The sequence below is a fragment of the Toxotes jaculatrix genome, chromosome 2 (assembly GCF_017976425.1).
Source record: "Toxotes jaculatrix isolate fToxJac2 chromosome 2, fToxJac2.pri, whole genome shotgun sequence".
Lineage (NCBI taxonomy): Eukaryota > Metazoa > Chordata > Actinopteri > Toxotidae > Toxotes > Toxotes jaculatrix.
This window is the reverse complement of record NC_054395.1, coordinates 19,566,851-19,689,813: the sequence shown is the minus strand read 5'-3', so window position 1 is coordinate 19,689,813 and position 122,963 is coordinate 19,566,851. Positions and strand designations below refer to the sequence as shown.

General features: G+C 41.3%; 1 protein-coding gene across 1 annotated transcript; it reads right to left on the bottom strand.

Moving 5' to 3' along the window:
* Positions 1-1,359: 1,359 nt before the first annotated feature.
* Positions 1,360-89,808, bottom strand: LOC121193793 (potassium voltage-gated channel subfamily D member 3-like). Its single transcript, XM_041056257.1, has 6 exons — positions 88,706-89,808; positions 18,383-18,545; positions 7,459-7,553; positions 4,499-4,589; positions 3,020-3,279; positions 1,360-1,534 (listed from the first exon to the last, which is right to left on the bottom strand). Exons 1-6 carry the CDS (start codon positions 89,806-89,808, stop codon positions 1,360-1,362), a joined length of 1,887 nt encoding a protein of 628 aa, XP_040912191.1.
* Between the last annotated feature and the right edge of the window lie 33,155 nt (positions 89,809-122,963).

The following is a 122,963-nucleotide window of genomic DNA, read 5'->3' as shown; positions in this document are numbered from 1 at the left end:
CAGAGAAAGGAGCGTGAGGAAGAGAGAAAGAGAGTGAGGGAGAACGAGAGAGAAAGAGAGAGAGAGAGAGAGAGAGAGAGAGAACGAGAGGACAGCTTCACTGGTTCTGCCAAACGATGGTCAAATATTACAAAATATTCTATTAACAATATTCACAAAGAACCTGGGCTCAGAACAGATTTGTGTCAGAAATTCTCAGCAAACACCTTGTGCTTTTAATTGTGGTAGCTTGAATCAAAATGTTTTTTTGTTGTTTTTTTTTTTGTTTTTTTTGGTTTCTTTGTTAGAGAATTGAGTTATTTGAGGTCCGTTGGGCTGTAAGAGCCAAAAAAAGGGGAAAAGAAGGGGGAAGGAGGGGGGGATTCAGAAAACTGTAAAAACAAATAAACCTCTTTTTACTCCAGCAAAACAGGCACATATTGTGTAAAAGGCTTGTGGCTGAGAATTTCAGACAGAAATATGTGCAATGAACCCTTCAGAGTGGCAGCTAGTCAAATATACCATATACTGAGCCATAGAGACTTCCAGAAGAATTGAAACACAAGTTTTCAATCAACTGAGACGAACACATTCACACACGCGCGCACACATACGCACAGGCACATACCTCCTATCCAAAACGTCACAAATCCTCTATCTAGCAAAAGGTCACATACACTCATTCACAAATATGAAACTCATTGGTAACGCCGTCACAGACACACCTACCATAGTTCATCTTTTAAGGAATTTTCACTCGAGTGGAGTAACATTGGACCCGAAAAGAAAAGGTGGCATATTTATCTATCGACAGGTAAGTGGACCAAAATGACACAAAACAAAAGGGCAGGGTTAAATCAGTGGGGAGAAAAGTTTTGATTATGTATCGTTTTTTTCTTTCCATTTGATTTTTTTTCCTTTTCCCTTTTATCTCCTGCTAAAAAAAAAACAAAAAAAAAACAGACCAGAAGAGTCAAACTGAAGCGAAAATCATAAAAAGGTGCTTTGTGCACAGTGACACATGACTTACTCTGGGAACTCATGTCCAATACTTTTGGAGGAGGCACACGCTCACTCGCCTCCTCATCTAAAATGACTCCCTACACATGTTTCCCCACTCTTTTGCCCACACACACTCGCATACGCGCACACATGCATGCCAACCACTAACATGAATATACTGTATCTAAAAGCCATCCTTCGTCTCTGCAGGGAGTCCATGTCATTACAGTACATGACCAGCAGAGGGCAGGCTCCACCACGGCTAGACTAGGACTCCGAATGCTTTCTCCTCCATCATTCCCAGTCCTCCTCTGTCCCTCAGTCTGTCTCGATGAGTCTTTATCTGTCTTTCTGTGTGACGCGCCTGCACCCTAGTCTTCACAGTGCGGACACCTTCACAACGTTCTGGTGGGTGGGGCCCGCCGGCAGATGAGCATCGCCCTCAGGGGTCGTCACTGGCGGTGTGGGAATGCTGATGATTGCTGTGGTAATCTGGCTGCTCTGGCAGTTCAGGGGTGCTGGTTCGTCCACGCGCATGTTCAGACTGGAGCGGCTATAGGGAAAGGAGGAGAGGAAATCAAGCATCAGGACAGTCCTACATAATTTGAAATAATTCATCAAAAGTCAGCCATGGCCTTTCGGGAGATGGGTTTGTGACTGAAGGTTCGTGTCCCACATCAATTGTGGTTCAGGAGAAGGGGATGAGAAATACTCCTCTCTCCTTCCACAACTTCCTCTGAGGTGCCCTTAATCAAGACAGTTAATCCCTTAGATGTTTTTCAAACTGAACAAGCCCCAGAAAATCCTATGTTTAAATCAAATCACCATTAGTGTGAATGGATCCACATTACTTATCCAAAAATCCCCAAGGTTTTATGTCTGGGTTTTTTAAAGCTCCACCAGACTATATTTTTGACATGACCATCAAATCAGCTGACCCAGTTTAATAGTAATGGGATGCTAGTGGTGCCAAGCCCACAGCTGAGCTCAGTGCCTGATCTGAAAGGTTCGTCTCAGATGGAAGTTGCTTCAGCTGGAAAAGGGGACATAGGGAGAGAAGACAGGTGGAGTTTTACTACTGTTCATAGCCATCAGGGCCACAGTGTGACAAAGTGAACCATTCTAACCAAATGACTCAGTATAATGTTTAATGTGATGCTTGTAGAACCAAACCCACTGAGCATCTCTGCAGCTCTGCACAGCTTTCAGCTGCTCATAAAATGGGTTGCAGCAGCCTTTTCTAGCAAACAACAGAGAGTCAAAGTAAACAGTGGCTGGTGAAGACATTTGAGTGCCTCTCAAACTAAACACGTTTTCCTCAGGAGCTTGCCAAGCCAGCGGTGAGAGGTGAATAGATCTTCGGCAAACATTTATCAAATGACCAGAAAAGCATCCCAATGGGATGCTCACGTTGCTCTGTTTCTTCTGGGTGTGTAAGTAGGCAGTTGCTTGCAGACAGGTCAACTATGCGCACATCAAAAGCTGATTGTGATGATTATGGCTGTTGATCAGTTTGATTTCGTCTTACTGGCTAGTAGTTGTCAAAAATTTTTTTTTTAATTATGTCGCTTCAGTAAATTAGCAGTTTGTTGTCAGTTGCCATTAGTCATGGTGGCTAATTAGGCTAATTGTAGCTAGTGGTGGACAGCGTTTATTGCTGGCCAGTAGCCATTAGCTCTATCTGGTTAGGAGGTACTTGCTTAGAAGTTGCACTACAGTACAAATTATGAAAGGCCCAAGAAAGTTTTGATTTTCAGTGCTTGTTTTGTTCATGTTCGTCTGAATACAAATGCTACTGAACAAATTCCACATTCTCATTCCAAAATATTTTTACTAGGCAGGCTGAAGGAAAATGAGCATGATTGAATAACTGAACAGCAACTCTTTGTCAAAAAGGAACCTCGCAGTGTGAGAACTATAACCAAGAATGTATTTTTTTTTTCTTTAAACTGATTTCAGAAACATCACAGCAAACAAACAAACAAACAAACAGACATAGGAGTCTTTTTGCCCTGTCCTTTGGGCATCCTGATCTTACCTGGTGCTGAGGGGCTGGATGTGGATGGTGCTGAGCTCCTGCAAACCTTGTTGGTGTGTGTGCGTGTGTGTCAAAGGCTGCATGTGTGCTGGGGCACTGGCATTCGGTAAAGGGGTGTGGTGCTTCTTGCTTCGGCGGGTGCAGCATGTGCCCGTCACGCCATCTTGGCTGGAGAGGGAGGGGCTTCGCGATGGGTAATTCTGCAGCCCCGCCTCCAGGTAGCTCTGCTGGTAATACTGTTCATCCACAAACTCGTGGTTCTGCAAACAAAGACAAAGAGGACAAGACCGGCAAAGGGAAAAAGACAGAGAGAGAGAGAGAGTCATAAAAAAGATGTGACATTTACAACATTTGTATTTATGACTATGTACTGCGTATGGCTTGATATAGTCTGTCATTTTCCGCTTCATAGCCTGGGTCAATAAGTCCTCTGAGAGTGTGTGATTATTTTTTTTTATATAGGTAAGTGTGTCCGTGTGTGTGTGAGTGTATGCCTGAATACAGTGGAAACATTTTTTTAGTGTTCTTGGGCTTCAGTTCAGAATCAATTTTCCATAGTCTGAGTTCCTTAAAGTGGCTATAATCAATACTTGTGTATTAACACTGGATCACATGACTACTTGTATGTGAATGGGGCTGCTTGTAGTGATGAACTCAATTCATCAACTAAATCTGAGTGTCCCATCAGCTAGCCAGAGCTTTACAGTGTCTTTCAGATCTTTGTTTTGGCTTTATGGACCACAGCTGTTTTGGTTCACTCTCACTTCTCCTATTGGTGTTGTTTTTGGCCATGGCAGTTGTTTTCAGCCCAAAAAAAATTCCGAAGATACACTGTGCTCAAAATACCCAGCTCCAAACAGCGGTCAAAATTAAGAGACTAGCTGGCGAACACTGCGGAGCATTTAGCAGCTTAAGAGCCAGGTGATTCCCTCAGGAATTGTTGGAGAGCAAGAGGAGGAGGACATAAATTCAATTCTAAATTAATTCATGTAGCTCCTCCAAGTGTCAAACAAATTTTATTTCAGGTTTAACCTACATTCCTACTGGACTTCTTGTGGTCCATTTTCACACATAGTACAGTGAAGAATGAGAGTCTGGGTGTGTGCGTGTGCATCAGCGGCATGTTAGGTGATTTCACTTGCCATGCGCTGAGCTGTGCCAGGCTGAAACACACAGTGCGTCTGTATCATATACCGGCAGATAAGCGTGTGTCATAAGGGAAATGCAGTGTACTGGACGTCACGCTACAGTGAGCCGCACTTGCCCATGCACATACAAATACTGTGGATCTATACACAAAACGCCTGGTTGTCAATTACTTTCACCTAATCAGCTACAGCCAGAGAGAATGGTATGGATGATCGCACAATTTGGGCTTTTACAGTGATATTAAATTAACCTCACAGCTGAAATGTATGTGTGATTCTGGAAAAAAATCAAATGTGTATTTAATATGCGTGTGTGTGTGTGTGAACTCACAGTGGTTTTCTCCAGACAGTGCAGCAGGTGGTGGTGCTGGCTCTCTAATAGAGAGGTAGACTTACTTAACCGTTGCTCCTCCTCAGTGGAACTCTGTAACACACACACACACACACACACACACACACATACAAAATGAGTGCTAGGCTACATTTTCTTTTAGGAAGACACTAATCAGATGTGGGATGTGTGCGGCCGGCTGCTGTCTCAGTACCTGATCTGAAAGGTTCATCTTGTATGGAAGTTGCTTCAGTTGGAGAAAGAGACAAAAGGAGAACAGACAGGTAGAGTTTTACTGGTGTTCATAGTTCAGCGTTGAGAACAGACAGCCGTCAGGGCCGCAGTCATGCCAGCGAGAAGCAGGGAACATTACTATTCTTACCCTGAGAGGCATGTCTGCTAACATCAGTGGAGCCAGTGCATTGATCTGTGCTGGAAGGGAGACTTCTAGCACAGCTCACCCCTAATGGATATACAGTATATACAATTCATATAAAAAAAATTTCCATTGTGACATTTTGCCTCCATCTCTGTTATGGCAAAGGCTGGCTACAGACAACTCATTAATGACTTGTTTTCCATATTCCCTATTTTTTTATGCCATGGCTTGTTTACATGTTTTTTTGTGTATGTATCTGTATGTGTAGTTCTGGGCTGGCTTGGATACGCAAGTCATATCTGGGCAGTGGTGAGGTGAGTCAGAGAGTGAATGGATTATGGACTGTTGTGCTTCATCTAGGAAAGTAAAGAAACCAGCCGACATGACTAAAACAACATTTTGATTAATACTCAGCAGTTCATTTGCTTATATTTTTCCAGTCCATATGTTTATATTGTTTTGTTAGACAAATAAATCATTTTAGGTCCAGGTCTTGAGGAAGAGTTAAAGCTTGTAGAAAACATTTCCTTTGTGCAGACAAGAAAGATCATATTCAAACACATACACAATACATACTCAATATAAAAGGCTTTTAACATTATGTTACTTGTTTGCTTTAAGTACACTCTGATTCCCAGGTAGTATTTGGAACAAATGCCTTTTTTTATTTCTGCCTAGATGAATATTTGCTAACAGGATTTGAAATTTAATGTCCTTATACATCTAACATCCGAGGGTACAGTTTGTGGAAGAGCTAGTGCACGGAAAACTCAGATTACTCTGCATTATTGTCATAAATATTAGCCATAATAGCCCTTGCTTCAGCCCGGGGAGATGTCTCTTGAGTATACGACAGAAGGCCATCACTGATGTTGTCAGAAGTACAGCAGTATTTCATATACACAGATTTTCAATGGCTTGCATCAGTCTTTCCAAGCAGCATCTGTAGTTGAGCTGTTTATAAAAAAACAAAGCCAAGAAATACTGCCCTGATCCTACATGCTCCACAGCACCGCCGAAAGGCAAGTAAAATGCCATGTTTGGAAGATTTGTAGTAGCAATTTTCTGTTTGTTAAGCGGGCGGCTGGTGTTGTAAGCAGAAGCTTCTTTGCTGAGAGGGTACATTCCTGCACTGATAGCTCGGTTTGTCCTCGCCAGTACCGCTCACCTGTGTTCAAGCTGCTTATCTGTACCTAACACAGCAGTAAAACACAGCTGTTTAGGCTGAGTTATTTCTGTCTTTCTCTATACATGCGACTGCATATGCCCATATCAGCAGTATGTCTGGAGGCGGCTGTGGCTCACCACCCAGGTGGCCACCATACTGCAGAGTGGAAACAGCTTGATCTGCCGAGCGACAAAACACACTCTGTCGCTCCGCGTGGTGCTGTACATGTTGTTAGTAAATAGCTGCCTTAAAATTATACTTAAGTTGGACGACAGTTAACATTTTATTGACCGTGTAGCTCCATATATAAGCTTATGAGCCGTTAACTGTCGACTCTGGACATAAAGCGTCACAGCTGTGACATTTATGTGAGCAGACAGCACAGGTGACTGACGACTCATGATTTTAAATGGCTGCACAATATAGAAGAGGGAAAATAAGCTCTCTTGTTGCGTTTCCATTGACAATGATAATTGTGATTGTGATATTGAGTCAGGGCTATTTTTTTTATTTTTTATCAATTTTTGAGACAAGTGTGAGTCTCTCCTAGGGCCGTTTGGTCAAGAAATCTTCAATCTTAAAATGAAAATAAAAAAACAAAAGCAACTTTATCAGTCAATATTTACCGACAATCTTTACTCATGACACTTTGCATTTGCGATAAATGGAGACATACCCACTCATATAGAATGTACACTGCAGCCTTTGCAATGTATTCTCTCTAAAGGCAATATCAATAGAAATTTGATGCATTACTTAGCCATGCTTATAAAGATAAGGACTGGTGCCATCTGATTCTATCCTCAGCACTGCTACTGAGAGAGAGAGAGAGAGAGAGAGAGAGAGAGAGAGAGAGAGAGAGAGAGAGAGAGATGGAGAAAGATGCACATGGAGCGAGAGAGAGCAAGAAGCACTTGTTTTTGTTTTTGCGCTGTGTCAGCCCCGGGCCACTGAAGTGTTTGTGAACCACAACATTTTGGTGAAGCATGGAACATCCTTGAGTTGTGTTTACATTTCTTGCTGCATTGCCTAAAGCCCGTTCCTCAGATGGGCAGCTGGGCTCAGGGATGCTCACATTAGAAATGCCACTTTACTGAATGAGATCACGGTTAGCTGCTCTGATGAGACGCTGGGTGCATTCTAAGAACTGATCATTGAAGGATGGACAAGCAAGGCCTGCGTCCCCATGATTTGCTTATTGCCAATTTTGAAATCCTAAGAACCAGTTTTTCCAAGAAGATGCAGAGGTCAGGCTTTTGTATTATCAGTTAAAAAAACAAACAAACAAACAAAAAAAAACACAAATGTAACTGTGTCATGTGTGGTTGGGTAATCCATGAGAAAAACCACGATGAGGCACCAGTGAAGCATATGTGGTCTCTGTGTGGTTCAGAGGCTTTTCTTACCGTGAGCTCTAGAGCTTCGTTGAACAGGCCGTTGCGCTTGCTGTGGAGGAAGGCACTGGAGCTTCCCGTCTTGGATATTCGTATCCTGGCTAAACGGGCTTTCTGCAAAGAGCAAGAGACCATAGAAGCCACCTGTTAGTCAGTGCTTATACCATACCTTATGTCAGAATGACTGGGTATCATCCTGACACGTCCCACTGACTGGAGCTACAGCACTTTCACATGCTTGATATTTTCGTTGTGATCTTATAGATCAAATCAAACATGTGCTACTAAAGCATTCACTCTTATCTCCTGAGATAAATTCACTCTGATCCCCTGTGATACTTATGAATGATTTATGGTGACTACACGATAACACCTTGGTTGGGTTGAAAATCAGTCAGAGAGGCAGCTAGGAGCAGAGCAGGTAAACCTTGTGTGAATTAAGCAGCTAAAGTGTCATTCTGTATTTAAAATAGCAAATTGAATTTATTTGGGCTGTTTTTGTGTTGCTGTGTTAGCGGATTTGCTTAGCAAAATAAATCAAGGAAGAGTCCAGACCCATAATGCTCGGCATCTTTATTCCTAAGCCACTATGTAAGTGTCGGCTTAAATGCATCTTTAGTTATCAGACCTGCACAGCACGGTTAGTGAACAGTCCATTCTCTTTTCCTCTCTCTCCTTCTCTTTCCCTCACGCTGTCAAATGTCTCCTGTGAGGCAGTCAGCAGCAGTGAGGAACAGGAAAAGAGAAGGAATACGGGGAAGAACATAAAACAGTCCGGTCTTGGAGTGAATTCTTCACACATCAGTGGCTTTGACACAGTGGAAGGATTCTACTCCAACATCCTGTTCTTTTTTTTTTTTTTTTGCTCCACCTGAAGTGACCCGTTGCTACTGAATGTGTGTGAAAACATGTCTGAGGGCACATTAGTTTGCGGACACAATCCTGTGTGAAAATGTTGGTCTCAGCAAATCTCTCAGTCACCAGAATGACTGCTTTTACAGGACAGCGTAATCTGAGTCACTCGCTTCTCAAAGGCCCGCCATTTTCCCGTCAAAGTCAAGAGCCGGGTGTCAGGCTCAGTGCAGCTACAAAGTCTGTGTGCATGCGTGTGTTTCTGTTGCTTCGCTTTCCGCATTTTAAAAATAGAATGACGGATTCATTGAAGGGAAATTGGTAGAAGGATAATGTGAGCTGTGTAAATGACGAGCAGACACAGAGCTCGTTTAGTAGGAGGCCCATGCACTGCTGGGGGGTTAATTGAGTGTGGGGATGTGTGTTTGTATGCCTCCCTGTGGGCTAACACATGCACACCTCGTCTTCATGGCTGAATTTCCTTACACACACATATGAGCCATGCACAGTGCCAGCAGAAATACCTGGCTCAGTAAGAGTATGGTAATGTATGGTAATTCAAGCTCATTCCCTCGCTTGAGTTTCATTTAGAACACGGCCATGTTTGTTGACCTGCCAGTTGCTCACGCTGTGATTTAGTAATCTAAAGAGAGGCAGGGGAGATAAACAGGAATGCATGTGAACACACACATACACAGCGGCAAATCTATACAGTAGCATCTATAACACAAACCCAATGTGTTTCAAAACATCCTATTCTCCTGCATCTTTTGGCCTCTCTCATCCTCCCGCCTACTCTTCCTCCTCCTCCTGTTCTTCCTCCTGCTCTCCTTGACAAGTTCTCCTAACTCTCTTTCCTTTGTGCCCTCACAGCCTAACACCTATGTACATTTGTGCTGGCACAGCATTCCCACAGGCCTTTGGGATAACCCTTCTTTATGTTCTGGCATTGTGCTCAGCCAATGGGATTGTCTCTCTGGGGTCACCATGCAAACAGGAGCCTGTGACTGTGGCGATGGTTGCCAGGCAGCGCAGGGGTAATGGAGGGGATGTTAAGAACATGTCCCGCTAGATTGAATCTACTTCTGCGGTTCTCTGATAGATTCCCAGGGCCTTTGGGACCCGAGCGCTTGTGTCTAAGGCCCATCTGTGCTTTCAGGCAGAGCCACCGCACGACAGATTGAGCCTGAATTGCTGCTGAAGCATCACTGAGAGCACAGAGGAGTGTAAGGAAACCATGGGCACAGGACGTTCATTAACACCTACGTCTACACAGAATACCATGTGGAAAGTTACATGGCATTGAAACACACACACACAGCACACAGACTGAAAATTAAAATGTTCATTTCTATTACAGAAAATTTAAGAAAACTAAAAACATTTCTCAGCATTAGAACAGTATTTTCCCTCACACAGAACATTTTGTATTATTACTCACAGAAAGCTGCCATCATTTCAGATAATTCAGCATGAAGTGGTTGTAACTTCATTTAAAATGCTTTTAATGCAAAAGTTGTCTCTGGTAGCTCCAAGGTATTATACATTAAAATATTAGGACCCTTGTCACCATTTGTATCCCCTTGGTAAGCAAATGAGCATCTAATTAATACACAAAGGAGAGTAAATTCTGTCCCACAGCCTACAGATGTTGCAGTATTCCTCGTAGTACAATTCAGTTCACATTTAGACATCACCTTCTGTAGTCAAAAATAATCTGTACGTGTTTTTAAATGTATTGTTAATAGGTTTTATTATTAAGAGGAAGAAAAAAAACGGCCTTTGGGGAAATATCAAAAACACTACTTTTCTTCTCAGCGGCTGAACAGGATAACGTGCAGGACAAGACGTGTGTTCATGTTTGTAAGATAGATAAGACAGAGACTTTAGTAGGAAAGCTGACGTTGGCTGCTGTTCAAATAAATCTGTTGTTCTTGTGTTGCGTAGCAGGCTTCTGTCTTGTCTATGATCGAACAGTGACCTTACTGCTTTATGAAAATGTGGTTTAAAATGAAGCCATCTCATGTATGAAAACAAATTAAGAGAGCCCACAGTGTTCACACAAAATGACCAGACCAAAAAAAAAGTAAAGTATAAAATTAAATACCAACACAGGACACGTGAATTACAGAAAAAATGCTGTTTCATTTCAGTTTGAATTTAAAACCAATGGAAAAACAATAACTTCAGAACTAACTTCAAAAATCCCAAATAATGTAAGACGTGCCAACCAGCCATCAGAGTGTGATGCTCAGTATCACTGCTTGAAACGCTCCAGATGTTTTCACACACACACGAGAGCCAATCATCTGATCCAAACACCTTTTTTCCCCCCCTCTTTGTTTCCTTTCTTCCTGCCATGAAGCCATGATTTAGGATCAATCACACTTTAAAGATTATAGTTATAAGATGCAAGCCAGCACAAATGCTCCGTTTTAACACCATGCGCTGCCAGCTGAGGGATCTAAACTGGCAAATCCTCAAATGATTAAACAACGCTACATATCCACTTAGCTCTCCATGCTTTACTCCACTGAGCATTGCCAGGAAGTTTTGTTAGAAGTTCATTTTTTACTTGAAAGTAAAAGTTAAAAAATTCATGGCACTTTGTGAGTTACAGCTTTGCTAGACTGCCTGTATAGGATTTGGCTGAGTGAAAAAGTGGAGCAATCGAGCTATGAGACCAGATTAGGTTCTGCCTCAGGCCTGCCTTGGAAGCATACAAGTGAAAGAGGAGAACATCTGATGAGAAAGCACACGCCCATACACATATGGACACACACACAAACATACGCACACACAAATAGCCGTGGAAGAGTCTCATTTTGTTTTGCAGCTGCCACTCATCTTAAGAGTTGCCTTTATACATGCTGACATTTCTGCCACAAGGAAGTAAGTCAGTTACTTCCTCTGAGGTGTGTTGCTTTATGATAAAACACACACACACACACACACACACACACACACACACACACACACACACACACACACACACACACACACACACACACACACACACACACACACAAGCACACACACAAACACAGAAAGATAGACAGCAAGAGAGAGACAGTGACACAAGCAAGACGAAAGCCTGAGAAAAAGGAGTATGGGGCCATGGAAAAACTACTTACAAATGTGAATGAAGAGTTGTGTAACTGTATCTCATGTATGTCTATGTAATCAGATTTATAAATGAGTATAAGTATCTCTTAATGTGTACTGAGGTTTTTAAATGCGTACAGGAATCGGCAAATTTCAGAATCAGTGTGTATGCGATCACATTTGTAAATGCAAGAGTACCGAGACTTGTAAATGTGCAGACAAATCTGTAAAGAAGTACATAGATATTAATGGATGAAAAGTATTTTGCTCCAAGAGCTGGAAATGCAGACAAATCACCTGTCAGCAGGAGCACCCCAGTGGTTTTCACTGAGGTCAAGCCATCATTTGCATTTCTGTGGTCAAACCAGCCACCCCTAAATTTGGAGTGCACCAGTATTCTGACCTTTATGGTAAATGCACTCAAATGGCCCAGAGCGAGCTGACATGCAGGGTTAGCAACTGTTTTCTTTCATTTTTCTCACTTTCCAAAGACAAGTGTTGCAGTATGAAAATCTTACCTGCAGAGAGTCTATGAAATCTTAATTGTACCAGAACCCACCACATACAATACAATTTATCATCATACTGCGGCGAGGTTAGCTCAAGGGTACACGTATGACTATGTATGGTTTTCAAAATAAAGTGCATATGTACAAATATGGAAATAAGATTAATTGGATTATAGTCATAGCAAGCATAAACAAGTTACTTGTATCCCTTATAAATAAAAAAATGTAAGGGAAATAACTTCATTCATTGATGTTACGTTGAAAATCTTACGTCTACTTAAAAAAAAATCAATTTGGAAGTCAGTAAAGGAAGGAGGCTTTGAATGATGGCAGGAATTGATTCTGAGGAAACCAAGTCCACTGACTCCTTTGGTCCACAGATATCTGCCTCTGTAGCAAAGACAGCTTAACCTCAGGCTAACACCACTCAGAGACAAAATACCTTTGCTAAGCCTGGATTACCTTCTCCTTATAGAAAAAGGTACAGCTGTGTTCTGCAAGCTGCTGTGATGCTGATATTTAGGAAGATTTTTTTTTTCTTTCACTAAGGACATAATTCATAACACAACTCTTGACCCAGCCCCCTTCAGTGAAGTTCCCCAACAACATTCCTCCACCCCTCTTTTTGGCTTTTTGCAACGTGCAGACGACTTTATTGATTGTCTAGAAGGGAAAACACTCTCAGCCAGAGGTCATCTCCACCTTTTGACTTCAACCTTCTGAGGGAGGGCTAAAACCAATAGTGAGACGATTTAGAAAGGGAGTGGGAGGGAGGAAGGGGACTTGTTTTTGTTTTGTTTTGTTTCTTCCATGTCAGCCCTCGAGCCATTGTAGTAATCATGAACCGCAACAGACAGTAATTTCACTATAAACTAAGTCTGAGGACAATAACTGGTCCAAGGCAGTAAAATGATGATAGCAATTGAATTTTTACAGAGGTAGGAACAATAATGGGAAACAAACAATGAGAGATATGTATAGATTTTGCAACAACGGAGGCTAGATTCATGATTTACAATTTTTAAGGCTCAGGCACAAATACGACCTGGTTACACGATTATGTTTCAGGTTAAAATAAGTACTTTGTGACAGTTAGATGGTTAAAGTTACAGAATGATTGGTTGTGCTTAAAAACAAAAAGGTAATTTTCAGCTGGACACAAGAAAAGAACAATAGTCTCCTCTGTTGAAGTCTGATGCTCTGGTGACCCATCCATCCATCCATCCATCCATCCACCCCAGCCTCCTCCCTATGTAGACATTGCTGCTCCACGACAATAACAACTGTTAAAAGCTGACATGGGGTCAAGGTGGTTCTTTAAACCAAGGTTCAAGACCATCTGAGAGGACTTGGTTGGCTAAGGGGGCAGAATTGTGATTGTGAGTTTGGGTTAAAGGTAAAGATTGATCAGGGTGAACAGAACGTAGAGTAAGATGAAAAAAGGCCCCCTTATTGTCTCTTTCAGTAACACACATCGAGCGAAGCCATTATCGCTGCATTATCGCTGCCGCTCTCTATCACAGTGAATGAAACTACATAAATATAGCCACTGCACAGAATAGTTCCATAATGAAAGAGTGTAAAAATGTTACTTGAAATTCAATTAAAGCATGAAGTCAAAAGTCCAACACTGAAAAAAATCTAGGTATCTACATTGGGGGGGCTCCAGCTAAAACCTTGAGTCCGTCATAAATCCAGCTTTAAGGACATATTCACAGACCCAAGGAAACAGATGAGACTACCATAGATTCACTTAGTTCTGCTCATTTTAATTCCTGCCCCCTCCCTTCTAATCCTTTTGTATCACTTGCCCTTGGTGATTCTCCATTTAAATCTTGCCCTCTTTTAGGTGTAATACTCTGAATTTGTAATCAGTCCTACCTGAGGATATTATTACCTTTATGCAAATAAGCTCTGAGGAGCAACAAAAGAGTAACCCCTGCAGATTGGACACTCTGTTTCGGATCACTTTATGAGACCATGTATAAAGAAAGGGAAGGATTTAAAGTCAGTGTTTAATTCACCATAGAACAAAAGAAGTGACAGTGAATGACTACAGGGAGGCAGTATATGTCTGCGTCTCAGCTGTATGTTCATTCTTGCCACACAGCAACTAGTGGCATCTTCATGTATCTTTCCTTTGTGCGGTGAGATAGATCAGGGGCTGTCTCTCTTCCACCACCCAGATGGATGGCTAATTGTAATGGGAGCCCAGAACAGCTAACAATTAGACCTGAACGAAGATGGATGTGGATGGGATGTGAGAGGGATGTGGGGCAAAGCATGTAAGGAGAAAAAAAAAGTGGGGGGGGGGCGAAGACAGGAGGTGAACAGAGGAGAATGGAAAATGCTGAGGGACTAATGCTGCACTTTCTCTCCTCAATAATTCCCCCTCCCTTTCCTCCTGTCTGCTCTCCCATCTTCGTTTAAGTACTGTGAAAGGCAATCTTGAATGGCTATCCCATTTTACTCTCAGTTAAACATAGCCTTATTCTAAGAAATGAACTGAGGAAGAATAGATTTTCTGTGAAATATAACCATGTGCGGGTAATAAATGCTGAGCAAATGACGTTTTGCTATGGTAAATGACCAGTGACACTTGCAAATGGTTGGTTTAATGGCTCAGAAGGTCATGTGTCATTAATGTTATGGAGCATTAAAGAACAATACATGTTATGGAGAGGTTAGTAATGGGGTATTGAAGGATATGGCATGTCTGAGTAATGCTTGAGTGGGGAATTAAAGATCAGTTGTGATTAGCAGTTGAAGAGTGGACCATACAATGATAATGGCTCAATCATACACCATCTACACTGGGATTACCATCTTTTATAGTGTGACAGACTGTTGTCTGCCAACCTAGAGTCAAAGATCATGAAAGTAAAATGATGTAACGTGCACTGAGCTGAACACATGTCAACTGACAGACAGAACCACATTACCTTCTGTAGAATAAAATGAGACAAAAAGAAAAGGCTGATTTAGTTAATAGCCAGATGGGATGAGAAATTCAATACATGCTTCACTGATTTTAAAGGGGCAAAGTGCAAGAATTTGCCAACTGTTGAATTCATACTCCAAACAAAACGGAGGCAGCATATATCCAGAAAGCTGAGATTCCCACCCCCATTGTAACGAAAATACAAATGCACTCTTCAGTTTGCAATACTCGGACTGGCCATCAGATATACTGGGACAAATCGTCAAAAAAATCCATTGTTTTTACCACTCTCTCCATGTACCTGTCGTTCTTGTGTGCACGAGAGCATGCTGAGCGTCCTCTAGGTTCCAAGACTGGGCTCAGTGGCCACTCACAACCAGGGTTCAACCCTCAACCTCATGCTGAGCTAACGTTAGCTTGAATAAATCTAACCTCAGCATAGAGAAGCTGTCGACATGTTGCTAAACCTGCGTGGACTGGAGAATAATGCTTTTCACACATCTGCAACACAGGTTTATAGCCTACTCGCAGTTACTACTACTTCATCCTCTCATGTTGAACTGAAGGCAGACTGGATGCAACAGTGACTCACTATCGCCTCTTGAGGTACAAAGGGGCATTACAAGACAGGATGGCCTGGGGCTACCTGGTTAGAACGCTAAATTCAGTACATATCTCTGCAACACAATACATAGATGTCTTCGACATAAAATCACAACTCTTTAAATTCTGTTGATAATCTTGGTTAAATTTTGAATATTTAAAACTAAAATACTTACATATTTACCCTTTAAACACACAAGCTTAACTGCTAAGCAACACTTAATCCTGTGGGCTAATTAAAGACAGAGTTTGCACACAGATTACATCTACTAAATGCTCTAAAATATAACATTTGAAAACCTATCATCATCCTTGGCACTTAGACATTGACTTGCTGTGGTAATAACTCTCTCAAGGATCAGGCACCCAGTTGGAATATTATTATGAAGGCAATAATAAGGCATTTGAGTCAGGCTTTAATGAAATGGAGAAAGAAAACATATCCGTTGGATGTATGGGTGCTTGAGCAAATCGCTGACCTCACTTCAGGTGACTTCAAAGTGCCTGAGGGAGTCATTTAGTGCTGGTTAATGACGACAGCACTGTCATGCTACACTGGTCAGTTGGTTGGTACTTCTAGAGGTGTGCGTGTCTGGTACTGAGCACTGTGTGGGACACTGTGTGGGACACTGCACCACACTGCGGCTCATTGGAGAACACACAGGAAGGTGAAACAGACGAAGGTCAAGCCTAAACTGACAGGAAGTATGGTGGACACACACACACGCACACACACACACACACACACACACACACACACACACACACACTTGGACATGAATTCATGCACTCAAACAGATGCGCATATATACACAAGCAAACAGACACACACCTTCCTTCGAGCCAGCACCTCATCTGGGTGATAGCTATTTCAGGAAAGAACACAGCATTAGGACACACATCGCCTCCAGCTCTACCCCCCTTTCTACTCTTCTCCTGCCTCTCTCCTTCTCCCGCCTTCCTTCTGGCCTTCCTTGTCACCGGTCCTCTCCTCTCCTCTCTCTTTTCTGTGTCAACAATATACATCTCATCGGCTCCAACCTGTTTTCAATCAAGATAATTTTCTCAACCTTCCAACCCTCTTTCTGCCTCCCTCTGTCTCCCCCTCCCCTCTGCGTCTCTTTTCCTCCTTGCACACTTGGCTGTGTTACACCAGAGTCTTGCTTAGCAGACAAGGTTACGGTTAGTTAAGACTGGGCAGCGGTCAGGCCACGGTCGAACTGCAGGACTTTAAACAGATTTAAACTACAACCAGAGAGCATGTGCAGAGATGGATGGCAGTAATCACAGAGAGGGTGAGATAGGGAGGGGGAGAGGGGTTTGTGGGGGAGGAATGAGAGGAATGGGGGGGTGGGTGGAAACAGAGGAGCAGAGCTGAGGGGAGAAGAGAAGAAATAAGCAAAAAGGGTGAAAAAAGCCTTGCTAGGGGAGGTGTGAACGAGAGTGATGAGAGAGAGGAATGGACTCTGAAAATATGTGTCAGTGTGTACATGTCTGCCAGATCCAAACAAACACACTACTATCTATCTCAGGAGAACAAAAACTGTCAGGCTTGCCCTCAAACTATGATTACCAGCCTAGTTTTCTATGCGCCCCTGCTGATGCTGCTGCACACTTTGGCTCATGGACACAGCACAACATGATTCTTTAAAGGTCTTAAGGCTGGGCTGTTTACCCGAAGGGAGATAGGATCTTTAAACCTTCCACAGTTTAAACACAAGTTTTCATAATCCATTTAAGAATCTGTGCCTGTGTGTGTTTTTGAGGCGATACTTACAAGGATAAAATCTCCTCAGAAGAACAGACCAACAAAGAAAATCATGTGAAGAGGGGAAATCTGCTGATTTTCAGTTCTTCTATCGGGCATTTTAGGGTTTAGACTTGGGTTTTTGCGTAAGATTGGAGTAATGATGACAGGTTGTGGAAACGGATACACTGGTTTGGAGGAACCTGATATTTTCTTCTAAGAGTCAGAGCAGTATGCTTAGGTCAGCTCAGGTCATGGATATTCATGGAATCGAGTAATAGCTCAATGTTTTATCTCTGAAGCCTCTGAAAATTGATTTTTAAATATTCATGACTCAAACATACAAAAATCTGCTTCTTTGAGACTGTGTTTGAATCAGTCTGTGTTTTAATCATTTTAGCCAAACTTTGATTCAAATGTTGCTGAATCCTGATGGTTGCCTATAAGAACACATCTTTCTCCAGCTGAGCCCAACCCACTTCAAATCAATGAGAGGAGCCCAGACAACAATAGAAATCAGTCATGTGAAATAAATAAAACTACTTTATCTTTGGCAGAAATTTTTGTGCTGATTGATACAACATATATTTTAGTATCTTTAACAATTTTTCTCTGCAATGTTTTCAAAACCATATTAAAAAAACCCAGCACCACTTTCTAATAACTTATGAACGTTTTATAAGTTGTAACTACAGGTTTCATTAAAAGTTGATAAATGAATTATAGATGATAGATTAGTTACAAGCCATTACCAAGAACAGGTTTTGCATAGCCAGATGTTATAGCTGGTGTTTAACCTTTCCATTTGTTAGTAAGTATTTTGATGGTTCACACTTTCGAATAAACCATTAAGCCCGTCTGACTCTGGGTAAGAAGGATATATTCCTCTAAAACTCAACAAGGGTTGAATATGAAGGTCAGGGTTTAGGTATGCATGTCGAGGGTCAAGGGCCACCAAAGTGTGGTGACACAATGAATATGAATCACACGCCTCCTGCTAATGTGAATATATTGTAAGTGAATATACTTATACACACATCATCATTAGTCTTAAGGAAGATATGAACCCTGTAGAGTCCCTTCCTCTAGGGGAGAGAAACGTCAGGGCTCCCCTCTGGGCTGGAGGTCTGGAGGTCCAACCCTCTGGGGCCCAGTTGAAGGGAAATAAAACTGTGTTCACCTGTACCTTCTGCGCCCTCCGCTTGTCTGCTCTCTGGTTCTGGTGATAGATGCGGCTAAAGTTGGACACGATGACAGGGACAGGCAAGGCAATTACCAGCACCCCACTCAGAGAGCAGATTGAACCAAAGATCTTCCCTGCAATCGTCTTAGGAACCATGTCTCCGTACCTGTGAGAGGTGACAGGAAAGAAAGAGAGAATAAATTTAGTGAAACGTCTTATTATGCATTTAATAAAACTTGTCTGTGGCAGCTCAACCTTGTAGCCGCACATAGCTGACTGGAGGTCATTCACATTACAGACAGACAGACAGACAGACAGACAGACAGACAGACAGACAGACAGACAGACAGACAGACAGACACACACACACACACACACACACACACACACACACATTCACACACACACACACACAGATTGATTGCTGCCCATTCATTCTTCTTGTGTAAGACATTCATCTTTATTTTTTTATTTCTCCATGCTCCACATGTTCTTCCCCACCAGAGTAAAGCTTAACCTGAGGACTCTAACCTACCCCAAGAGACAAGGAGAGGAAGCTACAACCAAAACTTCTCTGTGAGTGAGTGGCACAGTGAAGTCCACTGACTCATTCACTGAGAGCAGATAATATTAACCTTTAGAAAGGAGAAAGAGGAGGACACGGTGAATGCCAGAGACATTTCCCAAAAGTCATTTAGCCCAATTCAATCTGAAATATTTGCAAGTCAAAAGCAATCCCGTCTCGAGTTCAAAGACAGACGACACAATTACAATAACTACATTAAATCCCTTTCTTCCAAGGAAGAAGCCACACTGCAGGAATCAACAGTGGACGAAAAAAGACAGAAGACAGAGGGGAAGAAATTGAAAAGCTAAAAGAGCACGACTTAAGTTGGAAAAGCAACCTTTATTTCTAATGGTGTTCATTTCTTATTCATGAGTAAAAAGAGCAGGTAATTTGTTCTTGTTTTCCAGCTAAACAAGAAGTTCTACTGAATTTATTAGAACTGACTCAGAGTCAGACTACAAATAAACCCGAAACAAATACCCTTTAAGCATCCAGCATTAAATATAATGATGTAAAGACTGACTGTGGAAAGATTTTCATGTTTACGTCACAGTAAGGCAGCATACTGAACATAATTCTTTTTGTCCTTCACAGTGAGTTGTATAAATCTGTAATTCACAGATACAATAATTGCTTTTCGTCGACCTCCACCCTTAATAAGTAATTCCTCAGAATTGCAAAAACAACTCTTTCTCTGTATTCATCAAATTCATTTCATTATTTGCAAAAACAGCCTCTCTGCTGCCCGTGGATTCAGGCTCTAAGAATAATGCTTGTTTTTTTTTGTTTTTTAATTAAATTATTATTGCAAATTCTAGATAATTCACATTTGTACTACAGAAATTTCTACAGAATATTCTCATCTCAAACTGTCTTTTGGGTAAAGGGACAAAGGAGTTAAATCATTCAGGGACACGCTCATCTGTGAACATAACTTTTGCAAATTTGTAGTTTGGTTGATGCACGGAGGCTGAAAGGAAGAGAGTCGCAGCAGAAGCAAAGCCGGAAAGACAGCGACAAAATGTTGCAAGGGAATCTGTCTCATCTCTGTTTCATCACACTCACCCCTGTAGAAAGCAATGTGACGTGTCAGAAACAGTGAAAACTGAGAGATGTAGTGGTGTCAGTGAGCTGTACTGTGAATACACCACAGATAGCAGGAATTACAGAGGTTAAGATGTGCTCATACACTAATGCCAAGCCCTGGGTTTTGCATATGCATATATTACTGATATAAAGTATTGTTTAGTACATTTCTGAGCTACTTGAGTATTTTAATTAAATTCCACTTTCTACTTTCACTCAACTGCAATGCAGATGGAAAATATTATAATTATTTTTACTCCACTGCATGTATTTGGCTGCCAAAGTTACTTTACAGATGAAAATGATAAAAACCTGTAGTGAATATTTTTTCCTTCATAATGAGTAATTCTTACTCACACTTTAAAGAATATCTTGCTGGCAAAACCTGTAGGTTTTACTTGTAATGGATGACTTTTACATTGTGGCATTGCTATTTTCAGTTAAGTAAAAGATCTGTATACTTATTTCAGCACAGACATACAATATATACAAACACAAAAAGAGGATAAAAAGCAAAATCTTATCTCTGCATGATTTTGGTTTTTTTTCTCTCTTTTCTGGACATTCCTCTTTTCCATAGATTTTCACACTGCAAGCCAGTGTGTGACAGATGGAAAGGCACATTTTCACATGGAAGCTAACAACACAAGGACTGGCATCGGCCCCCTGATGCATGTGTAACGTATATTATAGGCCCCTATGGAATTGGCAGAGCACAGATCTAGTCAATCAACCTGTTACTGCAGCTAGGCACGCATCCATATGCAAAAACTGTCTCTCATACACATGTGGGCACACACACCAGTCTGCACATGTGGAGTTGTAAACCTCCACCAGACACACTGCAGTCCTTGCAAACAAAGTCTTAAAAATGATTTAAAAACGGAAATCTTCATAAATGTCAGTACTGCTGTGCTACTTTGGGTCCTGTTTAATCAGCACGCTTCACAGCAACAAAATGAAAATGAGTCTGTTTGTGTAGTAATGTCATTAAACAGTTAGAGAAACCCTATCAATACTTGAAATGTACTTCCAAGTCTTGCAGATACCCAGAAACATGTTGCTCAAGAGCACTCATCAAATTCATCCACTTTGACAGATCACAGGGAGTAGCACTGCTTGTTATTTGAAGACTTGGCACAGAGCACCCCAGAGGCTCTCCATAAATGAACAATAATCTGCTTAAGAAGTTGTCGTCGTGATAGTCGTTTTATAATCTAATGAAGCACTTCTGTCACAGTCCGTTGGAGATGGTAAAAATTCAGAATGGTAATACACACAAACCACGAATGCACAAAAAAAAAAAAAAAAAAATCCACTCAGTTCATTTTATAGGAGGAGGAGATGAAACAAGAGAAGAGACCTCATATTCATTAGTCACAGATTTCAGCAAATACAAGCCTAATATGAAGCCATTTAACTGGAGGGTGGTCTTTGCATCAACAAAGCAAAACACTGCCCACACACAGTGAACCGCTGGTCCACGGCCACAACTGAGCGTATACTTACAGGGAACATTCATCGTCTCTTCCAAGAACTTTAATGGCCTTTCTACCCAAATTAGGCAATAACAATCCCATCAGTGGTACAAAGGCCCTATCACTACAAAACATTTCATCTCCTCCCCTCCTCAGAAGATGTTTCCATTAGGAGGGATGAAAAGCTAATCATATTCATCTGCAAGCCTTCTTTAATAGGATCCTATCAGATTGCCTGATAGAGGCCCTTCTCTCCTAATGCTACAGTCAATTTGCCGCTCCCATTTAGTCAAGCTGGCCTGTGTCTGATGATACCATCTCTGAGCCATTATACATGACACATAGATAAAGTTGGGCTTGCACACATTAAAGAAAGAGAAAGCTGTAATAAGTGGTGTGCGTGTGTGAGCATGTGATAAGCGAGGTTAGATGTAATTTCTCTCCCTCGCGCCTGGATTAATGCCGGGGCCGTTTCTGACTTTGCAAGACGACACTGAGGGTGGGGAATGAGGTGGAGGTGGAGGTAAATGTCTCAGAAAGGAAGAAGATGGATAAGGAAGTACACTGGGAGGTGAGATATTTTCTCAGCAGATGCAGAGGACCCGTGGGTATTTTATTTTATTTTTCTCTCCATCAGCCCCTGCCCTCCCCTCTCGTTCATACCACACTCACACACAACCATGAGTTTGCTGTATATGTGTGTCCTCACATATAAACAAATACCGGATGTATGCACAGATCCCACATGCACACACACACACAGGTCAGGTGGGCAGGTCAGTCTTCGGTCAGGGTTGTCACATCCCATCACAGGCGGGCCAGGTCCCTGCGGGTTATAGTAATAAAGTCTAGGAAGGATAGATGGGAGGTTATTGAGTGGGACTGAGTGCTCTTGTGAGGTTATGTGTGATGGATGGGCTTATCAGAGATGGTCTAAGGGCTGACAGACACACAGATTTGTGATGATGGCAGGTCATGTCATGTTAGTTCGGGAAAGCACGGCTCACCCCCTTAAATTCACACTGATAAACCCAGTCAGCATACAGGTGTGATACAAAACAACAAGTATGAAAGTGGCCATAATCAAAGGACTGTACGCACAAACACTGTTCATACAAATATTGTAAAAAAAAAAAAAAAAAAAAGAATTCTCATTGTCTTTTTATTGTATGGGTATACTTAAAACCATCTGCACAATACGCTTGAGACTAGCTGTTCTGAGTCTCAGGGTAAATATTTATTGCTGAAATTTGTTTTCACTTTGTGGTTCATAAAGTGCTTTTATATATGTGCAGCAAGATCATAATGCCATATTTATTGATATGTTTGGGATTGGATGCTACTATTAAAGCGGGAGGGAGGGAGAGAAGGAGGGGCAAGCAGGACAGAGATATATGAAGTGACGAGGGTTGGGTCTCCATTTACAGACCAAATCCCATGTGATTCCTCTGCAATTTTCCTCCGTTCCCTTCAGACACAGCCTAAGTGATTCTGTTTGGACCACAGTCCCTTGTGGTGGATTGACCCCCGGGGAGGACTGAAATCACCGACTGGAGGTGGCAGTCCATTCAGTGTTAGTGAGTAGGTTTGTGTGTTTACTGTATGAGTAACATGTATGTTTAGTTTGTGTGTGTGATAAAATAAAATATCTGAAAATGTCATCTTGGGCTCTGAAAAAAAAAAAACCTAATGTGCATTTTCACTTTATTTTACGTACCTATCTGCAGTCCTAGAAACATCATCAGTATTTAATATTGAGAAAATATGAGATTTTTTGATACAGTGAGATCAGCTGGGTTTGAATAAGTTGCCATACTAGTAAAAATAAGAAAGATATTAAGGGTAACACACACTGGTTGCATATGGCACATGTAACAGCCACAACTATCTTCTATGGACATATAAGCCCATACACAGGCGAGGTCTTGCGTGTCAGTGCAGGGTCACTCATCAGTATGCAGCACTGAGCAATCTGGACTCTAGTGTCTTACTCTGTGTCTTTATTCAGGGCCCATTTGTTCATTTTAACCCATTTTTGACTTATATTTAATCCTGGAGGAGGATCTTTACCACAGTCTTCAGTTTACTGCAGGTCTGCTGAGAGTGCTAGGATCTTTCAGCACCATGGAGAGCTACTATAGTTCCTATCTACGGCTGCTCACACACACACACACACACACACACACTCTTCACACGGCTGAAAATCTGTCTGCACCACACTTTACAGCTACTTTGTTGACTACTTTGTTAGCAGCCTGCATGTCTTTAAAGGCTACAGGCAAATGTTTTGACAAGAGAGAGGGCTGCCACCTGTCATACAGTACACGCTGAAATTTGTGGTCTATAATTAAAACCTTAAGCTCTAATAAAGGCCACAGTATCTAAGACTTTATAATAAACTTAAGAAACCAATATACACTGTATTAGGATTTGAGAAATGAATGCAAATTCACCTATAAAAACACAAACTGCTAATTAACTGTGTTCTGCTGACAGACAGAACTCTTCACATATGCGAAACAACTACTACAACTAGTTTGATTACTTTTCAAATAAAATGAGCTTGAAATCATTAATTTGTAATACATGATTTTATACTTAATACATGAATCATATCTTTATGACAAGAGTTCAGCCAAAGTTCATATTTGATAATACAGAATTACAACCAAAAGCAAAACCAAAGGATGTAATATGCCATTGCTGCTCCAGACTCCAAAAAAAATGACATACGGTATGACCTTAAGTCTTACTCCCAGACCTGTTTCAGCATATTTAACAATTCATATCCACAGCTGAGGTCGACTTTGAAAAATACATGTGTTACAACAGTGGCCATAAATGATGACACCTCATAAAAATATCCATAAGTGGTAGTAGAGTCCCATTTTTATTGGGTACCTGTCACAGGCCAGTGAAGCTTAGCTCTTTTGGGCTCAGCAGAGTGAAAGATTGTCTCTCCAGGCCTCTAACCCTCAACCATTCATCCATCTGTACTCTCATCTGACATTTCATGGCCAGTCACTCAGATGGAAGTAACTCTGATGACACATTGCTCTTCAGGGATGGGACAACCATCTAAAATCACCCCCGCAAATGTCACCGCAGGAGAGCAAGAAATAAGGATGAGGAGGAACAACAGGTAAGGAGACAAGTAGATGGATACAGAAGAAGGAGGAAGAAGAAAGGGTATGAAATAAGGGATTCAGTTAGTGCTGATGACAATATGCAGAGGGGTTGGATATGTTTGGTTAAATATGTCTTAATGTGGATTAAATCAGATAGACTGGAGCTACAATAATCTCAGCTCTCCCTATAGACAGCTTAACACAGACATGAACTCTGATTGTGATCCTGATTTGTGGAGCTCAATTTAGACTTAAGTCAGAAAATTGATTGCTTAACAAGTGTGCTTACTGAGACAGTTAAAGAAACTTCAAAAGTAGTCATTCTGTCTGAGATGATCCACAGTAGAAAAGCAAGATCAAAACTGTGTGGTTGTTATGAAATGCCACACATCACAGGAGGATGTACTGAGGGGAGCTATATTCCAGGAAAATAACTGGTGAGTTTCTGTTGGGAGAGTCCAGCTATAATCTTACACTCTTATTTTCTTAATAATAAGAAAATAAGAGTGTGCACTAAGACTAGACTCAAGGGCTAATTCACATTAATACATTAATACACAACTTATTGTACATTTTTGATATGCAAGATTTTCTGATTAGGAACAATTCTGGTCATTAACCAGAATTGTTAAACAAAATGCAGTTTGGAAGGGTGATGTGGGTAGGTAACAAAACTATTTGGCAAAAAAAAAAAAAAAAAGCACCAAAGCTGAAATGACTGTGCACAGCACCCTTCCTCGCACCAATCAAACAACCCATTCAGAGGCCAAGGCTGCAGAAATAAACTGAATAAAAATCTTGCTCTGGTTTTCACAGCAAGATTAGCATGAAGTACAGTATATGGCTCTCTCTTTGAATGGCATGTTAATTGCACCAGTGACCTTGTTTTGATCAGCTCTACAATAGGAACGTAGGTATTGTGAAAGGTGGGAACATTGCCAACAACTGAAATCTAAAACTTGATCTGTGAAAATGACAGAAACATGTTCCAGGCAGCTTCCTTTATAGCTTCTCTTATAGCTCCTCCAATATATTTACTTCCGCTAACCACCTCTAATCACCTACAGTATAAAATGGCTAAGGTAACTTATTGTCTTCCTTGTACTTGTGGGTGGGTCATCAGGGCCTGGGAGATACTGTAACACTGAAATGAACCATTGTGTTGCTGCAATGTAAAGGACTTTGAGCTCTTTTGCATTTATCATGTGAATGTAAGGGCATTACAAAAGTGCTGTGACAGCATTTCACCTCCAATTCCAATTGCTCACATATGACTCCATGTGTGGGACATTTAATTACAACACAGCAACTGCAATATCTGCATTGCTATTTATGCAATAGCTAAATGCTTAGGTGGCACCATAAAACATTTGCCTGAGAAAGGTGTTTTTGTTTTTGTGTATGCTATTAGTGTTTCCCGCTGGAGAAGTGTTGTGTTTCCTCTTATGGAGAATACAACAAATAACCATCTGCACTTGGTGATAACAGAATTACTGCACAAAACTGTCACTTTTGAGCCATAGAGTAAATGGAAACACTTGGCCACCACCTTGTAATTAGCTGGATTACGAGCCACATATGTGATGGATCACATACATGCTACATTGCAACGATCAGTGTTTTTTTTATCCACATAAAAAAGCAACTGCAAGACTATGGCAAAAATCCAATTTCTTAGTCTTCCAGGGTGCACTGTGAGGCAGGCATATAGGTTATTTCCTCATTTACATTTGTCAAATGATGAGAAGGGAATGGGAGAAAGAAACACACAGATAAGTTGATAAAGTGAAGGGCATTACTCTCACACTGCACTGCACACAGAGGAAAGGTCATTATCATCACTCACTTCACAACCAATCACACAGTGAATCACACTGAGGGATGGCCACCATTTCTCCGTAACACACTTCCAGTTTGCTACACTGTGACTCGGAAGAGAGTAACTTCGACACTTTGCAGAGTTTTATCCCAGCACCGATTTTTCACAGCATTGTGAAAACCAAAGAGAGAGTGCTTGATTTTGATTGGCCTCCATGGTTTTCAAAGAACTGCATAGCTTTGGTGCAGCATCAGTCCAACACTGTGCTAAATTAACAAACTAGGTAGGCTTTCGCTAAACAGCTTCAACAACAGAGCGAGCAGAAATGACAGAAATCACAATGCTGAAGCCAGTGCTTAATTTGCTTATTGCTAATGATATATGATTGTGTTTCCCCCCAAAATAACAAAAACACAAAGATTAAATCCTTTAACTTCTGTTGAGAAATATAAGGTAACTATCTTCTTTAGATGTTAGCTCATTTAGCGTTTTCTAATGTGTCTTTGTGTCTGTTGGAGACAAGTTGAAAAAAAAACAATTATCTAATTAGTTCTAATAAGGGATAATGAATCTATATTTTTATATTAACATCAACCTACAGAGAATTATCACCTCTCGTTTTTGTTTTCTGTCCTGCAACTTTTCCTTTTTTGGTTGAAGAGCTGGTAGAGACCAAAAAAAGTGGAGATTGGACAGTGGAGATTGGAGTTAATTCATCAGGCACACAGTAGACACTCCAAATGAATGCTAATGTGTAAATAGGCAACTGTTTGCCAACAAGTTTGCAACTTAACTTAAAAGTGTTGTGTTTACAGTGCATTTCTTCTGTGCTGTGTTACATCAGGTTTAAATATAAATATATTTTGGAGTTATTTACATTAATTAAAAGGCTTCTATAATTCTCAGCAACTGGTGGTTGGTTCTCGCCACACCGCAGCTCCATTCATGCATCACCCTATTGCTCAAATTAGTTTATATCGTTTAAATAGTCGTTCATGCTACAGAGACTAATGACATTTCCAAGCTTCTAAACATCTCTTAAGAAACTTTTGTGTGATCTTACAGATGTTGTTTTCCAGAAGAGTCCCATTAAGGGGGGGGGTACACTTACTTGCCAGGATTCCAGTGAATAATAGCCAGGGACACTGTTTGAAGAGTTTCTCATTTGTGTGTGAGCATGTGTGTATGTGCCTGTCTTTGTAATTAGCGATTACCAGACTGCTATCAACAGAACGCTTCAGTGCCTCCACTTCCAAGAGTAACCAGGAAGTGCAAACACAATTACCAGAAGAGAAGGAGGATAACAACATTTAAATATGAATTACATATGAGATAGCAAAGTCCCCAAAGCTTGCACTACTGACTCCCTGCATACTGCATAATTCACACAAAAAAGTAGAACCATTAACACATTTGTGCATCTGCCTGTGTGCATTTCTATGTGCACATGGTAATTTTTAATGCGTCTGAGTGTGGTTATGTACACAGTCCTGATAACAGGCATATCTCTGCATGTGCTGAAATACTTTGAAACCTTGGAGGGCTGATACGGGCGGATGTATGGTTAAAACCAGTAATGGCTGTTGGTAATTGAAACAGGAACCCATCTATCTCTGTGAGCTTGGCTACACTGAACAATGTGGCAGAAGAAAGAAGGAGAGAGGTTGAGGAGCTGGGGCACAGCAACCTTGATGTGTGGTTCAATTAAGCTGCTAACGAGAACCAACAGCGCTCGGTTGAAGCATGAACCTCTGGAGAAATGTCTGAATTCTGAGACTGATCTCTTTTGCAGGGTGCAAGACAACAGCAAAATAGAGTTCAGGCAAATACACGACACGCCTTTCACTTGGGAATCAAACTTACAGGGCGGGCAAGGCGACTACAAACTGCACAACTCCAGTGTTACACGTGTCAAATAGTGTGTGACATTACAGTCAGCAGTTTAAGGAGAGAGACGGAGAGAGAACAAAAAGGAATGAGACAGCAATTACAAAGTCTTTAAGCTAAAAGGGCCCAGACGATATTTATCAGACTTTTATGACAGATTACGATAGATATATTGAATTGCATTAATGCTTACAGGTATGCAAAATGAAACCACGGTACACACGTATTTTACAGGCCACATTAAAGTCGGTCTGTAGGTCAATCCGCCACTTTTGTCCAGAAATATCTCAACTACTATTGGATGTACTGCCATGAAATTTTGTACAATCATCATTGTACGGTCAAAAGCACCGCAGTAATAATTTATTAGAGTTACCATTTTTGCAAATTTAATTATTATTTTATGTGTGTGTTTGTGTGTGCGTGCATTCATGCGTGTTTGTGTATGTGTGTGTTTCAGTGTCCAAGAGGAAAGTCAAGCAGTACAAGTGATGAAAATGATGAAACTGGATGAAAAAACGATTTGTACTGTCAAACAATTTTAGAGTTAATTTCATTTGCTTTAAATTACAAACCTATTGTATTCTAGTTTGACAACTTTTTTTTTAACTTTCTATTTTACTTTACTTTAAATCTCAGTGATACCAGTAGCAGTTTATGTATAGTGCCATAAAGAGGTGGCTGTTGTTGTCTATCAGTAAGTTCTTACCTAAACATAGTACGTCCATATACAATACACCAGAATAAAAAGTGTTATAATTCTGTTAAGGGCTATTTTGATATAACTGTAAACTAACAAATCTGTGCTGTTTTTTTGCTTGTTTTTTTTTTAAACATATGCTCCCACATCACTCCAGCCCTTCCCTGTCCTCCCTGTGCTTGACCCCAGCTGGAACTGATGTTCAGAGATGAAAAGAAATGAGGCTGTGTGGAGAGATAAGGCTGGAGTTGAGAGAAGGGAGAACGAGAAAGGTCAAGGCCCAAAAGTTCAGGGGTCATCTCCACTCTGCAGTGAGCCTGGGGGGCATAACAGCAAGGTGACCGACTGGCTGGTCCCAGTACAGATTTCACACAGGGATCAAAGGGAAGAAAGAACAAGCACATAAAAAAAAACACATTAAAGGAAGGGGAAGGGAGGAAAACGCAAATGTGGAAAAGGAGACTGCAGTGAAGAGGAAATAAAAGGGAGGGGGGGACTGCTGTGGGATTCGAGGGTGACCCCTGCAGAGACAAACACCAAATGAGACAGAAGGAGAAGAGATAAATTGATAGAAAAGGGGAGAGAGAAAAGTAAAGCACATTTCAGGATGTCACATCTACTCTGCCTCCTGTCCAGGTCACAGTGATAGCACTTCTTTAACTTGGTCCGACCATTTCTTCCCATCGTATAGTTGGGAAGTGTGTTTGTGTTTGTAAGCATGTGTGTGTTTTTATGTTGGCATGCAGTCCCCCCCCTCACATAAACAGCAGTTACTGTGTGTTGCTATTTTTCATTTCTTGTACTGCATATGTCAATACATAAAACTCAGTGGTAATACAATTATTTTTCTTCTCTGGTTCAGCTCTCTGCTGGAAAGCTGCTGCTAGATTTTCACTGCCCAATCCAATGTCAGGGCATCAATAAGTAGCCAAATGTTCCAACAAACTCAATATAAGAAACATTCTCAGAGGCCCTGGTGGTGCAGCAGGTCTAGAATGATTGATTTGACTTAAGTATTGAACTATTGAACTTTTTCCCAAAAGGAGATGAAAATTAATTAAGCTCTAATCCACTGTTCGTTTCTGCGCTCCCATGTGTTACACATGCTGTAGCTCACGGACGCTGCTGATTAAATTGTTGCCTATCTAATCGATTAAAACAGATCCATAAGAACTGCGGTAGTGTGAGAGGAAGGGAAATAAGTCAAATGTGCACATGGAGGCCTCTCTCTTCCTCATCCCACTCTATATGTACGCCTCATTTGAATATTCTTTTTGATATTCCCAAGAATTCCTCAGTACTTTTTTGGGCTTCACCCAAAAAACGGAAAACTTCCTCATCCATCCATTTCAACACCAAAGATGGCTCTTGTTCTCAGTTCTTTGATGTTGCCTGTTGTCATGGGGACCTTGTGAGTGCTGCGACAACTGAGCAGCATACAGAGTGCCATGTCACTGCAGTTAAAAGGGTTACATTAACATCAGCGACAGGTTACATTAGAGCCGGGCTACATTACCCATTAGTGGTAGCAAAACACATTTGTGGTAGCAGGGCCAGCGCGGTTAGCATTTAGCGGTAATCTAACATATCAGGGGTGAACACTCAGCCCATTTGGCTTAAGTGTAATTCATACTCAACAAGTATCTGAGAGCCACAACTTCAGAGGCACTTTTCTTTTTTAGTGATGTACAGCTTTGAAACTACAAACTACAGAGTCAGAAATATAGTAAAAAATATCTTTCACTTCACGCAGTGGAAGAATATCCAACAAGGGTCGATTTCACCCCATCACTAAAAGTGATTTCAGGGGAAAGCAGGAGTTGATACACACAATTTGCTGCTCATCTCTCCTTGAATCAACAATGTCTCTGTCAGATTGTTTATCTGTGGCCAAGAATATTGGCTTGCTGCAGTCCAGGCTTATCACATACTGTTTTACGCTGCCTGACTTATTGACTGTGAACATGGTCAACATGGCTCTTCTCATCAGTGTCCAGCACAATGGCAGCATCGACTGTACTGATCTATGTCCAAGTCTGATGGCGAGGCGGTCAATACAGCTAACTAGAGCCGGCTGGTGCCTCTAAATCCGCTTTAGGTTGGTCAATGTGCTGTCCAGTCAGAGCGCCGGAGATAACAACATGTCATCTCAACATGACATGTCTATCCATGAAAAGTAAATGGGGCAAAACCGAAGCTAGTGAATGCTGGGTTAGATGGGCTGCACCTAAAATGCTGTTATACATATTAAATTCAAAAATCAAAAGAGCGTATAAGCTGCAATATTTCCCAAAGCCCATCGTGGCAACAGTTCAGCCTGTCAGCATGGATCAGTGTTTACGGATGAAGGTAGCTGTCTGGATGTGTGTGTGTGTTAGTGGAGCAAAAGTAGGCTGCTAGAGAAACTAGGGCATCACTGAGACTCAGGAGAGGTGTCTCCAGCCCGGCCCTCTGTCCTATTTCACTGCCTGGCGAGACTGGCATGTGTGTTAGGTGTGTGTGTGTATGTGTGTTTGTGTGTATGTGTGTGTGTGAGTTTCAACAGTAGGAGCACCCTGGGCAGTCAAGGGAAAGCTTCAGGCACAGGAGGCAGAGAGATAACAGGTGAGCTCCAGGGAGGCTACCTATGGGAGAGAGGAGGCCCAGTGACAGGCCTCTTTGCTGGGGTGGAATGGATGTGCAGAAGCCCCCAGGGCAAAGACCAAATGTCAGACAGTCTGTGCACACATACTGGAAAAGTGCTCTGAGCTTTATTGGAATTTGTCACCTGTGTGTGTATGTGTGTGTACACTCCAACTGGGCAGATGACTCACAACAGGAAAGTGAGCCGAACAAGGCAGCACAGACAGGTGGGGGAAGTGTGCATGTAGGTGTTTTTGTTTGGTTGTGTGGGTGCAAGAAATAAGCTGTCGAGTGTCACTGTAAATATATGCTGTACAGTTTCACAAGTGTGCACTATACAGCACACCCACACTCACGCATAAACCTACCCACACCCATACATACACATGCACTCACCCACACGCAATGTTTACAGTACTGTGACAGACATTATTTATCTACGAGTACCCGTTCTCCACTCCTCTGGAGCTTTCCAGCACATCACTAATTCATCCCTGGCATTTCCCCCTTGCTAAATAAGAGCAGCCTTTGAACTGACATGCTGGCCCTTTAGTGCTGGGCCAAGTTACATCTCAGCTCCTTCTGTAAGCCTATATCCAGGCACAGTTCATCCCACGCTGTAACTCTACCCTTCAATGACCGGCCCTTGTTATTGAATCAGAATGGAGATGTAGGTTAATGTGCAAATCGTGCACACCTATTTGATCTTTGACCGTGACGTTCTCACAGCGCTGTCATCAACAGCACGTAGTCAGGTAGGCGTGGGGTGTCGGGTTGCCAGGTTAGGTTTTGATGGGGGAATTAGCTGGTCATGTATCCTGACATGTAATGAGGACTGAGGTTGTGTTACAGCATCTGTGTAGCAGCAACTGTGGATACAGCACGCCATAGACTTAACTAAAACAATGTCAGAACAGGAGCAACTGTAATATCTGCTGTGGCGATACACTATATAAAAATACATAAACAGCTATTAAAAATCACCAGATATTTGTAAACCTTTTGGACAGGATAATAACTTGTTTGGAAAAATTTACAAAAACACTTTAAGAGTTGTTGATTTATAGCCCGTCCACACCATAAGGTGAGTTCTTCTCGTGTAGTGTGGCACAGAGACATTTCATGTATTGATTCTGTCTGACTGTGTCTTGACTGATCTGGGAGGGAAAGAGAGTGTGTGAGAGAGAGAGAAAGAGAGAGAGAGCAGTGGGTGGGTGGAAGTGCAGAAAAGAGGGCAGGCTATAGGGAAGCGCTATGAAATTTTAATTTCAGAGAGGTCAGTTTTTTCTCAAGGTCAAACATAAAAATAACCTTCAAAGGAAGTGTGGATGGAAAAAAAAGAAGAGTGACTCTGTAGGACTGCTGGGGATTAACCCATAGTGCAGAAAAAGCAACATATTCCACGTTGAGAGCATGGGCCAATATGAAAAAGACAGCTTGTTAACATGCACTATAAGCCAATTAGTAACCATGGTGATGAATGAAGGAGGAAGGAAACATGCTGTCTTTAACACAAATAAGCTTTCAGATCAGGGTTTTTAGTGCAGCACATTATACCTACTCCGACATTATGTAAATACGAAAGACACGTGCATGCAGGCAGCTGTATGCATGCAAACATACAGATGTGCATTACACACACATGCAGTATGCGCACACATGCTTACACAAACATATATTAACCGCAGCCTGAGGATGATTGTAAAGCCTCTGTGTAGTAATAAGAATCAGCGGAGAGGGATGGAAGACAGGGGAATCCAGGCATCACAAATCATTTCCATCACACATCAGTGCTAATGCCACTGATACTAATCCATCAGACAGCCATTTCTAATGCTGCAGATAGCCAATCTATCAGGTTGTGCTGCACGCAACCTCCCTTCCCCCCCTGGCTTCCCTTCACACATGTGCGCACATGTGCAAACCTCCTTCACAAATGCACCTCAAAGCCAGGCAATTATGAGACAGAAGACTTCTGTGATTTCCTTATTCCTCACAGCATCCAAAATCATTGGTCAATAACAGACTCATCAGCAAAGATACAGATGTCAGGAGAATCAAATCGTGCAATAAATTTATCGGTGAGGTTAAAAAGGAGGGGAAAAAAGCCATAAACACAAACTGTCAAGTCTCTCATAAATATAAGAACACTTTACAGGGATGGGATATTTGATTTGAAAATAATGTTCATGCAGAATGTTTGTCAGTTAAGAAATAAACAAACAGAGGTTATCTCCACAGCAGTCTTCAATAGATAACTTATTTAGTCTCTTGCTCTCTTGATTGCCTCTTAACTGGCTCTATGTCCATTTAAAGGGATTGCATTAACCTCTGCCGCTCTCTGTGGGCAGATGAGCTGCTCCCTCACCTTCCCTTTAAGACATGCTCTGTATTAAACTCTTCCTTCTTTGGCAGGGATCCCTGTCTGGCTCCTGTCCAGACAAGCACGCACACTTGGAAAGCCAGACACAGTCCAGTGTGCTCTTGTACAGTATATCACTGTATAGGATCTGACACTTCTTTCTCTCTCTCTCTCTCTCTCTCTTTTTTTTTTAAAGCTCTTTGAAAGCGCCATCGACCTGATGTAGGAGTGTGGATTGAGGGTGAAGAGCAAAGAAGAGAAAGAGAAGCTTATAAGCTACCGAAAGGATGCACATGCTTGCGTAAAGTACAGTAAGCAACATGTACAGTATGTCCAGAGTCTGTTGTGTTTTTGGAATAAATACCATTTTCTTGAATGTGCTGCTTAGCTTCAGTGAAAGTCTTGCTCTGTTTCACTTCAAAAAATGTCAGAGGTCGGACAAACATACATCTGCACACATGCTCTTACACATGCAACAAATCTGCAGGTGTAACAGATGCTGATAGAGACATGTGTACACTACGCCCAGCTTGTTTTCATTTCTTCATCCATGTCTCTCTTGTGTTCTCTCACCCTAGCACAAGTCCTCCTGGAAGAATTTACATCTCCAAGCCCACCTGTATGTGAAGCTTGTGCAGACTGCCTGACAGCCGGTGTGCCTGGTCCTCTCTGCCGCTCACTCCGCCCTGCACTCTGCCCTCTCCAGCTGGCTGCTCTTGCCTTCTGCTCCCCTTGTTGCCATCTCTGCACCTAAGCAGCTGGCGTGCCAACCAATCCCTGCCCTCTCCCGAACACACTCTCCCCTCGACCATCTTGGAATGAACATCTCTTTCCTCTAAATCTGGTGCTCTTCATCTTTACCTTTCATCTTCCATCCATCCGCCACTCATCTACAGAAATATGTTCCCTCCATGGATAGGTCGCTGTCAACTTTAGCATAAGGAGCTGAAGAAGCAATGGAGGATGCAGGTCAAAGTGTGCATATGGATGGAGAATGCAAATATATGTGGGCCACGGAAGCTCACAATGTTTAGCCCCACAGCAGAAAAAGAACAGAAAAGACCTCCACTCTATTCTGCTCAATGAAGACAACAGTATTCACAACAAGAGCAAAACTGGCTATGCCCCTGACCTTCGATACAGGCATCATCTCTGTTCCTAACATCCACTTTTGCATCCTCCCTTCCAGAGTAGGAAAGGATCAGCGTCTTGCACAAATGAAACCCTTATCAACACTAATATGGAGAGCAGGGAGGGAAAACAGAATGTTATTTTTAGTGCTGGTAATGGTTGCAGCAGACCTGGCCCTTCTGTGTTAGCACACAAGCAAAGTGGCAGAGGAAGAATGCACAAATAGAAAAAAAAAACACTGTTGAGAGAGTGTGTATGTGCATGTGGCAGAGACACAAACTTACTACTACTTGCATTTACATTTACAGATTTGCACAGGCACACCAAGTGTTAATCCTCAAACAGCCCCTTAAAGTTGTGGGGACCGACCAAGACATCCTCTGTTTTCCAAAATGTCCTCGCTCCATAAGGTCTATGCTCAAATTGGTCCTCACAAAGACAGATCTACAAGTACACACACACACACACACACACACACACACACACACACACACACACACACACACACACACACAGTACAGTTAGACTTTCACGGCTTGACATTCCTTCCACTGAGCTGTGTATGTTGAGGCCAATCGCTCTGTCAAAATATTTCAACACTGCTGGGGAAGGAATATACAACACCAAGAACTGACTATGCACACACAGTCACACACACACAGACACAGACACACACACACACACACACACACACACACAGACACGCACAAATATACACTTCCAGCCAAACTCAGATACACATCACTGCTGTCTGCCTCTGGAAACATGTCTGTCTGAGGACAAAAAAAAAAGAAACTATAAGAGAGTGAAAAACACATTAAATTTGCTGCTGCTGTACGTTTGTGTCTCTATGCAGAGAGAACAGAGAGCAGCAGGGAGTCACTGAGTCGCTACATATAAACTCTGCTGTGCTATACTCTGTACTCTCTGCTCTGTCTGTGTTCAGTGCTTTCCTGGCAGCCACTGCTATGGGCCATCTTCGTGAACCTTAAGAGAGATGTTCTGAAGAGATTTTCGGCTAACCTCGGGGGACCCCGATCAAATAAATTATTTCTCACTTTCCACTTACTGAATGTTCTGCTAACTAATTGGTGTCAACAGACAGCAAAATATTCATTTAAAATCCTGTTTTTAGAGCACTCTCCTGAGCAAGCAAAATTGTTTAGGACAGATTTGCTTGAGAAATAGAAAGCAAAGCAACTTCATGGACACAACCATTATTTCTACCGATAAACTATCTCTCGGGAGAGTTTTCTGCTTAACGTTTAGATGAAGATATTCCTATTACTGTTTCCATGAAGGAAACAGGCCCCCAGGTGTTTGTTATAATGTGCAATGCAACCTATTAATTTGGTCACCAGCTTCAAAACAAGCAACTAACAGGGTTATGGAAAAAGTACAGACGGACGCTCCATTCTCCTCGGTAAACATTTGGAGCTGAGCTGAAAGCTTTTCCATTTCAGCGACTGCAAGTCTGCAAGAGTGCAGTGCGAACATGTGAGTGTGTAACTGTGCATGACTATTATCCCGTTTCCATATGAGCCTGTTTTATAATTTGATGTGATTGACGCAGAGGGCTTCCTGCTCCTTCTGTGTGTATGTGTTTACAGAGCGTATGTTTGTGTGTGGGTGTGCGTGCGTGTACTGTATGCACAGCAGAAGCATGTGCAAGGATGCGTGTGTGTGAGCCTGGAGCACAGAAACAGCCTTTGGCCAAATGATCAAGCTAAGTTAGCCTCTTTGCTACATGGCTGGGGGCTGATCTAGGGGGGCTGCCTTAGATATGCAAATAGCATCCTTACATACAGTACACACAAGGTAAACACTTGCTTTCTCTCACATCCCATCTCTGAACGAGGTCTCGTGTTAAAAATGACACGACTGATATTTCACCGCGTCAGATTGGCTTCTGTTCTTCATATGGTGAAACATGCCCAAAAGAGACCAGCGGCTCATGGCAGAGTTGATCAAGAGCATGTTATGTTCTGGAGTCAAACTCTGTGCACTGACCTTTACAAGAGCCAAATTAGATGTTACACTTCATTCTATTCAAAACATTAACCTTAGCCTTAACCGTGACAGCCACCTCTTCTGTCATTTGGCCAGTAGACGACAAAGGCACACAAGAGTCTACCTACTCCCCCTCCGCTGGTAACCTGATGACCACGTCTGCTTCAGAATGATCTTTCTGGCATGCTCTATGTACATATAAACAAAACCTGCCATAAACAGACGTAAAGATACACACAGACACACAAAAAAACCACATCACTGAGGGCTGCCTTGGGTTAACCACAAGCTGTCTGTGTGGATGATGCTCCACTGTTTAGTTCCACACAATTACATTCACAATAACCCAGAGCCCCTCAGGTCCCTCGCAGCCAAAAACTGTGTTCCATTACACAACATTGAAGCCCTTTTCCAAAACACCCATAATTGGCTGAAATGTAATCAACTTACTGAGACCATTAAAGTTTGTTTTAAATTAACCGCTAAATCAGCAAGTGGTGCAAACTTAAACCAGCTCAAACTCATCATAGCAGAGCTGTGCGTACCTGGAGCCTCAGGCCAGCTGCTGAGAAACATCAGGAAAGGGGGAAAGGAGAGCAGAAGTCTGGAAGGGGGTGGCACTTGTGAGCCATACCAGACCTTTCTGTCCTCTTACCTTACTGCCAGAGAAGGGACGCTGGACTTTCACGCTCTGACAAACACAATTAATTGGGGCAAAATGTGGTGCCCTTGGGGCTTCAGTGACTCCTGGCTCATTTAATCTGTTCTGCCTTCAACCTGTATCCCCCTCCAGCATGGCTTTAGGCATAGAGTGGCTTAGGGCTGCAGTGGCCATACCCTCCTCTGCAGAGCCTTTGGAGGCTAAGAAGAGACATTAACAAGAGAATTATTTTCCACTTCCACAGTTTTTTTTTTTAAAAAGCATTTTTTTTTTCTGAGAGAAACAAAGATGACTAGTAAAAAAAAAGAGAAATTCGGTGGGGAGAAAGGAATTTGCGACAGAAGTCTGCAGCTATGAACATCAGAATGAATCCTTGTGATACACTAATCAAGACAAAAAGGGAACTGCAGAGGGATGTGCACAAAAGACAAAGAGTGCAGAACAAATAAAAAAAGGCTAAGCAGAAGGGAATATATAATATGCAAAAGAAAAAAGACAAAGTGAAGTGACATAGCAGGACTGAATGTAAGCAAGACTGAAAAACACAACGCAGCAAGAAAGGGAGCAGTTACGCAGCGAGAAGGCCGTAAAAGACAGAGCTGAAGAGCTAAATTCAGCATGCAGGGCGAGCTCCAGTGAGCAAGAGAGAGAGAGAGTGAGTGTTTAAACAAGTGTTGTGACTCCTACACGGCCCACGCTGCATATTGAACCGCATCAGTATACCACGGAACAGGTCTAGCGGGTCATCAGCAGTAACAGCAGCAGCAGCAGCTGAGAATAGCCTTGTAAGGCTTTGCCGACTGTCAGCCTGCTGCTTGGACTCCAAAGCAGCAGGCGCTGGCTGGCCACAGAGGAGCAGTGTGGTGTTTCATGTGGAGCTCAAGGGGCTGATGGGAGGTGTGGGTAGGGTGTACGTAGGCTCGCAGGCAGAGTGAACACAAACAGACAAAGCAGGGAATTAAGGAGGAGGAAACACATCAACATCAAAAGGAGGCTCAACTGCAGCAGAAAAACGCAAACACACAGAACAATGAATGCACAGTATCATCATGATATCATTTGTCTCTGTTGGAGAAAAAAATTGCTACATAGAAGACATCTTCATAACCAGTTAAGTGCGAATACAGTTTTGGTTTAGGGGCATTTGAATAGAAGGTAGGGAATAAAGCATGTCATTGTGCCTCGCTGAGCAAAGCCTCTAAAAATACGACTGAGTATATTCTTCCGTTGTTCTATTTGAACATGATGGTGAGCTGTGTGTGTGTGTGTGTGTGTGTGTGTGTGTGTGTGTGTGTGTGTGTGTGTGTGTGTGTGTGTGTGTGTGTGTGTGTGTGTGTGTGTGTGTGGGAGCAGGAGCATGCGTCTTAATGAGGATGACATCACCTGTGAGCACTACATTTAGAAGAAGGAACCCCATGGGTACACATTTTCACGACACATGAGCCAACACACACATAAATAAGAGGTTATACGATCATTATTTGGTTGAGATTCTTGTGACAGCAAAAAAAAAAAATACTAACAACATAACATAATTTCTGGCAAATCATAATACAGTATAAACATGAAAGTGAAAATTGTCATTTATTATATTTAGACCAGAAAATGTGTCGCGGTGAGTAGCTGGTCCCAAAAAAAAAAAAGAAAAACAAATGCTGTAGATGAGTCTTCCAAAAGGCCACGCGAATTAAACAGTTTTAACTATCACTTACATATTACACTATACTGTCATTTAAAAACACAGCTTGGACACTGACTTCTTTTAGCCATTAGATGTGTGTAGCTCTCTATGATAATGAAACAAATAAGGGACGTCATGGTCCTCCTTTGGTTGCTCTATCTCCTCTGCATGCCATCACGCTGCATCTGACATGAGGCACTTGTCTTGGCTTAAACATTTACAACACAGTTTGTAGCAACTGAAGTGCCACAGAACAGATGAAATCATCCTAGTCTCCCCCCCGGTGAGAGCTAGTAGCTCAGCTCCACATCATAGCCGGAGGCCTTCTCCTCTCTCTATTGTTATAGCTAAAGTTCTGTGTGTTGCTTTACATGTGTTATGGAGGAACATGAATGGTACATGAAATGAACAGAATGAGACGCCAGTGTTTGCACAGAGGCAAAATTGTCTACACATTATGGGATCTGTCTATATGCAAATGATGAGTTAGAGATGGAGAAGAAGTAGAGGGGAGAGAGAAAAACAAATCAAAAAGGGCAAGGCAGAAATAGAGAAAGAAAAAAAAAACAGGAAGAAAGAATTATTTTTTTTGTGAGGCAGCAGTGGAAGTTAAGATTCAGATTCATCTCATTCCACTGAGAAAAAGGGCTCAGGATTGTGGTTTACAGTCAAAGGGGAGAGATCTAGTGCTGAAGTCCCATGGCTCCTGAGGGCTAAGGCTCACAAAGCCTCTAATTTCTGTGGTGTCCAGTTTAACTTGGACCTATACCGTTCATTGTATCGGAGGTGTTATCCTTTATGCCTTAAAAATAGGAAGAAATCTAGGAGAAAAAAAAAGTTTGAGAAAGTTTCTGATCTGCTGGCAGACGGCTGTGTTTGACTACTTTAATATGTGAATGAAAGTCGAGCCCCTTTCAGACCTGCACAGCAATCGGGAAAAGCTCTGCCAGCTGTACATTTTTGCATGGTATTTGAAAAGGACCCCGAGTAACTTCTCTGTAAATCTGCAGTCTGCCGGCATAAGACCTAGTTGAATTTTCTGTAACACAGCCCTGCAAAGAAGAGCTGTTACATTCCAGGAAAAGTCACGCACAGGATTATAACAATCCTAAATATGATGCAACATGCAAAACAAATGCAAGATCAATGTGAATCAGAAGATTTGACTCTGAAAAGAAACATTTGCAAACTACATGACCTATAATACTTTAGTTAAAATGGCTGGACATTGGTCTGGTGGTTCAATTAAAAAACTCTCTGCGCTAATGATGAAATAACAAACACAGCTTAGCGGCTCCTACAGTAAACAATCTCCTGCCTCATAAATAAACCTCCTGTGTTTCCCAGCATGGTGTGCCAGATGCCCAAATTTAACACGAGCAGCTCTATCTGGAAAAAGTCCAGTCACGTTCGAACAGTCGAGATGAAACTTTTCTATAACGGCGACATGAAAGCCAAAAAGCCATCCGACCGCCACGTCACACATTCCATGTCTGTAAGGAACTACAGAGAGAGAAAACCATGACAGACACAGTGCCCCGAGAAGTCGAGGGAAAGCTCCAGGGCCCTGCAGGGAGTAAGATAAGAGGTGAACTTCTGGGATTCTACCTGCAGGGACCTTTTCTTGTGTCAGGAATGGCAGTGCTGAAACCCCTATGGGGATGGCTGTGTTCCCAGGAGGTCTGCTGCTTGGAACTACATTGTGTTTCTCCACCACCTGTGGCCAATTCCTGCACACACACACACCCACACACATGCATACACACAGTGACACTTACTGCATCTGGCATCCTCTGGACAGCTTAGAAATGAGACGCCTGCAACACCGCTGCCGCGCTGGCGTCTTCCACGTCTCCAGTTCTCACTTCCTTGTAATTCATTATCACCTAAACAACTGTGTTACTTCCTTCACGTCTTCTGTCACAACCTCGCTTCAAAACAAGACCCTATATTCATAGAGCAAAGTCAAGCTTTTATATTCATGCATGATACAGTATCTCAAATGAGCCCTGACTGAGAGGAACTGGATGCCTGTGCGTGGCCTTTGAAGTAGGAACAAAGAGAATTCCTGCCCTTCTCACTACTGACGCCTCTCTTTCTTTCACTTTCTCATTCTCTTTCTTTCTTGCTTGCTCTCTCTCCCTCGTTTTTTCTTTCCCTAAATAGAACACCTGTAATCACCTATTCCTTTTTAACTCGCCTTCCCACCTGAAAGCACTGGTGGTGATTCATAGCGCTTCACCTTGCTCTTCCCCTCAGCTCTTAGCTAAAGTACAGGGAGGGTTAAAAACTGTGAAGCCGAGGAAATCTTACTTTGTCCGATCTCTGTGACTTTCTCTAACTCTAGTTACTCTCTCATTAGAGAGGCTGGAGAGGAGAGATGATTCAGGTGGACAGCAAGGTCAAACATGCTGTCTGTGTTACAAATTGGATTGTACAGATGCAAACCTGAAAACACAAATGCATGGCAGCATTCTAAACACACACACAGTAATACAAACAGGTGCACAGATAAGGCCATAACACAGTCTTGCAGACCCACAATGCTCACACCAGGAGAAGTGCAAACACACTGACCTCTTTTCAGGCCCGTGGAGTTGCACTTCTGTGCTCTGAGCTATTTTTAGCCTCTCTGTCCTCAGACAGTTAACCCATAATGCCCTTACATCTCACAAAGCGTATGCCCCTAGTGGGACATTTTCAGAGCAGGATTCATCCCGGGCTGTGCGCGCACGCACGCACGCACACAATCATGTATAAACACACGCTTACACACAAGTACTGTAAGCGCTGTGGCCAAAGTGACACATATATACAATGTTCACATTAATTTAGATGAATGGATGTTTCTTGCTGTGTTGTATAAGCAGCAAGGAGTGTGTGTGTGTGTCTGCCTCTTCAGGAATACATTACATGGCCGAATATGCATAATATGGAAAATATTACATTACAAAAAACATGATTTTCAAGCATCTCATTCATAAGGCATTAATAAGCTGCTATTATAGGCTATTCTCTTCTGGGAAGACTTTCAGCAAGATTTGACCAGGCTGCAGGGATTTGCTTCCATTTAGCCACAATTAGTGTCTAGTGCTACAAATAAGGATTATTTTCATTATTGAACAAGTACTTTCTTGATTAATGGTTTGGCCCATGAATAAAAGAAACAAATATCCAGTACAATTACCAAAAGCACAAGCTGACCTCAAATTTCCTGTTTAGTCCAGCCAGAAGTCCAAAACCCCAAAATATTTAGTTTAGTATCCTCAGATCCTCCTCCTCAGCAGCAATGTACCTCCTCTTGTGTGATACTGGAATAGTGCAATATTACTTTCACAGTATGTTAGAAAAATTCCAACCAATTCAGCCAAGACTCAGAGACGATCAGAGCTTTTAGTATTTATTCTTGCAAGAAGGAGTCTACATCAACCATGAATCAAGAATGGTATCGTTGTAATACTCAAAGGAGAGAAGTCTCTATGTCTTCTTTATACACACAGGAGCTCACCTCCCCTTCGAGCTGATAATCAAAGTCATAGTCTAAACATGCATACATGCAGCCGGTCTCCTTGAGTGTCTGTCTCTGTATCTGTGTAAGAAGAACAATATGCACAATATGTACAATAAGCTCAAGTTTAAAATGCACCTGTCACTTTTTATACTGCACCCTGTTTATACTTAACTTGATACTTTGATACTTTAGAATCTATTTTCTATACTGTAAACTTATTTTGTAATTTCTTTTACCTTGTTAATTTATTTCTTTTTGCACACTGTATTGGTCAGAGCATCTTAATTTCGTTGCGCATAACAGTGTAATGAGAATAAAGTCTATTCTATTCTAAATGCCTGGCTCTCAGTCAGCGTTCCCATTCATGCCATGGTGATCTGAAGGGCGCTGAGAATGCTCAAGTTCTTCCACACCTAATTCAGACTAATTCTTTAGTTACCTTACTTTGCTCACTGGGTCATTGACTTGTTGAAAAACCGCTGCCACATAGTTGAAAGTACACTGTGGTCTAAATTATCCTCATATGCTGAAGCAGTAAAGTTTCCCTTAATTGGAACTTGGGGAACTCGCTTAAACCACAAAAAAAGTCCCTAACTGTCTGACCACATAAAGCGTGCTGAGAATAAATTGTGGTATAGTAATAATATTTACTGATATTCATTTACTGGTAGTCGTTGACATAATCTATACTCTATGTCTACTGATATACTTTGGAAAACAGTTTAACTATGCTACCAAAGTGTACAAACTATTTTGAATTGGAGATATGCCAAGCTGTTTGTTAGGTTGCATAGTCAGAGGGTCTAAGTCAGAGCCCATACTGCTGTCAAAATCTGGTTTAATAATGCATTCATCTCTCCTCCTGAGACCACTGCAACCCTGCCTTTATCCTCCACTCATCCTGCCCAGCGTGGGGCAAGAGCCTGAGGCCACACACTGCTCTCTCTGCTCGGTGTCCCACATTGCTGCCCAACTCTCTTTGTTTGTGTTTCTCTGAGCCACTGTCAGGCCCCTCTCATTCTGTCCTTGCATCATTCCCTATTTATGCCTTCAAACTGCACTAACAAGATGGGAGAGAGCAGTAATGTCTGACCTTGGTTTATGTGGGGAGTATGTGGAGGTGTGCATGCACGCTTGTACTGCAATTGTGTGAGAGAACTGACATGTTATCTTATGGGAATCAGCATATGCTGTCAAATCACACTCTCTCCAAGGATGCCTAGTTTTCATAATGATGTGGGAGATTGCAAAATGAGAACGTGAAGCATGTCAGAGCAACAGAACAAAAAAAATGAAATGTTTTCTCAGAAAAGCCAGAACATTTTTTTTTTAATTATAAAACCATGTTCAAGGAGAGAATGTGATGTTTTCAGTCAGAAACCGTGTATGAGAGATTTCAACTCCAACATTTTGATATTGTTAACATGTACAGCAGTTACAGCAGATTTTGTTTTTACATTTACTAAGTTGTGTCACATTTTAAAAACAGTCCTACTGTCTAAACTACTCCCTTATCTGAAACTAGATTCAACAGCCATGCTACTGGCACTGTGAGGCTCTACAGTACTTAGGCACAGTGATGAACTGAGCCAAACACTAATGTTAAGATAGGATGCTAATAGCACACTTACAATGCTCATCATCGTCACCATCCTAGCATTTGCTAATTAGTTCTAAACACAGCTGAGGCTGAAGTATTTGGTCATAAATCAAAGAATTTGACAAATTGAAATTTTGACCTGAGGATGGTGCCAGATGAAAAGTCAGCGGGTCACAAAGATTATTACAATTCATTATGAGGGGGACATAAATTTATGCACTGAACTTCATGTCAATCCCTCCGATAATCGTTGAGACATTTAACTCAAACCCCCCCCCCATGTCAACCTGCTGGTGGCAGGGGATCACTGAATCATTAGGACTCAATCTCTGGGGACCACAAATGCTTTTTTTTTTTTTACAAAATTTTATGGCAATCAATTGAATAGCTGTTGACATATTTCGGCCTGGACCGAAGTGCCACTGCCATCCACAGAGCCACACTGCTACCATGGCTTAAAAAAAAAAAAAAAAGCACACTAATTTAGATCATGTGGATCTGAAAATAGAGTTTGGAAGATGAAATGTTTTTGATTTCTGCTGGCTTCTAAATTTCTTGCTGTGGGTGTCCGGTGACTGACACATAGCAGAGCATAATGTACTACATTGCTAATTGATACAAACACAGTGATCTTGGCCACAAATAGATAATGACAAGAAAAAAAACAACAAACTCAATGAAGGTCTTGTGTTGCTGTGATGGATTGTGTATTCAAGACTGTGGAAGTTGTCTAACTGTAAAAAATGTATGGCAGCAAATGGATCCTTGAAATCCACAACTCTTTAAAACAGAAGAGTAGCTTAGACAACTGGCTTAATGAGAAGAGAGACCAGTACTGCCCTTTAATGGCCAGAGTGTTCTCGGTTACAAAATGATCTCCTTGTCTTCATCGCTCATATCACTGTGGCTCCAGGCGTCTTAGGGTTAATAGTATTTAACCAATCCAAGCTACTGAGTTCAATACTATAGGATTTATCTGCTTTGAATGTTTAACAGCAACATGAAAAGATTTTATAGATACTGTTATGACAAGTTTTATTATCAAGATCAATGCTACAATAGAGGCATAGAGAAAATCAGCCCTTGTGCTGCGGAAAGTACAGACATGAATTATGCAACAGAGGAGGAGTATGAACAGTCAGAGAAGAGAGAGAGAGAGAGGAGAGAGAGAGAGAGAGATAGAGAGAGAGAGAGAGAGAGAGAGAGAGAGAGAGAGAGAGAGAGGATAAGCTGCCACACACACATGCACGAGTGGGCACACACACACACACACACACAAAATTCCTTTCCGAACCCAATTAGGCTCTGTATGTCTGTTTGATCCATGGCACTGCATGGATGCAAAACCAACACAAACAAAAACGCTCCTCTGGAGGTTACATAACCCAGTATAATGTGAATACCACTCTCCACTCATTCTCTCTTTCTCTCTCTTCTCTCACCTCTATTTTTTTCTTTCTCTCACTTCTCCTCTGTTGCTCATTCTCTGCTATCAGCCAGGGCCAATGCCAGGTACAGGTGTGATTTTTTTTTTTCTCCTTGTATGTTAGTGCAATGCAGAAGGAGATGACTGGACAAACTGAGAGAGAAAAATCATAACTTCATCATGGAGACTGAGCAATAAAAACAAACCTTTTTTGAGGGCTAGAAAAAACCACCACAAACTTTCAAGGCAAAAGTAAGCTACCAAAGCCAAAATTAATTTCCCTGAGGTCATTATAAATGAAATTTAGTTCAATAAATCAATATAGTCTTGACCCAGGAAAATACCTGTGGTGGTGAGAAGAAGACGGAAAGAGGGAGGAAGAATAGAAGAGGGTAAAATGATCCAAACCACTTGATGCTGCAGCTCCTGCTTCTGTCTAATCCAGGATTTGATGCTCAAAGAACAGGAGTTCAGAGCATGGATGAATCTGGATCAATCTGTTTAACTCTGGTTTCTGCTCTACTGTATTAACCCCCCCCCCCCCCCCCCCCCCCCCCCCACCCCACCCCACCCCACCCCCAGAACACCATGCTTTCAAAAGCACATAACACAGACACATACAAACACGTGAAAAATAAGAAGGAAAATGTCTTTATTTGTATGATTCTGAACTGTATTTAACTCATCCTAACCTCTAAGAATCCAAAGACAGCAGTTTTCTGGTACCTGGGGAGCAGCTAAAGATTTAAGGCCAGCGCCTCTGGCTAATCGGAGAACTATCTCCTTAACTTCATACATTAAGACTGGAAGCAATCCATTGTGAATTTAACCTATAAATAATGTCCTGGTGCTTTGTGCCAAGACTCAAGATTCAAAAGTCATCCCGCATGACCTGGGAAAGTTGAAAAGAGCTCAGCTTTATGTAAATATCCTGTGATGTGCCGGAGCAACAACTACTCATTTTGATTCTCTCTGGAAACAGGCGCACTGCTGTTTTCTACTCTAACTCAGCTAAATAAAAGTACTCCAAACAAACTGATCATTGCAGTCAGCGGCTTCCCAACGCTCTATAAAATGAGCTACCAGTAGCGGAGCAGGGAAAAAAAATGATACAGGGGAAAAAATAAATGCTCAATCGGAGCCACGGTTGGGCAGTTATTACCCACAAGACACCTCAATGAATATACAAACTCTTCACAGGAAGACCTCAGTTGGCCCCAGTTGGGTCTGCATTTAAATAATTCAGGTCTAACATTGCAAGGAAGCCATTTTATAAATTCACTGAACTCAAATCACATTCTTTATGCTTTGAAAGGCAAAGTGGCTGTGCATCACCATAAAGAAGATGTAACTGTCATTAAAGTGTCATCTGGCGTCCCGCCATACTGTATTGCTGTACTCAAAGCCATGTATGGATTATTAGAGTCACACATGAGTCACCAAGCCCATCTCCTCTGGCGACCTTTCCCGTTCTAAGAACTAACAGTGCCATTGAATTTCCATGAATCTCATTGTCTTTATCAGGATGAATTGATGCCTTTTCACTGTCTCAATTTGTCTCTCTGGAGGCTTCTTTCATTGTGCCCGCTACCTTTCTCCTTCCAGTATGCCAGCTGATGAATCCTAAGCACCAGCTATATCAGTCTTCTGCCTTTCATCATGCGCCTCACATATAAGCCAGTCATAAGTCATTATTTGTCAACATGCACATCTTAAAAAAACATCATCATCTCTTCAACAGAGGCTTACCGAGAGCCCAGTAAATACTGTGGTGACTTCAGTCTTGCTGGCGTTGAAGAGTGACAGAGACAAAGCAGGACAAAAAGCTATTACTACATTTACACTACATATAGTCGCCAACCTGTTTCCTGAAATGTGTTACATTACGTGTTAATGTCCAAGGCACCTTTTACAGTGCATTATGTCATTTTTACTGAAGCTACAGTAAGTCAGAGGGTAGCGTTAAAAGTGAGGCTAAAAGGGGATAAGGAAAGTTGCCATGTGTTAACATATATAAACATAATCCCACATTTCAATAGGAAACCATTTAGGATTAGTTCTGAACATGTTGCCCCTGAGCAAAAAAAGTAATCTCTTTTCACCTTCTACTACCATCTTGTGTATTTTCTCTCTCCTCCCATCCCCTTCTAAAAAGCCACAGCTGGCACAGGCTGACACAGTGTGGCACTGCCAAATGGTGTCCCTTAATGTAGCAGACCCGCTCTGCCTACTGATGGCTAATACCTGCTAGTGGGCATGAATGCGTCCAGACTCATTTATAATTACTGATTTACCGAACCTTTGATCGACTCTGACTCTGAATACGAAACAGCCTCCGGCCCCAGCAAACTATCAACACCCAGAGCCGAGGCTTAGATGGCCACACTGATGTCGGTGATGGCGTGATGCTTAAATGCATTTCTCCATGACAGAGCATAACTCTGGCTGGCTCTGAGCTCCAGTAATGATCCCTGTGCACGATGAGAAGCTGGTTTTGGATAGGAAGCAGGTTGTAGAAAACATTAACAGCCTGTCTTGTATGCAAAGCTAAGTGATAATAGAAATGGAGTCAGGCTATTTCCTGCCTCCACCCGGGAAGCATAGAGTGCCGCTACTCCCTCTGGATTGGGCTAATTGCAGTATTTGTCAGCAGTTCCATTAGAGAACATTTCATTTCCACACAAGTTATTGTAATGTGCTAGCAAGACACAAAGAAGCCAAGAGTGGAAAGTTACTCCACAGATTTCACTGTAAACAAGGCCGCGGAGCTTCTCAGAGATGAGAAGACAACAGGAACATGAGTGTCTGATTTACAATTCCCCTTCCTGAGGTCCAAGTGTCACTGCAACACGGTTTTAATTGGTCTGAGGGGGCAAGATCTCACACACTGGACACGGGAGACACATCGACTGGTACACTGATATCCACCCCCTGTCTCATCACACACACACTCACTCATAACGTGCAAAGACAAGCCTGTTTGTATTCAGCCAGTGGGAGACATACCAGCTGTTCTATTTTTACATCCTGCGTCGAAATTACAGCTTTTCCTGACCATCCACGTGGAGGACATGAACCTTATACGGATGAGGAAGTATATAAATATAATCAGCCACATGCACATTCACACAAATATACATACAAAGACACCTGCCCACACAAACACGGAGCAGTGTGAATATTTAGCATTGCAGAACTGTCTCTGCTGGCCCACTACAGGCGCGCATTGTTAGTTGCCATCAGAATGATGACGGCAATGTTATCACAGACGGCAAACATGGTCTATAGATGGCTGATGAGGTGGATAACATGGCAAAGACACAGCTTTTCACAAGCCAACCACTGACTCACTAGAATCAGCAGTTGACGCGATCATGGACATTTTAAAAATAGTTGTAGCTGTGGTTATAATCTATACTTTACAGGCCAATTCTCTACATCCGGCTGTAACATACACGATGTGTGATAAATTTGTTGGATACTGCAGTGGTAGAACGAGGTGTAACTGAACAAAGAAGCGTTTAAAGTTGTACAAATCCAGATAGAAACTTGTGGGGTTTTTTTGAGCAACAGGTCAAATTCTGGTGAATAACAAAACACCTTTGATGTGCAGTAAGTCAAATGCCTCGACAATGTCACAGTCTCATCAGATTGCTGGAGCTTTGAAGGATTTAGCTGTGTGGCTGCAAGCATAGAACATAGATTAATGATGTGTTGGGTTACAGTCAAATTTGGTTTGAATCTAGTTGTAAACATTTTTCTGCGAATGGTTCGAGACGATAAAAAAGGCAAGTACTGACGTCATCACAGCTCCAATAAACCGGTCAGTAAGGTCAGTAAATGCAGCGTGAAGGCCAGAATTTGACAGGTCAAAGGTCTCTGACCTGATTAATACCACAATGACCACCTCATGCTCGGGCACATGCGGCTGAAGGCATTTTAAAACCTTTTTGTGAATGATCTACATGCTTTGATAAATGGTCAGAAAAATTTTTGATTCCTTTGACTCTGTTTTAGGCTTGAGAAACAAAAAGGGAGGTCTCAAGTCCTGTGCATACCACTGTCTTCAAGGGAAGCTGTAATGTAAAGGATGCATAATTAATTTGTGATGCATAATCTGGGTTAAGGCCCCTCTGTGTGACTGTGCCGTGTTGACAGAGGGGGTAGAGTCTCGCAAGGGAAGAAAGCATGGAGCTGAAAATACACATCAACAACACCCTCAGATGCTACATCTGGAGTCACCATGGCAACCGTTTCCCAAGAGTAAGCCAGCTGACAATCAAGTCTTGTTAAAGCGTGCGAGTGTGCGTCTGTGTGTGTGTGTTCCTGTCGCCAGGCTGATGGGGCAAGACGGAGTTTAATCTCGGCAGATTAAGCGTGTCTGTGTTTATCATAAGACTCCCATAAAAGACAGTGCGAGATCACAATCAAACAGGATTTATAGGATTTCCACACTAATGACTGGCCTGTAGAGGATAGCGTGGTGGAAAGTCAAGATGGGAAAATGAGAGGGGCGAGAGAAAGAGTGTGTGAGAGAAAATTAGTCGAGAACGAGAGAGAGAGAGCGAGAGAGAGAGAGAGAGAGAGAGAGAGAGAGAGAGAGAGAGAGAGAGAGAGAGAGAGAGGGGAGGACCAAAGGGTAAAAAAGAGGGTCATTGGAGAATTAGAGGGAGAAACATAAAGAGAGACAGCAGGAGAGAGGCACAGTGCATGGTTTAATTAGATGGGCTATAAATAACCTGGGGCCTGACATTTGAACATGGAGACCTACTGAATGTCTCTCTGTGTTTTCTGCTAGATGTGCCTGATGTTTGAACACATGCCACCAATTTCTGTGCTCTCCTCCTTCTCCTCCTCCTCCTCCTCGCACTTGTCTTCCTGTCGACTCTTTCTCTCTCTTTCTCTCTCCCACTTGTCAATTCTCTTGTCTCTCTCCCACACACGCAGACACACAGACCCACATATGCACACGCTCGTCAGTCATGCCTCCATATAATCTTTGCTATATATGTACCAGTAGGGAGTGAAAGTGACATATCAAAAACAGGTTTTTCATTAGCTGTCAGGAAGAGGAATGAACACACAGACAGACTTGGCACCCAGTATGATGTCAATACCCAGCCACTTATAGCTCACTCTGACACGCAGCACCACTCTCCAACACTGAAAAACATATCTGTCATTTTCTGTTGACACTAGAACACAAACTCTGCAAGAGATTTGGCGACAGGTCTATTACACACTGTGCCTGTGGAGCCTTTTGGGTTCGTGAGAGCAAAACAGAAACATCTCCTTCTCTCATTCAGCCTGTGTTACCCTTATTTAACATTTGTTAATTGTAATTCTTTTATGTAATTTTGCCTGCCCCTGAGTCCCCCTTAAAAGCCTTCATCTATCTCTAGGAAAGTTGCTATGGGAACTCTTGTCGCTGCAACAGGAGGGATGGGCTAGAAATCTGAGCTGTGAAACAACATTATATGGATGACTAGGAGGTGGATTTAAAGAAGGGGGAGCAAAAAAGAAAAGAGGAATAAGTCTTCTGCAACTCTGCCAAAAACAAGGAGGAAACGGAAGGGGGGAGGTGTGGATTGAACAGACAGGAGAATGCTGCTGAAGTGAAGGAGGGGACACAGAGGTTGTTCATCTCTGTCTCAGGAGAGCCTACCTGATTTGCCAGCAATAAGACCAGTCATTACTCACTAAAGCCCAGCGGTAACACTTCCACACCTCCCTCCCCCTCCCTCCATCTCTTCTTGTACCCATCCATCTCCCCCTCCCTTGTACGTGTGCAGAGGGTGCTAAAACCATGCAGAGGTGAGGGAGTGAAGTCAGCCCCAGATACGTATGGACAGATATACAACAGAGCAGAGGACAGCTGATCAATAGAGGAGGAGCAGCGGTGACCAGATGAGATCACAGTGAGAGAGAGTAAAGGAAGCAAAGGCCTCCAGACTAGAAATAGGTTTTTGTGAAACCGTGGGTGTCATTGGCTTTAAATAGATTTCACAAAATGTTATTACACATAAAGAGCTATGGTTGCCTCTATCCATAATCAGCAGCATTTTCATAACAGTATTTGTTTTCTTTCCCCAGAGGGAAGGAAAAAGAAAACCGAGCGATTATTACGGCAGCTCTCAGGATGAATGAGACAAAGCCTTCCCCAAACTTTTGGTTAGCTCCGATAGGACATTAGTTCTCACCATCAAACCGTGGCGCGCTTCAGCCTGAAACTGTGTGCTTTTGTTGCATGTTGAAACAAATGTTTGTGTGTCTCTGTGAAAGCGGCTTGCGACTGCGTGACTATGTGTGCTTGTCGAAAACCTTTTTTTTTACGCATTCAGTAGGCTGGTAATAAGGTTTTAGCCTGCCAATATGGTGCAGCCGATAAGCACAAAGGCCAATAATCCATACAAATATTAGCCCAGGTTCCAGAAATGGCTCCATTGAATGAGAGATTTTGTGCACGTCTGTGTGTATGTTTGTGCTGGTGGCTGTGTGTGCATTGTGCATGTTTGTTTACACACTTATTGAACCATTTGGAAAACAAGATTTGTAATCAAAATGGATAAACAAAAAACACTTTATTGAGTAGCTGGCAAATTTCTCTGTTTTGTTCAAATGCACATACACAGCTAACAGAGACCCAATGAACCCTGGTATGCCTCACATGTAACGGTATGAGTGTGTGTGTGTGTGTGTGTGTGTGTGTGTGTGTGTGTGTGTGTGTGTCACTGTGACACCTGTGACCCCTATATTGTGCGTGGCCATGGTGAAGTGGACCTAATTTCCCAGAGTTCAAATGGACATCACTGACTTCTCCCACAAGGAGTCTCAAGTGTATATGTGAGAAGTGTATATGTGCATTTGTGTGTGAACATTTGTGTACACATTCATGTCTTGGGGTGTACAATGTGTGTACATGTTGCCCTTTTATTGTTTCGCACTTCTTCTTAACTGTTTCTTTTATGTTTCTGAAGAACATGTTTGTTTTTCTTTTATCTAACTTTGACATGTCTGGCCTCATTATTTTATCCATACTGTATATTTCAACCATCATGATACTGCATTGCTGACAACACATTATAACTATGCCCTTTGCACTCTAGTCTGACACAGCACTGCATTCAGTCTTGATGAACACCCACCCAAAAAAAATGTGCACAGCTGTGCTTAACTACATTACATCACCTTCTATACCTGGGGCTAAATGGAAGAGTTCTCGTTATCAAGAGAAGCTAAAGAACCTTTGCTTGATATTATCACTCCTTATTCCTTCAGAGTTGGTGTGAGTGGACGTGCGGGCCTCTGCGGTCAACAGCCTCTGGAACAACATCTTAATAGCAGATATTTTCTTACTTTGTGGTGGACAGTTAAAATCCACTAATTTCATTATAGATCCCCGGGAGGAGATCAATGTTTTACCAAGCTGAGGTCAATACATTTGCACCCAAAGGATCAATAAGTCACTAACAGAGAAAGCGCAAAAGCCTCCATGGAAACACACATATGTTCTTTTCTGGCTATTTCTCATGAACGCATCCCAGTGAACAACCAGTGTTACCCAGCTGTACTGCAAAGGCAAGGCGGGTGGATAAGATTTGAACATAACCTAAAATAAATAAATAAATAAATAAACTTGAAATCCAGTGTGTTTCAAAGTATGTTTCAGAAAACAAATGCTGAGCCTGAGGCAGAAACAGTATCTCAGCAGAAAACAAACAGTATTTCTGAATAAACTGTGGGTGGACAATGCACTACAATACACATTTGTCATGCCTTCTTGTACAGTACTGCTCAAAATGGGGTGTTGAAGAAATTATCCCACTCTACCAAACCATAGCAGAAACAAAATAAATCATGCCATGCCTTATATTTAAGATGCTACCGTACATGTGTTGGCATGTCCGTCTTTATTTTACTCGTCCAGTCCAGACATCTCTCTTTCTCAAACTTCCCTCCTCCCTCCCCCCATATCTCTCAGCACATAAACACATTCCAGGCAGACCATAATGAAGCAAGCCCTTCTCTCTAAAAAGCCAGGCCAAGGCACAGGAAGCACTGCTGTTGTGCTCATCTGTGGCCTCCAGGTAGCCACTGTGCTACTGTATTAGCCGGGCTGGATCGCACTCCGTGCATGCTAATGTAGGCACTCAGGAAGACTGGACTCTAAAGTAAGTCAGTGGAGCATGGAGGGTACACACACACACAGACAAACACACGCACACACACACGCACGCATGCACACACGCACACACGCACGCACGTACACACACACACACACACATAAACACACAGTAACCCACATGCATGCATGTTTCTTGGCAATTGTAACATCTTTGGGCTGAGAGACTTTCTGGGTCACAGGAATGCAGATAATTTACCACAACAGGGTAAAGGCTGTAAGCAAGAACTCATACACATGCACCCAACAAAGGTAGACACATTCTAAATGCATCCTAGGATTATGGAATGATGTTCTGGTACGCTGTGCTCCCTCCTGTGCCACGGTGGCTGGAAATCTCCATCAGCTCAAACATTAATGCACTCGTATCCTGAAGCATAATGTCATACACATTAGAACTCAGGTTGAATTCTGTGCACTTGCTTGGCGCTGCTGCAGAGCCATTTGAGCTAATGATTTGTTTCTATATAGGGCTCTTCTAAGAGCTGTTATTGATCTGTCTGTCTACGACCACAGGAGATTGTGCGTGTCTGTGCGTACATGAGGGCGCAGAACACATGAATGTCATTGAGCCTGCGTGAATGACAAACATGTTAAAAAGAAACTCACTAAAATAGAGCAGAATGCCCAAAAATACATTTTTGAGGACACTGGTGCCCCTCTTTAACCAAAAATACTCAAGAGGAAAAGACACAAGGGCAAAAGGTGAAGCAAAACAACAATCTGAGTTGGATTTACTAATTCTTTAAACATATTTTTGGAAACCGAAGGTCACTTAGTGTTAATTTCAGTGATGAAGGCCTCAACGATAAGCTTTTTCTGCTCCCAACTGTCCCTTTAATTATGGACTAGAAATCTCTTGCAGTCCTTAAAATGACAAAAGTATTATGCAAATTCTGTATGAGTGTGTGTCTGAGTCTATGTTTGTGTGTATTTTCTGATCTCAGTGCGTCAGCACGTTGTAGCTGTCCCCAGTGGTCTCAGCTGCGTGTTTATAATTAGTGTGTATGCAAAGAGTGCAGAAATGGAGATCCCACAGAGACCTATGTGACAATGTTACACGTGAACAGAGGACCCTTGCATTCACTCATTCACACAGAGACACACATGCCGATACAACACACGTGTGTGTGTGTGTGGGGGGGGTCTCCTGGGAGGCATAAGACAGTCATGTGATGCGGGTAAACATTTGGATGAAGCAGACTGAATTGAACACACTCCAGAGACAGATCATGAGGGGACTCGACAGCGGCTGTGTGTCGCAAAGCACCGTCAGACAAATGGTCACGTACATTATAGCTTTTCCGATAAACAACAGGAACAATGAATTCCAGATACGTGCTACTTCCATAAAACAGGCTCACAATAAATCCCTTTTTCCTTCTGTGACAGGAAGAGCGATGTGCTGCACATTACATCAGGCAGCAGCAGGCCAGCCTCCACACTGCTGCCGCTCAGCTGTGAGTATCATAGATTACCAAGGTGTTACGCAGCTTTTGGCCCTCCTGCTAGTGCAACATATTATCTTTGTCATTGTCATTTCCCTGGAAATTGAGGTGAGGGTTCAATGGTTCCTCCTTACCCATCACAGGCATCAGCACCACAGGGCCAGAACCAGGCAAAGAGAACGCCCAGTGGTTGGGTTAATGCAGGTTAAATTATCAACATCACAAAGAGGGAAGCCTGACTAATCACTCGGTTGATGTGATTTCCCATTCTCTTAGAAATGAATGGAGGTCAAGCTGCAGCAGGTTGGTCCAGTCTCTAAGCAAACAGCCTGTGTGCATGCGTGCGCGTGCATGTGTGTAACGGCCGGCAAGCTGCTGGGGCACTATCTCCTGCAGGAGCTTCACAGATAAACTATTTATTTTTCATTACTGACCATAAGAAGGGACATGATTCTATATTATGGTAATAAATTGCTTCCTCTCTTAAATACCTCACTCAAGGGAGGAGCAATGGAGCTTAGACAGGGCACAGGGCCAGACAGCCCAGGTAGTTGGTTGGCACACACACACACACACACACACATATATGAAAACACATGCACATTCACACATGCATGTGCAGCTGTTAAAGGAATACTCAGGCTATTTGCTTGGGTTATATTTTCAGACTTTTATCCATCATATTTCACATTTATGGGCATCTCACTCTCCACATTACTGGTGACAAATGGACACGCTGTAATATTTAGGGCTCCAACTACTCAGTGTCATCATCAATTAACCTGATGAATATTTTCTCAATTAGCCAATTAATAGTTTGGCCAAATTCATTGTTTTTATTTGGTTGTCAAGATAGTTGCCAATTAATTTTCTGTTGATGGATTAATCGCGTTTTTATTGCAACTCTGGGGACATTGCAAAACTGAGATGATACAACAGGACCAGAAGCTCATGTGGGTGAGTCATGCACTAAGACAGGTTGTAAGCAAGGCTCAGTTTTACCATCCCTTTCTGTGCGCTCACTTCCAGAAAAGTGGCTCAGTGATATCAGTGCATTCCCAGACCTTAGAAATGAACTCAGTGAGTAAAGTGTTATCATACCCAATGGAAATAATGGCCAAATCAATGAAAATAACACCCAGGCTTTTTTAAAAAACGAAGAAAAAAAAAAGAATTCTCCTTGAGCACAGAGACGCACACACAGATGCATGCACAGATGTGCTACTATAACATCATAAAGTTCTACATTAAAGTCTCATGCTAATGAATCCCACTGAAACCCCCGCACTTGTAGTTAAGCCTCATTGCCTCACACTGACAATGTTGTGAGTGTTGAAGGGCTCCCTCGTGTCTTCCCTCCCCTCTTTGCTCCTTCCCTCTTTCCTTTCCTTCTCGTCTCCCTCCTCACTTCATTCTGTCCATCTCCAGCTCTCTGAGTTATTGTCAGCGCAGACAGGGAGCCACGCCGCATCATTAACCGCCTCTCGCAGTACAGTCTACACCCCAGATGCATAGAACAAGGCTTTTATGCGCTGTGGCGGCTGATGGACAGTCTAATTCTCTATTAATGGAGGCAATGCAGCCTCATTGCTCATTAAAAATGAATGAAGACAAGCTCTCTGCACTGATAATTACACATACACACACCTGGGTATGGCTGACCCTGCGTAATAGTGACAACAGTAGGCACTTAGAAAGACACATACAGTGAGATGCAGGCGGAGAGGAAGCGACACACAGAATAACAAGGAGTCACCAGCATATAATAAGAGTACATGAATTATTTTAGAAGAAAAAAAAATAAGGCTCGGCTTCCTGGAGTGACAGTCGCACAGTAGTGGGATTTCTTTCAGACCATTTTAATAAGACATAATGGAAAGATTCAGTGTTTTAAACCAATCAAAGCAACAGGATTTGCTTCATAAAAAAACATAAATATGAGCCTGTTGAGTAAATGAGAGGACTCACCAAACCGAGAACCCACACGGGGTCGACGCATTAAAAACACTAATTTTTTAAAGGTTTGATGCTGGTAAAGGAGGAGAAACACATCATGGTGGTACAAGAGACTGTGATTGTGTTCCAGCTGTGTCAAGTGGGACGTAGCTCTTCGACACAAAACAGGGAAGAGAAACGATAAAATATTTAAAAAGTAAAACAAAAGCCGACAGAAGAACGTAACAGTAACAACACACTGAAGGTGGAGACGCGCTACAGAGAGAATTAGTTAGAGAGAGACAGAGGGAATGTAATAATGAGACTGGAGGTTAATGATGGCTGTCTTGGCTTCAATAAAACAACTGTATGGGGGTGCTGCCATTATGCTAAAGCAGGCAGGTAATTAACTAAAATGCCTAATTAATTCTAATGAAAGAGAGAAGCAGATGAGTGAGGCAGAAATATGACATGATGACATAAGAGAGGAAGTGACAGTAAGATTAGGAGTGAGAGAGGAAAGTGTGGCGATCACTGAGTCAGGGCTGGCTGGCATACAGCACACAGTAGCACGCACTCAGCCGTGCAAATGTGACTGTTTGTTCAATTACAGCTAATTTATGTTTACACAGGAAAGCGGAAAGAAACCTAAACAGGGCCAAACAGCCTCGAGGGCCAAAGCTATTAAGTAAAGCAGCCTTTTTTATTGATCGACTCAAATATTAAAAATGCAGCCGCCATCAAGACCTCCTGTTTAACTATGCTCACATTAGAGGCAGAGACACAGTGATAAATTGCCTTGGGATGACGGGAGATGCCCGTTCCTGATTCTCGGAGCGCTCTCCCCACATGACACACTTCCACCCAAGCAGGACTGCTCCCTAGTTAAAAGTGCTGAGCTGTGACTTCTGCTGAATCACAATTAAACAGGCAATCTGCTCAGAGCTCGTAAATAAATCAGCGCAACAAAAATACTTCAAACGACTCATACTCACGCACCCTCACCAAGAGTAATTTATCATTTTCCGTACATGTGCAACGCACAATATTTATGCTTTTTTATTTACAATTATGATTTTGTTATTCGACCTGTGGGGTACTGTAAACAGCAAACAGTGTGTGTCAACAGAGTTTAGCAACTCTGCTGAAGCAGAAATGCAATAGAGATGGTAAAGAGGAGCATTTGTATTTTGACAATCATGTTTGTATTTGCATGAGGCACAAAGGGTTTACTGTCATTTTTGAATAATCTGCCGATTCTTTTTTGATTAACAGTTTAGTCTATGAAACTAATCAAAACAGCTACCAGTTATTTTTCTGTAGATAGATGAATTATTTCAAACAAGCAAAAACAGAGACAACTATCTAACTCACTTGGATAACACAAGATGGGATCAAATTGTGTAACAAGCACAAGACTTTTTATATCATAATGAGAAACAGGTGCCATGGAGGAAGTGAGAGTGTAGGACGGTGTGTGTGACTGCCTGTTTATAGTATAGTAGTAAGTATACAGAATTAGAGTGTGATTGCAGGCACACAGAGAAAAAAGTCAGAGCATGCGAGATAGAGAGACACAGACCGTGGAAAAAAACTTCAAGCAGCATGGTTCATCAGAGCTTTCGCTGACTCAAACATGAAGGGTTCACCAATTTGAATAAAGCTGTTCCACAGTGAAGATTATCATTTGATATGCGAGACAGACATCCGCAACCTTAAAGCGCCTTCTTTTATAAATATGAACTTATGAATTTTGATTCACGAAAACTTTTTAAGGGCAAGAAAAGTGATTCTGGTTGATAAACCCAGAGATACGATGACGAGTCTGACCACAGACTGCAACACTGCAGTTGATGACTGGGTATAAGACAGGGAAGAGCAATGCTATTCTGTGCAAGTACTGGTGTAGTTAACAAAGCCAGGTTATGCTGTATATTTCAGTAAACAAACAGCTGGCTGGCTGAACTTTATGCTGCTAGTAGCAACAATGACAATGTTACTGCTATTGTCAGAGAAGTGACCAAGCAAATACTGACCAGCGTCTTTTATCCACTCTCCTAACATCTGTGTTATATCATGCTCACTGAGAACTCCTTTTAGATAATGTTCATTTCTGGGAAGAGATGTGATAATGTCATGCAGAAAGATGCAGTGCTAGGAAATAGTGAGGAATCTTTCATAATTAATGTCACCAGTGCTTTTTGTTTATCAATTAACCTCATACAAAGTGCAGTAAACAGAAAAAAATTAAATCAATTCAATTTCGGCGTTGACCTTTAAAACAGCACCAGTTCTCATAGGAACACTTGCACAAAGTTTTGCAAGGTACTTTTTTTAAGGTACTAAAGCATCTTGGAGACTTTGCCACAGTTCTTCTGTGGATTTAGGTCATCACAGTTGCTTCTGTCTCTTCATATAATCCCAGACTGACTCCACAATGTTGTGATCAGGGCTCTGTGTGGGCGAGACCATCTGTTGCAGGACTCGTTGTTCTTCTTGTCATTGAAGATCGTTCTGATGACTCCGGCTGTGCGTTTGAGGTTGTTGTCATGCCGCAGGATGAATTCAGGACTGATCAGACACAGATACCTGATGGTACTGGTACTGCATGCTAAACAAGAATAGAAACATCTAAAAATGTCTCTGTTTACCGATTTAAACCAACTGTTGCGTGACTCCCTTTCACTAAAGCCCCAGGCCAGGAAGAACTTCCTTCTAAACCTAACCCAGATTTGATAAATACATTAATACCTTTCAGTTCCAAAAGTCCAGCTTAACTGGATCCTTCCACTGATGCCTTTTGCAATTTTGAATCTATGATTTGCTTCCCAAAGATCATTAAACATTACAGAGGTTTGTGTTTGCGTAAAAGTTTAGAAAACAAGAAAAGGTCAGATTAGACAAGCGTGATGCCTGAGTGCCGCATAAAACCTCCCAGCTTATGTTTCTTTGAATTTCATAATGCACAAATGATGTTGATTTAGGAAAAAGAAAACAAGTTAATGGCAGCGCCAGACAGAGAACAGAAAGCAAGTTATTACCTCATAATACATATGCTATTTTTAAGATATGAAAATAGGGTTTCTAGTTGATGAAAACATAAATTTCAAGGACGCATAATGTACCTCTCATTCAACAAAACACTAAGTTATGAAAATAGTAATTCGTGCAATATCACCTTATCTACAACCAAAACATTTTACTTCACATACCACTATTTCCATTCTATCTTTGAAGAACAGTAATGACTTCTCACTACAGGACTGAAACACTTTGTGAACAACATAATGAAAGAAAGGATGAGACATTCTCCCTCACAAAATGACCTGATACAAATTGCAGCATAGCACAAAAGAGTTTGAAAGCCAAATGATGACATCCTATTTCATATGGAAAGTATTCTGTTCAGAAATGACAGTTGTACACCACATATCTTGTTCCCTTTCTGCCACTTTCTGCAGGAGAGGACAAGGACATACAGAGCCACATAAATGAATTCAATGTTCATTCATTTCCCTCACTTTAACAAAAAATCTCCAATTGTTGACACGCAAAACAGGAGGAAGAGGGCTTTATTTTCTGAATTCAAATGTAGAGGCAATTAAATGAGTGAAAGAGTGCATGGGCGCGCGCACACACACACACACACACAAACGTGCATACCCAAACGCCCTGAATACCAACTGGACAAATGAAAAAGATTTTTTTTAAAAAATGTGTCAAAAACTATCTCTGGAAGCTCTCTGGCTGCAGGGTTAATTTGTCGGCCGCTACAGTGCAGTTGTGTGTGTGTGTGTGTGTGTGTGTGTTTGTGTGAGAGATGGCTCTGTCCGGCCGCTACAGTGCAACCCACAACCATATCTGGATAATTTGTCATATTCATTATTCCACAGGGCATGAATACCAAAGAGACAGAAGAGAGAAAGAAAGATGCAGACGGCCAGCCAGGCACCACACCAAGTCCTATTTACCCTATCACACAATCTGTTAGCACTGACAGATTACCCCACATCAGTGGGCCCAACATTAGTCTTTGACAGTGTGCGCTTCGCACTGCTTCCCTCTCACTCCCTGCCTCCCTCCCGCCCTCCCTCATCCCCTCTCACTCCTTTGCTCTCTCTCTTTCCATCTTTTATGGCTCCCTGGGAATCTAAACAGTTTCATATTTCCATCAGACAAAGATCTGGAGGATTTAACATCAGGTTTGACAGGGAACATAAGTAAACAGTTATTGAAGATGAAAAGAGGCATTGTGAAGCGTTGTGCAATGAAGGAAAAGGTCTCGACTTACACAACCTTTCCATCTTTGCTTTAGGCTGTAAATAAGTAAAGAGTAAACAACAGGGATCTGAAGTGATGTCAGGCTAACGTATGTGCTCAGCCTTTTTAAATAAAAGAAAATATGGTGATGAAGCATCACCTAGAGCAGGGAGTTATAAACACCACCAAGTCAAAGCTTTTGTTTTAACATGTTTTTCGCACATCCCCGTCCATGCCCACATACAAAAGGACACAGTTACAAAAGGGCACGTAGACACACACACACATAAACACACTAGAAATAACAGTAGAGGATAACAGGCGGGTAAAAAGATGATACTGGAGCCACGACATGTTGTGGAGCCAGACGAAGGTGCAAAATAGTGCGCCACCCCCTTCTCCCATGTTGATGACATCATGCTAAGGCCATGTCAATTTATACTTTCCATTACTCCTGTCCAACCTCCTCCCCCCTTTCTTCACCTTTCCATTTCCCTCCCTCCTCTCATCCTTCCCAAACCCTCTGACCTGAGAGACAGGCACCTCCACCTGGTTCATTATGTGTCTTAGCGTGAGACTAGCCTCTCCTGTTTTGCTCTGACTCCCTCCTGGGGTGAACCAATCCTCCCCTCTCCTGAACCCCACTGCTAAAAGTCAGTGGTTCAGGCCTCCCAGGACAATAACAGGTCTGCTGTCCATCTGTCATGGCAAAGCTTGCCAAAACCACACACGCAGATCCCCGGGTACGGAATTATGATCACTCAAATGATTACTGGATCTACTGCTTAAACATGAGCCTAATACATCAACAAGTCAATTGCTACTGATACACAGCACACATGAAAGAGAATCTGCTCTACCTCAGCGGCTGAAAGTTATTCTGATATTAAAAATAACTTGATGGAAAGATACTGGGACGAGCTTCTAAAATGATTCAAAGTGTTAAATCCCAGCACACTATAACTGTTCCAAAGAACATATGAAATAAAGGTGCCTAAAAGAAGAAAAATTTTACTTTAACAACACTTCATTTATATTTTGGCATATCTTAATGAAAGTGAGGGAACTGTGTGTGGACGTGTGTGTGTGTGTGTGTGTGTGTCGCGTGGGTTTGCAAGCATGTGTAGAATGCTGTGCTACTGTATGCCAGGGAGCCCACAGCGAGAGCACAGTCATCTAATCTAAGATCAAGCAGCCTTGGACACCTCCTCACTAGTTTCCACTGGGAGCAGGATGGAAGGCTGGACTCGAAGCCCATCCATCCACATCACTCATTTCTCCCTCCCTCCCTCCCTCCTTACGCACCTCTCTCACGTCTACATCTACTGAATCCCTTCAGCCCTTGGTTCTCAAAACATTAGGCTATACTGGTTCTTTACCTCTGTATGCATACTAAACTGCTGGACATACATTACTGTCAACACCTCGCTGCATTGCGTCCTCATGAGGTTAAATATCTCATATGTCCAATGTCGGGATAATGAAGTTATGACCATGGAACATAAAGGAATAATAATAAAAGAAAAAAAAATCTTATAATACTTCCCCGGAGTAAGGCTGAACTGCAGACAAGGTAGCCTTCACACAGGGCCATGTGCGTGTTTGGTATTCTACACATACGCCTGACGGCACCTTAAAAAAAACGACTTTAGATCACATTCTGAGTCCTGTTGACAGCACGCAAATCTGATGAGTTGTCATTAATGATTCACAGCGGGTTCTGGATTAGCTGGAGGTTCCTGGCAGATAAATGAGGCTATTTTCTAGTACAGCTCCAAGGTTAGCAAGACCTCAGCGAGCATGCTCCTGGGGCTAACTCAGTTCTATCACTACAGACCCCAGCTGCCAGCTAAGTTAGTACTCTCAACCCAAGGCACGCCATTCATCCATCTGTAGACAAGAGGGCAGAGAGGAAGGGACACAGAGTGATTCATAGATACTGATCTGAAGCGTGGCATAAGACTTAAGGCGTCTTTGTTTTTCACTGCATTCAGCACAGCACATTAATTGACTGTGTACATCTTACTGTTCTGTAAGTGACCATCTGACACCCATTCATTCTGTCTAATTTTTCATCCATGTATCTTGTGTCTGCTCCTACAGTTCAAATTAGTGTTGAAATGATTAGTCAATTTTAACTGATTCAAGAACAGTTTGGATAAGCGACTGATCGCTCAGGTCATTTTTCAAGCAGAAAAACGTTTGCTGGCTCCAGCTTCGCAAATGTGAGGCCTGGCTGCTTTTTCTCTGTTTTATATCACTGTAAATTTAATGCCTTTGGGTTTTGGGCTGTTGGTTGGACAAAACAAGCAATTTAGAGGGAGTGTCTGAAACTGTCCGGCACATAACACACTGTAAAAACCACTACTTTTCATTTTTACCCTTAGGATTTTGAACAGTTTAACTAAATAAAATACAGAGTGCTAATTAGTGTGTTTTTTTTATTTACCCTTGCACAGAGCCAAGGTAGCTGTCTCTCTCTGCTCAGCTTCCTGCTGTAGCTTTATATTTAAGAGACAGATAAGAGAGTGTTATTGATCTTGTCAAACTGCCCACAAGAAAGTGAATAAGTGCATTTTTTTTATTTCAAACTAAGACAGATAATTAAAATAACTGAATAGCATACATTTAAATTTAGTCTTTTTTCCCCCAAAAGATTCTAAAAATGTATATTCTCAGGCGAACAAATAGATATTCCTAAAAAAATTTCTTGACATTTCTAAATATTTCATTTCATGAGGTGCTCAAGGAGAACTGTTAGGTGCAGTGTCTATACCAGTTACTCCTCAGGCAACCCACTATAATACTTTCAGCCAAAAAAGCATTTAACTAAGTCATCTCATTTTCCCTGTACTGCCTGCCCCATCCACAATCTCTTCATTCATTCATCTCTATCCCTTCTGGGAAATCACAGTTGATCCCTTCTTTCATCACATCCCCACACCTTTAGCTCTCCTCCCCCACTTGTCCATTCCCCCTTATCCTTCTGAGGCAGAGAGCAGAATTCTCAATCAATCAAACAGTTATCCATCAACATTTGTGTCTTTACTGATCAATCCCAGACACCTGATCACTTCCCCTCCTTTTTTTTCCCTGCTCTCCATACGCCTAAAATCTTCCTTCCTTCCATGCTTCTCCATTTGTTTTCTCCAGTGGTTACATTTGCTTTTTCCTCCCCTCATCACTTGTGCTGACTTCCCTCCCTCTACTGGAGTGCTCTTTTAAGTCAGCACTGGATCAATCATAAACAAGGTTGGTTTTCTACGAGCATGTAAGCTGATGGCTTATACTCTCCTCCTCCTGCCCCCTATCAACACACACGCACACACAAACACCTGCAACTTCCCACTCAGAGTCTGACTAAGACTCATGCCCACGTGTACACACAAGTAACACAAGCAACACACACATACAGTGATCTATTGTGAATATAGAGCCCATTTCCGCAATATAAGCTAATTCCCCACTCAGATCAGATGTCTGGTGTTCATTGATGTGGGAGGAAAATAAAAGCACAGATTTTAAGAGTGTGGTGATTCTATTTCCTTTAAACTCCATATCTGTGCTTTCTTCTCAGCAGGGCAGAACACCACAGGGGAGCGATGAATAAAAGGATGTGGTAACAGACATGAGAAGTGGCAGTTACGTATGTACCGGTACCACTCCTCCATGCTTATACCAAGGACATGGAGTACATTCAAGTGTAGGCCAACATCAAGAAAAATATGATACTGACCCCTTCTTATAGACACACAGGTATATAAATGTACACAGCCGCATGTGAGACCTGCATGCACTGAAACATGTAACCTCAGAGCAAGATAAGCAGTTTCTTAATATTAATGCCAAAATAAAGTGGCTAAAACAGAAACAAACACGTTTACTGTAAATAACATCTTTGACCAATACCTTGTAATGGATGCATTGGCGTATGCATCGTCTCAATTAACCTTATACTTTCACTTTTTAATCAAACTTCAAAGTGCCATTCAAAAGTGAAAAAAAAAAATGGAATAATGAATATATCAATATATAAGTGGAAAAAAAATATTTGATCTGTCCAGTATCATCTCTTCAAATTATGGGCAAATGAGCAGTGAATTGTAAAATTATCTGTTAAGGTAGAAAAGTGCTTTACAAGTACCATCCATTTAGCAGCCATTTTAGTGGGTTAAAACCAGCATTACACAAGCTGAAAATTACACAACATTTTATCAAACACTTCATTGTCATTACCTTGCACTCACTGCAACTAAGCAGCAGCCTGTTCAAGCTTGAACTCTGCATAAACAAGGATGGGTCAGTCTATGACCAGGAAAACATATGTTTCAGACCTCCTCCTCATAGAAATGAACTGGGACTGGTGGTCTGGTGTGACCACAGTCATACCAGCGTTAAGGATCAGCTATTTGGGTTGAGTTTGAATTCATGTAAATGCAGTACCTGTTAAGTTTGAATCTGTTCATACCTTTTGATAAAGTGACAGCTCTAATCTCTGGAGAGTATGTGGGTGTTTAAGAAAAAGACAAGGACTAATATAAAGTGTTGAAAGTGAAAGAAGAAAGAGGGAAGAGTATTGAATCTAGATGTCACATGTAAAATGAAGTGATAGAGGGTGATGAAATGCAGTGTGTGTCTGCATGTGTGTCAGACAGCTTGTCTGTATGTCCATCTTATGGCCCCTAAGGACTGAACTGCTGTCAGTGCTGCTGTTCAGACCCCCCACCTGGGGGCTCAGCCATCCCATCTTATTCACATGAATGCATCTAAAGGAGAAACTAAATGATGCTGCTTGTAAAGTGACAGGAGCTGTGGGGAAAAAAAAAAAAGTGAAAGAGTGCGTAACGCGAAAAGAGGAGTCATACAGAGTGCAGAAAAGCTTAATCGAAAAGAAAAATTATGATGAGGACTTGAACCCAGGTAGTAGGACACAGTGAAAAAATTTAGATAAAGAGAGGGTAATACAAATAACATGTCTGAGTTACTCAATCAGCCCATTATGAGTATCCCACTCAGTGTGATCTTCCCTTAATCTAATCTCTCCAAAAGGTACAGCAGCATGTGTTTCCAACCCTCTCTGACTCTTTTTACATAATCAGGTCTACTTGACCTACCATCTCTTGCTTCGCCTCTTCACTTACACAACTCTCCCACCTACAACACTCTGCATCTTTTACAGTACGTCCAAGAATCATGAAGCTGAGAGAGAGAAGGGAGGGAAACAGAGCTATAAAACTCTAACGTCCAATATATATAGCTGTCTGATACTTATGAGTAATAAGCAGCAACAGAGCTTATGAGTAATTCACGGAGTCAAACGTACATGCCTGTTCAGAGGCCGCAACGCAGTTAAACCACAACACTACGCATGGACTTCTCTTCTCTGGTTGAATCTCTTGAATGTATTGAAGTGGGAAACTCCCTAGATACAAGATAAGACAAATCTAAAAACATTTCAAATTTGTGGTGGTCTTCCAAATTCGTCACTGTTGTTTTCTAGCATAGCCTCCCCATCCCACTGCCTTCACTGCTTTTCTTTCCCACTTATCATCTCACTTATTGTGTCTTTTCAACACTGACGACAACCGTGATACCAAAAATAGCTCTTTCCACCTCCCACCCGCTTCATCGGGACAAGGGCTCATGGAAGGGGGTCAAAGGGGTGAAAGTCAGCCCTCGTCAATCTGGAAGATTCTGTCAGCGGGTTGCCGGCAGCCACTCCTCTGCCAGCGCTGCCCCTCCAAATGACTCTGCCATGGCAACCCTGTACCAATCAAAAGCACTGCTCTTGTGACCCCACAAGCTACCTGGAGCACCAGATGAGGTAAGAGACAGACAGACTAATTACACAGCCTGTCTCTAAGTCATTATACAGTCTTGTCCAGCCCTGTCTACCCCTTCATCTTTCTCCTCCTTGTCTTTTCTAACCCCCCACCCCCACCCCTTACTGGCCGTGATGTCTTCTACACCCATTACAGTTTTGGTAAATAGCACAGGAGCCCTTTGAAAAGATGAGAAATTGCAGAGTGGAAAAGGGGGAGGAAAAGTAAACAGAGCCACTCTCAAGAAAACAGAAAGGTGGACTGAACAGTGGGGATCGGACAGGGCAAAACTCAAAGGGAAAGAGAGGTAGAAATGGAGGTAGAAGTACCAGTGCACTGCTGCATGTTCAACAAAGTTTGCAATATGGTTGCAGCAGTGATGGTGGCAGCACTGGGTGGGTGTACTTTGAGAGTTCTTACCCTCAGTCTCTTACTCCATCTAGCCACCTACCGCTGTTACAAAATTGTCACTCCTGACCTGGAAATCTACGTATGTGGGAATAATGCACCATGATTACACTAAGTTATAGTCAATGAATCTTTTCTAACATTTTAAGATTCTTTTCCAACCATCAAGGCAGAGGGTAATTGCTTCTCACAGCTGTAAACTGCTGGGATCAGCATGGTTTAAGTTACCATATCCACTGGAAAATTAGTAAATATTATTAGTAATCAGTCTTTGGTTCCATGTTGCGAAGTGGATGCTCACACTGAGCAAGTCGGCTTTAGCACATTATCCCTGTCTGCCTCAATATCACTGGTGTGAAATTAATTACTCCCGCCGTGAGAGTTGGGTGACGAAGCAAAAACGACCAAGGGGCTGATTTTAATGGCAGCAAAACCATCATGCCTCGCACGTGCACAACCACCAACACACACATAAAACATAAATGCAATTTATTTCTTTTGTGGGGAGTCTTGAGGAGGACTGACTTCACTACATGGCTTGAGTTCATTCAGACTCACCTTAAATGGGCCATGTTCAATGTTTTCCTTTCACTGGTGCTTCGTTCTATTTATCGCCACAGTGTAGTAATCAAAGAATAAATACCAAGTATGTAGACATATATTGTATCATTAACATGTATATGTCTAAATACATTTACTATATATACTCATACTTTAATGGGATTTTTATGGGTGTATTGAATGTGCTCATTATTGTACACAATTGCCTCCCTTCTTTCACCGACAGTACACTCATCATCTCTGTTGCTGTCCTCTGTGCTGATGAATAATAGATGGCGGCAGTACAGTAAGAATCAGAGGCAGAGCAGTGATAGATGAATGTTTCATGCTGCCATTCGTTCTTTATGTGAATGTCAGAGGTATCTCCATTCCTGTCTGCTGCTTTCGGCCACAATGGTACTCAATCAGCGTCCTGTGCAACTTTCATGTGCATATTCCCTTCCCCACTATGTCATTTTTTTCCTGCTTGCCTTCCATTCTCATCTCCCTCCGTTACCCCACATCTTCACAATAATAACAGAGAGATAAAAAGTCCTGTGTGTCTGGCAGGTGTTTCATTCAGCTGTGGTAAAGTTATTTAAAGTTATTTAGACTAGTTCTGCCTTGACCTGCTGCTGTAAAGTGTCTGGCTCCTCTGCCTCTTACAGCTGAATTGCCATAGGGACCTACAAACTTCGTGGCTGCCAACATAACTGCCTAACTATTGAAACAATAAATAAAGAATTATTCCTCTTCCAAGTAAAATGTTGAATTCATAAGCAATATAAAAAAAAAACACGCTTGGTTAATTCAGTACTACAACCTTACTTGGTGGTAGCTCATGGTGGTTAATGTTAGCAAACTTTAGATAGATACTGTTGTATAAGTGTTACTATTATTAAGTCAGTTTGCTGACTACCTTTTACCATCTATCATTTTAGCGTCATAGTCACCTGTGGCTATAGTGGTTGGTGTTCAGCAAAAGGTTTGAGGTTTACATGTTTTTTCTGTGTGGTTAGCTGTGGGGATCCACAACAACGTGTGCACGCACTGAAAAGAAACTGCAACACCGCCACCCTATATATGCAGAGAAAACTGAAGAGAGACTATTGATTTTGTGGAAAAGAGGAGGCTGATAACGGATGTGTGAATTTGTCATCCGGGGAGAGCCTCAGAGGGAAATGGCCAATGCAATCATCAGCACAGAGGAGCCTGTAGGGAGAAATTCACACACATAAACACGCACATGCACTTCCTTATGAAGACGCGGAGGAGAGGAGGCACAAGAAAAAAGATACGAAGGAAACAAATAGGAAGCTCAGAACTAATGGACCACAGAGTAGACGTCCGATTTGTCTCACACGTACACCAGCCTAAACCTCAAACCAAAAGCTGACAAATGGACCATGTGAAAGTCAAGAGCTGTTCGGAATAACAGCTGGTTCCTGCCTGTGTTTCACAAAGACGCCATCATATATAGCCATGTGGATGACAATCTGATCGTGATAAACAGTCACACTGTTCAATTAGAGTCACAACAGGTGTGTGATGTACACGGGGGCACAGAAAGTGAGTCACTGTGTATTAAGCAGATACGCTGTGCAGAATGAAGAGTAGTTTGATTGACTTCTCTTTGCTCTTGGAGAGAGAAGAGAGGAAGGAATGAAGAGACAGAGCCACACTGTTTTATCACTGTTTTATCAGGTCACCTCAGTAATTAAACACATACAGCTGTGGTTACAAGAGAGAGAAAGTGAGAATCAGTGAAGAGAGAAAGACATAGAGAGTAATAACGAAACAGATGGAGACTCATTTTTGGAACAAATTTGGGATTAAGATATACTGAAAATGGAGGAGAGGGATCTTAACACTGTACCACTGATCCTCTTAGGTGGGAATCTCTGCTGCCGCTGCTGCTCTGAATGCGTGTGTGTGTGTGTGTGTGTTATAATTATGTACTCGACACATAATTCTCATTTATAGCCTAGGGTTACCACGGAAACACAAACATCCAAGCAGCAGATGACATGTTTAAAAATATGACGCTAACGGTCGCACTTCGTCATGTGCGCTTTTCAACCTGCATGTGTGTGACTGTGCCTGTTAGCGTATATGCAAATGTGTACGTTGTGCATGGTGGTGCGAGTGTCAGGATGTATGAATGTGAAGGGGGTGAGGAGGAGATAGAGGGAGAGAGATGTGTTGAGAAAGGGGAGACAATGGGAGGGAGGGGAGGTGGAAGAGACGGAGGGGCTGATGATTGGAGTGTGAATGTTTTCTATTTTTAGCCTGCATGTGTGATATATGCCAATAGGTGTTCAAACCACAGAGTAAGAGAGGCTTTGGCAGGCTACGATCCACGGATTCTGTGCATTTTCACATTCGAAAGCCAACAATGAAATACGAACCTTGTCTGGTATAATTAAATAGCAATTCTGTGGAGATAAAACCACTGTAACTAACATAATCATGATCCATTTCTCAGATGAGTGAAGATAACTGTTGCCCCCTATATTTTCCTCTCCCTGGCAGGAGACAAAGGTGCCGAAAGCCTCCATAAAACCAAATAAATTGAATGTGATGAAATTAAATTGAGTGCACTATAGAAGCAGCAGAAGAGAAAAAAAATTCATATCATGATGAAATCAAATCAGGATTATATCCATAAAGCCATTCAATCACTCGTTAATCCCAAAATGATTGGGCTTTGGAGGAAAAGATGCAAAGCTGCACACACACCACAGATGGATTAAGTGACATCAATCAATAAATCCCGATGGAGCAATATCAAAACATCCCAACAGCAATAGATCCAGACAATTTCTCAAACACCCTGCTGAACACAATAAATTGGTTCAGAGGTAGAACACTATTATGAGAAACGGCACAGAGAAAGTCAGGTCTACTGTGGACAAATTACCACACAATTTCAAATGTGGCTTCCCATTCTGCAATATATATCGTTTTTTGTGATGCTGCAGTGCAGGGACCACAATCACTTATTGGATTATATGGCTATCACATCCATCACCCCGTTCTGTGACTGGCCTCCACTTACTAAAGCATTTATCTGATCATCCTCTCATAAATGGCCTGATGAATTGCACCGTCCTCTGACTTTGGTCTAATCATAATTGCATCTGTCTCCAATGGAGACCGTCTCTTGTCCCTTTCTGTCTCCATTTCTCCGAATCATTCTCTGGAGGGGGTCATGCACAAACAACAAAACTGAGCTTGACTGGCTGAGCTTGAAGATTACCAGTATGCATTGTTAGTAATGTACCTTTGTAATTTCAATATTCAAAGCAGTAAAATAAACGAACAAGACTAATAGTCTACAAACATGCTAGCAGTTCTGTGAGGCTGTACTTCGACAGAGAAGCGCTTTTAGATAAATGCTAACATCAGCATACTTACATGCTAACCCTAACCCTCAGCTGATGGGAATGGCATTACTTTTGCAGACTTTTGGTGATGAACCAAAGTACTGGACAAAGTGACATTTTAACCGAACGTTGGTGCGAAAGAGGAAAATCAAAGTTATTGCAATTCTTCTTGGAAGGGACATGAATGCTAGAGTCATTTTTTTCCCCCAATCCATTCAGTAGTTGCTGAAACATTTCTCTCAACAACCACACGGACATGTGAACCTGATGGTGGAGCGAGAGGAAAAGCCAGGGGTTTACTACCAGCATTAGAATTCATCCTATGGGAACCATGAATGTCTGCACTACATTTCATGGCAATCCATCCAATTGTTGGAGAGGTAATTCACTCTGGGCCAACCAACCAACCAACCGCATTGCTATCCCACACTCTTAGTGAGGCAAACAACTGTAATATTCATATTTAAGGTATGAACTCTCAGTGTGCATATGAAAACAGGCCTCAATCCACAGCGATTATGTCAACACCCTTGGGCCTTGTTGAGCTCAGGCTGAGTTGCAGACCTCTAATATAATCACTGCTGTCTTGTTTGGTTCATTTATTTAGTCTCCACATCAGTGGTGGTGGTGGGGGGGTACATTAAGATTAGAAGATAATCATGACCAAGGAAACTAAAAATAGCATTAACCAAACCTTGGAGCACAACAGTAACGGCTGTAGTCAAACAATAAGCACAGGTGAGGGGAAACCGAGGATTTACAAGCTGTTTTAGTCTAGCTGCTTATAAATAAAGAGTAGTAGGTAAACAAATACAATAAAACTGAGGAAAAAAAAAAAGAAGCTCTTCTGTAAGGCAACACAAACATCATCTGATATTTTAGGACAAACACAGACTGATAGTCTGTGATGGCATGCAAACAATTTGACTAGTTAGACCAACACGCCTCTGCACACTGTGGAGTCTGAAGCTCATAACATGCTTTTTTTTCCACAATCTTGAAACAACCCACATTTCTGCAGAATCTGCAGAAGATATTTACTTTGAGTCTGCTCCTCTCACTCCCATATTTTTATGGATGCACACGCATATGAACTGCCCATATTCAAGCAGACACAGACACACACAGGTACACCGACTGTATACAAAAATGCACATACAACACACACATTTGGAACCTTAAAGCCCTCAACAGCAGCCATCTGTGAATTTCTAAAAGCATTTGGCCAGGTTCTTGGTATCAGTCTGCTTGTCCACGGGGCCTGGCTCAAACCCGTTAGTGTTTCCCAGCATGCCTTCTGTATAGAACACACATCAATGACCTCACCGCTGGAGACTGGAGCACAGGCCAAGTTTACAACTAAGAGCTTTCTCTACAGGGAAAGGAAAAACACACACAGGCGGACACACAAACACACAGACAACCACTTTTCTATCTCTGCTGTCTTTCTTAAAAACTTTAGTTTAGTCTCTGACCATATTTCTTTTCTCTGAGTCAGTATCTCTCTCCTCATTTGATGGCCAACAGATTGCACTGTTCAACCTCATCTATGCAAGTTTTTGTCTTCCAACACTCTTTTCACTAAAACTTTCTCACTGCATCGCCTCTTTCTCTGTCTTAGCAATAGAGCAGGGTACAGGTAGTACAGATAGTGAAGAAACATGACATCTAACATTTTAGTCTTCAAGGAAGGTGTAAGCTCTGCTCTAGCTGTTTGTTAGAAGTGAAGGCTGAAATGTGCGATTCACAATTCAACTTCTGCTAATTATAGCAGCACAGGCATCATCTGCATTTGTTTAAAAGTCACAGCTCCCCTATGGTACAGCTACAGCACACGCAACACAGAGACAACGTCTTCATGCTCCCGGAGCTTTGTGATGTGCGTTGTCTCTTTTCCATCTACTGCTCAGCCTCTGAAGTGCTCTCCTGACGATTTGTTTCTGACTTTCTAGCTCATACATACGTGCAGCACATCAAATTACTGTGTGACTAGATAAAGCTCATGGAGACAGAGAGCGGAGAGTATCCAGAGGTGCGTCACGTCCCAGCGTGCCCAGTCAAGGGGAACTATTGGAAAGCTGTTGCTCCATTTACATCCACCTGCTGCCAGCCTGGTCCACCTGGCCTGGGAACATTTATTATGGTCCAAAGCACTTTACCACAACATCCATCACTGCAGCCTGTTCTATATCCACCCATTAGCCTGCCGCTATCATCACCGTCCAACACTGATTAGCTACATCGGTAATGTGAGTGGAAAGGAACCTGGATTGCATTGATAAATCCCCCAGGATGGCTGTTGTTTTACTCATGCCGACAACTCACTCAGAATGCCATGTGTTGGTTATATAGAGGAGGGAAGCAGAATGCTGGGTAAACTGTAAATACAACTGTAAATATAACGGTAAATATTCACCTGAGTTAGTCTGTAAAAAGAATTCACCTGCTGCAAATGACAAAGCTGAGCAAGCGAATCTCCAAGAAGCTCAGCAATCTGCATGAAGATAATGGTCGTAAATAGAAATACTACATGTATATTTCCATATTTCCCATCTTAGCATGCACAGACTAATGTTATTAGTGTTATTATTTTTATAAGGGAAAATATTACCAGATTTCATTATCATGTGCCTTGGGGAAAAACTGGAGAGCCAATTTAGACATATTAGGATAAAGGATGAAGTGGAGAAAAAAAGTCTGTTGGTACTTTTTATAAACATAGCTGGCCTATTTATAGGAGTTCATATGAGAAGTGAGTCTTTATTTACACAGGAGAAAGTATTAGAAAGAATTTAACAGTGGACAACCGAAGATCTTTGTAACATCAGTAAATATCTATATGTATATTAACCTTACAAATATAACCGCTTTTGTTAAGAAAATTCAAAAGGCATAATGACTCACTAGCAGCAATTGTACTTGGACTATGTCCATTGGTCTAATGACCCATGTTTGTTGTAACAGTCCTCCGACAGTCATGTCCAGAAATCCTCTTGTTTGCAGTAAAGCAGCGACCACCTAAATTACGTTTTTTATATGTTAGATTCTTCCTGCAGTGGCCGACAGAACAATGAATCTGCTGTAGAACCATAAACTGCAATAAAATCTGAAGGAGGTTTAAAGTTACCAAACAGTAGATACTGCATGTCCTTACTTTGTGTTATCAGCAGACTTTCTTTAGAAAGACGTACAGTTAATTCTTCATTCTACCAGAGCAGCAGAGGGAAATTTTTTTATTAACTTTACTGAAGTACAGCCTCCGCTGAGTGTTTTTCCACTTACTATCAAGAATAGTACTCTCTGAAATGTGACAACCCTCTGAGAATAGCGATTAAGTTGCACACCAGTTGTTCCCTGTTATTTTTATGTTTCATAGAAGCCAAGATCAGACCAATGGGTTTTATATGTCCTTATGCTTCATCCCTCTCCTCCTCATCCCTCGCTTTTTTAGTGTTAATAATGAAAAGCAGATAATTTTCTTTCCCCTCACAAACATGCTGGGGAGATGAGATTCCCCTACTGTGTGTCTACATGTGCCCAAGGCTATTGAGCATAGAGCACAAACTCTGATAAATTAATTGTAATATAGCCTGGTTTGAGTGGATGTTGCGCCTGTGCACTGCAGCAATGCAGGTTCAAAGTCACTGTGTAAGTGTGTCTGTGTATGTGTGAGAAAGAAAGGGAGAGGGAAGGAGACAGAAAGAAAGGAGAGAATATATGCAGGCTTGTCGGGGACTGTAGGGCATTGCAATACATAATTTGGCTGGGAAATGTTCCTGTTTTAAAAACATAATGAAGTCAAAAGAATTTACAAGAAATAGTTTCCACAACATCAATATTACTTTGTAGATGGAAGGAAAAGAGACATGAGAGGCAGAAAAGGAGGTGGGGGAGTAGGAGTAGAGGGGTTGAGATCCAGTGTGTTATATGAGAAACAGAGAAAGGAAAGCGATAAGTGAGCTAACCGATAAAGTGAGATTGCATTTAAGATTACATATGCAATTGAGATTTTTTTGTTTTTACGTCTCCCTGTAAAATTACATTTCTTGCCATTTATCTTTGAGAAATGACATCTAAACTAAAATGATTTATGGTACAAAATTAACAACATTGCTTAAAAAAAATACTAGGATAAAAAAAAAAAAGGTCAAATTGGGTTTTGAGTGTCTAAATAGATCCTTTCGCAGATTAGATTCTCAACTGAAAAATCAGTTGATTTATTTCATGCTATGACTTCAGATATGTTCCCTGTAAATACAAAATTACTTTTGAGATAAAACTGAGTGTTACTACTCCTTTCCTCACACTCAAACTGCCACTCCCAAGTACATTTAACAACGTCCTATTTTCAGGACAGACATCTTCTATATTACACACTGCATCTGGACAGCGAGGTTATGTCCTCTCTACTGAGGCTCTGCAGAGAAACTAAATCAATTTGCTCACACTGCGTATGTGTTCGATTGTGCCTCATGTATAAGATTGAAGTGTATTGTTTATGCATACGATACCAAGGTTATAGACCGTTTCCCCTTAACAGCTAAAGTGGTTTCCTTATGGTGCATTCAGCATGATTTGTTACCCCCAGTCAACTGATACCTTTGATGGCTTCCTTGCCTTGAAAAGTGCTTCTAAATCGGTTTTGCATATCATCTGAAAACTGGATGAACTTATAAGCTCTCTGTTTTGAGCAGGTTATTGATGTGGTGTTAATTCAATGCTAATACGATTAAAACATAATGCAGATTGTCTCCTGTGAAATGAGGCTGGTGAAAATCCTTTAAGGAGACTTCTTATTGAGCGGCAGTGGACCATGGCCTCACTCCTCGCAGAGCAGAGAGGTTGAAGATGGGTTACTCATGAGAGGGGTTGGGAAATTGAATTAATATTGTCACCAGTGAACCTCTGAAGGGAAAAAAGGCTTACTAAAATCTATTAATGGTGTTAGTCCATGACTTGACTTTTATGCTCTTCCCAGTGTTTGGTGCTGTCAGATGGCACATGGCAGGATTAATCCCACAGCATGGGTAATCCCCAAAAGACATCTGGATAAAAAAAAAAAAAAGAAAAAAAAAAGAAAAAAAGTTGATTCCTAGTTTTGTGAAGGACACGTCCTACGTCCATGTACTGACACTGAAATGACAATACACAGTACAGAAATCCAATCTAATATCCGTATTGAGCACAATGTTGAACCATTAAGAGAGTATATTAAAAAAAAAACTTCAGCAAAACAAATGTCATGACAGAAAATCCAGTAGGATCATCCTCAGTGAAGCCTGTCAGGGTGGAGAGGAAAGAAGACGAGAGGAGAAGACAACCCACACGCATATACACACACACACGGACACGAACACACATACAATAAAGCAGAGGGAACAGCTCCAGAGACAAGCATTAATCCCCACAGATTTAGTGTAGCAGAACAATTGCTTTTGTCACCCTGGATAATCAGCACAGAACACAGTTTATGAATTACACTACACCCAGAAAGATGTAGACAGACAGAGAGAGAGAGGGAGAGAGAGAGAGAGAGAGAGAGAGAGTATGTGCGTGAGTGAGAGAAAATGCATGTATGTCAGCGCAAGAGTGAGAGCACACACACACACACAAAAAAAAAAATGGAACAATGACGTCTACCTGTTCAAAAGCCCTGGCTGTGAATCTGGGAAGATTAATCAGAGTCATTCAGACAGCGTTTATCACATTCTCTACAGGGAAATGAGAGGCGATTTATTTCTATAACTTGGCCTACATATATGGAGAACTATCACTCACATTCAGTTCAGCCCCCATTATCCAACCAGTAATGAGCATGTCTGCCCAGTGGACACAATACTGTGTAATCCATAATTGTTTACATTCTGATGTTTGCTCACAGCCAACTAAATCAACGGCCACTCCAATAAAACGACTACAACAATGCATTACTATGTGATGGTGTAATCATCCTTTTAAATCAACCTTTATTTATGCAATCAAACCAAAGACGAGTTAGTGGTTATATTACTTAAACAGGTACATGCACTTTAAGGGTCATTATGTATCTTGCTCATTAAAAGAAAAGTAAAAATTCTATTTGGTAATCACTTATAATTGATGTTTTTGTGCACTGGCGTATAATCAGCACTGGCATTTTCCTCACAATTTCCTCTTCACTTCACAGGAAGAAAGAGGACCTCACTTTGTGTCACTTATCTTTTAAGCAATTGCCCTTTTATTTGGCAGTTGACAAGAGAGACAGTAAAGAAGCATGTGAGAACTGCAAGGCGAAAGACATGCAACAAATGTCCCGAACTGGAACTGGAGTGGGGACATTGCAATAACATGGAAGGGTCCCACGGCTTGGTGTGGTGGGTTTGGTTTCACCATGTGTCTTTAAACCCATTCAGCGGACAGCAGCCATCAGCTGTCCAGGATGCTACTAAACACCCTGGAAACTGATAATCACTGACTCATTTTCAGGCTCCTCACTGAGAGCCTGCTGGTAATTGAATTGGAGGAGTGGGCACAAGTGTAGTGGGCTTTGAAGGACCGTAGCTGAAGGCAATCAGCTGTGACAGACAGTGAGAGGGAGACAGGGAGGGAGAAAGAGAGAGAGAGAGAGAGAGAGAGAGAGACAGGTGCTATAATGAAATGTTCACACGCCTAGCGTACTGTTACTTTGTCTTTTTTTTTTTTTTTTGCTTCAACAACTTGAGCATCACTCCAATCACTTTTACCCAGTTAGTTTAGATGAAGTTAGTCAGGACACCGTGTCCTATGATAGGGCAACATTTGCATGCATGGCACGTCAATGATGAAAAAAGGGGTGGCAAAACAAAGCACATGCTTGCAATACCTTACTGAAAGACCCTCCCTGTCAATTACCCTTCACAGTCACATTGGCCACAACAGACTCCCCCCGTTGGCTGACAGGTGGCAAAGTAAATGCATTTTGCAAGAGCTTGAAAGGCTTGGCGCTCAATATCTCTTTTCAAAAAATGGGCAACCAGCCAGATCTCTGCATGAAAAGAGGGTAAAATACATACTAGTAACAAAACAAGGGAGCTTGAGCGAGCATCTGGCAGAGCTGAAAAGAATCGTTTCAGTGGCAGATTTTGGAAGGCAGACAGGGGTGAGGTATTGACTTGTATGACCTCAAATACAAAAACACAAGCAGCAGGTACTAACTCCACTAGCTAGTAAATTCCTTCTTTTTGACATGTTTAATCGGGTCTTATTTATCCTTCATGTAGAGGTTACTGATTGTTTGCTGATTTCTTTTGCAGTTCCTGGACTAATTTTCAGCTTCTGAAAAAAAAAAGGACCATTTTTCATCTGCTGCTTTTATCAAAGACAGATACAGGGGTTCAGAGGCCTGTGGGTACAACATCTTTGTAAGTCACCCACACTTTAATGGAACTGCTACTACACAAAATATGATCAATATCAATTTAGCATTCAAGGTTAAAAATTGGCAATCTGCTGCCCACATCAAGCATTGGAAAAAGAAGAAGTCATTTTTAGCTTCGCTAGCAGTATGGCAAAGATAGTGTATGTCTGACAGTCAGTTCACCTCTTCAGTCCAGACATAAATGTCTCAACACCTACTGGATGGATTGCCATGAAATCTTGTACAGACATTCATGGTGTCCAGAGGATGAATCTTAATGACTTTTCTGACCCTCTGACTTGCTACCCGGTTCAGGTCAAAATCTTAATTTGTCCAAAAGTTTGATTTAAGACAAAATATCTGTGAACATGGCTACATTCCCACCAGCCTCAGCTCTTCTTTGTGGTCAGTGCTAATCAGCAAAATGTCAGCATGCTAAAGTTAGTGTTTAGCTCAAAGCACTGCTGTGCCCAAGTATTAACACACACATCCGTAAAACCACATAACACATAACACATAACACATATATCATATATTATATCATATATGATAACATGTTAAAGGCCCTATCTTCATTCACCATTTAAATAAGTGAACAAAGCCTGAATTCAATCATTTGAAATTCAAAACTATAGGAGATTAGTTTATAAAAATTCAAACAGCTGATGCTGATGAAATGTGTAGAGCTTGTGTCATTTCATACAGTTGTTACACTTTATTGTTGTCACACTAAATGAAAATGTTCTCTAGAGCAGTAAAACAAAATGACAAACAAAGCCATAAATGTTATGTACCTATTTCACATTGTGCTATCAGTTATTTATTGCAGTACCAGTGTAACATATAAACACACAGTTTAAATTTGTACATGTAATTTGTGCCCCTGTACTGCGATATGTCTGACCACCAGGCAATGGACACAATGTCCATGTCAGGCACCTGTAAGTTATATTCACCGGTATGAGCAGAAACATGAAAATACTGTGAGTTATCGCTGTGTACCTAGAAACCGCAGACCTGGAAAATTACTTTAGCGATTTTTATTCCTTTATAATAACAACAGCACAGTCACAATTCAACAGCCACGGACATAAAACTAAATGTGGGAGCACATAATTGCTTTAGCACTGAGGTGCAGAACAGAACATCCTAAACATATGCCTTCACACTAGGACACAAACGGACAAAGCACAATGTAAACATTACTCGAATGGAAGTATGCACACAAACGAGAACACCAGCGGCCTCAGGATACACATCAGTTCAGAAGAAAACAAGTAAAGGAGTGTGGCGAAGGTTAGGGGTAGTAAATGAGCGAAGAGAAGTGAAAGAGAAACAAGTCTCCAGCCATGCTGCCCTGTGAGGCTGTAATGATCACTATAATGATCAAGAGGAAAAATATGGTATTCTTAGATCTATACCACTAGGGCAGAAAAAAAATATCCATCAGGTATCACTCTAAGTTATATATATGAAGTAATTCATACCATTATTCTACTTATTTGCATTCCCAATTAAAGTTCCTAATAATTATGTATAATGGCATTCCCTGTCATACAATATTTTACCTGTATTAAGAACACAATTGCATTAATCTCAAAGTATGGCTTAAGCTGACAGAAATTATCATTTGTTTTAGATGCACTATATCAAATCACTGAATAAAGTCTTGGACAGTGGGAATTTTTGGCCAGTTTTTAATCCAGTCAATCGGATTCACCATCTGAAAACAATCAATATCTCCACCATTTTTTTCATCAGACTGTCAACATTTCAGGCTGGAGCAAACAGCAGTCAGACCAGCCGATGCTGCCATCCCAAGAGCCATACCAGACACAGAGGGAGGGAGGAACTAAGGTGAGAGGGGTGAAAATTGACTAACATCTCTATTTTGTGACTTCTTTTCTGTTGAGTTTTCTTTAGCAGCACTGAAAGGGGGAATAGGGGTCAGAGGGCTGGGTGAGAGGCAGTAGCATGGAGCACAATTCGTCTCCTTGTGTCTCTTTACTCTGGAAGGTGGACTGAGGCAGAGGAGAGGGAGGGTGAGGAAAGACAAACTGAGGGAAAATAACAGCTGAGAGGTCAAAGTTGATATTCACTTTCTCTGATACAAGCTTCTCTGTGTGCGTGTGTGTGTTGTGAATCTCCATCATAATGAATTATTTCAATATCACTGAGTTCGACTGGAGGTCAGTGTTGTATAGAAACCATCTTTGGGCCAAAGGTCACTGTAGCCTTTTAATACACATACACTCCTTCTGGTTTCCCTCTCCTAGCAGTAAGAAAGAGGACAAACATATTATTCACAAATGTGGCTTTTATTCTCCTAAGGAATAAGAAAAGAAAAATGTGAATAATCTATTTAGCCTGTTGTGTAGTAATGTTGGGTTCCACCCACCGCTGTCAGTCTAAGTAAGGAGAAGTAATTAATCCACAATTCATGACAAGCCCTGATATATTAAAATTAAGTTACAAAGCCTTTCCAGTCTCTAAACTGTTATTTAAAGTTTGCAGACTTTGCTGGATTCCAGCCAGATGCCTATTGTAGGATAGATTTTCTTGGTTGTTTGCCATTTACAAAAAAAAAAGAAAAAGAAGAAACGCACAATGTTGAGAAAAAAAAAAAACAAGACTGCACAAACCAATGGACTGCAGATAAAGTCTCTGGAGAATATTGTCAGGAAGTGAAACCTTTGGCGCATGACTTTCCTCTGTCCATAAATGGAAGTATGCTCTATTTTGACTGAATTTCAAGAATCCAAAGTACTTCTGAAAATACCCTAAAACAGGTGGTCTAGTGTACAATGTATTTGGACTGATGTGTTTAGTGTGTCCTAGGCCTCATTTCCACCTGTGACTAACATGTGATCAGTATCTAGATGATGACATCCACATGACAACACCGGCCTTTGCAATTATGGCATTAACTGTTTTTCCTTATTCAAATAGGATATCCAGATACAGATTGCATGTTAATGCCACATACAACTGAGTTCTCGAGTTCTAGATAAAGCTTGTTAGTTTACCCCACATTGCTCAAACACTTGTGATCAGCTAGTCACTGGGATGATCTGATTCTTTCTGAAAGTCTGCCTCAACTTAAAGTGATGGTGCTTTAGATAAGAGAGCCTGCCAAATGCCGTGACTGTAAATGTAAATGTTGCCTGGAATATCTCCATATATCAATTCCATGAATAAATCCCTTGAAAACCCATGATAATCGCTCTTACTATTTTAATGAATAATTAATCTTGATTTGATGAAGAAATTAAGGATATTGAAAAGGAAAAAATAATTTGGTTCAATGTACGCACTGGAGTGCTCTGACTGTACACACAGAATAAATTATTTGCATTTCAACATACATTTCAGTTCATGATTTCTAATGAACAGAAAGATGTGTGCTTTTATGCCAAATTTCTTACATGTTGCTCATACAGTACCCAAGATACAGAGCCATGAATCATTCATATGCCAACCCCCTGGTGTGTACACATGTCATGAACTCATGATCTCCAGCCATTATGCAAACTCTCAATTAGTCTTGATTGATATGAGAGCAGGTCAGACCACCACTGATCTTGACCTTAAAAACGAAAAGGTTACAAACAGACCTGGACCTAAATCACCACGGTCAAATTAATTCCTTAACTGCTCTCATAAATCCAAGATAAAGGGTCAGTGACATAGCATTTAGGTGCTATCTTTCAGTCATACTCACAACATCACCCATTCTAATTAGTAGCACTAACTATGGCCGCCACATTTCTCACTACTGCCCAAATCAATATCCGCTCATCTGCATCGATCATCGTTTTTCACAAGCTGTTGGCTTCAAAACAAATGCTCTATAAATCAGAGCTCAGTGACAATGAGCTGTGAGAAAGGGTATAGACGCACGCATACTTTACGGACATGCACAGGAGCACAACACACACACAATGTGCAGACACCCCCCACCTTACATCTACAGGCACACGCAACCTCTACACCACAGCCAACAACAGTGTACGTGAGAGGTCCTCTGTGGTTGTCTGGGAGACAGAGAGCAGCGCATTGATCTTAGAGGAGCAGTCATCAAAAGAAGCTGGTCTTTGATAAGGATATTAATCATACTCAGGCATGGCTATGCTAATGACTACAGCACAACCAAACACGCCAGCTCTCATCAATACTTCACCAACTGGAAGAGCCTAGCGAGTGAGTCCGCAAAGATGATGCAAAGAGAACGGCTGGCATGTTTTGGTGTGTAATAGAGTGCATTTTAAGATAACACTGGAACTGGTTGGTTCTATTGCTAGAATAAATATGCACTATTTACTGTATCAGATAGTTTATAGTCTTGTAAAGTAACTACAAGACAGTATTAGTGGCAGTGGCAAGAAAAACACAAACCCCACCCCCCAACTGAAGTAAAGCCAATGGAGGTCTTAGCCTGATAATCACACTGAACTGACATTTTGTTTCATGTTGCTTCATTCATTCAGTTGACTGTGTTTACGGTAACTCCATCACGCCAATGTCATTGACACGTGGAACAGAGTGGTGGCTGCAAGGAGCAGTTAACTGAAGAACTTTTATGAGTTGAGTAGTTGTTGAGTCATTTCTGTAAGCTGAAAAAGACAAACCTGTATTGCTGCATCTCATTCCTGCCTGTCACCATTTCTGTTGCTTTCTTTTCCTCATGGATGTAGTTGGACAGCTAGCAAGTGACACAGGGAAATTTCGTCAACAATCTCCTGCCTGCAAAGCCTTGATTTGTCAACTGTTTCTCCGAGTGGTGGAAACCGCCATCAATCAGAACAACACAAGAACTATAAAATAGTGCCCTACAAATCAGAGGTGTAGGCGGCGAATCACAGGTTTGGAACAAGACTGTGGTGGTGTAAAAGCTAACAGTTGAAATAGCTGCCGTAGCCAACAGTGGTATACACCTTGACTATAATGGCTCACTAAGGTGTTAGCCAGGCTTCCTCCATCAGTCACAAGATACTGCACCTTTAGAGAGTCTGTGCAGACCGGTGGTGTTTTTTTTACGACTTTCTGTCTTTTTACTCTTAACTGGCAAACAGCAGCGACAAGAGTAAGCTCCTGATAGGCAGTTAGAGTAAAAAGACATAGATTCAAAACACCAGTGGGAATTTTTATGGCAGATTTTCACATCTTAATTCATTAAATAAAATACTAATTGAAAATCAGCAAAGAGACCATTTAACAAGTCAATATGCATAGTTAAACAAACAAAACACAATGCAATTTATTTCCTTATATTGATTAGATTATGCCTGGTCAGTTATATTTATGGAGAAAATGAGCTTCTCAAGTGGTGGAGTCAGTGAAAATGTTATATAAGATACAGGTAGAGAGGTATCACACTCCTGTGTGACTGGATTAGCATTTTAATTAGTATAATGTTATTATGATAAAACACTTAGGTAATTCCAAACATAATACATCTGACTGACTGTGACTAACTGATAGAGGCAAAACACACAGCGGGTAAAATATATACTGAATATTTTTTAAATGGTCTTTTTCAGATTTTTTCAAAATTGTGTTTTGAACATTTTCAACAGCATTCAGATATTCAACTGAGATAATATTTTAGACTTAGGCATTAAAGCACTTGGTCCCGCCACTAAATATTATCCAATATTAGAAAAAATAGTCTAAACAGATGATGATGAAGAAGTGTAATAAATCCAAAATTCAAAAAGTCTTGTCAGGGATCTTTACAAACTTCACTGCTGTTCTGGGATCACACTACTGTGACAAGGACAATTGAGTTAAATTTTCTTTCCTTATTTTCTTTCTTGTGTCTCTTTCACAATGCAAATGAAGACGTGAGCTACATGGAAGTCTAGATGGGCCAATAATGAAAAGCTGTGGTTTAGCATTCGCTGCGTCTCTCACAAGTGCACACAAACGCACACAAAACACCCTGCTTGCTCCCCAACCAGACAACGGTTTATAACACAGGTTCAACCAAATATGACAAATGGCCAAAGTTATTATCACGCAAAAGGTCAAAAGCAATTTGTTTAACAACCGAGGGAATAAAATCCCTCACAGGTCCTATTGCCTAAATGTCTCTGATTTAGCTAAAGCTCCATCGCTGTGTGCCTGCCTGCCTGCATGCCTGCCTGCCCCTCATTTGCAGGATTTGAGCTAAGCTTTTTAGCCCTGCTTCAGAGTGAGCACAGGGCTCTAAGGATGGCAATGTTGGCTGATGGCTTGGTAACGTGCTTTGGTGGTTAAACCTTTTTTTTGTCCAGTTGGTCACAAGGAGCAGCACAGCCCTTGGGTCCGTTTTTTTTTAGGATTGTAGTCTCTTATCTTGTTTGTACCAAAGCCAGTTTATACCAAAATATATCCCCTGCAATTCTGTCTTCCAGCAATCTGCTTTTGAAACAACTGAAGTCAGATGCAATAAATAGATGTCCTATTGTGCGTTTTTCTCTATCTCTAATTTTCTCCTTCTCCTCTCAGCTCAGTCCCCATGTCCCTTCTCTTCTGACATACTGTTGTCATTAAAGCAACCATTTCCGGGAAGAAAGAGGAGAGCTGCACTTTAAAAAGCTATTTACCTGGTATTTCATTGCCCATTGTTGAAGGGGGATTATGGATTCTCATTGAGGCCAGATTATTGTCAAATAAACAAAACACTCAAAAAGCCACAGCGGGCATGGCAGCATGTATGCAGGAAGGGTATACTGCTAATGAACACAAATGTGTGCATGTAAACACACAATCTGACATACAAACACACGTGTGTGCACACACATGCACACAGAATCAGAACACACAAGCACAGTATTTCTCAGAGTGCAGCACAAACACTGGGGCCAAAGCTCAGAAGTTAGCAGTAAATTAAATATGAGAGTGCAGATAATATGAGATTCTCCGTGTGGAGAACAAAGCAGAACACATTCTCAACAGCAGAAAACTAAGCCCTGAGGCACCTAGACAGGAGGACAAGAAGTCAAGGAAGACATTGTCTGTGGGAACTGCTTTCATCTCATTTAGTCAGATGAGTAATAAATTGCTGTGCAGCAGTCAGGATATCTTTCCACAGATTCCAATGCAAGTTGGCGTAAGAGAGAGCGGAAAAGCTTTCAAAAAAAAGATGCTTGCAAACCTGGAATCATAGCCAATGTCTGAATTTGATGACCCTCACAAAAACACATCCTAAGGTCTTAAAATATGCATATATAGATATATCTATATATGAAAATACACAGTAATATTTCTCTTTTTGCATTTATACACGCCCAAATGCACGAAGACAAACATTGTCTATGTTTGTATGGTTAGTCTGTGCGTGTGCGTGTTTTTATGACGTAAACCGAGAGCAAAGACCAGAATGTCAGGCAGGTTTACATTAGTCAGCAAATGTAGTGGGCCACATCATTAGTCACTCTGACACCCACTTCTGGCCCCTGTTTTATTGATGAGGCCAAGCTCAACAACTACCCCACTCTTAACACACAAATCCACACACACACATATATGCACACACACCCTTTCTTCTTCCACAATCCTACGGTAAAAGCAACAGGAGACTGGTTTAGCGTCTCAGGTCTCACTCCAGTGGGAAGAGATGGGTACTGTGTGAGAGTGTGGGCTAGCACGGAGAGCAACGCGAGCTCCTGCATGTTCACAGAAGAACCAGACAGCCGAGCAGAAAATGCCATATTCTTTTCCACAATGTGGAGTGGCTATTCATCTGTCCACAGACCAAACAATCGATCCAGAACCAAACATCTGCTCGACACCAGATCTTCTGGGCAGGTTGTGAATGGCAGGCCACGATGACAGGGTGCCAAGTGTGTCACAGCAATGAGCACACAGCCATTTTTGGCCTCCATGACTCTGACATTTAGCAGGATGCTGCAATTTGTCAGCCTCTCAGTCTGACTCACACATCCACAACAGGGGACGCTCATAAAACACATTAACATTAGGCCTAATAGTGCTGCATCACAGATATGTGTGTGTGTGTCTATGTGTGTGTGTATACCTGTCTTTCTATGGCTATGTGAATACATTTTTGTCTGAAACCATCGTTGTGAGGACATTTTGGTCCATCCTCACAACTTCAAAAGGCTCTGAGAGTTAAGACTTGGTCTTAAGGTTCAGGTTAGACTTAGGTTTAGGTTAGGGGTGTTGGTTAGGCATTTAGTTGTGATGGTTAAGGTTAGGGCAAGTGGCTGGGGAATGCTGTATGTCAATGAGTGTCCTCACAACTATAGAAAAGCCAACGTGTGCTCACAGTGTAAAATTAATGATGTATGTACGGTTCCCCTCGCTACCATAAAATGACTGGTGGAAATATATGATGACATAAAAATGAGGACAAACAGGTTGAGAGACGTAGCAAATGAATGCATCAAAATGCTCGACGTGCTCATCTTGTAAAACTCAATCAAAGCCAATTCATGACTTTCTAAAAGGAACCAATAACAGAAGCCCTGGGCTGCAGGTTAATTAGGCCATCAGTGAATGATGGAAAAACATGTATGCCTTTTAAAACTGCATGTTAATAAAAGAAAATAATAATTATCTCTTCCTGTTATTCAAGTGCAAATAACTGAACTACTCGCTTGCCTCTCAAAACTGAGAGCATTTCAATATTCTCTATCAGAGCCTTTGTACCGAGAGGCCCTTAATTTTCAAGGCCAGCAACTAGTGTAACTCACACAGAGTGAGTGAAGGAGGAGGAGGGCTCTCTAAAATGTGAAGTCACTGTTTCAGTTCTTTCGGAACTGAGAGCGCATGCACTCAAACCACAGGGCAAGTGAGACAGCGGTATAATTTCTGTTTCTGTATTTTCTACCTAAATGTGGTTTTGTTTCACGAAGATGCTTTCAACTTTCTCCTTTTCTCTACCTCTACACTCTCCTAAGTCTCTCTCCTTTCTCTGTCCCTCTGGCGCAGCCATTACTGAGAGAGAACATCTTGATGCCTTGTTTTTCCCCAGAGGAATACAGTCAGTTGTGAAAACACAATGGACACAGTTCACTAAAAACTGCCATTTGTCTGCAGTATCATATTGTATGCGCAAAGTTGGCAAAGTATATCTTGGAAAGGGTGTCACTGACTTCTGAAGCAGTTGTAGGTTTTTGGGCCATGAAGTCAGACGCACATTTCAAGTGAGATCATAATCAAACATTTACTCACACATAACAGACCCAACTGCAAAAATACTCATTCACACACTCGCATACACAAACACGCACTTGCGCACACGCACACACCGCACTCGCAAACAGATAAAAGAGGTGTCTGCTCTGCTCTTACCCGAGCGTTGTCATAGTAACGATGGTGTACCAGAAGGAGGCTGGGATGCTGGTGAATTTGCTGGAGCTTGAACCCTTCTCTGCGTAGAACATAACGGTAGCAAAGATAATTATGGCCATAGTGAGGGAGAAGAGCAGGAAGCCCAGCTCGGAGGCACAGCTCTTCAGCGTGTAGCCCAGAATGCGCAGGCCCTGGGAGTGACGGGAGAACTTAAAGATACGGAACACGCGGAAAACACGGAGTGTCACAAAAGCGCCACTCACGTCCTCGTTGTCAGTCATCACCAGGCCGATGTAGTAGGGCAAGATAGCCACTACATCAATGATGCTCATGACGGACCTCATGAAGCGGTAGCGGCTGGGTGCAGCAAACAAGCGCATCAGGTACTCCACGGTGAAGATCATAACGCAGGCCGTGTCCATGCAGAAAAAGGCCACGGTGTAGCGCTCACCACATGGCACTTCCTTCTGGTTGGGCGCCGAGCCACAGGGCACTGTCTCCACCACATTGGTGATGACAGAGACAGCAATGAAGAAGCCAGTGACGTAGTAGAAGACGAGGGCCATGGTGGAAGTGTGGGGGTTCTCGAAAGCCCGCCACATGGTCTCCCTGAAGGTCATGTTGGGCAGCTTAGCGTCCTTGTTGTCCTCCTGGTCATCCATCAGACGCTCTGCATTCTCTCTCTTCCTGTCCTTGTACTCTTCATAACAGCAGTCACCGATGATCTCTGGGACAATGCCAAAGAAAGCCAGCTCCTCATCATAGGAGGAGATGCACTCATAGCGTGGGTAGTGGAGCTTGCCAGTGCGGTAAAAGTTGAGCACACTGCGGAACACATCAGGGTCCCGGTCAAAGAAGTACTCTTTGGTCTCCTCATTGTAGAAGAACTCCTTCTCTGAGCTTCCCAGCAGAGTGTCTGGATAGCGGTCCAGCGTGTTCCTCCAGGTCTGGAAGCGCCGTCCACTGACATTAAGAATGATTAGCTCATCCTGCCGCTTGCTCTTCTCAGTGGGCGCAATTGGCATGGGCAAATTGGCCACAGGCATCCAGCCGATTGCTGCCGCCCGGGCAAAGGGAAGCCATGCCGCTACTCCCGCCGCCATGCTGTGTCCGGCTTGGGGCGTAGGGGGGAACAAATCCAGCACCTTCACAACCAGCTTGACTTCAGCTCATTCACCATCTAAAGGGAAGAGAAGGAGGGAGTTTGTAAGGATAAGAGCAATCGAGGAGAAAACAGGAAAAAGGGAAGACAATCTGAAAGATATGAACGTCAAACGTGGGAGTTAAAGAAAAGGAAAAGGTGAGCTACTGAGAAAAGAGAAAGGATGTAAGAACAAAGACAAAAATGAACAGCACAACTCATATTCTAACAATGAAGTCTAGCTGAGACAGCAGAAAATGTCTTTAATGGAAATAAAATTTAAATCACACTTAGAGTGAGAAAGCTTCGCAGTGCACAATATTAAATATATTTCTATTTGATATAGTGAGATTTAATGCGATTATAGGGATTCTGCGATTTCCAATAAGCATCATCTTCCCTATAATTACTTTAAGGCTGTATTTCTCAGGTCCCCACTATTGAGTTACAGTTTAAAAGCAGTCTTCTCAAGACCTCAGTTCACTGCATTTAACAGTTTGAAAACTGAGGGCAGGCAAGCAAAGAAACTGCATTGGAAAACAGATTATACTGGTAGATTTTTGTAACACGCTTATCTGCATATAGGCAAATATACAAGGCTGTGATCCTCGTTAAAGAGAGAGGCGAGGGGATTCAAAACCTGTTGAGTTCCAACTGCAGATGCATCTTTATTTTACTCCAGATTAATGAAACTAGTTTACGGTTATTCAGATCAAACTCACGACTGAATTTAGTTACACATAACCTGTTTCCAAATATATGTCTATATATATAGATATATATTTTACTACTCTGAATTTCAAATTGGTTAATAAGCCTCAAGACAGAAAAAGCTACAGCGATACAATTAGCCGAACATGTTGGTAACTAAATGCAGCTTATATTAGCAGCTTTATCTTCGATACTTCCAACTCACCGATTTAAAATTCTCCATCCAAAAAAAGAAAAAAAAAACCCCAAACACGACCTTCTTCTGGAGCAGTTTATAGTTGCAAGTCGTGGGTTTGGTTATTTCTGAAAAGCGTGTCTGGGAGAAAAAAAATACCGGGACAGAAGTTATTCAACGAAGAGAAGAACCACATTAGACAGACGCTACTGCTGAGGTGAAAGCGGAAAAGTACCGGAGACGGACGTACCACAGCCGTTTTAATCCAGTTTCCATTATGCAGGGGACAACTGATGAGAGGACTCCGCCGCGAAGACCGTCTTACCTTGGCTTTTTGGGATGAGTGGTGGGAAGAGAAGAAGGAGGAGGAGCGCTCTCTCTCTCTCTCTCTCTCTCTCTCTCTCTCTCTCTCTCTCTCTCTCTCTCTCTCTCTCTCTCTTTCTGCGCAGGGCTGATTGTGAACCAAAACTGCATTTATGGGAAACCTCGACCTGTACTCAAAACGATGCGCAGAAACTGGGGTACTCACTGATGCAAAAAAAAAAAAAAAAAAAAAAAAATAGAAAGAAAAAAAAAAGATTAAACCCCTCTGTTTCCTGAATGAGTAACCGACCCGGTCATTCATACGTTTTGATTTAGGCATATCAAAGGCAACTGCTGCCAGCTGAGTTAGCCACAGTCCAGCAGGGGCGTAGAAAAGATTTCAAGAGCTCCTCAGAGAAGGTTACCTTAGGGCCATTTGTCTTTATTAAGCCAAAAAATGGCTGTTTTTTTTTTTTTTTTTTTGGTTTGTTTGTTTGTTTTGTTTTTTTGTTTTTTTTAGCCACTTGGAGGCAGAGGAAACAAGTCCTTTAAAACAAATGTAGTGAACTTTTTTTTTATTTGTACATCTTGTAGTTAGAGTTATGCCCCTGGCAAAATGGCAAATATAAGTCTGATATTCACTTCCTTTTAGCTCTGTTTTTAGTCTCCAGTGGGACATTTCTGGCTAAATGCTACACTATCTTCACCAGCTTGTTGTGACTTTGTGCCAAGTGGTGCTGAGTTAGCACCAGGAAACAGATGCCCAGTGTGGTCAAACATGACAACATGAGCAGTGAACCAGTTAAACAATGAGCTAAAACTCACTATATAGCTCCAAAAATTAGATCTGGGTGAGAAATCTCTGTAGTTTCATCACGAGTGACCTTTTTCATGTTATCAATTTCTTTCATTTAACATATTAATATTGTAAAAATGTAGATTATAGCTCCTTTAAACACGCCTACTGGAATTTTTGTGGACCTCAACTATGGACCTCGTCCATCAGCCATGTAGAGTAGAGGTTTCAAAGGGTATAAAACGTTTCACCTGATCTAAACTGGACCAGTGGAAAATGGACCTACCCACACCCAATGAGCATAAATCACTTTTCATAAAAAGAAACCCAAAACAAAAACAGAACCAAGGATAATTAGATCTGAACCAGAATGCAGTGAACGTAAACAGATTTTAAAAAGAGAAAGAACACTGGCATCAATTAACAGCCACAGCCGCAGCTGAAAAGAGCAGCAATTTAAAAATAATGTCCCAAGAACAAATGTTAAGCCATACAAACTAATTTAAAAAATAATTTGTTTAAATTTCTTTAGAGTCTAATAGAAGTAGTTAAAAGTCCTATTTTCACTGCCTGTTCCAACAATAAAACGATCTGTATCCAACTCAGAGACAGACAAAAAGAAGATGATAATTTTCTGCCCAATTTAATATTTGTGAAGCAAATTCCAAAATCTATTGTCATTTAATAGTGTAAAGGTTCTACATGAGCTTTTGATTTTGAAAAAGATTCTCTCCCCTCAGTATCAGCTCACTCAGATCCATTTGAATCCACTCAGATATTTGTTATATTGACACGCAGACCTGAGATTTGTGTACATACGGACCCGATCCTACTCTCAAGATCCTCTGGATCCCAAGGATATGCAGTAAAATATTGCCTCTTACAGTATAAAGCAGACATCAAACATATTACTGGAGACCATGAGCTCCAGCAAACCTGGCAAGATTTTTTTTTTTGTCATTTAGACAGAAAGCTACTATAAATAAGGGTCTAAAATACTGTTTTGCTGTATCTCTTCATCTGGCAGAGATTGAGCTACAGTATATCTTGGTCCTTGGTATTTCTGTTTGCATTCTTTTCTGAGGGCCTGGGTGTCTACAGAGTCTGGTAATCATCTCTACATGTAAGTTTACTCATGAAAGCAAAGCAAAACATAAGGGCTCCAGTGGAAAAGCTCTCAGAGCAATCACTGTCTGCACTGAAGAGACACAGGTGCAGTTACACCAGAAAAAACTGTGAAGTTGCCATGTAGTCTGTGTAATTTCTATAGGCAAGTGGTATAGATTGTTACTGTACTGAGTTGCTTCCTATCATTTTGACTGATAAACGGGAGTCGATCCAATGTGACTTTTTCAGTTGCTTTCCTGAAACATGTCAGGCAAGCGTGCAATATGTGACACTGCCATCGGCGGTAAAGCTCATAACTCAGAGGAGAATAATTATGCGAGTGCATGGTCATTTACATTCAGAATCAAATACTGTCAATGTCTGTGTCCCCACATTATTCAATGCTTTGCAGAACAATATGCAGCCCTAATTGAGTCAACAGGGATCCTATTCCTCCGATACATATAGTCCACCAGAATATCAATAGGGTCAGATCACACACAGGCTGCAACACATATGGTTATCTCATGATGGTTAAGGATATACATATGAAAATGAATACTTCTGCAAACCTCATATTACTCACCATAAAATCCCTCACTGAGTTTTACAGACTTGTTTGAAAATGACAAATTGCTAGTGATTGTTATTTAGACACAGCTACACCGGTGGCGTGCAGTGACTTTTACAACTAGGCAAGCAGAGCTGAAGAACAGCCCCAGCCCCACCCAGAAACCACAATCTCAATGCGCTATTCAGCTGTTTACACCGACGAGGAAAAATGGACCAATATTAAGCATACCTTTTCATGACAGCAGTAGTAGCAAATGTCTCTTAAATTCAGGGCCTGTCCTGTGTCATGATTTTCTGTTGCCTGTGCTCAAAGTCTCTCTCTCTCTTCTGCATCTTGCTGCACTCTGCCAAGGCATCTTCACCTTTCTGCACTCTGAAGAATTCTTAGCATTATTCCTTTGAGCTGACAGCAAACATATCAAATGTGCAGTATTCAGGAAAATTTTTAAAAAAATATATGGTAATATTTACAGCTGACCGACAAACATAAGTGACAATGCAGAATCCTGTATTTTTCTGACTCAATATGCTATCTCAAATTTCTCAAACTTACTGCAGATCGTGACAGAACGTAACAGAAAGGAAAAGACATTAATATGATAACTAAAAACTGGAACAGAATTAAACTTGGGTATTATGTTACATGGTTAGCTGTGAATATGTACATTGAATAGTGTTTCCTTGCAAAAGGAGTTATTAAAAGCTGCTCCACAATACATCCTAGTACTGTGGAGCAATACTAGGATGTATTGTGTCAAGGGCAGCTTGACCGGCACACTTCTGGTCTAGCTAGCTATAGCTATAGCTGTTCACCTCAGAGATCACAGGATTATCCACAATGTGCATGTGCAACGTCTAGAAAATGCTTGACAGGCCCCTGCATTTGTCATTGTGACATGGCCACGAAAATGACTGCAATGATAGATGTACTAACTTCAGGAGACAGTAGCCTACTGGCCACAAGAGGGCAGTAAATTGCAAGATGAAGGTAAACAACGAATATAAAATCCTTTATGAGATAGAACGCTGTTCTGAAATGTCAGGACAGGTATTGCTTCCACTTCAGTTCTAACTGATGTCTGTTTTTAGCTTTAACTGGTCAAGCACTGCTTACTTTGCTAGTCCTGATGGCACGGCACTGAGCTACATCCATTCACATGCACACACCCACGCGCCCACACTTATTGATGTCTCTCTACCTTTGTATAGCTTTTCTGACAAGCACCTTTTGGTGACTCAATTAAGTCCCTGACCGTAAACTGGCCCCTTGATAAAGTACAGAACGACCGAAATGACCTCACCTTGTGAAAAATGTTCACACTTCTTATACTGAAACTGGCTGTCACAAGAATAGAAATTCAAGAAAACTCACACACACACACACACACACACACACACACACACACACACACACACACACACACACACACACACACACACACACACGCTCAAACACATTTAAACACACAGACACACACACTGCAAGGAGACTGGCCTTTGCAACCACTGAGCCTGTGAGCGATTCCAATAATTCAAATGTCACTAAATAACAAGGTGGGTTGGATTTCATGGTCAACTGCTTTCTGTAATTATCTGAAGACACTACACTGACATTAAAATTCTAAATTCTCTCTGTCCTTCTGTGCTTGAATTTACAGCCAGCAGCCAGTATCTTGTATCTTGTTTATCTGTAAATAACAAAAATCTGTGCACTTTTAAGAACAGTTAAAACAGCTCACTAATTAACAAAGATTTAACGTGTTAGTGTCTCTCTGAAATTGAATCGAAGGCAACTGGACTTATATTTGTCTGGGAAGATGTTTCACCTCTTATCCAAGGGGCTTCATCAGTTCGTATGCATCGGCCTTTCTAGCCCGCACTAGTCTAACGTGTTAGTGAGCTTTAGAGGTGATTTTTTGTTTTTTTGTTGTTATTTTTATTTCTTTATTTTTTACCTCTGAACAGTGCTTGGCCAGCTGTTTAACCCTTGTCTTCAGTCTTTATGCTAAGCTGGGCTAACTGTCTTCTGGCTCTGGCTTCATATTTATCATGAAGAAATTAAAGTGGTATCCATTGTCTCATCTAACTCTTGGTAAAAACAAAATCAAATAACCAAATTTCTTAAAATTAAACTATTACTTTAAGCTTATTCCTCACTGTCTGTCAGATTTTTATCTCACATAATGTGTAATCATGATCCAACTCTTCACTGAAGTTGTGTGATGAGTGAAACTAAGTGAAACATAAGCTTGTGGAAATATTTTACAATTGCCATCGTGGTTACAATGATGAATGTGGTTAAGTCTCCTGTATGAAAGTCCTGGGTTTTATTGACCAATTTATCCACCCCAGCCTCCTCCGAATGTGGACTTTGTTGCTATATACAGTATAGCATGTCAAATAGTACGGTCACTGGAGGTTGCCTAACAATAAACCTCAACTATAAGATGTAATAAGCTGCTTGCACAGATTTTTTTAACAGGAGGACTGTCCCATGAGTGCCTGTGGCATCTAAGCAGATAATGCTGCTGCCAGCTTGATGCAGTTTGTATATATTGGTGTCTTAGAGCAACTCTGAACTTCCTCTTTGAACGATGTGACTTAAAGGGTCCCTGGTGGCCCCAAAGAGTTTACTGATAGAAATGCTGAGGTAAAGGTGACAATTAATTTCCCTCCTCTATTGCTCTCCTTGCTGTTGCCTTGATACCTCAGCTGACTCCAGACTGCTGACGGCCACCTCAAGGCTGGCACACACACACACACACACAGACATTTGCAGCACTCAGTAAAATAAACACAAATGCATATTCAAATTCACAATCCCCATTTTCCTCGTTGGCACTTTCTTCACATGAGTAAACTCAGAGGCTTTTGTTTTGACATTTCCCTAGTCATGCATTTGTTTGTTTGCTGGCTTCCTTGAGTTCAGTTGTTCATAAATTCCCCACAACCTGCCTTCTTAGTTTGTCTAATCCCCATTAGGTATCTGAAATCTTCCTTTGGGGATTTAGTCTCTGACTGTGGGTGAGAGTTTATCCTTGGTGTGCCAAACACTGACTTGGCAGCCCCTTTGTCTACTGTTCAGGGAGGCAGTCAGTGACACAGAGGGGGTTATAGATGTGCTTTTGGCCCCTTTCCAGCACACAAAGAGACTAAGACAGCAGATCCTGCACCTACTCCAACCCTGTAAAATGTCACGCTTTGTCTACTAATGCCCAAACTGAGCTGGCTCTCACCAAGGGACCAGGGGAGTTGCCAGAGCAGGCTCTGTATACTACCTTAAATCAACTTTTGATTTGACTGTATATCACTATGGTCATTTCAGAAAAGTAGCAAGAAGCACTGCTAACTTTCCCCTTGTCATTTAGGTACAGTGGCTTAGTGCTGAAAGTTTGTTGAAACTCAAACAGAAATCTAAATTTAATGACTGTGCCAATATAAGGAATGCAGGATGCGAACAATACAGAGTTAATTCCACTGGGCTCATTTCTATAATATGTAAGAACTAACACTGAGTTTGCAATGAGCAAACTAACTGGCTGGAGGAAATTTCCACCGTCAGACAAGATGCTGGGATAAAAGCCCTGAAATTCACCTAAAAACAGCACACACCTAACCTCCCTGTAAACACATGCAGACCCTACAGCAGCATGTTGTCTGTATTCTTTCATCACAGAGAGCTTTATATTCATTAATGATGCATTATAGCTTGGTATCTCCCAGAAGCACTATTAAACAGCGTATGTCTGAAAACCTATATCTTTTTCACACCTGCGCTGTCTGTTTTAGCTTCTCCCATTTGCTTGTACTTTTTAATCTACCTTTGTCTGCCAGTTATGTTAATAAAGTGGTATTTTGTTAAGGCCACCTTTTTTGAAACCCACCAATTTAATGATCTACAAAAAAGACAAGTTTGTGTACCCCCTCTGCAAGATAATTGATTGCAGCGTAATCTCTTGTTGATAAACAGAGCAGAGGACTGGGTGGTAGCTTCATTTTTCTTACTCTATCAGTGTTTCAAGAGTGTAATTCTTTTTTTTAAAAGAAGCAATAATTTTTTTTTTTTAAATTACACTTTGCCTTAAACTTTGGAGACCAGAACTGCTGACACAGTGAAAAAGGAGAGCATCTTTAATTGATTTTGGAGTGTTGCTCACAGAGCATTATGCACATTATCTTATTCGAATGTGATGAGTGCATTATAATGAAATCAGAACATGATTTAAAATACATTGTGGATATGGTATTATGCCTCTGTTAGAACATGAGTTAATCACAAAAGACCTTGTTCTGCATTTGTTCTGGAAGTTTTCTGAACATCTTAAGCAAGTTCCTGATGTCATATACTACATACAGTATGTAAAGGCAAAAACAGCAAATGGGTTTATTCATCTATCATTTGTTCAGTCACAGATCGGGACCACAGTGGCAACAGGCCAAGCACAAGAGATCTCATTTTCCCAGGAACTTTGTCAGGCTCCAGTTAAATGCAGCCACAGCTGGGAGACGCAGTCCCTCTATAAACCTTGAGTCTAATCCCACTGTAGCTATGTTTGATAGATGTTGAAGGGGTAGCTCAAAGAGTTGTTCTCACCAGTTGTGAGAACCATGTCAAGAAGTGGTTCAACTTTTACAAACTATAATGTCTGTATCCCTGCAGCTGGTGCACTTTACTTGAAAGAAACTTACCTGCACTCAACTCTAGAATGCTTAATGAAATCCTTGAATGCAGAAATCCCATTGTCAGTGAACCAGACCCCACCAGGGCAAAAAGGTGCACAAGACACTTATTTGATAAGCAACATTGTGGAACTTCTCATGAACCTTAACCATGAATTGCCATGAGGTGACAAAAGGCACGCTTGTGCTATTGCAGTAATGCAAGTTAAATTTTTCATTTTAAATAATTCATTCCTGGATTTTGTAGTAGTGCATATTATCACTATCTGGCAGTGGATGTTCAGGACTGTGTTTTTCATAAAGAAATGCACTCATGGGACCAAGTAGCACCTGTCATAGCCCTACCACCACATTTACATTGAACAGACACACTTTTCCCTTAATCAGTCACAGTCAGCGTTGAATAAAGAGCCAGAGGGACACACACTGAGTTAACCTTTTCAGAGAAACACACACATCCATACGACAGCATACTTTACTTTACAAGGACAGGAATGAAATACAAAGGATGTTTTTTTCTAGCTTTAATCTAAACACCTTTTTCACAGTTCATTCATACAAATGCTCTCATGGGTCCAATATGGCAAACGGTAGATACATAATTTAAAACAGTCTGTATAAGGGTTAAACCTTCAAGTAGTGCTGGCACAACAGCTTCGACTTTGGCTTTTATGTGTTTACTACGTCAATGTAAATATTTGATAATACAACAGCAGGTAAACCTGTGACCTGACCGCTCACAGTGCTTTATTTTTCTTAAGCCAGCTGTGTGGCTTCGCTGTCTATAGCTTAAAAACTGTTTGATGGATTATCATGAAATTCAGCACGGATGTTCATAATGGCAGCACCACCAACAGGTAAAAAAATCTCCACTTCTACAACACTAATGTTAGTGGCAGCGTACCTCTGAAAACTGATTCTCATTAGCCTCAACTGTGATTAGCCATTAATGCTAAGGCACTTGTTTACATCAATTAAGTCGTGTTCAGCTGTCAAACATTTGCGTAGATATTACTGTGACTACAAAGTCGAAGTCTGAGTTATCACGTTTGTGAAAACGCTACTTGATGGTGAAAGTTTCTGAGTTAGAAAAATCCTCCATGCAGAGGATAAACAGCTTCAATTGGCATGGTGCCACGCCACCTGCAGGCCACATGTTACGTTTTTGCTGTACTGCTGGTCACATGAAGTTTTTCATGTCACATGAAGTTTTTCATGTGACCACCGCAGTAGGTATAGAATGAAATACCGACCTGGCTCCAGCCTCCAGTTTCCTTTTTTACTCTATAAAAATATGGACTGTGTAGATGCTGTCATTTGCTGACAGATGTGGTGATGGGCCAAGGTACATGTATAGCAGTTTGGGGATTTAAATTATAGCCCAACTGACATTGGATTTCTGAGGCTGATACTGATGTGGATATTTGAGTTATGTATTTATTTATTTATTTTTAAACACAAACACGTATTTAAAAAGCACATTTTTGATAAGGATGCCATACATTACTTTTTTTAAAGAATGGTGACCAGTTTTACAGTCGAAAAACAAACTTGTCAGTACTATCTGGTGGACAAACATTGTAATGCCATCACTACCTCGAAGATATCTTTGACATTTCTGTTTTAAAGAAGTCATGAAATCATGAATGACGCCACCGTAAACCACACTAAGAGACATGCATACACACACACACAAGGATACCTTCCTTTCTGTGAGAAACCTCTAGTGGGGCCAAGGTGAAAAGAGCATTATGCAGTTTTTTCTAGTCTCTGTGACTCATCTCTAATGCTTCTAAGGGAGATTAATAGAGCGTTCAGTTCTCATTCCAGTGGCTCCTGTGCATCCAATTACCCAACATACACATTCAAACATAGTGAATATCAAGGATCACACAAATCACATTGCAGATGTTTGGTCAGGGAAATCCATCACACACAGAGAGAGAAAAGAAGGATATAGCTCCCTGATTCTATCTTCGACAGTTTTACCAATCCAGATAGTCATTAAGTCTTCTGCATCACAAAATAGCAACTCACTCTTTTTGCCTAATTACACCAGTCTCTTTTTAAGGGTGCATGTCTTCTTTTTCAGTTGTATTAGGAGTTGGGAATCTTCTTGGATGATTACTTAAGTACCTGGAACTCCATTGCATCCTAATGGTGATGATGAGAAGTAATCACTGAAGGTTAATAAGGGTGCACAGCACTAATCAGAGTAGGTCCGTCTGGCAGAACAGTTGTTGCCTCCTGGCCTTTTATGAACAAAGTCATCAAGGAAAGGAGAATAAAAGTCAAATCCTCCAGGCAAAGTGCAAAACAGAATAGTGTTTAAGAGAATACTGTCAATTTACAGTGTTTTTACAGTAATATTATATTATATAAACAATAATATTTTTCATACCTAGGCCTAGAGTACATTTTTCAGTAAGTCAGACGTATTCCAGCTATCTTTTTAACACCTTTGTACACACCATGTTCCTTATCTCTTCACAAAAAGAAAAAAAAGTAAGTTGAGTTTTGACAAGTGGATTATGACGGATAGATAAAAAAAGTTATTTTTCCTCTGGTTTTCACTATGTATACTTTAGTTGTGGGCTTTACTGGACATTTTATACTGTTTCCAGTCACCCCTTATGAAGACCTTCGGGTCATCAAATGGTGTTATCAAGTTTGGAGCTTCTTCCCTCCACTTCTCATCTGTGTTTCCTCCTTCTTCTTCTTCTGACTTCGATCTCCAGTCCACTGGGCATTAAGTGGGGCTTCTGTAAGACACAACAAGAAAATGAAAGAAACAAAAGTAGTGCTGCTGCCACGACCTCTGTCATACATGTGAGTGCAACAACACATTTGAGAAGATCTGCTGGGAACAAGATAGACACAGCCATGTAACACACACACATGCACACAAGGAAAATAAATACTCTGGTGTAAGACAAGCTTCTGCCACTTGGGTTGTAGCCACTGACCAGGTTTGGCAATGTGAGGAGTGACTTTGACAAGATCAAATGTAACTCAGGGAGAGCTGGCTGTCCTTTTGTAATAGAGGTCAGATACTGATGACTGTTAAGGATAGCAGCAGACAGAGTAATGGTTGGAAGTGATGGCGATCACAGTCACTTCTAGGTGGAGAGATGGGGAAGGGGCCAATGCTTGTGCAATACACAAAAAGGACAGCAGAAGGAATCTCTGTTTTCTCTGTGTATGTAACACACAGTGAGTGCTATGTATAACGTGTGTATGAATAAATGCATGTTTGCATGGGTGGGCACCTCTATACATGTAAGTTTATGTGAATATGTGTTACATAGAGTGGACATAAATGAATTATTCAAATGTGTGTGTCTGTGCACGTTTTTGTACTAATGCAGGTTTTGAGTGCACAATACAATTTAATTTTTTGTTCAGTGCTTCCCTCCCAATGTATATGCATTACTCATTATTTTCTATATGTGGCTAATATAGCGGAACATAACCCTGCCATGAGAGATCTGTGGACTAATGAATAAATTACATTCAATACAGGGAATTCAAGCAGGAATACTGGCAGGGTAAATGATTCTATTGTAGCATAAGCATTCAGAGTAATTTTTACACTTTAATGGAGAGGACGATGTCAATGTCAAAATCCATCTATCAAATTCCAGCGTGCCCTCTGTGAAGATATGAACTCACTGTACCTTGCTGTTGTCTCAACATTTTCCTGACACAGTGAAAGCCTTGCCCAGTCTCTTACTTTAAGTTTTTGTCGATAGATAGAAGATGGATAGGATTTTGTTGCACATCACTGTTGCATGTGACCCATTTTTTCTTGTGTCTCGCCATCTATTGCCATGTGTGACATGTGTCCTGTCTGCTGATTGGCTGAGGACTGTCTCAGGTGTGTCCAGGTCAGAGTGGTTCAGTGGGGAACCGTTCTATTTGTAGCCCCACACAGCAGGAGCGGTACTTTCAAGCCTGAGGGAGAGGGAATATTGGTTCCGTTGTAATGTGGCTGTCTGCTCTGGACATAGTAATGTGGAAAAGCATATGGAAAGACATATATTGCTCCACTTATAGGAAGCTGCAATGACCTCAAATATGGTGTTAATAAAGTATTTAAACCCTCAGACCTAAGACTGATTAATCAGAGGCTGCATCCATCATTCAAGGGCATGAGGGATATTGGAGGATGGAAAGCTAGAATCTATTTTAAATTAGTTTCTACTAATCTGTTATTCAAGAGCCCTGTTTATGAATTCAGTGTTCAAGGCGACAGGAACATTTCAGCAATCTCATCAGAGACATCTGGTTCAATATCCTATTGATGCAGCATTACTTAACTTACCATGTACACTTCATTCTCTGTAGTAACTTCCTCATACAAATAAACATTTCCTCCCGTACCTACAGCATATCCCCAAGGTTCAAATCTGTGCATGGAGTGCATCCTAATCCCCTTATCCTACAGCAAATATACTTTATCACATCTGTGCATGATAGCAATTAGAGCAGGTTGTGTCAAAGTTTGCCAATGGGAGCGTTGGGGATTTGGAGGGGTCTAATTAAGAGAACAGAGTAAACTACCCCTGGCCCAGCCGGTGCACAAGCTCAGCCCTCCTCCTCTCATCTGGTACAACTTCATTATTGGCAATAAAGAGGTGCTGCGTGAACAGAATGAATCAATCTCGCTATAGATAATTGCAAGCAGAACATGCTAGTGTTGTACAAATAGTTGCAAAGGATAGAAAGAAAGCAGGGGCAAGGGGAATAAACATAAACTTTCATTAATTTATTAGATTAACTAAAAATTATAGCTTTTTTCCATATTGTGTGAACCAATAAATAGCTTTTTTTAAGGAACAAAATTCCCAAAAGACAACATGGATGACATGGAAGGGTGTTCATCATGGGAGGGTCCTTTCAGTTTCTCAAAACGCAGCATCCGCTTTCTACGTATTTTAATTCACTGGTCCATTATTTTTGCTGCTTAAGATAAGATAGGATAGGATAAGATAAGATAAGATAAGATAAGATAAGATAAGATAAGATAAGATAAGATAAGATAAGATAAGACAACTTTATTAGTCCCACAATGGGGAAATTGCATAAATGGTAGGTTAAAGGGTAGGTTCACATTTTCTCAAGCCTGTCCTAAAACAATACTCGTATTTCCATTTGAAAGTCTAAATAGTTTTTAGCTTGCTTTAATTGTTCATACTGACCACAAAGACATCCTCTCTCACTGTAGAGCAATTTCAGTGAAGGATGGGAAACTAAATGCACAAGCTTTTATCTGAGCAATAATGCATTAAAAAGTTCGGCGAAAGCTGAGATGGTTTAGAAATCTGAGTTACCCAAATCAAGTGGGTATCCCCCAAAGTTACAGTCTTTTAGAGCAAAATTTCCTCTTCCTGCTGTTTGCGGTTCAGCAAGCAAACACTGTCACTGGAAGTTCAAAGAGGGTTTTCGTTTCCTCAATACTTAAATTGAAAACACTTTGTTTATGGCCTGTATAGAAAGGAAAAGCAATCCCAGCAATCCGTAACTCTTTCAAGATACACTGCAATAAAATGTGAACCTGTCCTTCCAGGGGTCCTCTTCTTCCAGACTTTGCAAACTTCTTTTACTCTTCCTCCTCCTCCTCATGATCCTCCTCACTGTCTTATGTCCTCTTATCAGCAGTGGTTCTGAACCCATCCACTTTTTTGATGTGTCACTCTGCCAATTTTAAGCAGTGATTTCCTCTCTTTTTTATTCTCTTCTTTGTCCAGCTTCACTTCAACTGCACCAGCAAAAAAACCTTGCACACAGTCTAACACTGAGGAAAACCTCATTTGAAGATGTCTAGCAGGGTGGCTTTGGGGGTCAAACCAAGAAGATGGAGTCATTCCAAAAAGTTTATAAATATCAGTGGACTTGAGTCACTTGGATAGATGGGAGCTGGGGAAAGTTCAGTTCTAAATTCTTCCTCTGAGTTAATCTAGAGATAACAATAGTTTAATTAAACCGAATCAAAAAAAAAAAAATCACAATTGCAAATTAAATCTTCCATATTTTTAGCCACTGTCCTGTACAGATGGTGCCTCTGTCAGTCCATGGCATCTGTTAATCCCTGCTACTTGATACAAAATGACCGTTTTATCAGCATGTGAGCAATTAGCTATGACCTTATTAGAGATTCAGTTCATTCATTTGTTCTTTCTGACTGACAGGCAGCCTCAGCTAATCAAACATCTGTTCTATAATTGATTACACCCATTGTATAATTTAAAACTTTCTATAAACTTATTAAGCATCCAATTTGAACAGTGAATTCTATTTTACAAATCCTGATACAGTCTTTTATGAAATGAAGGAAGGGTACTTTGTAGACAGAGTAGCCTTATTGATCAGGTTTTATCTTGTGCACACAAAAATTAAGAAAATGGACAGAAAGGCATCATGTGAATCAGAAATTAAAAGACCTTTTACATGTCCATCGGTGGTACTGTCCACCCAGTGGTCTCTAGTAATTTGGTAATGGAAAGTCCCAAGGTTGGAAGAGCTGGACTGTATTCAAAGCAGATGAATCCGTTTATAATGAGATGTAATCTCATTTTCTCTGTGGCATATGGCATTTGGTTTGCCGGGCTGTCATTGTGTTCCTGCTGAAAATGCTCTTCTCATCCAAAACTCGAAAAGAGAGAGGAGTGTAGTGCATTCAGGAGACTCTTCTAAAGCCTTATTACCATAAATCAGACAGGCATCAAAAAAGATTCAACGTTACTATCGAGCATTCTTGGATTTCTGCTGTTTGCTGATTCAGTGCTTTAGTTGTGTGATGGAGGGACACAAGAGAAAATGCTGCCTAAGAGTAGTCCACAAGAGAATCCTATTTTTTCAGTTAAAAATGCAGCAATGCAGACTCAGTACCTCACACAGAAGAAGAAAGTGTAGATGAGTTGTAAGATACAGAAATACAGTCTGAAGCTTGTTAATATTTTTAAGCTGTGTTGAACTGTGGCTTCCTGCTTTCCACAGCGTCAATGTCAAAGTTACAAAAACAGTCTTGCTTGGATTACCCTTTTGAGAGCTTTTCTGCAGTTCACACTCACATTTGTCAACTGGGGTTCACTGGTTTCATTTTTGCCCCTTCAAAAGTCAGATAAGAGCAGTCTTTGTGAAGGTTGCCGATGAGGAAGACAATTGTGCTTATAATGTCTAGCCCAATAACGCTCCCTGCATCAGATGCTAAGAGAAGACGCCTTCTCTTTGGCAGACCAGGCGAAGCCTAACGAGATGTGTGATATGGAGTTATTGATCACCTCTGTCAGACCAAGGCTGGAATTCACAGGGGCTTATCCTCCATTCATTATGCCAATCATTAAGATGTGTCACCCAGCCTTAGATCCTCACCACTTGGATGGAAACTGATGATGATAATGGCAGGCTTTCTAAATGCTGAAATGCTTCTGTCTATTTCTCTAAAAATTAAGACATTCTGTACAAAAAAACACTCCGAATCAGTGACATAGACAGTGATCTATTTATGGTATATGTATTTTCAGAACTAAAATGGGCTACAGACCATGAAACAGCTGTGTCTTGACCTGCTCGAGGCATTTGTGTGTCTCTGTGTGTGTGTGTGTGCACACATGTGGGTTTGTGTCTGTCTATGCGCCTGTATCTTTTTTTTTTTTTGCATGTGTCTGTATGTGTTTGTCCGTGTATTATCGCCCCGTCACACAGTAATTACTAAATGCACCTGATCCACTTCCCTATCTAAGAAAAAAAAAAGGTCACAAACAGCCTCTCGCTCTGTTAGTTTAGAGGGGGACTGAGAGTGAAGGAAACATTTCATCTGGTTTTCATCAGTTCCTCTTAAACCCGCCTACTTCGCTGAGTTTCTGCAGTGCTCCGACTGCAGTTAAAAAATGATCAAAGTCAGTGAGGAGAGTGTGATTAGCGTCTCGGTCCAAGTGATTAGAACATTCTACGTTGATTAATAATCAGTTGATTCGCACTTTAATGCAGAGCAGACACACTCCTTCCCTGCAACATCAAAAGCATTCTCAAACAATGCATCAGTGTTTGTTTTTTCGCATGGAGGCACGCGTGCACACACAGACACACATAGAGCTGCAGCTCTCCTTTGAAGTACGGGGAATGTGAAAATCTGAACATATTCTACTGAAGTTTGAACACCTGCATGAACAACGCTCATACCGCATGATACGCTCACCTCTAGCACACCTCCCTGACTGTCTTCCCTGCCCTGCTGTACATAATTTCCATATTGTGTGAACCATTTTCTTAGACATCTTTGCAGTTGGCACAAGCACCGATCCTGTAGATATACATGGAAACCCACAGAGAGACAGTCAGAAAGCAGCACGAGTGATCTGCCAAAACAGCCTTGCATTCTGGGACACTCATCAAAATTCCACTTGGAAAATAGGGAATTAATTAGGCCCTCCTACAGTATATACAGTGTATAGGCTATGCTTTGAATTCCCATTTCACTGGAAATCGATAACAGGCGGACCATCTAACATAAACTACTGTTTACTCGGAGGCTGATTTCATTGGTTTGTTGATTTTGTCGAGCTATGTCTGTCAAAACAGAGAGACAGAAGGGGAGACACAGAAAGAAAGACCTAAACACAAGCAGAGAGACAGAGACAGAATAGGGGGGGAAATGTTCAAGTTATAGCTGAACACTGGCTGACCAAGCATGTTAGTCCACAGCTGGTGGCTGCTGACAGCTTGCTATTCCATTACAGATGAACCCATCAATTAACTACAGAGTGACAGACTAAAAAGAATATTAAGAGAGTTTTGTTCCAAAGAAGAGCCATCCACAGTTCATAGAAAATTTGCCGTGGGAGAGAAATACATTATTGAATTCTGTTAAAATTATGGTTATGGTGATTGAGCCAACCTTCTTTGCTTCTGACCCCTTACAGGCACTGAAAACCATTTTCTCTATCAGCTTCTAACTACGTTTCAACATGAACACACCAATTTCTGCCAAAGTTACAACAGTTCTGGTTATTTAACGTGAGAAATATCTTGTCTGTGCAGGTTTCCAGTGGGTTTCACTCAGTTGGAAAAAGCTAATGTCACAGATCTCTGTGCACCAATCAGGATTTAACAATGTTTGAATCTGAATCTAATGATGGGAGTGGGGTTTTTCTTGTGTTAAAACAATACCTCAGGGAGTTTTTCTTTTCCAAACTTTGACTGTTGTTGCACATTAAATAATGAATATTTAATCTTAAAGAGAAATACTTCAGTCTGAAATCCACATTTTTATGAGCTTTAATACAAAGTCTACTTGTGACCCCTCACAGGGAGCAAGTGTACGAACCATGAGCAGGTCAATCAAATTGTGATTTTCCTTCCTCAGACATTTTCATTTAACTAATTCTTAGATTCCAGAGGAGTTTTTTTTTTTTTTAATTTAAATTTTGTAGTATCTTTATGGTCATCTTGGATACATCTCGCAAACCCCCTCTCAGTGCCCCAGCCCTCAGACTGGGAAGCGGTAGTGTTGATAACGGCATCATACTCAATGTACCTTAGAAGTATGGTCTTTTACTCTAAATATGGTCTGATGAGGTTCTTCTGCCACACCTCAAGTGTCTAATCAGCTAATAAATGTGACCTATCTGCTGCTCTTGCTGATATGGAAAAACTATTAGCACTGACCTCTGTGTGAACTGGTTTAAGTACTTATTCATTCTGTCCTTGCAATCACAGTAATGATAGAACCTCTGAAAAGCAGAGCTAAACACATCATCATCTGCAAAAGGTAAGGCCATGTCACTGTGCGTGTGATTGCGTGTTCTGATGTGTTCATGGATATCAGTGTGGATTTGTAAAGGATATATCTCCTCCCAGAAGTCACCTCCTCTATCCTAACCATGCTCCTTCACCTGTCACCCTCCTCCTTTACTGCTGACATTTCCCCTTGTTCATACCTCACCCTTCCATCCATTCCGACTATGTTTTAATCTCTTTCCCTCTTTTAATTCATGACTCCCATTACAATCTTCCTGTCTATCCTTGATTTTTCTATCCTCAATATCATCTTGCCCTCTCAGCTTGATCTGCTTCCCAAACCCCTAAACAATCTTCCTCCAATTCTGCCTTCATCTGTCCCCTTCACTCTCCCGCATTGTCTCACCCTCCCTTCATCTCTCTGGTCTCTCTGCCTTCATTCACCTTAAGCTGCAGTTAATGATGAATGAGATGAACCTCCCTTGGGCTCAGACCTGGGTAGCTCTGCGGGATAGCGCTCAGTTACTCACTGGATGTTCAGGCGTAATTCCTTATTCATGGGCTGCATCAACACCAGTCTTACTAGGCCTCTGTGACTCTAGAAACCCATCATTCTCATGACACCTTGTCTTCAAAGTTATATTTTTCCTCGCAGCAATTTCTCCCCAATTTCTTCTTTGTTCTCAAAGCAATTTATAGCATTTCTCCTTCCTTCACCGCATGATCCTACTCGACAAGTGAGCTATTTTTTGCTGAATTTATCCCAGCATATTTTTTCCCACCACAGCCTATTTTAAGACAGTGATACCTTCCCTTATAACTTCTTGATGGGCTTTTGTTGTGAAGGCAGTTCCCACCGAATGGCTGATTTGTGGTTCAGCGATCCACTTAGAAATATTAGCTTTCATACAATACAGTAAAGAGAAGTAGACAAAGAAACCTAAATGCCTGGTAACAGAGGCTTAAACACATCGGGGCCCTGTTCAGCTGCAGAGGTATAATCCACATTCATTTATATCATTTTGAATTTTACATATAGTTGCCACATTTGAATGTCTTCTCCTGAGTCAAACTATTAAGTGTTAAAATCCTTCCCCATCTGAGGGATTATTTGGGAATATGAAGCCATTTTAGACTTGAGTTGTTGTTTCTTCATCTCTGTGTGCATTTGAGAGAGCTTATAGATATCATTATTCTGACTACTGTTGTAGCAAATGCAGTCTTCTATTCCACCACCATTCCCGGGAAAATTACACAACAATCACAAAGCAATCACTTCCAGAAGCTCTTTCAGTGGAGGAGCATGAGGTAATCCAAGCAGAGTAGGTGTGAGTGTCGGTGGTTCGACTGAAAATAGGAGGATTCACTGAAAATCCTGCTAGTGGCTGCTATCAGGGACACAGTGCCCTCCTTTGAGCAAGCGAGCCAACAAGTCTAATCTGCAGCATGAAAATGAGAGGAGCAAATGTGTGTGAGGGAACAGAGAGAGCTTTCATAAGCCTATGTTCCTAGAATTTCTTGTTTATGCATCAGTGTCCATCTTTGCACACCCGGGCTCATAATTAATGCAGTCTTCTCTACGTTGAGTTTAATGTAATTGCATGTAGGTCAGATCCCAAGCCTTTCCAGTGGCGTCATGATGCTGAAGTGTAAAACAGTGGCCTGCTAAACCCAGTTATTGAGTGGTACTCATCCACATACAAACTGCATACAAACACAACATTGAAACAGATTGCATCATGTTATGCCAAGCTGTGTGAGGGAGAGAACATTCACGCACTCATGTGGTCTTTTACTTATGAAGGCGTGATAAATGCGGCTCGTTGGGTTCAGCAGCAGAGGAGGAGGGAAACAGGGAACAGAGAGGGAGGAAAAAAGAAGGAGAGAGGAGGGAGGTTGCTGCTTTGCTCCCATCAAAGCCGTGAGCCACATTGATCACTCGGTTCTCGTTCTCACATGAATATTGAGCATTAGTCACAGTTCATGAACAAAGAGGCCGAATGCTCTGGAATTATGCTTTAAGAGACTTGTGGATGTCAGTACGGAGAAAGTACTCTGCTGGTAGCTCCAGACACAGTTTTTCAATAGAATCATTACTCTCAAGATCACAGTGATCATTATGATTGTGCTTGGTAATATGCACTATTTCAGTATCATTATTATTGTATTTAGCAGTGTAAGAGTACTATCTGTCTTCATCATCATTCAGCAGCACTTTATTATGGCTACCATTCCAATGATTTCACACCTTTAACAAACAGATAAATCTTTTTTATTTGATTGCTTGCTGTAACTGTTGTGATCAATGTACAATGTCCTCTTGTATCTTGTGTTTGTGGCTTTCATGCCCTCTACTGTAAATCAAATTTTCCCTTGAGGGACAATAAAGATCTCTGAACTCAGAGCAACTATTATAGATTGTCATGAAATTTGGCACGGATACACATGCTCCCAGACAATGTGTCCTACTGACTGCGGTGGTCTCTCATCCACACGCAAGTGGAATTTTAGGTGATTTTAGATTACCTGGTCCACATCTATCGCCACCAACTGGCCCAACATGCTCATTTAACCCATGCTCATTTTGTAGCTGTTTTTGCGTGTACAGAGATATTGTGTAAAATGAAGGTCGTTTTGCACAATATCTAATATTTAAACTGGAGGGAGAGATTATCCGTTTAGAGAAGTATCCGTATTAGTGTGGACCACGCCTAAGTTTACATTTGTTTTTTTAGACAATCAAGACGATAAATGATGTGAAATAGTGTATTTCATGGGTTGTGTGTCATCATATCATGCAAACATACATTACAACATCACAGGGACATACTGAAAAAAACACAACCATAGTGGTATATTAGCAGTAAAGCAAAGACGATGACTTTCACCATCCCGGCAGTTTGACAAAGATGAACACACATCAGAGTAATTTTGGTGATCCAAGTCTGGAACAGACTGGGTTCACTTTTCTGGGAGAGTCCGGCTGCTGTGTTCCTTCTGGAGTCAGACTTTGTCCTATTCCATTTCAGTATTTATTAGTCATACAAACTACTTTAAAAATAAACAAGAGAAGCTTTTTTTTATTTCTGTCTCAAAACTTTTACTTCTTTCAGATGAACACATGACTACTGTAAAGGGTGCTCTGCTGCTCCTGATATCCTCTTTTATCAAATTAGTTACACAATTTAAAATAAAGACCATACCTCATAAAGACTCATAAACTTTTTCCATTAGTTTTTTCCACACGTTTGACCCCCATCATCATCTTCCACCACCTGTCTATCTGTATCTTCCTTTGAGTCTCTATCTCTTTAGAATTGGCTATCTATGCCAGGCGATAGCCATATCATTTATTTAAAGCTGCCATATTCAAAGCTGAATGCATGCATAATGAATGACTCTTATCGTAAAGAATCACAGCACAGGTTAGTTTCTCCCACAGAGATCTAAGGACTGCTGTGTGTCTTCTCCCTGGCAGGCAGCTCAAGTATCTCTGCTAGTCTGAGCCAGGCAGCAAAAATCTCTCTCTCAACAATATTTACATCCAGTGACACATAGCTACGCCCACATTTACCGCTTGCTTGACCCGTGGATCATTCCTGTATGTTTTATTCATCTCTGCTGTCACATGAATGTTTTATCAAGGCGTCTGGCTATAGCTTTTTCTTTCAAACCTACTCTCTTCACTGGTCTTTCAATGTATATATACAAGAATGAATGTTGATCACAAGCTGTTTCAGTGGGTGTGTTCTTAGATTATCAGCTCATTGCCTTTAAGTATCAAATTAATTGCAGAATCATTGTGTATTTTCCCCAAGGGACAGAGAGATTTAATTAGATATTCAATCTAAATGGCTAACCAAAATGAAATATTCATGACTTAACATAGAAATTCCTTTGGTGTCCCTTGGCAATGTTCTGTGAACACTTATTGATAAAGAAAATATCACACATTTACATTTGCCTGTGCTGCCAGGAATTTTTCATGTCATTTCAGAGATATATTGAGTTTAAGCACTGTCTCAGATCATGTCCGTTACAGAATACAAAATTTGATATATTTTCCTCAGTGTAACATCAGGAAATGTCCAGTTATAAATTCTTTTCGCATCAACTCTGTGGGGGTTAAGTGACTGAACAGGTGCATTAAAAGAATAGTTCAATGTTTTGGGAAATACTCTTTCTTGCCTAGAGCAAGGGTCCCGGATGTTTGGGGGGGACAAAGAACCATTGGCCCCTGCACTTTATGTCCCTGTCACACATCATTTTAAGTCGCAAATCATTGCATCCCTGTTTCCATCACTCCACCTCCATTTAAGACAAACATGAAATGGGAAGAATGTTCAAATTTTAATACAATCTAAGAGGACACTGTGTAACAAGGGGGAGCAACAGCAGGCAGGTGTGGCCAATAAGATGTTCAGGTTGCAGGAAAAAGGGAGGGACTGACAGACCCAAGGCTCTGTGACTCAGTTCACTGCCGGCGACCTCTTGCAACATAAGTGTGAGAAAGCCATTCAGGTGGAGAGCATCTCAGAACCTACACTCTGTCTGCTTCACATCAGTACATTTGTTTTGAAACTCTGTCAGTGGAATTGTAGCGGAAAATGACTGATGTGTGGGGTTCATAACAATGAGACATGCTAGTGCTATGTTTGACTGAAGAAGCATTGGATATTTAGGATTATAGCAGGTTTTGGCGCATTTACAGACCAGCCTCCCTCCTGCCAAAAGCAAAGTTTGTCATCTCTCACAAGACACGTGCAGGGTTTAACTGACATCTCCCCATGTCAGTGATTTATTCTGAAATTATTGCTGATAGAGTGTAAACCTAATTTTAACCACACATTTAACGAGACTTTTACTGAAATTTGGGTGATATGAAATGAACAATGATTGTGCAGTGGCATGGCCAAATGAGAATAAAAATGTTTGAAGTGACATAAAAAGTATGACTGGATGCTTTAGTATTCTGAAAACATCACTCATCTGTTTCTGCAAGCTGCTAGCAGTGATGTCATATAGTTTGAAGGCATTGTAATTTACTGCTAAATGCTCAAGTGCGTACCTTTCCTGGTCAGTAAGAGAAGCGCCCTCCTGTGGTCACCAGCATGCCACGTGTTGTGGTCTCTGCAGCAGCTAAAGGTTAGGGAGCTCAGCAGAGAGCTATGCAGCTATGAGTTCAATATACTCAAAAAAAAAAAAAGTAATGGATTTTTGGCTCAATATGAGTGGCACACACTTTTTTGGTTCCCCCACTTATGAAATAAATCCAGCACCCTTGGCCGAGAGCAAAAGAATGAGATCGATTCTGCTCTCATTTCTGTCTGTTAAATATGAAGCTAAAGCCTGGTGCCTAGTTTTGCACAAAGACTGGAAGCTGGCTAGCTTTAGAGGTGCTCCTACCAGCTCAGACTAGACAGAGCAATATGAACATCTCATTCGATTCGTGTTTTTGGCCAGCTGAAAAATGTAAATCCAATTGTAATTCAGGTTTTAACTCAAGTTGAGGTGAAGGAATGTAGTCCACAAACTTTTAATTCAGTAAAAGTTAGGAAGTAACAGAATGTTTCATTAGGCCTACACTTTCCACTCCCAGGTGCTCCATAATAAATTTTAAAATATGTTAATCATAAGATGTAAACAGTTTTGACTGTGCCAAGCAGAGAGTAAATGCACTGCACAGGAGTTATACTGCAGCAGCATTAATGGAAGGGAAAGTTCTGTTCTGTCCCATCCTGTCAACTCAAGGTGAAAGACATGTTTTTCCATCTGACTGGGCCTGTACCTCGTGGGTTGGTGTCAATTTCACTGGCCCGTAGACTGAAGTGGTTGATCACATAGAGATTGCATTCCTCCCCTGGAGATTTCAACATTATCATGGCTTTACACTGAGGAAGATTGCACCCAGGCCCCCTGGGTTTCTTCTGGGTTCCTCCTGACTCAGCTCACTGTGCTGAGACTTTATACTGTCTGTAGCCCTCCTGAGACAGCTGCAGGACAGGTGCTCTTACCTGGCAGGGCCCTGGTCAAAAATTAAACTGTAATAAAGTTTTGCCTGAAGGTCTTAAGGGTAGTAAACTAATCATGGCCCAGAGGGGGGCACAGAAAAAGGCATTTATATTCAAAGACATCATGACTTGGTGCTTTATCATCGGAGATAAAACACTGCAAAATGTATAAAGATACACCAATGTAATGAAAGGGATTTAGGAAAGATTAAGGGCTTAAAACTTCAGTGATTCCCAGAAGTGTGTCCATTCAAATTAGGTCAATGGTATTTTAAGGATTATAATAAGATGACAGTAGGTTTAGACTTGAGAATTTAAGTATACAAGTGTTAATTCCCTCTCAGGGTTTAGATGTCTGACTTGTCCAATGTCGTCCTTTCCCAGTTTCCCGGGTGAATTTCCTGCAGATTATTCATTCAATGTGCTTGCTTCGTTTTCTCTCTGGTTTCATGTGTTCATTGTTTGTGAGGTAAAGCATGTGACCATCGTGGTCAAATGAGGACAAGGGAACATGAGAAGGAATCCCAGCAGAGGCAAGAGAAATCTAACACACAAATACAAAGACCAGATAGGAGACTGAAACGTGTCTGGTATCGCTACCAGCAACAGCAACAGTGGAGCTCGACCATGCTTTTCTCCCATCAGAAATCCATATAAAATAAATCCATCTCGTGCAAAAATCAGCTGAATGTGAACAATATCAAAAATGCTCATTGTCAATCCAAACTATGATCTGAGAGCTGCTGAAAGCCTCAGAGCTGCACAACAGACTGTTGACTCTCAGTAGGATCCGTAGTACTAGCAACACCGTAACAGGTTTAGTTAGGTTTAGGCATTTAGGGAACTATCATGGTTTGAAGTAAAATGACTACTTTGTTAACTACGCATTGTTATGGTGTCGCTGATAAACACATGGTCAAGGTTCTTGGACGATCGCAGCCACGCTTTAAAAGAAACAACCTTGACTGTCAGATGGAAAAAAAAAACTATATATGGTATATATACAGCTTATATGGTTTCATGTGTCTGTCTGGTTCTTTTGCACTTGTAATACAATTAATACTGTATATGATATGTGGTTAAGGAATGTGTAGTGTCTTATTGGAATATATGTATATGCAGTAAGATGTCAGTGAATTTAAGTTTACCATCTTATGATCCTTATGATTGTAATCAGTACGTTTACCAAAATGTAGGAAGAGACCTTTGAAGAGACACACACATTGAGCACACACACACACACACACACACACACACACACACACACACACACACACACACACACACACACACACACACACACACACACACACACACACACACACACACACACACACACACGACCTTTCACAATACAGTGCATTGCTTCAGGTCCTGGACAGCACTGCATTTACGTCACACTCTATAGCACCGAGGACCTCTACCCTGGTGCCGTCACCGACTGTGAAGCTCTCAGGAGAGAGAATCAGGACACACACACACACACACAGTGCACATGGCCTTCAGAAAGACATCTGGAGCAAGAACATCAGAGTGATGCCACTACAGACAGTACACCCAGGGCAGTGTCACATACATATTCATATGTATGTGCATGTTGCACATAACACACATGTACACAGCACCGATAAAGAGACTCTTAGACAAAAATTAAGAGAGAAAATAGGAACATGGACAATGAGATAAAAGGCAAAAGGAGCTCTGTGTGGTGCCTCAGGTGTTTATTTTCAAGAAAAAGACTGAGAAATAATGCAGGAGAAAATGCTTCCAGGAAGACTGAAATTAGATGGCTTCATTTTAGCATTAATGAATATCATCAAGTGAGGACCAAAAATGGAGAGAAGGACAGAGGCAAACAACAGTGGGAAAAATTCCAATTGATGCTCAGATTTTAGAAATAAAAAAGAAGTTATTTTTTCCAAATGAGCATTCAAGAAAAAGGCGAGCTGGTCTTTACATTTGATGTCTGTGATTTTAAAAGAAATCAGATTCCTTTACATGACACAGTTGGCAGACTTTATGAACAAACCAAGCTGAAACTGCTTAGAGTTTGTATTTGCACAAAAGAAGAAGCACCTTCAAAAAATCAGTCATCTGAAGTGGATGAAGGAGGAGAAGATTCCTTATCATCACAGAGGGAGCAGATTCACAGTTGACTAAACATGGATCTCACTATGATACAGATGATTCGATTACAGATGACAGTAGTGAACAAGTTTGTGGTGGTAGGAAAAGTGTTTGTAACAAAAAATACTGATAATGAAAGGGACAGATGGAAAGATGGGGCTTGAAGATTAAACTTCAAAACTTGAGGGAAGATGTAAGAAAGTCTAAAAAAATATTGCAGACATTGCCTGTGTTGTTGCTCTGAAGAGGTTTTAGTGGAGCTTCTTTCAGTCATCTGTATGTTTTGCCATCATTTGAAATTACTGCTAAGTGATAAAAACATTGTACATTGAACAAAAAACAAAGAGCAATATCTGAGACTGACAGCACAAGGTTCAGGAAAATCACATCGCTCCCATTTAACCCCAACAGACATTTAAAAAAACCCACAATGGCCAAGGGCAGGACACCAACTCAAGTAATCTGGAAACATCTCCAGTCTCCTAATGATCTCCCTGACCCCTGCTTTGAAATTATTGATCTGACCAGTGCAGTTCCTAAAAACTCCCAGCAGAACCTGAACACATCTGTCATGAAACTTTCCAGAAGTAGACGAATCAGACACAGCTGAATGGGATCTGGATGATGACCTTGGCAGAGCAGATGGTGCAAAGACAGCTGAATTACATCAACAATCAGGATGTCGCACAGATACTGTGATAAGATTGAGATTTTTTTTTCTTTTTTTTTTTTTGGTAAGGAGAAAGAAATACTAATAATGATATTAAAACCAGTAAAATTTGACAGAATAGAAAACAATACTGGTAAATTCTATAATGTACAGAAATAGTGTTCTTGAAAAGAACCATATTTCTATGTCAAATGCACTGTTCTGTTCCCCTGTATTCAGTGGGCACATGAATGAAATAACCTACACTGCTATGAAGCACTTACTGTACTTACTTTAATGATAGTCCACCCCTTGTTTATTTGGAGTTTCATTTTGCCTCAGCAGTAATTGATTAACATTTCATTCCTTATTTTCCTTTAGAATCTTTTAAATATCAAGGAAATCAAATATGAGCTGATGAAAACCTGTGGAATTCTATGTGGTAACATCATGTTACCCCATCAAGCCAGACATGCTGACTCTCACAACTTCAAAACTGTTGAATTATATATACATATCACTTAAATCAGAGCACTAAATTATAGCATTCTCACAGTTTTTTTTTCACTGCAGCCACCCCTTCTCTTTCCTCCCCCCTCTTCTGTGTCTCTCTCTCACTCTATCTTCCCTCTTACTCCCCCTTCACTCCTCTCTCTGTTTCCCTCCTCTCCCTATTTCTCTCTGCCCGCTCCTTCCTCCTTTAGTCTCTCTCTCCCTTCCCTCACTTCTGTTCCTACCCCTCCTCTGTCACTCACAATCACAGGCATACACATATATAACTCACCTGGATGAGTCCCGTACAACAAAATTGAAGGAGGCTTTTGTCCATAAACCCACCATCACAGGAACCTTTGTCCCTCAGGCCTGCAAACATGGTTACTCATAACTCATTGCACTGGCTACTGAAAAAACTCCACTAATATTCAGTTTTTTGCTTTGCGGTGCTCGCTCCCTCTAAGTATCTATAAAGGGTGTCATCTGGGTGAGTGGGGAAGAGGAAGCGGTGAAAGCCTCTGACATAGCCATTTTCAAATCCAAGATCACTTCTCACAACTGTAGGGCAGTCACCTAAACATTGCACTGCTTCTACGTAATACCCTCTGGTCAATTTTGAGTCACTATTTGTTGTGTAGGCATTAAACCAGATTATCTTCCCTGAAAAACCATCAATACTTCCACTGACACAAGTGCCATATGGCTTCAGTTTATCACATGAGTCCAGGTGCCTCATGGAGTTCAGCCCTTTTGAGAAGTAATTCTGTCGTATGAGACGTCTTGCTTGCCTTAATAGTCCAGCTCCTTTAAGACCACATCCTCTTTCCTTACATGTAGCCCAAGTTGTCTGCATTTAGTGTACATCCACCGTTACCAATGACACTGTTTGGAGTACTGCAGCTGGTTGCTAATGAAGTCAACTGAGTCCACCAGGCCAGAGTATGCTTTGTGATGACAGGGTCCCCTTGCGCCAAGTGTTCTTTTCATATATCTTGCTTTATGTGAAAACCGTGCCTACTGCCAAGCACTGATTTAATGTCTTTGCACTTGAAGCCAAACTCAAAAAAAAAATTCTATGAACCTCTCCCATGGGTGTGGGCATTTCTTTGTTGTTGTTTCCATGGTGCCCAACTTACCTGTAAGAAGACTGACAAAAATAAAAACTTTTGTGAGATGTCACAAAAATTGCAGCCTCGCAGACCCTACAGACCATGCCCATAACCTAACCTTGACCAGCCCGTGAACCATATTTGGAAGTTTAGCTTCCTCCAACTTTCTTCACAATTGTCCTGCACGTTTGTGCTATTGCTGCAAAATATTTTTTTCCTCCATGACCCTTCCCAGGATCCGTAAAAAAACAGCATACATAAATAGAAATTTCTTCAAAGCCAAGCACAACTCTGTATGACATCTGATTAGATATTCTGGAGGCTTCTTGTTTTAAATGTACCACAGCGAGTCACTTGTCTGTTTTGCTAAACCACAACATAAATAAGTAGATGACTGCAACTGTACAGTGTAATTACACAATAAGGGTGCTGTTCATGCTCTTTACTAATAATCGTTCGATAATCCACAGGAAATTACAGCATAACACTCAAATGTCAACTTCAATCAGCCTCATACCAACAGCGATAAACAGATTTCATAACAGGCCTACACATACAGTAAATGACATAACAGCTAAACAATATAACAATGTGTAATATAAATTAACTCTAGACATTGGAATAATTCACCTGAGTTAATTAAACTTGATTCCCCTCAGTATTCTTGGTAAAACTAATTAAATGTGGTGGTAACTGACATTTTCCAAGTCTGTCAAGAGAGCCAGTTAGATGAAGTGGCAATTAGAGTGACAAGCCAGAACCAAACAGCTTTTGAAGTTCAGTTCAGCTTTTGACAGCAGTTTTAATGGCAACATGCTATGTGCTTACAAATGATATGTGCTTACTTGCTTACTAACCAGCTTCCTGCTTTGCTTTTTAAAACTGTTGTAAGTGAAGTCTCCCTGTGGTCATTACTGCACATCAGGAGTATTGTGCAACATCATGCAGTGCTGCTCCTTTTAGGCTTTAATCTATCGATCCCCATTGTGAGGGATCCTTTGTGTTTATGTTGAATGGCAGTCCATTGTTTGTTTCTAATATCATAACATTTCACATACCCGGGTCCAGTGGTGCTTTATGACACTCTCACTCTCATTTCCATTGATAAATGTGTTTCTTATCATGGAATTACACTAATATGGAGTGATGTCCTTCGCTTGTCTCTTTCCTTTCTCTTGCTCTGAACGCCTGCACCTCTCAGTCAGATAAGACTTGAAGAATTATCATGGCAGAGTTCAAGATGTCTGGACTTTTTCTCTCCCCATAATGGTCCAGTCAAAGGAAAACTGCTTTTCAAACTAAATAAGGTCACCTGAGTAATACATTTCAGGTTTGTGTTGTGGCAGACAGTCTTTTGGGGAGTGTGTCTCATTTTAATCAACTATATGCTGAGAATCAAACAAAAATCCAGGAGCAAGAATTGTCTCCAGATTACTTCAGAAGGGATCACAATACCTGATTCACTTTGAAGAGCAGATATTGTATTCCTCAGCAAGGCCCCCTAATGTAGAGTGTGTGCATGTGTGTGTTCGATGTGATTCTTCAGATCAGAAAAGGAATGCTGAAAACCTGAAATGTGAATGTGCTGGGGGTCCAGATGAGCCAGTGCAGCTCTCGGGCTCACCTCTTTAAAAGTGCTTCTCAGACAAGCACTCAAATGAGAAGCTACTTTGAACAATCAAATCTGCCCATTTAAATTATGTGACTGTGAATGAGAGTAAATAAATAAATGAAGAACTCCTAGCAATTTTGTAAATATTTTCAATATTTTTTACCCTAAGATAATTTTGTTTTTGTGTGCTCCTGGGTGCTACATTGAGCATTCCCCAAACATCCTTAAACTTGTATCAGTCCTGATTACAATTATCAGCCATGTGCTGAAAGGTTAAAAAGTATAAAAATGTAAAAGATGTATTTTTCTTTAGTTTCATTAATATCTTAACTAGCATCTTTGCCGCTCTGCTCTGCTCAAGGGGAGAGTTGTAGTTGCAGCATTGAGGATCAAAATGCTACAGTTCCTCGGCTGCCGCTGGGGGCTGGTTCCAGAAGTAGTAATAGTTTCCACCTCCGTGAACACTATGGGTGAGGGGGCGGGGGGGGGGGGGGGGGGGGGGGGGGGGAATTTTGTTGTACCACAACCGTTTTAGTGTTATTTAGGCTTATTCTTACATAAATTAGGGGGTGGTTACGTTGAGTGACAGCTCCATAGACAGGCACTGGCAGTTAGCTCTTTGCTAAAGCATCGGCTGGGCTAGGCGGCTACATCCAGAGGCCTCCGGCTACCTCCAACGGTTGACAGGGGCTGCTGTCTGTGTTTGTTTGCCAATGTTCAGATAGGTTTTTGTGACAATGTGGCTTGTTGTAGTGTGGACTGTACTAACCGACCGTCGAAGGAGTCTGTGTTGCAGTTTTTTCGGTAAGTAAATTTCTCACTATTTTTTTACCTGGATGTTTGCACTAATTAGCATGTATTAGCGTATTTTGCTGCTGGCTTATGACTTAATTGTCAATTTATAGTCGCTGCTGAAACAGATAGAGGACCGGAGCAGCTAATGCTAGGAACGCTGTTGCGGTGTGTTCCGTGCTCTCAGAGTCCGTTTATTGCGGGAATACTAGGCTACAATTTTATTTCGTCTCACTTTTCAGTTTAAAAAGGCAGACATTGCATGGGCAGAACAGCTCGGTCAGTGTGATATGTTTATTGTGTTGTGTTGTTAGCATTTTATGCTAGCAGCTACCACACAAACAAGCTAACTTGCATATTATTTAGGAGTTTTTTTGCTAGCCCCATTATATTTTGCGTAGTGTACTGTGGTTTAAGTTATTGTGCAGATACTGATTTCCGTTGTTTTTTCTGTTGTATTTTAGTTTTACGTGAATGAGAGTGTGTGTTAGTGACTTAAGTAAAAGCAAGAAAAGTCACCCCTCGCATTCTTTATTGGAGTACAGACGTTATCTGGCTGTCTAGCCTGGTAAGGGTACTGCGCGGGCAGTACAAGCCATCTTGGCTAAAATTGAAAATGTGGAACAGGAAGTATTACATAATTTATGGCCTGTGTAGGCCAAATCTTTCATTGTGGGCACTGAGGCGTGAGTGCGAATGTTATCCCCGAGACACCGATCTGTTTCCAGTTTTTACATTTTTCACTTTGATCCAAACACCAGGAATGAGGCAGAAGGGTATGCTGACCGCTTCCCAAGGGCCTCCTGCATCCAGGCCACTGATGCCATCTGGGTGTGATTCTGAAGCGTAGTGAAAAGCATTCATTCTCTTTCAGGAGCATCAAGAGGGTCCGTTTGTGGACAAAACACAGATTTTCCATTACACTCAGCCCGAGCTGGTGTCGCCTGTGGTATATTAGAGAAGTGGGAGTCTTGTCTGTCAAAATGCAGCCTGTCCCAGGCCTCACAACACTCAGCTGGCCCAATACTGTCAGCTATAAGAGAAGAATTGACCCAAAAAAAATGATTGTGGGGAAGAGATCTAAGATTGGGAAAACGGCACATAGATTTTTTTTCTCTTTGAAGAAAGAGATGAAAAAAGTAAAGGGGCTGAGAGACAGAATAAAAGTTTCACAAGAATGACACTCAGTCCAGATTAATGGCTTATCAGTCCATTAAAATCCTAGTTTTTCATTTCTGAGTGTGCAGTATATACATGTTGAATGGTGAACTTTGTGTTCTTAAGGGGTAGCAGCACACCGTGGCTGTGTGCAATTGTAAACAACAGGAACAGATTGAAATCTTATTGTTCCAACCATAAATACTGCTTTAGAATAGAAAATGCTTAAAATACACCCTACACTATATCTGTTCTATCAGAGTCAGTCACATATTTTATTATATATTTACCATTTCAGACAGAATCAGATCACATCTGTCCAGTCATACAAAAACAAAACCCTGTTAAGTTCATCAGTCAGCTTCAACTGATCCAATCTGGTCTTTATGAACAAGTAAATCGCTGAATTTAATTGAATCTACCATCAATCTAGTATACAATGCTCATATGTAAAATTTTGTGCTCATCACAAACAGTGAGTAAATATAAAAAGACAGATATACAGTGTGTCCCTGATAAAGATGTTTATGTAACCACATCTGCCTACTCACAACCTCTTTAAGTCCCAACTTCAACATGTACTGTACAGTAGCAGCATAGTGATGGATACTGAGGTTACAGTTAAGTACAAAATGAAACTATGGCAGTGGCATGTTCCCACAGGGTTAACTGACAAACCCTGTTTGCTCACTCAGGCCCTGATATTTCAGGTCAAAAATAATGTAGAGAAACATTTGAACACTAATGAATACAATAACGGTTGAGTGTTCTCCTGAGAGCCAGGGCTTATGCTGCGCATGTTCCTGCGTTCGTGTGTGTATTTTTGCTCAAGTGCATGTGGGTTGCCAGCTACTGTTCATCTCGTAGGTGGTGCCATACTTCAGAGGTTAAGTGGCAGTCAGTCATTTGGGTTAAAGAGGTCAATACACTCAGAACTGATCATCTGAAACTATTTATCTTCTTGATACAATCCTTTTAGATGCTTCAGGTGACCCTTCTGCACTTCATCTTCATCTCAATACATTAAGAATTGCCAAGAATAGTGATCTGACTGGCAAGTGCAGCTGTATTAAGCATG

Excerpts from the sequence above, each read along its gene's own strand:
- LOC121193793 (XM_041056257.1), bottom strand. The coding sequence starts at position 89,808 with ATGGCGGCGGGAGTAGCGGCATGGCTTCCCTTTGCCCGGGCGGCAGCA. Across the intron at positions 4,590-7,458 it reads CTGTTCAACGAAGCTCTAGA|TTCCACTGAGGAGGAGCAAC; the intron begins GCTCACGGTAAG and ends TGTGTTACAGAG. Across the intron at positions 1,535-3,019 it reads ATCCAGCCCCTCAGCACCAG|CCGCTCCAGTCTGAACATGC; the intron begins GTAAGATCAGGA and ends CTTTCCCTATAG.